Raw genomic sequence first — 144179 nt, forward strand, 5'->3', positions numbered from 1 at the left:
TGGGATTTTTTTTACCAAAAACATGTAGCAGAATACATTTTGGCTTAAATTTATGACTAACTTTGAGTTTACGATATATTTTTTATAGCTGAAAGTAGAAAAAATTGTTTTTTTTTCAAGATTTTTGTGTTTTTTTGTTTATAGCGCCAAAAATAAAAAGCGCACAGGTGATCAAATACCACCAAAAGAAAGCTCTATTTGTGTGAAAAAAAGGACGTAAATTTCGATTGGGTACAGCATTGCATGACCGCGCAATTATCATTTGAATTAGTGCAGCGCTGTATAGCAAAAAAAGGCATAAATTACAGTATCTATACCATAGTTTGTAGACGCTATAACGTTCACACAAAGCAATCAATATACACTTATTGGGATTTTTTTTACCAAAAACATGTAGCAGAATACATTTTGGCTTAAATTTATGACTAACTTTGAGTTTACGATATATTTTTTATAGCTGAAAGTAGAAAAAATTGTTTTTTTTTCAAGATTTTCGTGTTTTTTTGTTTATAGCGCCAAAAATAAAAAGCGCACAGGTGATCAAATACCACCAAAAGAAAGCTCTATTTGTGTGAAAAAAAGGACGTAAATTTCGATTGGGTACAGCATTGCATGACCGCGCAATTATCATTTGAATTAGTGCAGCGCTGTATAACAAAAAAAGGCATAAATTACAGTATCTATACCATAGTTTGTAGACGCTATAACGTTCACACAAAGCAATCAATATACACTTATTGGGATTTTTTTTACCAAAAACATGTAGCAGAATACATTTTGGCTTAAATTTATGACTAACTTTGAGTTTACGATATATTTTTTATAGCTGAAAGTAGAAAAAATTGTTTTTTTTTCAAGATTTTCGTGTTTTTTTGTTTATAGCGCCAAAAATAAAAAGCGCACAGGTGATCAAATACCACCAAAAGAAAGCTCTATTTGTGTGAAAAAAAGGACGTAAATTTCGATTGGGTACAGCATTGCATGACCGCGCAATTATCATTTGAATTAGTGCAGCGCTGTATAGCAAAAAAAGGCATAAATTACAGTATCTATACCATAGTTTGTAGACGCTATAACGTTCACACAAAGCAATCAATATACACTTATTGGGATTTTTTTTACCAAAAACATGTAGCAGAATACATTTTGGCTTAAATTTATGACTAACTTTGAGTTTACGATATATTTTTTATAGCTGAAAGTAGAAAAAATTGTTTTTTTTTCAAGATTTTCGTGTTTTTTTGTTTATAGCGCCAAAAATAAAAAGCGCACAGGTGATCAAATACCACCAAAAGAAAGCTCTATTTGTGTGAAAAAAAGGACGTCAATTTCGATTGGGTACAGCATTGCATGACCGCGCAATTATCATTTGAATTAGTGCAGCGCTGTATAGCAAAAAAAGGCATAAATTACAGTATCTATACCATAGTTTGTAGACGCTATAACGTTCACACAAAGCAATCAATATACACTTATTGGGATTTTTTTTACCAAAAACATGTAGCAGAATACATTTTGGCTGAAATTTATGACTAACTTTGAGTTTACGATATATTTTTTATAGCTGAAAGTAGAAAAAATTGTTTTTTTTTCAAGATTTTTGTGTTTTTTTGTTTATAGCGCCAAAAATAAAAAGCGCACAGGTGATCAAATACCACCAAAAGAAATCTCTATTTGTGTGAAAAAAAGGACGTAAATTTTGATTAGGTACAGCATTGCATGACCGCGCAATTATCATTTGAATTAGTGCAGCGCTGTATAGCAAAAAAAGGCATAAATTACAGTATCTATACCATAGTTTGTAGACGCTATAACGTTCACACAAAGCAATCAATATACACTTCTTGGGATTTTTTTTACCAAAAACATGTAGCAGAATACATTTTGGCTTAAATTTATGACTAACTTTGAGTTTACGATATATTTTTTATAGCTGAAAGTAGAAAAAATTGGTTTTTTTTCAAGATTTTCGTGTTTTTTTTGTTTATAGCGCCGAAAATAAAAAGCGCACAGGTGATCAAATACCACCAAAAGAAAGCTCCATTTGTGTGAAGAAAAGGACGTAAATTTTGTTTGGGTACAGCATTGCATGACCGCGCAATTATCATTTGAATTAGTGCAGCGCCAAACAGCAAAAAAAGGCCTGGTCATTAAGGGGGGTAAATCCTCTGGGGCTCAAGTGGTTAAGGTAACTGTAAAAGTAAACATAGTTTATTTATAGTATTTTTGTGCATTTTTTTTATTCTTTACATTGTATATTTGTGTCAAAGGTGTATAAGATTCACTTTGTCGGACTTAAGTACGAATACGAATTAAGAAAATTCTCCCAGAATGGAAATCGTTCGTAAGTCGGGGACTTATCGTATAGGGGTATAGTGTAAATAATGTAATAGAAACATTCTCAAGAGTTCATATATAACTCCCTTTCAGTCTTTCTGCGAATCGCTTTAATATTTTAACAGTTTTGCAATGCTTCACAGTTGTAGCCCTGGCATTGAAATTGTCCCTCACCCTTCTTTTTAATACACAAATATACACATGTACTGCATACAGTATATTTCGATATTAAATGTACATTCAAATATATTATTTAGCTCATTATAAGTTGACAAGATGTTTTAATTATTATTTGGCTTGCTGTCTAGAAATTCACAGCACTTGGCAATTGATTTAAGGATACTGCTGTGTTTGGAAATACTTTGCTTGGAGAAACATTGGTACACCCAGTCACTCCCTGTGAAGAACACATATTTATCCAGTTTGCTGAAGTCATCATATTTTCAAGTGGGTTACTTTCTGTAATACAATGCCTTGAAACAAATTAGCATATTCACAATAATAAAATAATTTTATATATTTATGATTAATCAAATTCTATCCTATCATGAAAGTATAAGTATATACTGGCCACTAGAGTTGAGTACAGTTGGACATGTGTGGATGATGGATGATGTGGATGTTCAGAATGCAGATCCAAAACTAGGAAGACAAACAAGCAGAAAATCTTTATTTCTGTTTTTAACTGGACTCATGTATACTATTTATTTTACTACAGACAATATGCTGAAATTTTGTCAGATAGAATTACAGTGCCTTGAAAAAGAATTCATACCCCTTTCCAAATTTTTCACATTTTGTCATGTTACATCTGAAAACATAAATGTATTTTATTGGGATTTTATGTGACAAACCAACACAAAGTGGCACATAATTGTGAAGTGGAAGGAAAATGATAAATGGTTTTCAAAATTGTTTATAAATAAATATCTGAGCTATATCTAAGTGTAGCATGCATTTGTATTCAGTCCCCCAGTCAATACTTTGTAGAACCACTTTTGATTGCAATTACAGCTGCAAGTCTTTTTGGGGAAGTCTCTACCAGCTTTGTACATCTAGAGAGTGAAATTTGTGCCCATTCTTCTTTGCAAAATAGCTCAAGCTCTGTCTGATTGGATGGAGAGAGTCTGTGAACAGCAATTTTCATGTCTTGCTACAGATTCTCAATTGGATTTAGGTCTGGACTTTGACTGGGCCATTCTAACACATGAATATGCTGTGATCTAAACCATTCCATTGTAGCTCTGGCTGTATGTTTAGGGTCGTTGTCCTGCTGAAAGGTGAACCTCAACCCCGGTCTCAAGTCTTTTGCAGACTCTAACAGGTTTTCTTCTAAGATTGCCCTGTATTTGGCTCCATCCATCTTCCCATCAACTCTGACCAGCTTCCCTGTCCCTGCTGAAGAAAAGCATCCCCACAACATGATGCTGCCACCACCATGTTCCACGGCGGAGATGGTGTGTTCATAGTGATGTTCAGTGTTAGTTTTCCACCACACATAGCATTTTGCTTTTAGGCCAAAAAAGCTAAATTTTGGACTCATCTGACCAGAGCACCTTCTTCCACATGTTTGCTGATTTCCCCCACATGGCTTCTTGCAAATTGCAAATGGGACTTCTTATGGCTTTCTTTCAACAATGGCTTTTTTCTTGCCACTCTTCCATAAAGGCCAGATTTGTGGAGTGCAGGACTAATACTTGTCCTCTGGACAGATTCTCCCACCTGAGCTGTGGATCTCTGCAGCTCCTCCAGAGTTACTATGGGCATCTTGGCTGCTTCTCTGATTAATGCCATCCTTGCCTGGCCTGTCAGTTTAGGTGGAAGGCCATGTCTTGGTAGATTTGCAGTTGTGCCATACTCTTTCCATTTTCGGATGATGAATTGAACAGTGCTCCATGAGATGTTCAAAGCTTGGGATATTTTTTTATAACCTAACCCTGCTTTAAACGTCTCCACAACTTTATCCCTGAGCTGTCTGGTGTGTTCCTTGGCCTTCATGATGCTGTCTGTTCACTAATATTCTCTAACAAATGTCTGAGGGCTTCACAGAACAGCTTTATTTATACTGAGATTACATTACGCAGATGGACTCTTTTTACTAAGTAGGTGACTTCTGAAGGCAATTGATTCCACTAGATTTTAGTTAGGGGTATCAGAGTAAAGGGGGCTGAATACACATACACCCCACACTTTTTAAGACATTTATTTGTTAAAAATGTTGAAAACCATTTATCATTTTCCTCTTTACAATTATGTTCCACTTTGTGTTGGTCTAGCACATAAAATCCCCCCCAAAAAAACATTTATGTTTTTGGTTGTAACATGACAAAATGTGGAAAATGTCAAGTGGTATGAATGCTTTTACAAGGCACAGTATGCTCTTTATTGTTCTTTATGCTTTTCCTTTATTGACAATAGTTCTCTGGCTATAGGCACAGCAGCCAGAACTAGGATATACAGTTCTGTTCAAAATAATAGCAGTGTGTTGAAAAAAGCGAATAAAGCTCAAAATCCTTCTAATAGCTTTTATTTCCGTACACACAAATGCATTGGGAACACTACACATTCTATTCCAAATCAAAACATAAAGAAAAATATATAACATTTGTGTTGTTCCTCTAAAAGAATTGAATAAACATGAATATTAGACTGTTCAAAAAAATAGCAGTGTTTGTATTCTTCTTTACAAACTCAAACATTCACTATATAAACTGAACAATGTTTGAAGATTTTGCTTTCCTTTGAATCACTTAATTAATATTTAGTTGTATAAGCACTGTTTCTGAGAACTGCTGTACATCTGTGTTGCATGGAGTCAACCAACTTCTGGCCCCTGTGAACAGGTATTCCAGCCCAGGATGATTGGACTACATTCCACAGTTCTCCTCTATTTCTTGGTTTTGCCTCAGAAACTGCATTTTTGATGTCACCCCACAAGTTTTCTATTGGATTAAGATCCAGAGATACGGCTGACCACTCCATAACGTCAATCTTGTTGGTCTGGAACCAAGATGTTGCACGTTTACTGGTGTGTTTGGGGTCGTTTTCTTGTTGGAACACTCATTTCAAGGGCATTTCCTCTTCAGCATAAGGCAGCATGACCTCTTCAAGTATTCTGATGTATTCAAACTGATCCATGATCCCTGGTATGCGATAAATAGGCCCAACACTGTAGTATGAGAAACATCCCCATATCATGATACTTGTGCCACCATGCTTCACTGTCTTCACAGTATACTGTGGCTTGAATGCAGTGTTTGGGGGTCGTCTGACAAACTGTCTCCGGCCACTAGACCCAAAAAGAACAATCTTACTTGTTGCGCCATTTCTCTTTAGTCCAGTCAATGTGCTCTTTGGCAAATTGTAACCTCTTCAGCACATCTTTTTTTCAACAGTGGGACTTTGCGGGGGCTTCTTGCAGATAGCTTGGCTTCACATAGGCGTCTTCTAATTGTAACAGTACTCACAGGTAACTTTATACCTTCTTTCATCTTCCTGGAGCTGATTGTTGGCTGAGTCCTTGCCATTTTGGCTATTCTTCTATCCATTCGAATGGTAGTGTTTTCGCTTTCTTCCACGTCTTTCAGGTTTTGGTTGCCATTTTAAAGCATTTGATATAATTTTAGCTGAGCAGCCTATCATTTTCTGCACTTCTTTATATGTTTTCCCCTCTCCAATCAACTTTTTAATCAAGGTACGCTGTTCTTCTGAACAATGTCTGGAACGACCCATTTTTGTCAGGGCAGGGGCTGTGGAACGGACAGGCAGGCCTAGTGGCAGGGTAACGCACTGACTGACGACAACCACCACCCACAGACCGAAGTCCCTCAGGGCGCGGAGTCTAAGTCTCCCTTTACCAGAGCCCCTGATGGTGGGGATGGACTTGACGCAGCCAGGAACCAGGTCGCGGCCCCCGAGACACCCCGGCTGTGGTAATGGCTGCTGCCAATGGCGTGTAGCTGGTAGGAATGACAATAGCGTAGTCAGGCAGGCCGGGTGGACAACAACGGGACAAAACTGTACAGAACAGTGGACAAGAATCACAGGTCACGGGCCGGGTTCAGCAACGGAAGGTCAGATCAAAGGAAACCACAGAGAATGGTCTAGTCACAAGCCGAGTCAGATTCCAGGAGAGTCACGAGAGTATGAACAGAGCTGTAGCAACACAAAGACACAAGACACAAGTGCAAAGGGGATGTGCGGATCACAGGCTTATATGTAATTAGCCACACCCCTCTGGGGGATGGACCTCAGAGACCTGAAGGCATAAAAGACTCCCACCATGCTCTGCAGAAACGCAAGATGGACGCCAGCACATAAAGCAGCACAATCTCTGGGAAAAGGTAGGACCTTGACAATTTTCCTCAGAATTTCAGAGAGAAATGCACTGTAACCAGCATGTACAACATTTGTTGCCTTCCTTCCCTAAATAAAGGCAATAACTGCCACCTGTTTTTCAAAGAATGAATGACCTCACTAATAGAACTCCACACTGCTATTATTTTGAACATGCCCCTTTCAATTAGTGATTCAATTACACAGAATCAGCAGCATGCATGTCATGACTGTTGGGTCTGTTGGATTTCTATTACTCTACTACACCTGCTAGTAAATTATTTGCCATGTAGAAATATCATTTCTACCAAAAACAGTGATTGATCCGGTTAGTGATGTCTGACTGCTATTATTTTGAACACAACTGTAGCCTCCTGTTTGACATTTTCTGGTGTGAATAGCTCAGAGGAAGGTTTTCCTCACCTCCCCTACATTTGCACAAGACTCCAACATTCAAATTGCTTAAGGAGGAGACTGTCCTGTAATTGTTATGTGATAATCCTTTTGGAGTATCCCATGCCCTAACTCCTCTCCTGTTAAAGTTTTTTCAAGCAATAAATCTTAAATATATCCCCTAAGCTGTATTATTGGAGCCGTTGTGAATGGACTGGTGCTTGCGGGGATGGGCAGCCTCTGTACTTTTAGGGAAGAACCAGTTAACATCAGCAGCCCCTATGGGGGTAGCTCTACTGATGGAAAGGGGAGAAAGAAAAAGAAGGCAGGAATGAAAAAAAAAACAAACAAAATATCATTCAAATCCTATTGAAAATGTAGGCAATTAAGTAGCCTGTTGTTCAAAGTGAATATTCAAAAAAGCTCTCTCATGCATAAGAAATAAAAACAATTCTCTCCTGTATCAATTTGTTTCAAAAATCTAAAGATTTAATGATTCTAGAGCCATTTTTTGAACAAAGTGGTTGTATGTTATGTTAAAGTATGTTATTCCATTTGCAAATCTTTCTGAAATGATCTCCAAGCTGATTATATGAAGTAAAAAAAAAGAAACCTCCTGCGCTGCGAGATGGCTGAGAACACCTCCTAGTGGCTGCAAACATCTGACTATAATAAAAAAGTGAATGAAATAAATGAATGTGAATTGGTGTTGTGCTACTTGATGAAAAAGTAAATAAATATAGAATAATGTGCAGAGTGGAAATAAACCCCGGGTAAATTAATACAAGTGGGGAAACAATGATGAATGTAACAAAGAGCAGGGGTAAAAATGTGGAAATAAAAATGATAAATGCACACAATATTAGGTGTGCACTACTTAATATGCAATAAACATGGAAATAAATAATGTGCAGAGTGAAAAATATACCCCAGGTAAAGCAATATATGCTAAAAAAGCAACAAATGTCAAAAACAATGATGAGTATAGCAGATAGCAACAGAGGTAAAAATGTGGCCAAAAATCGTAAATACACAATAAGATGTGAACCACCAAGTGAATACATGGACAATAGATAAATCAAAATATGTATAAATAATAGATACAAATAAAAAAATAGTCCCAAAAAAACATCAAAAACAGTGAATCTTCAACACAAGCCATGAGACCTCCGTGATCACTGCAAATGGGCAATCCTTCACCAGCTAGTGTCTGCGCTCACCTTCCAACTGCGACCCACAAGGGGTCAAAAGGCATATGCATAAACCGATGATCTCAATCAAGATGAATCCCAGTGGTAAACCAAGCAAGGACTCCTCTCCATGGCAAGCACACCTCGGTGTACCTCAGATATCTTTATTAAGGGTATGGCCATAGTTCTCTTTCTCCTCCAATCTCCTCACATGAAAGATCAAGCAAGAGAACTTCCCATAGTGTAGTAAGTTTAAAACAGACTTTATTGTAAAAAATGCACAGAGAACCTACTCACATGTAAAAATGGGGTCCGCAGACCCATACAGGCAATCACTGCAACAAAAAAAATTCAGGGTGTATGTGGCTGGGAGTACCAAGATGGTCGCTGCCACCTGTACCGGAAATTATGTCACCACACTTCTGTGCCACGGTCCCATGGACGGAAGCATTGTGATGTCATTTCCGATAGCGTGATAGCTGTCTAAATTCCAGTATATATACCATAGTTTGTCATGTAAACAAATAAATATACACTTATTGGAATTTTTTTTTAGCAAAGACATGTAACAGAATACATTTTGGCCTAAATTTATGAAGAAATTTTATTTCTTATATATTTTTATTGGATATGTTTTATAGCAAAAAGTCAAAAATATTGTTTTATTTTCAAAAGTGTCAGTCTTTTTTTTGCTTATAGCACAAAAAATAAAAAACGCAGGTGATCAAATACCATCAAAAGAAAGTTCTATTTGTGGAAAGAAAATGACATAAATTTAATGTATGTACAGCATTGCATGACCGTGCAATTGTCAATTAAAGTAATGCAGTGCCGTATTTCAAAAAATGGCCTGGTCATGAAGGGGGGTGAATCTTCCAGAGCTGAAGTGGTTAATTGGTTTGTGTGCAAGTTATAGGATCTACAAATGGCGGTATATATACCAGAATTTTTATTTATTTATCTTTTTATACTAGTAATGGTGGGCAACCAGCAACTTATAGCAGGACTGTGGTGGGCATTCTGACACTGGGAGTGAACTGACTAACTGCCACTGACATCCCCAGTGACACTAATACAGTGATCAGCGCTAAGAAAAAGCACTGACACTGTACTAGTGACACTGGGCAGGAAGGGGTTAACATCTGGGGCGATGAAAGGGTTAACTGTGCTGTTTGTGTTTTACTGTGTAAACTGTGTGCTGTTTTACTAGGGAGACCTGCTGCTTTCTGCTGTGCAGAGAGATACAAAGCAGCATGTCCATGCTGACAGGAGAGAGATCTGTGTTGTTTATACAGAGATCTCTTCCCTCTAAGCTTCACTGATGATCACCGAATCCTGACTGGGAATCCCCCGCCTGGACCCAAGAGATTGGCATCCTCAGGAACCAATGGTAGCGTGGGTAGGGCAAGGCATGCGTGTGTGCCCCCTACCCAGAAATGCAAAATTACGTATATTTACATGATATTGCTTAGCACGGCCGCCCTGTAGCAGTACAACTACTATGGGACAGTCTTAAAGCGGTTAATATACACTTATTAGGATTTTTGTTTACCAAAGGCATCTAGCAGAATACACTTTGACCAAAATTTATGAAGAAATCAGATTTTTAAATTTTTTTTTATTGGATATGTTTTATAACAGAAAATAACATAATATAGTAGAAAATAACACTTTTTTCAGTATTTTTTAATTTATATAATAACAAATAAAAAACCCAGTGATCATTAACAACTTTCCTGCCGCCCTATAGCAGAAATACTGCACAGGTGCACAAATTCACATATATATACGTGACCTCGGCTGTCAATCACCGGGTCCCGGCCGGTGATTCCCCGCCGACACCCGGCGATCTCTCTTCTGTCAGCTCCTGCACACTGCCTTTATGCCCAGTGCCATTAGTACAGCGTTCGTGCTTTTTATTAGCACTGATCACTGTTTTGGTGTCATTGGGGATGTCAGTGGCAGTTAGTCAGTTCCCCCCCCAGTGTCAGAATGCCCACCACTGTCCCGCTATAAGTCACTGATCATTGCCATTACTAGTTAAAAAAAAATTCAGTATATATACCGCCATTTGTAAATGCTGTAACTTTCACATAAACCAATTAATTTACATGTAGTGGGATTTTTTTTTAGCAAAGACATGTTGCAGAATACATTTTGGCCTAAATTTATGATGAAATTAGACTATAAAATTTTTTTTACTGGACATGTTTAATTGCAAAAAGTAAAAAATATTGTTTTTTTCTCAAAATTGTTGGTCTTTTTTTTTATATCGCAAAAAATAAAAACCTCAGAGGCGATCAAATACCACCAAAAGAAAGCTCTATTTGTGGGAAAAAAGGATGTGAATTTAATTTGGGTACAGCATTGCATGACTGCGCAATTGTCATTTAAAGAAACGCAGCGTCGTATTGAAAAAAGAAAGGCCTGGTCAGGAAGGGGGTAAATCGTCAGAAGGGCAAGTGGTTAAATACAAACATAAGAAAGTTCTATTTGTGTGAAAAAATTATATAAATTTCATTTGCGCAGTGTTGCATAACTGCACAATTGCCTGTTAAAGTAGTGCAGTGCTGAATAGGTTTTGAAGGGGGTAAAACCTACTGGAGTGGATAAGCAGAAATCAGTGTTTGATTAAATTAGGAAAACTTGTGAACAGTATTAATCTTCATCTATCAGCCTAAAGCAAAAACTAAATTGCTGAAAAATTTGAGGCTCTGAAAGTTTGGACATTTTCAGACAAGTCTTCAGTGACACATCACCTGATGACAGATGTTTCCTTTTAGTTTGAAGAAGTTATGTCTCAGTATACAAAAGAATTCATAGATATGTAAGAGAATCCTTTGTGTCATTCATACATTGACGCACAATGGCAATAGTGTTGTGCCTGAAAGACTTGATGAATCATTTACGTAGATCAAAATTGTCTGCTCTATTAAGACTTGTGTAAGATTAATGAATTCACCAATTATGCCTAAGCCTCCATCTATATCATCAGAGTACTGCTCCTTATACAAAGACTAAAGTGTGTGCTTGGTGTCAATTTGGATACAGGAAGGGCTTAATTGAGAATTAAAATACACTTAGTAAAGTGGGAAGAGGTTGCTAAAGTTCCCTTGACCTTTGAGAAAGTGGGTGCTTGCAATGACAACCATGGATGGCTCTGTGTACAGTCCAATAGAAAATGCACAAGTCACTCTAGTTACATTCTTTTCACCAATTGTTTGTGAAAAAAAATTGTCACTTGGGACTGCTGATGCAGACACTGCTGGTCAGGAATCCTACTTCAGCAATCAGCTCCCCTGCACAGATTCAAACAGGAAAGCCTTTCTTTGAGTCCATTCAAGGTTCTCATTTTTAACATAAGCCGTGATGCAGGGGGAGTTCCTTAGACCCCCAAAACGCATTGGCTGGCTTTTAACACAGCATCAATAAGTAAATGTGAATGGATAAATTATCTTTTGGTCTTGTTGTGTCCATATATGCACACTTTTTACTAGTGGGAAGTGACCCTTCAAGGCCTTGATGCATTAGCAGAATATTGTTAGTGATGATTTTTTTTAAAAATACAAAGTTTACAGGATAATGTTCGTAAAGTAGTCCACCTTATACACCTTTTGCAACAGCGAACAATTCCGGGATTCTTACTGTCTTTAGATATATACAAAGCTTTTGATTCCATATCCTGGGAATACCTGCGGTTCGTGCTGTCCCTCTGGGGCTTTGGGGATTCCATCCTTTCTTGAATTCATGCCTTGTATTCTTCCCCTTTGGCTTCGGATATGTATGCAGGGTATTTCTCAGATCCCTCTCCTATTTGGCGAGGGACGATACGGGATGCCCCCTGTCTCCGGAGCTCTTTGTCCTGGCGCTTGAGCCGCTGGCTTTGGTGCTCCGGGCTGATTGCAATGTATCGGGTGTCCCTTACACGGGACAGTAATTTAAGTTGAACCTCTTTGCGGAAGATGCCCTCTTGACTCTCGCTAATTCTTTGACGATGCTCCCAAACTTGCAGCAGGTTCTTGCGAGTTTCTCCTTGATTTCGGATCTCCATATTAATTTGGATAAGATTGTCGCTCTTAACATTACTTTGGCCTCGGACTTGGTTTTGCACCTACAGTCCCACTTCTCTTACAAATGGGCTTTTTCTTCGCTTGAATACTTGGGCATCCGCCTGACCCCCACCTATGGCTCTTTGTTTTCTGCAAATTATTAATCATTGCTTCGTTCTGTATCCTCTCCTATGCATTCTTGGCAATTCCCACACCTGTCCTGGATAGTAAGGGTTATCTCGGTGAAAATTACTATCCTGCTTAAATTGTTGTATTATTTTCGCACCCTTCCAGTGTGGGTTCCTCCTCATTTCCTCTGCTTGATTCAGTGGCATGATGTCATCCTTTCTACCTTTGCTCCCAATTATCAATAATCCTCTTTTCCCACCGAGTTTAGATCAACCTGGGGGGTGGTCAATGGTTTTTCGTAGGTGCGACACTTTTTGACTTCTCGGTCCTTCCCCACCTGGAACTCTCTTTGTGAATCACGGGATATCCCTCAGGCAGAATTTTTTTATTGCCTTCAATTGCGGCACAGGCTGACCTCACTTCCTGGCATTTCCGCCTTTCCATATCAGAAATCTGCCTTTGAGCAGCTTTGCCAACAGTGTCTGGGGGCACCGGGTCTTGTTTCCTTACTTTATGCATCTTTGAATAGGCGCTCAATGCGTACTTCTCTATCATATGTCGCTCAGTAGAAGCGTGACCTGGGGGCTGTTGTGGATCTGGAGGACTGGAATAAGGCCTGGTCATTTATATGATCCTGAAGAAGCCACGTGATCGTGGCGCAACGCGTCGACGTATTTCCGGTCATAGGGGTGACGTACTTTCGGTTCCGGGTTCGGACGCCATCTTTGTACACCTGTATACACCCATAGCACATGGGAACTGCTTCTCTCTATGTGAGGACATGTGAGTGTAATTTTCTATTGTATCGCTGAGTGCATTAAAACAGTGTTGCACTATGGAGGTTTGCTTTTGTTTTCCATATGCGCCCTGTGTCTGAGTCCATTGTGTGAGGGGAATTTTTTGGAGTGTAACTTACTGCCTGGAGGAGGATCTTGGTCGGTGGAGGCAGTGGAGGAGAAAAATATCTGGCAGAGTCCGGTGTGTGAGGGGAGTTATTGGAGTGTAACTTACTGCCTGGAGGAGGATCATGGTCGGTGGAGGCAGTGGAGGAGAATAATATCTGGCAGAGATACATTATATATATATATATATAAAGCTCTGTGACCCGCAAGGGTCGAATGTGGAAGGTGAGGGGGCATTTTGGCTATTATTGAGGGGAGTCACGTCAAGATTTTCACGAAGAGCACTATTGCAGCATGGAGTGACATCATTTGAACACTTTTTCATGTTTTTTTGCACAGTGTGGCATCACTATTTAATTTATTGTAATTAATATTTTATTTAAATTGCTTTAATTGTATTCAAGTATCACTTTTGCACAGTTTAAGAGGTATTAGTTGTTCATCACTATACCACCAGGGATATATTATGTTTATATGAGGATATTGCACTAGTTTTTTATTTATTTATTTGTATTTGCCTATTTGCATAGTTTAAGAGGTATTATTTGTTCATCACTATACCACCAGGGACGTAATATTTATATATGGGAATATTGCACTAGTTTTTTGATTTACAAGTGTATTTAGGTATGAATTGTCACCAGTATTTAAGTTGAGCGCTTCACCACTTATATTATTTTGTTTCACATATCTTGCGGTATAGAGAATAGGTGATAGCAGCTAACTCACTAGGTTCTGTGGAGCGCAGGGGGATTTCTGTATATTTATTCCTGGTCATTTATATTTATAAATAATTTACTAGCAGGTGTAGTAGAGTAATAGAAATCCAACAGACCCAACAGTCATGACATGCATACTGCTGAATCTGTGTAATTGTATCACTAATTGAAAGGGGCGTGTTCAAAATAATAGCAGTGTGGAGTTCTATTAGTGAGGTCATTCATTCTTTGAAAAACAGGTGGCAATTATTGCCCTTATTTAAGGAAGGAAGGCAGCAAATGTTGTACATGCTGGTTACAGTGCATTTCTCTCTGAAATTCTGAGGAAAATGGGTCGTTCCAGACATTGTTCAGAAGAACAGCGTACCTTGATTAAAAAGTTGATTGCAGAGGGGAAAACATATAAAGAAGTGCAGAAAATGATAGGCTGCTCAGCTAAAGTCATCGAAAATGCTTTAAAATGGCAACCAAAACCTGAAAGACGTGGAAGAAAGCAAAAAACTACCATTCGAATGGATAGAAGAATAGCCAAAATGGCAAGGACTCAGCCAACAATCAGCTCCAGGAAGATCAAAGAAGGTGTAAAGTTCCCTGTGAGTACTGTTACAATTAGAAGACGCCTATGTGAAGCCAAGCTATCTGCAAGAAGCCCCCGCAAAGTCCAACTGTTGAAAAAAAGACATGTGCTGAAGAGGTTACAATTGGCCAAAGAGCACATTGACTGGCCTAAAGAGAAATGGCGCAACATTTTGTGGACTGATGAAAGTAAGATTGTTCTTTTTGGGTCTAGTGGCCGGGGACAGTTTGTCAGATGACCCCCAAACACTGAATTCAAGCCACAGTACACTGTGAAGACAGTGAAGCATGGTTGCGCAAGCATCATGATATGAGGATGTTTCACATACTATGGTTTTGGGCCTATTTATCACATACCAGGGATCATGGATCAGTTTGAATACATCAGAATACTTGAAGAGGTCATGCTTCCTTATGCTGAAGAGGAAATGCCCTTGAAATGGGTGTTCCAACAAGACAACGACCCCAAACACACCAGTAAACGTGCAACATCTTGGTTCCAGACCAACAAGATTGACGTTATGGAGTGGCCAGCCCAATCCCCGGATCTTAATCCAATAGAAAACTTGTGGGGTGACATCAAAAATGCTGTTTCTGAGGCAAAACCAAGAAATAGAGGAACTGTGGAATGTAGTCCAATCATCCTGGGCTGGAATACCTGATCACAGGTGCCAGAAGTTGGGTGACTCCATGCAACACAGATGTACAGCAGTTCTCAGAAACAGTGCGACTACAACCAAATATTCATTAAGTGATTCAAAGGAAAGCAAAATCTTCAAACATTTTTCAGTTTATATAGTGAATGTTTGAGTTTGTAAAGAAGAATACAAACACTGCTATTTTTTTGAACAGTCTAATATTCACTTTTCTTCAATTTTTTTTAGAGGAACAACACAAATTTGATATAGTTTTCTTCAAGTTATGATTTGGAATAGAATGTGTAGTGTTCCCAATGCATTTGTGTGTATGGAAATAAAAGCTATTAGAAGGACTTTGAGCTTTATTCGCTTTTTTCAACACACTGCTATTATTTTGAACACAACTGTATGTGAAGCACTGCACAATTTACAGTGCTATATAAGTACCTGTAATAAATTAAAATAAAAAAATAAATACTACGGTTGAGCCAGGAGACCACATAATTATCTGCATATGCTGCTATTGATCTTGTCCCCTCAACTATGAAGGACAAAAGTTTGTGAAATTGTGTTTATTGTATGCTTTTATTATGTCTGTTTATATATCTAAAGCATAATAAACTGCATTTAAAAAAAAGATGTAAAGGTTCATATATCAGATTTTTACACTTTACTGTTGATAGAGAGTCGTTAAGGGAAGCAGAACCTCAACTACTAACACTTTACCTAGTAAATATGGTTTCTTTCAGTCACAATGGGCTATGAAATATAAATATATAATAGCTTATTAAAACAAGAATAAATGCACATTGTGTGGCCTTGTTTACTTTGTAAATAAATGTCTTATTTGGTATAGATCAGGGAATATTACAAGTAAACAAATTAACCTCTTTTTGATACAATGCATGCTTAAATCAAACAAAGGGTGAGCACAGCTGGGAACTGTGGGGGTGTGAATATTTTATAGATGTGACTAAGTGCTATTGGGTAATTATTATGGAACTTTTTTGTAATCTGGACAATAAAGTTTGTTTTATACGGACAATAATGCAACTTTGGGGGCCCATCTTTATTTTGTGTAAACTAAGTAGATTAAAGGAGTCAACAAGAGTTGGATCAGATCCTGTATTTCACAAGATTAACATGAAGCAGTAGGTTTCATGCATGAGCATGTTTTAACTTCCAGCACTACAACTTAATCAAGCCACTACCCAGCTACACTCTGCAAATCCTGCCAATACTTATCATTTTTGTTGGGTAGGAATAGGACTGACTCATAGCTGCCTTCATACATGTTAGAGGGTGTGTTTCTTATGCTCAGTCACAATTACAAATTATTTCAGCACTTCAGGGCAGCTGAATTCTAACAAAGCTCCTTTGGTTCTCATCTCTGCACTACTAAAGGTAAGCAATTAAATATTTTAAAGTTTAAACATGTATTTTACAATCTTTAAATGTTTCTCCCTAAAATCAAGAGCTATATTTATTGTATAGAATAGTATAGTAGGTTATCTTTTGCAGCCAAGTTCAGATTGACATTGATGTAGTCCTGAGTGTTAGAATATATTTCTGCATCCAAGTTTTCTTCTCTATCATTTCCAGATTGTCAAGAATACCTAACAATAATGTAAGCATGTTTTGCCTCATAAGCAGTAAAGCATGAATATATGAATACTTAGATATGTAAATGCATTTAATGTATGTGAGATTCCCTACCTTTTCTGAACAGTACTGTACATATGAATGAAAGAATGTCACAACTGGATTTAATATTTAACTGAATGCTATGGGGCGGACATTTGTTTCTGCATCCTGTTAGGATCCTGTCAGTGTACTGATGTTCAATAAGCCTTTATTGACCTTATGCATACATGTTAACATGTTCTAAAATGTACCACCGAGAACAAATATAGTGTAAATATTTAAATAAACATAATTATACTTTTGCGATGCAGGTTTAAATAAAATAGGATAGATGCTAGTTCAATTCATAATTATTAGAGATGAGCGAATCGAAGTATCCGAAGTGGAATTCGAGTCGAATTTCGGAAAAATTTCGATTCGTGCCGAATCCGAAAAACAGCCTAATTCGGACGCGCGAATCGAAATTTTTCCGAAAATGGCGGCTGACATGTGCGGCGACGGAGCGGGGATGTCGGGGAAGGCGCGCAGACAAGGCGCGCTGCCCCATAATGCATTCCTCAACGACATGTGATCGCATCAGCCAATCAGCAGCCAGCCAGCCAGCACTGTGTAATGGTCGAGGTATATATAGCGGCCATTTTGGAAATCTTCATTTGCCTGCAGTCATTGAACAGAGGCAGACCGCTCTGTACTAGGGACAGGGACAGAGTTAGGGCCACAGAAACAATACTTGGGGACAGAGAGAAGTTACTTAGGGACAGAGAACCATTACTCAGGGACACAGACTTGTTAATGAGGGCCACAGAATCGTTCTTTAGGGACAAAGAAACGCTAGTTAGGGCCACAGAATTCATACTCAGGGACAGACAGAATTGTTACTCAGTGCCAGAGAATTGTTACTTAGGGCCACAGAAACGTTATTAGGGCCACAGAATTTTTACTCAGGGACAGACAGAATTGTTACTGAGTGCCAGAGAATTGTTACTCAGGGACAGACAGAATTGTTACTGAGTGCCAGAGAATTCTTACTCAGGGCCACAGAATTCATTCTCAGGGACAGACAGAATTGTTACTCAGGGACAGACAGAATTGTTACTGAGTGCCAGAGAATTGTTACTCAGGGACAGACAGAATTGTTACTGAGTGCCAGAGAATTGTTACTCAGGGACAGACAGAATTGTTACTGAGTGCCAGAGAATTGTTACTCTCACAGACACAAAATTGTTACTTGCACAGACACAGAATTGTTACTTGCACAGACACACAATTGTTACTCAGGGCCACAGAATTCATACTCAGGGACAGACAGAATTGTTACTGAGTGCCAGAGAATTCTTACTCAGGTCCACAGAATTCATACTCAGGGACAGACAGAATTGTTACTCAGGGACAGACAGAATTGTTACTGAGTGCCAGAGAATTGTTACTCAGGGACAGACAGAATTGTTACTGAGTGCCAGAGAATTGTTACTCTCACAGACACAAAATTGTTACTTGCACAGACACAGAATTGTTACTTGCACAGACACACAATTGTTACTCAGGGCCACAGAATTCATACTCAGGGACAGACAGAATTGTTACTGAGTGCCAGAGAATTGTTACTCAGGGACAGACAGAATTGTTACTGAGTGCCAGAGAATTGTTACTCTCACAGACACAAAATTGTTACTTGCACAGACACAGAATTGTTACTTGCACAGACACACAATTGTTACTGAGTGCCAGAGAATTGTTACTCAGGGACAGACAGAATTGTTACTGAGTGCCAGAGAATTGTTACTCAGGGACAGACAGAATTGTTACTGAGTGCCAGAGAATTGTTACTCAGGGACAGACAGAATTGTTACTGAGTGCCAGAGAATTGTTACTCTCACAGACACAAAATTGTTACTTGCACAGACACAGAATTGTTACTCGCACAGAGACAGAATTGTTACTCAGGGCCACAGAATTCATACTCAGGGACAGACAGAATTGTTACTGAGTGCCAGAGAATTGTTACTCAGGGACAGACAGAATTGTTACTGAGTGCCAGAGAATTGTTACTCTCACAGACACAAAATTGTTACTTGCACAGACACAGAATTGTTACTTGCACAGACACACAATTGTTACTGAGTGCCAGAGAATTGTTACTCAGGGACAGACAGAATTGTTACTGAGTGCCAGAGAATTGTTACTCAGGGACAGACAGAATTGTTACTGAGTGCCAGAGAATTGTTACTCTCACAGACACAAAATTGTTACTTGCACAGACACAGAATTGTTACTCGCACAGAGACAGAATTGTTACTCAGGGCCACAGAATTCATACTCAGGGACAGACAGAATTGTTACTGAGTGCCAGAGAATTGTTACTCAGGGAAGACAGAATTGTTACTGAGTGCCATAGAATTGTTACTCAGGGACAGACAGAATTGTTACTGAGTGCCAGAGAATTGTTACTCTCACAGACACAAAATTGTTACTTGCACAGACACAGAATTGTTACTCGCACAGAGACAGAATTGTTACTCAGGGCCACAGAATTCATACTCAGGGACAGACAGAATTGTTACTGAGTGCCAGAGAATTGTTACTCAGGGACAGACAGAATTGTTACTGAGTGCCAGAGAATTGTTACTCTCACAGACACAAAATTGTTACTTGCACAGACACAGAATTGTTACTTGCACAGACACACAATTGTTACTGAGTGCCAGAGAATTGTTACTCAGGGACAGACAGAATTGTTACTGAGTGCCAGAGAATTGTTACTCAGGGACAGACAGAATTGTTACTGAGTGCCAGAGAATTGTTACTCAGGGACAGACAGAATTGTTACTGAGTGCCAGAGAATTGTTACTCTCACAGACACAAAATTGTTACTTGCACAGACACAGAATTGTTACTCGCACAGAGACAGAATTGTTACTCAGGGCCACAGAATTCATACTCAGGGACAGACAGAATTGTTACTGAGTGCCAGAGAATTGTTACTCAGGGACAGACAGAATTGTTACTGAGTGCCAGAGAATTGTTACTCTCACAGACACAAAATTGTTACTTGCACAGACACAGAATTGTTACTTGCACAGACACACAATTGTTACTGAGTGCCAGAGAATTGTTACTCAGGGACAGACAGAATTGTTACTGAGTGCCAGAGAATTGTTACTCAGGGACAGACAGAATTGTTACTGAGTGCCAGAGAATTGTTACTCAGGGACAGACAGAATTGTTACTGAGTGCCAGAGAATTGTTACTCTCACAGACACAAAATTGTTACTTGCACAGACACAGAATTGTTACTCGCACAGAGACAGAATTGTTACTCAGGGCCACAGAATTCATACTCAGGGACAGACAGAATTGTTACTGAGTGCCAGAGAATTGTTACTCAGGGACAGACAGAATTGTTACTGAGTGCCAGAGAATTGTTACTCTCACAGACACAAAATTGTTACTTGCACAGACACAGAATTGTTACTTGCACAGACACACAATTGTTACTGAGTGCCAGAGAATTGTTACTCAGGGACAGACAGAATTGTTACTGAGTGCCAGAGAATTGTTACTCAGGGACAGACAGAATTGTTACTGAGTGCCAGAGAATTGTTACTCAGGGACAGACAGAATTGTTACTGAGTGCCAGAGAATTGTTACTCTCACAGACACAAAATTGTTACTTGCACAGACACAGAATTGTTACTCGCACAGAGACAGAATTGTTACTCAGGGCCACAGAATTCATACTCAGGGACAGACAGAATTGTTACTGAGTGCCAGAGAATTGTTACTCAGGGACAGACAGAATTGTTACTGAGTGCCAGAGAATTGTTACTCTCACAGACACAAAATTGTTACTTGCACAGACACAGAATTGTTACTTGCACAGACACACAATTGTTACTCAGGGCCACAGAATTCATACTCAGGGACAGACAGAATTGTTACTGAGTGCCAGAGAATTCTTACTCAGGGCCACAGAATTCATACTCAGGGACAGACAGAATTGTTACTCAGGGACAGACAGAATTGTTACTGAGTGCCAGAGAATTGTTACTCAGGGACAGACAGAATTGTTACTGAGTGCCAGAGAATTGTTACTCTCACAGACACAAAATTGTTACTTGCACAGACACAGAATTGTTACTTGCACAGACACACAATTGTTACTCAGGGCCACAGAATTCATACTCAGGGACAGACAGAATTGTTACTGAGTGCCAGAGAATTGTTACTCAGGGACACCTAATCGTTGAATTAAATAGTATGTCAGACAACATGCAGAGGAGTGGCAGAGGAGGCAATGTTTTAGGAGCGAGCAGACGTGGCAGCAGAGGAAGGGGTCGAGGCAGCAGTATTCGCAGCCAGAGGCCAGTGCTCCCGGTGTCATCCAGCGGTCGTGTCTCCACCGACAACCCTGCCGTCATTGATTGGTTGGCTCGGTCGTCTTCCTCTTCCCAGGTCACCTCTGACACCTACAGCCAACGGTCGGTGGGTACGTCAGACACAACCGTTAGTTGGCATGGCCCGGGACCAAGCCCACTGAAATCACGTGTCCTCTACCTGCCCCTGTCCTTTGCTGTTCCCTCACCAAGCGAAGTATCGCATGCTGTGGGCTCAGCCCCACTGTACAGTGAGGAAGAGCTAACAGAGGGCGGTCAGGAACGGGGGGAGACATCGGCCTTTTCAGCAGCCAAGCGAACAAGTACTGGCGAGGAGAGTGGCTCGGTAGCCGGTCTAGAGACAGGTCTGTCTCCTGACCCAGACGCAGCCGAGGGGGCTAGTAGTGAGGCGGAGACCCTACTTGATGATGAGGAGGTTGATCGCACTTGGCAGCCTCGTCGTCATCAGGCAATTTCTTCCGCATCATCAGGAGAAGAGGGTGGCAGCTTGGCAGCGAGCAAAACAGTCGGTGGGTTGCCCAGGAGACAGCAGCAGGGTCGCATCAGTGTCAGTGGAGCCAAACGTCCACGGAGTAGAGCACCAGCTCCACTGCAGCCTACCACCACGGCCAGTAGTGGTGCCGGTGCGCACGGAGGAAGTAGCAGTCAGCCAGTGAAGAGTAGCGGGGGCAAAGTTTCCTACTCGGTGGTGTGGCAATTTTTCCTCAAGCCGCCCGAGGAAGTAAACGTAGCCGTATGTCGACTATGTGGCCAGAAATGCAAGCGTGGCCAGGGGGCCCATGTTGGGACTACAGCGTTGCGTCAGCATATGCAGCGTCACCATTCGGTGGCCTGGGAAAACCGTGATAAACATACGGCGGTTCTGCCTGCCCCAGCCCCCGCTCCATCACCCGCTCCGTTACTTGCTCCGTCACCCGACGTCGTCAATCGCCCTCTATCAGCCAGTCAAGGCTCCAACACCTCTGCTGAGGGGAGTTGTCGCTCATTGGCATCTTCCGCTCGTTCAGATGCTCCTTCTCCTGCTACTCCTCTTCTCGGATTCCGTCAACAGTCTTTCTTGGAATCCGTATCCAAGAGACAACAGTTTGCGAGCACGCACCCGACGGTGCAAAAGCTGAACGTCCTCCTGTCCAAGTTGCTGGTGCTGCAGTCCCTCCCTTTCCAACTGGTGGACTCAGCACCTTTCCGAGAAATGATGGCTTGTGCCGCGCCGCGGTGGAGAGTGCCAAGCCGTCATTTCTTTGCCCAAAAGGCAGTGCCAGCCCTGCATTCACATGTAGAAGAGATGGTGGGCCAGTCTTTGAGCATGTCGGTCTCTGCCAAAGTGCACGGCAGCGCCGACGTGTGGAGCTGTAACTACGGTCAGGGACAGTACATGTCATTTACGGCCCACTGGGTGAACGTGGTGCCGGCACAGCCGCACCAGCAACTTGGACAGGTCACGACGCTTTTGCCTCCACGTTTGCACGTCCTTGGTCCAGCAAGCATGTCCGCCTCTACCACCTCTTTTTCCGCCGTGTCCTCAGCCGCCACCCCCGTGCCAAGTCCCATTACCCGACCGGCATATCACATGTGCAGGGCGCAACGGTGTCACGCTGTGCTGCACCTGGTATGCCTTGGCGAACGTAGTCACACAGGGGAGGAACTGCTGAGTGTAATGAACAGAGAAATCGACAGATGGCTGTCTCCGCGCAAACTAAAAATCGGAACCATGTTGACTGACAACGGAAAGAACATGGTGTCTGCTCTGCGTCAAGGAAGGTTGTGCCATGCGCCATGCATGGCTCACGTGTTCAATCTGGTTGTCAAGCGGTTCCTAAAATCCACCATCCCACTGCAAGACATCCTTAAAATGTCACGTAAACTGTGCATGCATTTCAGCCATTCCTACACCGCAAAGAACACCCTCATTGAGCTGCAGCGGCAGAACGGAATTCCACAGCATCGCCTGATCTGCGACGTTGCAACAAGGTGGAATTCAACCCTACACATGTTAGACCGCCTTTACGAGCAGCGAAAGGCCATCACCGATTTCCTGATGTTACAAGCGGATAAAGGTACTCCCCTGTGTAACTTAGATGTCAGCCATTGGCAGCTCATGCGTGACACCTGCCGCTTGCTCAGGCCCTTTGAGGAGGCCACGCTATTCGTGAGTCGGCAGGACTATGGGATGAACGACGTCATTCCTCTGTTGCACGTCCTGGAACAAATGCTGTTAACAATGGCTGGTCAGGGTGCGGTAGACGTGGCGCACAGATCTCAACGCCACATGACCCCTGTGGGGGCAGGACAGGAAGAAGAGGAGGAGGTAGAGGAGGACATTTGTGCTCAGGAATTATTGAGTGAAATGGGTGGTTTTTCCACTCAGCGGACAGGAGTGGAGGAGCAGGAGCATCTGGTAGAGGAGGAGGAGGAGGAGACAGAGGACCCAGACGCACCGTGGCAGTATGCTGTGGAGATGGAGGCAGGGAGTCCCTCGCATTCCTTGGCACAAATGGCCCATAGCATGCTCGGTTGCTTGCGTAGCGACAGCCGAATAATAACCATCAGACAGAGGGATGACTTTTGGCTGTCCACCTTGTTGGACCCTCGCTACCGGTCCAAAATGGTGGCCTTTTTCACACCTGCTGAGAGGGAGGCCAAAATTACGTACTATAAAAACCACCTATGTAGTCAGTTGGTCTCTGCCTTTGTGCGCCAACGTCCATCCTCAGACACTGTGGGCCCTGTGCGCTCGCGTTCCGCTGGCATGGCAGCAGGGGAGGGGTGGGGTGGTAGGAGCAGTGGCAGCTCCACCAGCAGCGGCTGCCTCAGTCTGCAGTCGATGATGAGTAGCTTTCTTCACCAGCGCAGTGAGGAAACTACTAACCAGCCGCAGCAGCAGCAGCAGCATCAGGTGGACCTGGAGCAGGAGCTCAAACAACAGGCTTGGGCCTACTTGGACAGCACCCTGCCAACCGAGGTAGACAATCCCCTTGACTACTGGGCAACGAAACTTGACCTTTGGCCCCAACTAGCTGAATTTGCCCTTGAAAGGCTGTCATGCCCGGCCAGTAGCGTGGCATCGGAGCGCGTGTTTAGTGCGGCAGGAGGTATTGTAACTCCGCGGAGGACACGACTGTCCACCCAAAGTGTGGAGAGACTCACGTTTGTGAAAATGAATCAGGCGTGGATTAGTCTGGATTTCAAACCACCAGTTCCTGACACAACTGACTAAATCCGCCATGAATCATGCCTCAAACATGTGCCACTTTCAGGTCTCCTCACACTGCTGGTGTGTTGAATTTTTTGACATAGGGTGCTGGCAGATTACGGGCCTCCTATAGCTGCTGCCAGGCCCCTAATCTGCCATAGGCCCCTATATACCGCCTCCTCCTGCTGCTGCCAGGTCCAGAGTCTCTCATGGGTCCCTGTACGGCCTCCCATTGCTGCTGTCTCCATCGCCACACTCTGCTGCCATGTGCCACTTTCAGGTCTCTTCACACTGCTGGTGTGTTAAATTTTTTGACATAGGGTGCAGGCAGATTACGGGCCTCACATAGCTGCTGCCAGGCCCCTAATCTGCCATGGGCCCCTATATACCGCCTCCTCCTGCTGCTGCCAGGTCCAGAGTCTCTCATGGGTCCCTGTACGGCCTCCCATTGCTGCTGTCTCCATCGCCACACTCTGCTGCCATGTGCCACTTTCAGGTCTCTTCACACTGCTGGTGTGTTAAATTTTTTGACATAGGGTGCTGCAAGATAACGGGCCTCACATAGCTGCTGCCAGGCCCCTAATCTGCCATGGGCCCCTATATACCGCCTCCTCATGCTGCTGCCAAGTCCAGAGTCTGTCATGGTCCCTGTACGGCCTCCCATTGCTGCTGTCTCCATCGCCACACTCTGCTGCCATGTGCCACTTTCAGGTCTCTTCACACTGCTGGTGTGTTAAATTTTTTGACATAGGGTGCAGGCAGATTACGGGCCTCACATAGCTGCTGCCAGGCCCCTAATCTGCCATGGGCCCCTATATACCGCCTCCTCCTGCTGCTGCCAGGTCCAGAGTCTCTCATGGGTCCCTGTACGGCCTCCCATTGCTGCTGTCTCCATCGCCACACTCTGCTGCCATGTGCCACTTTCAGGTCTCTTCACACTGCTGGTGTGTTAAATTTTTTGACATAGGGTGCTGCAAGATAACGGGCCTCACATAGCTGCTGCCAGGCCCCTAATCTGCCATGGGCCCCTATATACCGCCTCCTCATGCTGCTGCCAAGTCCAGAGTCTGTCATGGTCCCTGTACGGCCTCCCATTGCTGCTGTCTCCATCGCCACACTCTGCTGCCATGTGCCACTTTCAGGTCTCTTCACACTGCTGGTGTGTTAAATTTTTTGACATAGGGTGCAGGCAGATTACGGGCCTCACATAGCTGCTGCCAGGCCCCTAATCTGCCATGGGCCCCTATATACCGCCTCCTCCTGCTGCTGCCAGGTCCAGAGTCTCTCATGGGTCCCTGTACGGCCTCCCATTGCTGCTGTCTCCATCGCCACACTCTGCTGCCATGTGCCACTTTCAGGTCTCTTCACACTGCTGGTGTGTTAAATTTTTTGACATAGGGTGCTGCAAGATAACGGGCCTCACATAGCTGCTGCCAGGCCCCTAATCTGCCATGGGCCCCTATATACCGCCTCCTCATGCTGCTGCCAAGTCCAGAGTCTGTCATGGTCCCTGTACGGCCTCCCATTGCTGCTGTCTCCATCGCCACACTCTGCTGCCATGTGCCACTTTCAGGTCTCTTCACACTGCTGGTGTGTTAAATTTTTTGACATAGGGTGCAGGCAGATTACGGGCCTCACATAGCTGCTGCCAGGCCCCTAATCTGCCATGGGCCCCTATATACCGCCTCCTCCTGCTGCTGCCAGGTCCAGAGTCTCTCATGGGTCCCTGTACGGCCTCCCATTGCTGCTGTCTCCATCGCCACACTCTGCTGCCATGTGCCACTTTCAGGTCTCTTCACACTGCTGGTGTGTTAAATTTTTTGACATAGGGTGCTGCAAGATAACGGGCCTCACATAGCTGCTGCCAGGCCCCTAATCTGCCATGGGCCCCTATATACCGCCTCCTCATGCTGCTGCCAAGTCCAGAGTCTGTCATGGTCCCTGTACGGCCTCCCATTGCTGCTGTCTCCATCGCCACACTCTGCTGCCATGTGCCACTTTCAGGTCTCTTCACACTGCTGGTGTGTTAAATTTTTTGACATAGGGTGCAGGCAGATTACGGGCCTCACATAGCTGCTGCCAGGCCCCTAATCTGCCATGGGCCCCTATATACCGCCTCCTCATGCTGCTGCCAAGTCCAGAGTCTGTCATGGTCCCTGTACGGCCTCCCATTGCTGCTGTCTCCATCGCCACACTCTGCTGCCATGTGCCACTTTCAGGTCTCTTCACACTGCTGGTGTGTTAAATTTTTTGACATAGGGTGCAGGCAGATTACGGGCCTCACATAGCTGCTGCCAGGCCCCTAATCTGCCATGGGCCCCTATATACCGCCTCCTCCTGCTGCTGCCAGGTCCAGAGTCTCTCATGGGTCCCTGTACGGCCTCCCATTGCTGCTGTCTCCATCGCCACACTCTGCTGCCATGTGCCACTTTCAGGTCTCTTCACACTGCTGGTGTGTAAAATTTTTTGACATAGGGTGCTGCAAGATAACGGGCCTCACATAGCTGCTGCCAGGCCCCTAATCTGCCATGGGCCCCTATATACCGCCTCCTCATGCTGCTGCCAAGTCCAGAGTCTGTCATGGTCCCTGTACGGCCTCCCATTGCTGCTGTCTCCATCGCCACACTCTGCTGCCATGTGCCACTTTCAGGTCTCTTCACACTGCTGGTGTGTTAAATTTTTTGACATAGGGTGCTGGCAGATTACGGGCCTCCTATAGCTGCTGCCAGGCCCCTAATCTGCCATGGGCCCCTATATACCGCCTCCTCATGCTGCTGCCAAGTCCAGAGTCTGTCATGGTCCCTGTACGGCCTCCCATTGCTGCTGTCTCCATCGCCACACTCTGCTGCCATGTGCCACTTTCAGGTCTCTTCACACTGCTGGTGTGTTAAATTTTTTGACATAGGGTGCTGGCAGATTACGGGCCTCCTATAGCTGCTGCCAGGCCCCTAATCTGCCATGGGCCCCTATATACCGCCTCCTCATGCTGCTGCCAAGTCCAGAGTCTGTCATGGTCCCTGTACGGCCTCCCATTGCTGCTGTCTCCATCGCCACACTCTGCTGCCATGTGCCACTTTCAGGTCTCTTCACACTGCTGGTGTGTTAAATTTTTTGACATAGGGTGCTGCAAGATAACGGGCCTCACATAGCTGCTGCCAGGCCCCTAATCTGCCATGGGCCCCTATATACCGCCTCCTCATGCTGCTGCCAAGTCCAGAGTCTGTCATGGTCCCTGTACGGCCTCCCATTGCTGCTGTCTCCATCGCCACACTCTGCTGCCATGTGCCACTTTCAGGTCTCTTCACACTGCTGGTGTGTTAAATTTTTTGACATAGGGTGCTGGCAGATTACGGGCCTCCTATAGCTGCTGCCAGGCCCCTAATCTGCCATGGGCCCCTATATACCGCCTCCTCATGCTGCTGCCAAGTCCAGAGTCTGTCATGGTCCCTGTACGGCCTCCCATTGCTGCTGTCTCCATCGCCACACTCTGCTGCCATGTGCCACTTTCAGGTCTCTTCACACTGCTGGTGTGTTAAATTTTTTGACATAGGGTGCTGCAAGATAACGGGCCTCACATAGCTGCTGCCAGGCCCCTAATCTGCCATGGGCCCCTATATACCGCCTCCTCATGCTGCTGCCAAGTCCAGAGTCTGTCATGGTCCCTGTACGGCCTCCCATTGCTGCTGTCTCCATCGCCACACTCTGCTGCCATGTGCCACTTTCAGGTCTCTTCACACTGCTGGTGTGTTAAATTTTTTGACATAGGGTGCTGGCAGATTACGGGCCTCCTATAGCTGCTGCCAGGCCCCTAATCTGCCATGGGCCCCTATATACCGCCTCCTCATGCTGCTGCCAAGTCCAGAGTCTGTCATGGTCCCTGTACGGCCTCCCATTGCTGCTGTCTCCATCGCCACACTCTGCTGCCATGTGCCACTTTCAGGTCTCTTCACACTGCTGGTGTGTTAAATTTTTTGACATAGGGTGCTGGCAGATTACGGGCCTCCTATAGCTGCTGCCAGGCCCCTAATCTGCCATGGGCCCCTATATACCGCCTCCTCATGCTGCTGCCAAGTCCAGAGTCTGTCATGGTCCCTGTACGGCCTCCCATTGCTGCTGTCTCCATCGCCACACTCTGCTGCCATGTGCCACTTTCAGGTCTCTTCACACTGCTGGTGTGTTAAATTTTTTGACATAGGGTGCTGGCAGATTACGGGCCTCCTATAGCTGCTGCCAGGCCCCTAATCTGCCATGGGCCCCTATATACCGCCTCCTCATGCTGCTGCCAAGTCCAGAGTCTGTCATGGTCCCTGTACGGCCTCCCATTGCTGCTGTCTCCATCGCCACACTCTGCTGCCATGTGCCACTTTCAGGTCTCTTCACACTGCTGGTGTGTTAAATTTTTTGACATAGGGTGCTGGCAGATTACGGGCCTCCTATAGCTGCTGCCAGGCCCCTAATCTGCCATGGGCCCCTATATACCGCCTCCTCATGCTGCTGCCAAGTCCAGAGTCTGTCATGGTCCCTGTACGGCCTCCCATTGCTGCTGTCTCCATCGCCACACTCTGCTGCCATGTGCCACTTTCAGGTCTCTTCACACTGCTGGTGTGTTAAATTTTTTGACATAGGGTGCTGCAAGATAACGGGCCTCACATAGCTGCTGCCAGGCCCCTAATCTGCCATGGGCCCCTATATACCGCCTCCTCATGCTGCTGCCAAGTCCAGAGTCTGTCATGGTCCCTGTACGGCCTCCCATTGCTGCTGTCTCCATCGCCACACTCTGCTGCCATGTGCCACTTTCAGGTCTCTTCACACTGCTGGTGTGTTAAATTTTTTGACATAGGGTGCTGGCAGATTACGGGCCTCCTATAGCTGCTGCCAGGCCCCTAATCTGCCATGGGCCCCTATATACCGCCTCCTCATGCTGCTGCCAAGTCCAGAGTCTGTCATGGTCCCTGTACGGCCTCCCATTGCTGCTGTCTCCATCGCCACACTCTGCTGCCATGTGCCACTTTCAGGTCTCTTCACACTGCTGGTGTGTTAAATTTTTTGACATAGGGTGCTGGCAGATTACGGGCCTCCTATAGCTGCTGCCAGGCCCCTAATCTGCCATGGGCCCCTATATACCGCCTCCTCATGCTGCTGCCAAGTCCAGAGTCTGTCATGGTCCCTGTACGGCCTCCCATTGCTGCTGTCTCCATCGCCACACTCTGCTGCCATGTGCCACTTTCAGGTCTCTTCACACTGCTGGTGTGTTAAATTTTTTGACATAGGGTGCTGGCAGATTACGGGCCTCCTATAGCTGCTGCCAGGCCCCTAATCTGCCATGGGCCCCTATATACCGCCTCCTCATGCTGCTGCCAAGTCCAGAGTCTGTCATGGTCCCTGTACGGCCTCCCATTGCTGCTGTCTCCATCGCCACACTCTGCTGCCATGTGCCACTTTCAGGTCTCTTCACACTGCTGGTGTGTTAAATTTTTTGACATAGGGTGCTGCAAGATAACGGGCCTCACATAGCTGCTGCCAGGCCCCTAATCTGCCATGGGCCCCTATATACCGCCTCCTCATGCTGCTGCCAAGTCCAGAGTCTGTCATGGTCCCTGTACGGCCTCCCATTGCTGCTGTCTCCATCGCCACACTCTGCTGCCATGTGCCACTTTCAGGTCTCTTCACACTGCTGGTGTGTTAAATTTTTTGACATAGGGTGCTGGCAGATTACGGGCCTCCTATAGCTGCTGCCAGGCCCCTAATCTGCCATGGGCCCCTATATACCGCCTCCTCATGCTGCTGCCAAGTCCAGAGTCTGTCATGGTCCCTGTACGGCCTCCCATTGCTGCTGTCTCCATCGCCACACTCTGCTGCCATGTGCCACTTTCAGGTCTCTTCACACTGCTGGTGTGTTAAATTTTTTGACATAGGGTGCTGGCAGATTACGGGCCTCCTATAGCTGCTGCCAGGCCCCTAATCTGCCATGGGCCCCTATATACCGCCTCCTCATGCTGCTGCCAAGTCCAGAGTCTGTCATGGTCCCTGTACGGCCTCCCATTGCTGCTGTCTCCATCGCCACACTCTGCTGCCATGTGCCACTTTCAGGTCTCTTCACACTGCTGGTGTGTTAAATTTTTTGACATAGGGTGCTGCAAGATAACGGGCCTCACATAGCTGCTGCCAGGCCCCTAATCTGCCATGGGCCCCTATATACCGCCTCCTCATGCTGCTGCCAAGTCCAGAGTCTGTCATGGTCCCTGTACGGCCTCCCATTGCTGCTGTCTCCATCGCCACACTCTGCTGCCATGTGCCACTTTCAGGTCTCTTCACACTGCTGGTGTGTTAAATTTTTTGACATAGGGTGCTGGCAGATTACGGGCCTCCTATAGCTGCTGCCAGGCCCCTAATCTGCCATGGGCCCCTATATACCGCCTCCTCATGCTGCTGCCAAGTCCAGAGTCTGTCATGGTCCCTGTACGGCCTCCCATTGCTGCTGTCTCCATCGCCACACTCTGCTGCCATGTGCCACTTTCAGGTCTCTTCACACTGCTGGTGTGTTAAATTTTTTGACATAGGGTGCTGCAAGATAACGGGCCTCACATAGCTGCTGCCAGGCCCCTAATCTGCCATGGGCCCCTATATACCGCCTCCTCATGCTGCTGCCAAGTCCAGAGTCTGTCATGGTCCCTGTACGGCCTCCCATTGCTGCTGTCTCCATCGCCACACTCTGCTGCCATGTGCCACTTTCAGGTCTCTTCACACTGCTGGTGTGTTAAATTTTTTGACATAGGGTGCAGGCAGATTACGGGCCTCACATAGCTGCTGCCAGGCCCCTAATCTGCCATGGGCCCCTATATACCGCCTCCTCCTGCTGCTGCCAGGTCCAGAGTCTCTCATGGGTCCCTGTACGGCCTCCCATTGCTGCTGTCTCCATCGCCACACTCTGCTGCCATGTGCCACTTTCAGGTCTCTTCACACTGCTGGTGTGTTAAATTTTTTGACATAGGGTGCAGGCAGATTACGGGCCTCACATAGCTGCTGCCAGGCCCCTAATCTGCCATGGGCCCCTATATACCACCTCCTCCTGCTGCTGCCAGGTCCAGAGTCTCTCATGGGTCCCTGTACGGCCTCCCATTGCTGCTGTCTCCATCGCCACACTCTGCTGCCATGTGCCACTTTCAGGTCTCTTCACACTGCTGGTGTGTAAAATTTTTTGACATAGGGTGCTGCAAGATAACGGGCCTCACATAGCTGCTGCCAGGCCCCTAATCTGCCATGGGCCCCTATATACCGCCTCCTCATGCTGCTGCCAAGTCCAGAGTCTGTCATGGTCCCTGTACGGCCTCCCATTGCTGCTGTCTCCATCGCCACACTCTGCTGCCATGTGCCACTTTCAGGTCTCTTCACACTGCTGGTGTGTTAAATTTTTTGACATAGGGTGCTGGCAGATTACGGGCCTCCTATAGCTGCTGCCAGGCCCCTAATCTGCCATGGGCCCCTATATACCGCCTCCTCATGCTGCTGCCAAGTTCAGAGTCTGTCATGGGTCCCTGTACGGCCTCCCATTGCTGCTGTCTCCATCGCCACACTCTGCTGCCATGTGCCACTTTCAGGTCTCTTCACACTGCTGGTGTGTTAAATTTTTTGACATAGGGTGCAGGCAGATTACGGGCCTCACATAGCTGCTGCCAGGCCCCTAATCTGCCATGGGCCCCTATATACCGCCTCCTCCTGCTGCTGCCAGGTCCAGAGTCTCTCATGGGTCCCTGTACGGCCTCCCATTGCTGCTGTCTCCATCGCCACACTCTGCTGCCATGTGCCACTTTCAGGTCTCTTCACACTGCTGGTGTGTTAAATTTTTTGACATAGGGTGCTGCAAGATAACGGGCCTCACATAGCTGCTGCCAGGCCCCTAATCTGCCATGGGCCCCTATATACCGCCTCCTCATGCTGCTGCCAAGTCCAGAGTCTGTCATGGTCCCTGTACGGCCTCCCATTGCTGCTGTCTCCATCGCCACACTCTGCTGCCATGTGCCACTTTCAGGTCTCTTCACACTGCTGGTGTGTTAAATTTTTTGACATAGGGTGCAGGCAGATTACGGGCCTCACATAGCTGCTGCCAGGCCCCTAATCTGCCATGGGCCCCTATATAACGCCTCCTCATGCTGCTGCCAAGTTCAGAGTCTGTCATGGGTCCCTGTACGGCCTCCCATTGCTGCTGTCTCCATCGCCACACTCTGCCATGTGCCACTTTCAGGTCTCCTCACACTGCTGGTGTGTTGAATTTTTTGACATAGGGTGCTGGCAGATTACGGGCCTCCTATAGCTGCTGCCAGGCCCCTAATCTGCCATAAGCCCCTATATACCGCCTCCTCATGCTGCTGCCAAGTCCAGAGTCTGTCATGGGTCCCTGTACGGCCTCCCATTGCTGCTGTCTCCATCGCCACACTCTGCCATGTGCCACTTTCAGGTCTCCTCACACACTGCTGGTGTGTTGAATTTTTTGACATAGGGTGCTGGCAGATTACGGGCCTCCTATAGCTGCTGCCAGGCCCCTAATCTGCCGTAGGCCCCTATATACCGCCTCCTCATGCTGCTGCCAGGTCCAGAGTCTCTCATGGGTCCCTGTACGGCCTCCCATTGCTGCTGTCTCCATCGCCACACTCTGCCATGTGCCACTTTCAGGTCTCCTCACACTGCTGGTGTGTTCCATTTTTTGTCATAGGGTGCTGGCAGATTATGGGCCTCCCATAACTGCTGCCAGGCCCCTAATCTGCCATGGGCCCCTATACCGACTCCTCATGCTGTGACGTTGCAACAAGGTGGAATTCAACCCTACATATGTTAGACCGCCTTTACGAACAGCAAAAGGCCATCACAGATTTCCTGATGTTAAAAGCAGATAAAGGTACTCCCTGTGTAACTTAGATGTCAGCCATTGGCAGCTCATGCGTGACACCTGCGCTTGCTCAGGCCCTTTGAGGAGGCCACGCTATTCGTGAGTCGGCAGGACTATGGGATGAACGACGTCATTCCTCTGTTGCACGTCCTGGAACAAATGCTGTTAACAATGGCTGGTCAGGGTGCGGTAGACGTGGCGCACAGATCTCAACGCCACATGGCCCCTGTGGGGGCAGGACTGGAAGAAGAGGAGGAGGTAGAGGAGGACATTGGTGCTCAGGAATTATTGAGTGAAATGGGTGGTTTTTCCACTCAGCGGACAGGAGTGGAGGAGCAGGAGCATCTGGTAGAGGAGGAGGAAGAGGAGACAGAGGACCTAGACGCACCGTGGCAGTATGCTGTGGAGATGGAGGCAGGGAGTCCCTCGCATTCCTTGGCACAAATGGCCCATAGCATGCTCGGTTGCTTGCGTAGCGACAGCCGAATAATAACCATCAGACAGAGGGATGACTTTTGGCTGTCCACCTTGTTGGACCCTCGCTACCGTTCAAAAATGGTGGCCTTTTTCACACCTGCTGAGAGGGAGGCCAAAATAACGTACTATAAAAAACACCTATGTAGTCAGCTGGTCTCTGCCTGTCTGCGCCAACGTCCATCCTCAGACACTGTGGGCCCTGTGCGCTCGTGTTCCGCTGCCATGGCAGCAGGGGAGGGGTGGGGTGGTAGGAGCAGTGGCAGCTCCACCAGCAGCGGCTGCCTCAGTCTGCAGTCGATGATGAGTAGCTTTCTTCACCAGCGCAGTGAGGAAACTACTAACCAGCCGCAGCAGCAGCAGCAGCATCAGGTGGACCTGGAGCAGGACCTCAAACAACAGGCTTAGGCCTACTTGGACAGCACCCTGCCAACCGAGGTAGACAATCCCCTTGACTACTGGGCAACGAAACTTGACCTTTGGCCCCAACTAGCTGAATTTGCCCTTGAAAGGCTGTCATGCCCGGCCAGTAGCGTGGCATCGGAGCGCGTGTTTAGTGCGGCAGGAGGTATTGCAACTCCGCGGAGGACACGACTGTCCACCCAAAGTGTGGAGAGACTGACGTTTGTGAAAATGAATCAGGCGTGGATTAGTCTGGATTTCAAACCACCAGTTCCTGACACAACTGACTAAATCCGCCATGAATCATGCCCCAAACATGTGCCACTTTCAGGTCTCCTCACACTGCTGGTGTGTTCCATTTTTTGTCATAGGGTGCTGGCAGATTACGGGCCTCCCATAGCTGCTGCCAGGCCCCTAATCTGCCATGGGCCCCTATACCGCCTCCTCATGCTGCTGCCAAGTCCAGAGTCTCTCATGGGTCCCTGTACGGCCTCCCATTGCTGCTGCCTCCATCGCCACACTCTGCCATGTGCCACTTTCAGGTCTCCTCACACTGCTGGTGTGTTCCATTTTTTGTCATAGGGTGCTGGCAGATTACGGGCCTCCCATAGCTGCTGCCAGGCCCCTAATCTGCCATGGGCCCCTATACCGCCTCCTCATGCTGCTGCCAGGTCCAGAGTCTCTCATGGGTCCCTGTACGGCCTCCCATTGCTGCTGTCTCCATCGCCACACTCTGCCATGTGCCACTTTCAGGTCTCCTCACACTGCTGGTGGGTTCCATTTTTTGTCATAGGGTGCTGGCAGATTACGGGCCTCCCATAGCTGCTGCCAGGCCCGTAATCTGCCATGGGCCCCCGTACCGACTCCTCATGCTGCTGCCAGGCCCGTAATCTGTCATGGGCCACTGTTGTCGCTTGTTGGCATATTCCGCTCGTTCAGATGCTCCTTCTCCTGCTACTCCTCTTCACGGATTCCGTCAGCAGTCTTTCTTGGAATCCGTTTCCAAGAGACAACAGTTTGCGAGCACGCACCCGACGGTGCAGAAGCTGAACGTCCTCCTGTCCAAGTTGCTGCTGCCAGGCTCGTAATCTGTCATGCGCCCCTGTACCGCCTCCTCATGCTGCTGCCAGGTCCAGAGTGTGTCATGGGCCCCCGTACCGACTCCTCATGCTGCTGCCAGGCCCGTAATCTGTCATGGGCCCCTGTACCGCCTCCCCATGCTGCTGCCAGGTCCAGAGTGTGTCATGGGTCCCTGTACGGCCTCCCATTGCTGCTGCCAGGCCCGTAATCTGCCATGGGCCCCTGTACCGACTCCTCATGCTGCTGCCAGGCCCGTAATCTGTCATGGGCCCCTGTACCGCCTCCTCATGCTGCTGCCAGGTCCAGAGTGTGTCATGGGTCCCTGTACGGCCTCCCATTGCTGCTGTCTCTATCGCCACACTCTGCCATGTGCCACTTTCAGGTCTCCTCACACTGCTGGTGGTTTCCATTTTTGTCATAGGGTGCTGTATGGCCTCCCATTGCTGCTGCCTCCACCGCCACACTGTGGCTCCACACTCTGGTTTTGGCCCCGTGACTGCCCAAATGAGTGAAGTGTGCGGTGATTCTAAGATCGACGGCACTCATCTGCATGTCATACTGACTGACAGTATTATTTCTCTTCCCCAGCAGACTCCAAGGGCATTTAAATTAAAGGTACAGTGTTCTGCACTAATATTAAGTCTCTCTGAAGCCTAGAAACACCCTTTTTTAAGTTAAATTCACAGCGAATTTATTCGACTCGAATCGAATATTGTCCACGAATTCGCCGAATCAGTCGAATCGAATTTTTCATTTCTTCGCTCATCTCTAATAATTATATTTGAGGGATATACTGTACATATACAGTGGGGAAAATAATTAGTTATTTTATTCCCTGTAGAGTTTGTAAGTTTACCGACTTACAAAGAAATGAAGGGTCTATAATTTTTATCATAGATGTATTTTAAATGACAGAGATGGAATATCAACCAAACATCCAGAAAAAAACACAACACAAATGTTATAAATTGAGTTGCAGTTCAGAGAGTAAAATAAGTATTTGATCCCCAAGCAAAACATGACTTAGTACTTGGTGGAGAAACCCTTGTTGACAAGCACAGAGGTAAGATATATCTTCTAATTGGTTACCAGGTTTCCACACATCTCAGGAGGGATTTTGGTCCATTCTTCTTTACAGATCTTCTCTAAATCGTTAAGGTTTCTTGGCTGTCACTTGGCAACTCAAAGTTTCAGCTCCCTCCATAAATTTTTTATAGGATTAAGGCAGGGGTCTCCAAACTTTTCAAACAAAGGGCCAATTTACTGTCCTTCAGACTTTTGGGGGGGCCAGATTGTGGCCAGTGGGGGTAGAAAATGTCTTGGGCCCAGCATTAGTAAGAATAAACATGGCCTAGGGGTTGGTGGTCAGAAACAGGAGGAGTAGTGCTCCATCATTGGTATTAGTGTGAAGAACAATACTCCATCATTGGTGTCAGGGCAGGAATTATGCCCCACTGTTGATGTCAGAGAAATGGTGCCCCAAGGGCCAGATAAAGGCTGGCAAAGGGCCACATCTGGCCCTCGGGCCTCAGTTTGGACACCACTGGATTAAGGTCTGTAGACTGGCTAGGTCACTCCATGACCTTAATGGGCTTCTTCTTGAACCACTCCTTTGTTGCCTTGGCAAAATGTTTTGGGTCATTGTCATGCTGGAACACCCATCCACAACCTATCTTCAGTGTTTTGGCTGAGGGAAGAATTTACAACACATGGCCCCATCCATTGGACCCTCAATGCGGCAAAGTTGGCCTGTACCTTTAGCAGAGAAACAGCCCCACAACATAATGTTTCCATCTCCATGCTAGACTGTAGGGGTGGTTTGTTTGGTGACTGTGGTCCTAACTGCTTTGAGATCAATCACAAGCTCCTCCTGTGTAGTTCTGGGCTGATTCCTCACTTTTCTCATGATCATCCTTACCCCATGAGGTGAAATTTTGCATGGAGCTCCAGACCGAGGGCAATTGATGGTTATTTTGTATTTCTTCCATTTGAGAATCATCGCTCCAACAGTTGTCTCCTACTCACCAAGCTTCTTGCTGATGGTCTTGTAGGCCATTCCAGCCATGTGCAGATCTACAATCTTGTCCCTGACGTTCATTGACAGCTCTTTCGCTCATGGTGGTGAGGACTGAATGGAAAAAAGAGATTCTATGGACAGGTGTCTTTTATACACATACGGAATTGTCGTTAGGGGCACCTTCTTAAATTGACAGGACTAATCTGAGCACATAGCCAGTCTGTGGGAGCCAAAATTATTGTTGATTGGTAGGGGATCAAATACATATTTTACTCTCTGAACTTCAACTCAATTTATAACATTTGTATCATATGTATTTTCTGGATTTTGGTTGATATTCTGTCTCTATCATTTAAAATACACCTGTGAGGGAGAAACTTCTCCCACAACCAATACAACTGCACATCTGGGAACAAACCTTCAACATCACTCTCAAAGCATCCAGATGTAGCTCCCATTGGGAATCATATTTGAAAATTCTACATCAATGGTACTTAACCCCTATTAAACTCTCCTTATTTTACTCTCAACAATCACCCACTTGTTGAAGACAGTGTGGAGAAATAGGTTCAACTCTACACATACTTTGGACATGTAAATCTCTCAGATCTTATTGGAACAGCGTGTTCCATTTGATCTCAACAGTCACCGACGCTTCAGTGGTGCCAAACCCGGATCTAGCACTCCTTCACATAGGAATTGACAAATTCCCTAAAGACTCACGCACCATAATTATCCATACATTGGCAGCTACCAAAACCAACATTACTAAACTATGGAAATCATCCAAAATCCCTTCTCTCTCTGCCTTCATAATAGATCTTAACTTTCGATGTGATATGGAAAGAAGATCAGCCCTCAACAACTCTACCCATCACAAATTCAACTACCATTGGTCTCGATGGCTACAAAATCCTACTTGCTCCATGAAATGAAAATATCTCTATAAATATTAAACAATTAGACTATTATACTAGACTGGTGTATACTCCACAATCCCCCTTCCTCCCCCCTCCCCCCCCCCCCATGTTCCTTACTTCTCGATACAACATCTCTACCCTTTCTTTTGGTTCACATTATTCCGAGCATACCTCTCAAATAAATGCGGCCCACGTTTACACCGTCCCTCTTTCATTCAAATTTGATATGTTATCACATGCTATGGGGATTAAAGTGTACTGTATGTATAGCCAAAGACGTAAACAGCCCGTCTATGGCCAGCTTTAACCTACACGCATCCACTATGAAAAAAAGTGTTGGCTTTAGATAAGTTAAAAAACCCTTCTTGCTGTATAATGGAACAGATAGGCATCAACAACTTGCTGTCACTGTTCATTGCTGGCTGCTGTTTGTGCCAGCAGCTCAATGACCCAGACGTTCTCTATCTGTAGCTAAGAAAAATCTGCCCAGAGCTAAGGGACAGAGTGGGACTTTATTAAGCCTTTCATTTCTCAATACTTGTCAGTAACTGGCGCTTCCTCCAGCGTCTTCTCCATGTAACAACATCAACTTCCACTGCTCTCCTTTTTGCCTTAGGCAAACAAGAAAATGAGGCGTCAACTAAAAATGCATGTTTTTAGGGTGGAGGACTAATGATACTTCGATTAAAGTTTATTGAGTTAATTTGGCAGATGTATAAATCTTTTGCTAGTTAACACAACATTAAAGAAATTAACCTACAGTATGTTCAAGTGGAAGTCAAGGCAAATGTTCTTTTTTTAATTTGTAATTTTCAGTTATGAATAGGCAGGCCTGAGAATTGGGGAGGGGGGGGGCAGACAGATCCAGATGACCCTCTTACAATAGACCCAGCCTATATGAGGGCTTTTTAATTGTGAAAACATACCAAAGCAATTTGAAAGCTGCAATGACCATTTTGCAATTCCAAAACTGTTAATTCTGCAAATTACTTATTAACATATACACCAGTTATGATCAATAATCCAGTTATGTAATGTACAATTGAGAGATTTTGCACTTCGTTAACAGTGACTTCATAACAGTGGAATTCTAACTGAAAAAACATCAGAGACTTGGACGAGGTCTAAAAGCTCCACTCCACAAATATTATTATAACGGTTGCCAAATTCTTCTATATTTATAGTGTGCTTTAAACAGGTGTCCTTTTATTCTTCATTTATGCTAGAAAACATTCCAGCCTTCAAATCAGTGTATGAAGATTGGTCTCTATATCTTTAATTCTTTATTAGGACAGACGGTGTTTAAATCTAGTTACAAATGGTAATGAAGAATTGGCTGTGCAGTATATTAAGGGGTTCATTTTAATGTAGCCCTATTTTGGGGGGGGGGGGGGCGCTATGAGAAATGGCCCTCCTGAAAGAGGATATTGCTCTAAACCTTTAGGTAACTAAAAGAGATAGAACCTTCACTAAGTGGAAAAAGTGTAATTGATAATAAAGATGGCAGTGCCTCTATCCAGGACAGGAGCTTTATGAACAGGGGGATTCCCTTCCTGGGGAACTAAGAAGAGGAATTACTGAAGCCAGTTGTCAGGGATGTGGGTATGACCAGAGGTGTGTGTACTGACACAGGGAAACGCAGGCTTCAGATATGGTATAAATAAGACAATTTATTAAGACTAACAATACAAATATAAACGCAGTGCACCAAACCCCAAGCTAACACAAATACATACAACAAGGTGAAACAAACCCAAACCTAAACTGATATAGATACACAGGTACATACACATATAGAGCACAACGTAGTCAGGCAGGCCGGGTCGATAACTATCGGGCAGGTAGGTACAGGAGGAGCAGGCGGAGAGTAGTCAGGTCACGAGCCGGGTACAGCAACTAACGGACAGGTAGGTACAGGGGGTCAGGCAGAGAATGGTCAGGGTCACAAGCCAGGGATCAAACAGGAGAAGTCAGCAGAGGTCAGGATCAGGCAGGGTCGGCAACAAGTCAGGCAGAAACAGGAACAGGAACAGGAATGCAGGTTACAAGATACAGGGGCCCATGGAAAAACACACACCAAGGCACAGACTGCAGGTCTGGCCATCCCTTAAATACACCACCTGCAATCAGCCCCTGGTGATGGCTAATTGCCGAAGTGAACCTCTGGTTGTTGAGAGCACCCGCTGGCCAGCCCTGCTACTGCAGCCCACAAGGCAGGTGAGTCCCACCACTATTGGCAAGTCCATTCCTGACACCAGTATATAACATTAACCAAAATTATATAGATACACACCAGAATGGTAATCATGCAAACTTTATAATAAAAAGGTTAACAGTACATACATCCAATGTACAAACAGGTATTATCAGCAAAGGGCCCGATAGAAATCCTGGCAGAATTGTACACCTATACTCAGCTATATGTAGTTATTAACAGAGATACCTCCAGATGAATGTTTTAGCAAAGTCCAGTTTCAGGGGCCCCTGAGGATGATCACAATGCTGCATCCGTCTTGATGTCCAAGACCTGAAGAGAGAATCAGTGATGATGGGAAGATCCTCCGACTGTTATTCAACCAGCCTGGAACATAGCTTTTCACCAGCAGAAACTTTGGTGTGATATTTGAACTCTAGCCTATCTACTCTGCGTCTTAGTTCCCAGTAACTTCTAACCTGCCGTGCAACCACACCTCTAATTACCTGTGGGCTGTTGGATGCCAAACCTGGCTCTAGCCTATGCTGGCTATTCAGCCCTGAGCTAAAACTAGCTATAGAATCCCAGGACAGAAGGGACACGGTTAACTAAAATACCAGAAGCTGAATAGAAACTGTATTACAATAAACAGATTCACTTACTAACATACCGCCAGGTGACTACTACACATACACGCCATATCACAGATTCAGGTACACCCAGAGGCTATGGGTGAACCAATAACATAGGAACACTTGCCTAGCAATCCTTGCTCCTGGTCTGGATTAGGGACATTTCTTCCATGGGGACAGGTGGTCTCAGTTTCTCTCTCTGATCTCTCTCTCCAGGCTTTCTTCCACTGGCATTTCTAACCCAGTCACACAGAGACAGGAAGCGATGTACATAAATAGCTATGTGAAATTAAACGGATAATAGAGGGCAGCAGATCCCTACAATGGCAAACACAGCTACTTAGCCCTTCACAAAGAGAAAACTATAGAACTGTTTTGTCCTGATGGAGGGTCCAGATTAGAGTGTCTAAAAAGGCAAGATGCAATTTTTAGTTATGCTATGAGAATAGGGACATGTTGTAACAAAAATAAAGTATGTGTTATCCCAATTTGGCTGCAAATATGGAAATACACTTTACATTAGCAAACAAAGTGTATCAATAAGAATATACACTAGCCACGTTGGGCTGCATTGGGTAGCATTGCCCACTGCAGTTTCTTCACATAGGCAAGGCCATTTTCCTTATGTTCCATTGCTTCAGTTCACCCAAATGTACCAATGGTGTAAAAAAAGAAAAAAAAATAGGACACGTTGCATGTTTGTGCTGCAGGTTCCGATGAGCTACAATGCATTGCAACATGCTACCGAGCATGAAATTTAATAGAAATTTAAAAAAGGAAAAAAGAATGCACTGTGATTTATTTTAACCTTTTTCCCTCCAGAGGATTTACCTGTCTTCCTAACCAGGCCATTTTTTGCAATACGGCACTGCATTACTTTAACTGACAATTGTGCGGTCATGCAACGCTACACCAAAATTACATTTTTGTTTTTTTATTCCTACAAATGGAGCTTTGTTTTCATAGCATTTGATTGCCTCTGCGTTTTTTAATTTTTTTACGCTATAAACAAAAAAAGATGACAATTTTGAAAAACCCCCAATATTTTTTGACTTTTTGCTATAAAACATACCCAGTAAAAAAATTTTAAAAATCAAATTGAGTCATAAATTTAAGCCAAAATGTATTCTGCTACATGTCTTTGCTAAAAAAAAAATCCCACTACGTGTATATTAATTGGTTTACGTGAAATTTATAGCATCTACAAATGGCGGTATTTATACTGGAATTTTTTTTTATACTAGTAATGGCGGCGATCAGCGACTTATAGCGGGACTGCGGTGGGCATTCTGACACTGGGGGGGGGGGGACTGACTAACTGTCACTGACATCCCCAGTGACACTAATACAGTGATCAGTGCTAATAAAAAGCATAGACACTGTACTAATGACATTGAGCAGGAAGGGGTTAACATCTGGAGTGATCAAAGGGTTAACTGTGTGCTGTGTGTGTTTTAGTGTGTGCTGTGTTTTACTGTGGAAGCATGCTGCTTTGCATTGCTCTGCTATGCAAAGCAATACAAAGCAGGTTCTGGAACTGACAAGGGAGAGATCTGTATTGTTTACATACAGACCTCTCCCCCGTCAGTGTTCCTTGACGATCAGCAGGTGCTGGCGAGGAATCCACAGCTGTAGCTGCCAACGGCAGTGTGGGTAGGGTACGCGCGCCCCCTACCCGGCACTACAAAATCACGTATATATACGTGATTTTGCACAGCCCTGCTGCCCTGTAGCAGTAGTTCTGCTATAGGGTGGTTGGGAAGAGATTAACAGCACAGTGCAGTGCATAACAGTATATGTACACAGCACTTTAATGTGTGCTCACTGTTATGAATGAGTCCCTAAATTCAAAACTTTCTACAGTAATCAATGGCTAATACAGTACAAAAGTCTACTCAGCCAATATATTATAGATGAAACCAAGAAATGATGTATGGTAATACAATTTTTACATGGGAGTTGGTGCTGCAAAACAGACAGGCAGTTTGTTTTCATTATGTCTGCAGGGAAAATTTTGTTACTCACATGGGTGTGTCAGAGTCATAGACACAGAAAAATGTGTGAATAGTTCTTGTATATGTATGGGAGGATAGATAGATAGATAGATAGATAGATAGATAGATAGATAGATAGAGAGATAGATAGATAGATAGATAGATAGATAGATAGATAGATAGATAAATATTGCTATATATGCATAGTACAAACAGTTTGTTTTTGAACAAGCGAGAAACACATAAACCTTTCAATTTATTATTCGTTTGGCGGAAGTTTTCCAACCTGTTCCTTTGATTTTTTTGTTTTTGCTTTGAAAAGGCAAAATTGTTTTTTCTTTTTGTGCCCATTCACTGTATGAAAAATGAGCAAATGGTCCAAATGACAGATTTGCAAATGATGTTTTGTCTAGTGCAGTGGTCGGCAAGCCGTGGCTCGCAAGCCACATGCGGCTCTTTACACACTTTAATGCGGCTCTTCTGTGTGCCGGGCGCCCGCTCCCCTCCCTCCTCTCGGGCGGCCACCCCAAAAGTCAGGACTCTGCAGCTAGCCTAGCAATGGGCAAACTACGGCCCGGTGGACTTTTTAATCCGGCCTGCGGAGCGTGATCCAAAAAAAAAACAGCCAGGGCAGCGCGCTCAAATGCAATGATTGGCCAGTCTCGCTGCCACTCACATCCTGATAGCCAGTGATTGGCTGTCAGGATGTGTGTAGGCAGGGCAGCGTGACGAACGTGAGAGGAGCTAGGCTCCTCTCACAGTTCGCCCTGAAGACCGGAACGGCGCGGGAACACGGCAAGAAGAACGCGCGGAGCAAAGGTAAGTGAATTGACACAGGCGGGACTTGGCTTACTACTTGCTACTTACTTACTGCTACTATATGAGGGATGAATTAATATGGGGGATGAATTACTATATGGGGGATGAATTACTATGGGGGATGAATTACTATGGGGGATGAATTACTATATGGGGGATGAATTACTATATGGGGGATGAATTACTATGGGGGATGAATTACTATGGGGGATGAATTACTATATGGGGGATGAATTACTATGGGGGATGAATTACTATGGGGGATGAATTACTATATGGGGGATTAATTACTATAGGGGGGATGAATTACTATAGGGGGGATTAATTACTATATGGGGGATTAATTACTATAGGGGGGATGAATTACTATATGGGAGATGAATTACTATGGGGGATGAATTACTATGGGGGATGAATTACTATATGGGGGATTAATTACTATATGGGGGATGAATTACTATGGGGGATGAATTACTATATGGGGGATGAATTACTATGGGGGATGAATTACTATAGGGGATGAATTACTATATGGGGGATGAATTACTATAGGGAGGATGAATTACTATGGGGGATGAATTACTATATGGGGGATTAATTACTATAGGGGGGGATGAATTACTATATGGGGGATTAATTACTATATGGGGGATTAATTACTATAGGGGGGATGAATTACTATGGGGGATGAATTACTATATGGGAGATGAATTACTATGGGGGATGAATTACTATGGGGGATTAATTACTATATGGGGGATTAATTACTATATGGGGGATGAATTACTATGGGGGATGAATTACTATATGGGGGATGAATTACTATGGGGGATGAATTACTATGGGGGATGAATTACTATAAAAACTTATTGAAACTAAAAACAGTGTACCATCCTATGTATTTTCAGTTTTAAAAATGTGGCTCTCAAAATAAATTTCAATCGTGGTTTTGGCGAGATTTGGCTCAGTTGAAAAAAAAGGTTGCCCACCACTGGTCTAGTGCATGGGGACCATAAGTATGGTAGTGCACAGATATCATTAGTATGTACAGGGGCCAATAGTTTCTAGGGCAGTGTACAGAGGTCAACAGTTTGTAATGCAGTGTACAGGGATCAGCAATTTATAGAGGTCATTAATTTGTAGGTCAGAATACAGGGGACAGCATGAAAAAGTACAGGGAGTCAGCAGGTTAGAGTACAAAAGTCAGCAGGTCAGAGTGCAGGGGGTCAGCAGGGCAGAGTACAAGAGGTCAGCAGGGCAGAGTACAGGGGGTCAGCAGTGCAGAGTACAGGGGGTCAGCAGGGCAGAGTACAAGAGGTCAGCAGGGCAGAGTACAGAGGGTCAGCAGTGCATAGTAGACGGGGTAAGTAGGTCAGAGTACAGAGGGTCAGCAGGGCATAATAGAGGGGGTAATTAGGTCAGAGTAATGGGGGTTAGCAGGGCACAGTAGAGGGGGTATGTAGGTCAGACTGTAGGGGTCAGCAGGGCATTGTACTGAGGTCAGAAGTTTGTAGGCAGTATACAGGGGTGCAGAGGGTCAGCAAGGCAGTGTGCAGGGAGTCAGCAGACAGAGAACAGGGGTTAGCAGAGCAGAGTACAGGAGTCAGCATAGCAGAGTACAGGGGGTCAGCAGGACAGAGTACAGGGGGTCAGCAGAGCAGAGTACAGGGGTCAGCAGAATAGAGTACAGGGGTCAGCAAAGCAGAATACAGCAGGTCAGCAGGGCAGAGTACAGGAGTCAGCATAGCAGAGTACAGGGGGTCAGCAGTACAGAGTGCAGGGGGTCAGCATAGCAGAGTACAGGGGGTCAGCATAGCAGAGTACAGAGGGTCAGCAAAGCAGAATACAGGAGGTCAGCAGGGCAGAGTACAGGAGTCAGTGGTCTGTAGTGTAGTGAGTGGTCATGAGACATTTCTATCTGTTTTACTGCCTTGGCGTGCCGATCCACACCAGTCCTCTGCTCTCACCCATCCTATGGGATGTCACATACAACTTCTGTAGTCAATTTGACTGGTATTGCTTTGACGGACTGAGAACTTTCTCTTTTGTCTCGGGGTCTCACATTTTTACCCACCTATCACTTTGACATGTTTAGCACCATTTTGGATATTAATTGATGTATGCATAATCTTCTTTTACGGAAACATTTTGAACAAGGTGATGAGGGGTAGGTGCAGGATCCACAGACATCTGAGACGGTAAGAGAAGGTGTATCTGGTTATTTATTTTTTTCTTAATCCAACATCTCTATTAGCTCTTCTTTTGCTTTTACTAATTTACAAGCCAAACTCACTCTCAAGCACTTATTTCTAGAATTACACTCTGGTCTTTACGTATTACACAAAGCGCGCTCCACCGTGGATAAGTTTTTTTATCCCATTCAAGCTAGAAGTGTAGCTCTGGACACTTTCCAGCTGATTGAGGAGAGAGAGCTTATCGATTTAAAACAGCACTGTTCTAGCTCTATCATATCTAATATCTCTAAGGAGGAGACTTTGGCTTTATGCAGATGAAAAAATTAATTAAAATTAAAGTTGGTTATGAAGGAGGCAGACAAGGGCAGTGTGGTGGTAGTGCTAACAGAGAAACAATATTAATCGGAAGCTATTAGGCAACTTAGTGATATTATAATATATTATCCGCTGTCTAGCAATCCCATCAGGTCCTTTCAATCTGCCCTTGCCCAGCATCTTCAGTTAGGTAAGGAAATCAGAGTTTTATCTCCTACAACGGCCGAGTACTTATATGTGGAAAATCCTGTAGTGCTCGATTTCCACTATTTCTCTAAGATCCATAAGTCAGGCGGACCTATTCCTGGCTGCCCAATTGTTGCTGATATTGGATCTCTTTTGGAACGATTAGGGGAATGGGTGGATTGGCACTTACAGCCATTGGTCCTTAGATTACCTGGATATATCAGGGACACTTGTGCAGTTTTGTCCAATATTAGATCTGTTCAATGGAAATCTACCTGTCTGTGGGCTACATTGGACGTGAAAGCACTCTGCTCTTCCATTGCCCACAACACTGGATTACAGGCTGTCCAGTACCATCTAATGAAATATAGTTCATATATTTCTGAGATGCAAGAATACAACTTGAACCGTATTGAATTTTTGTTATTTTATGATTATTTTTTATTTGATGACTGCTATTATATCCATTGCTGTGGGGCTTCAATGGGTGCTACATTTTCATCATCCATGGTGAATTTATACATGGGATGAAGGGAAGAGATAATCACTTTGTCTACCATATCAAATGGTACGGTCGTTATACTGATGGTATGGGATGGGGACATGTCTACTCTGAATGATTTTGTTGAGTTACATATCAATACACCTAATTTACAATTTTAAGTTCAGTCTAACAGTTTAAGTATTGATTTTTTGGATATTACTGTTTCGGGTGACTTTGTGACTGGTATGGTTTCCACAACTATATTCAGGAAGGCATGTTCAGACAATGCTACCCTATTTGCCTCTAGTTGCCAGCCATCCCACACCATCAATGCAATTCCTTACAGTGGATTTATCCGTTCCAGACGGAATTGCTCCACTTAGTTCTCTTTTGCTAGAGAGTGCCAGAACATCACCACACGTCTTCTAGAAAGAGGTTATAGGAACCCTATTATACAACAGGGTATATCAAGAGCTAAGTGTAGAGCTAGAGAAGATCTGTTTGTTGATATCTATTTATATTTATATTGATAAATACTGTATAATACTGTATAATAATATCTCTAGATCTAAGAATCGGTCTAGTGATAACATCCCTGTCACCACATATTTGAAAGAATATTATCAAATCATTAAAGTAATAAAAAAGAATGTACCTCTTTTTTTATACTGACAAAAGTTTACATATGGTGTTACCAGGGCTTTTTTTCTCAGAGGACAGGTGCATGAAATCACTGTTCTCAGCCAACAATCTGCCCCCAACCCCGCCATTCCTCGGGGAGAGCAGTAAGACAGCTCACCTGTTCCTCTCTTTGTCTGCAGCTCACCTCTGTACCCCTGCCCAGAGCTCACTTCTTCTTCCCCCTATCCACAGCTCACCTTATATTCCCATCTATCCACAGCTCACCTCTTCTTCCCCCCATCCACAGCTCACCTCTTCTTCCCCCTATCCACAGCTCACCTTATATTCCCATCTATCCACAGCTCACCTCTTCTTCCCCCCATCCACAGCTCACCTGTTCTTCCCCCCATCCACAGCTCACCTCTTCTTCCCCCCATCCACAGCTCACCTCTTCTTCCCCCTGTCCACAGCACACCTCTGTACCCCTGCCTAGAGTTCAACTCTGCAACCCTGTCCAAAGTTCACCTTACTAGCCCTTCACAACTCACCTTTGTTCCCCCTGTCACCAATTCTGCACCCCCATTCCCCCACTCACAGCTTGCACACAGTGTCCACAACTACAGCTTGTCTCTGCCCCCCTTCCACATTTCACTTCTGCACCCCATCTACAGATTACCCCGATCCACAGCTCTCATCTCTTTCAACCTCCATCCTTTCATCCTTTCAACCTCCATCCTTTCACTTTGAGATCTAACCTCCTCTCTAGAGGGAGCAGGGAGATGGCACTAATAGTGTTCTGGCTGCGGGACATAGCTTGGATCCACAGGACACTGGGACTGGGTTAAAATTTTGGGACAGTATGGCAACATTCATGACTGCTGGGAGGTATGATAAATAGGTACTGTAGATAGACAGAATAATTGTTGTAATGTAGTCTTATTCATAGTGCATAGGTATATTGTAATAATAGTATATTTTCAATTTCCAGTTGATTTATTATCTATTAATTTGCCATATACACTCAAGGTGCATTTTTGGGGCGTTTTTGGTGCTTTTCTGTAGACTATAATGGAAGGTAAGTTTTGGTGCGATTTTAAAACAGGGCACCTACGATGCAGCAAGCAGAACTTTTAAAAAAAAAAAAAATACAAGCACACATTAAAAAAATACAGAACAGATAGATTTTAAAGGGAAATCTTTTTCATGCACTTTTGACATGCTAGAAAGGTGAGTTTTAGAGTGGCAAAAGTGCACCAGCATGAACAGGGCCTAATAGACACAGCGACATCATCGCACAAAGACGTCCTTCCTGGTCCCCTGGTCTGCATCAGGTGCCTGCCCCAGAGTGCATCTCTGCTCAACAAATGCGTCCAAATATGTGTCTAGATGTTTTAAATAGGCTGCTACAACAGACCTTTTAACACACCTGCACTCTTTTTTTTTTTCCAGCACACCATAGCTCACGGATGGTTTACAGCTGTGACTATTCCAATTTGACTATTATCAGCCAGATCAGCAAGGATAATTAAGGGATAAGTTCACCTTTTAACAAAAAATAATAGATGCAGATTTTCTTTGCAGGTAAAAAAAGAGCACTTACTATTTTTTGTTTTGGGAGCCTGAAAAGCATTGCACCAGTGATCATCAAATTGCTGGTGCCATACGGGACTCCTGCAGAACTGTCAGTGTATCTGTGTGCTCATACCAGGGGCGGACTGACAAGTCATGGGGCCCCCAGGCAATAGGGGATCATGGGGCCCCTGTGTCCTTGCCCAAACTCAAAAAAGCCTATGAAAAAGGTGCCAAGGGCATCTCATGGGGCCCCCTACTGACCCCGGGCCCTCGGGCCTTCGGGCAGTGCCCGAGTTTCCAAATGGTCAGTCCGCCCCTGGCTCATACTTCTTTCGGGCAAGCAGATAAACACTGACAGGAAGAATCAATCAATTACCACAGTGCTCAATAGTGCCATGGTAGTTAATTGAGAACTTGTACTTGTACGTTTTCCATTTGCAGAATACTGTGAATGAGGTACGTGGCTGGACAACTTTTTTTAAAATTGTGACAACTAGTGGGCAGAGAAGATCCCCCACTAGTTGTCACAACAGGGGATTGGGGGAGCAGGGGCCGATCCTTTCATACCATGTTACATCCTGCATATGGGTGTAACATGTTACGAAAGGTGACTATCCTTTAAAATATTTGCAGATAGTCTAACAATTCTTGAAAATTATTCAAGCAGAGAACTCCTTAGGGTTTCCTAATGAGTATTACTAAGTCTTATCAAGAATTGTAGTGTTCACCCCCAAAGGGGCCACTGAGAATGACCAGATCTCCCTTTCCAAAAGTACAGAGGCTGCCAAATCCAGATACAGTTCCAAGCGCACTGACAAATTTAGACTCAGTGTAAGTGATTTCTTTGTGGAATAATTGCAAAAGAAAATGAATAGGAGAGGAATAAGGGTGCAGGATACTGCAAAATATTAGAAAAAAATTAGCAGGATAAACTCTAGAGAGAATCTTCTTTTAATAGCCATTGCTGGGGGGAGGACAAAATGGCCAGATAATCTGTAACCCTATGGGAGCAGTCTCTAACCCACAGAAACCTTTGGCACTTACATCCCCAAGCACATGCACACCTGGCATTCATAATCAAAGTCTTAAAGAGTCCAAGGACATCTGTCTGCCTCCGAGCCTCCATGTGACGCTGTCCAGTGAGGAAAACCGGACCCTTCTCAAAACCAGCCTCAAAAAATGATACCCTCCAGCAAATGTAACCCAGTCAAATCTCTTCTAGGCCCTCAGCCCAGCACATTCTGAGGCCCAAAAGCAACTCTTCAGAATGCACATTGACCCAGGAGAACTGGAACCGTCCTAGAAGAAAGAACAAGTCTGCACAGCCCTTCCAAACATTTATCATCTCCCTCTATCCACATTCTTCATGGCTGAGGTCTGATAAATATGTATAATTTAGTGATTGGTCCTACTACTTTCTTTACTGGAATGTCTTCCAGAAACAGGTAGGGACAATCAATTATCAAGCCTAGGGAAACCTGACCGGACCTAAAAAAATCAGATCACTACTCCCAGGGCTGGCACAAGGTAGGGGCGAGAGGGGCAGGTGCCCCAGGTGCAGTGTGGGAGGGGGTGCTGGGTTGTAGGCACACCAAAGAATCTGTTCACAAAATAGTCTGGCTGTCCCCCCATCCTATGCCCTCTGTTGCTGCTACAGCTTGCCCACAAACAGAGTTGATGAAGCATCCTTGCTCATTGACTGCCTCCTCCCTGAGGCAGCAGTATTGCCCCTTTCTAGAAAGGGAAAATTCACTTTCTCTCGGCCTTCTCCTTGAGTTCCTGTCAGTCTGACTGGCTGAATTGGGATTGTCTCAGTTGTGGCGGCAGCTCAGGCGGGCAGAGCAAGCATAGAACATTACACTGCAGCACTAATCACTGCTTCCCACCCAGCAGACATCTGAGATCTCCCCAGAGCAGATTGAAGATGCTAGAGCTGTATGGCAGATTGTATCTTCTCCACCTGTGAGTCCCGACTGCAATGCCTTCCAGACTGTATCATGTTCTGCTGTAAACCTGCCCCGCACCTTGCAGTGCAGGTTTACTGAAAGAAAAAGTAAAATTTGTGAATAGGTCATGAATTACTAGGAATTTTCAGGTGCTACATAGATGTATTCCACATAAACATTATATTTTATTTATATAACAAAAATAAAATGTGACCTGATGCACCAAGTGATGTGCCTCCATCTCTTAATATATCCATACAACCAATTTATTTGTCCTGGGACTATAAATGTGACTCAATACACATGAGCAACGAATAAATAGTTTCCAACATTAATTTTTTAATAAATGAATAAACGTCTCATTGCTTATAAAAAGAGGATAAAATGATAACAAGCTGATTTGTAATAAATCCATATTAATGCATTTCATACATAATTAGATATACAGTTGACCTGATGAAGTCACGAGGGGGCGTGACGTAACGCATGGGAGGAGCTGGGTGTCGCAGTATTGAATCGTGGTTGTATACATAGTTTTGTTTTAAAGGAACTTTGACCTTAAATGTTATGTAAGTGCAATACTTTTAATAAATTGCTTGATTCTAAGTAACACTCTGAGAGGATGCTCTGTGTTTATCTGAGCATTTGCCCAATGGAGGAGAAAGGAAGAGTGAATGTCTATAATTCCAGGGAGGAAAAGATTGTCCACTTTCCCAAGGAGACCATTTACCTCATATTTATCCCTTAAAGGAAAAGTACATCTAGACCTAATAATGTATGTTCTTGGGTTTAGTTACGGAGGTGAGTGCAGTATCATTCAGGTGATGGGAGTCACGTTTGCATGAAGGTGGCTAATATAGATTCAATTACCGTATTTTTCGCTCCATAAGACGCACCTGACCATAAGACGCACCTAGGTTTTAGAGGCAGAAAACAGGAAAAAAAAATTCTGAACTAATGGACTGCAGACATAGTACAGGAGATGACCAGAGACTGCGGACACAGTACAGGAGATGACCAGAGACTGCGGACACAGTACAGGGGATGACCAGAGACTGCGGACACAGTACAGGGATGACCAGAGACTGCGGACACAGTACAGGGGATGACCAGAGACTGCGGACACAGTACAGGAGATGACCAGAGACTGCAGACACAGTACAGGAGATGACCAGAGACTGCAGACACAGTACAGGAGATGACCAGAGACTGCGGACACGGTACAGGAGATGACCAGAGACTGCGGACAGTACAGGGATGACCAGAGACTGCAGACAGCACAGGGATGACCAGAGACTGCGGACAGCACAGGGATGACCAGAGACTGCGGACAGCACAGGGATGACCAGAGACTGCGGACAGCACAGGGATGACCAGAGACTGTGGATAGTACAGGGGATGACTGCTGACCTTTGGGGAGGGGGGGGAGCGGGTACCTGAATTTGACAGATACCCGCTCCCACTTCCGCGGAGTTGTTCTTTCATGTTACCTGTTCCTCTATCCAGCCGCGCGCTGTCTTCCCGGCTTCTGTAATGGCACTCGGCATGACAGCCGGGTGCCCAGTGCGCATGAGCGAGAAGCACTTGCGCTTTGTGATTGGTCCGGCGGCTTCTGGGATCTGTCATGTGTCCCAGGTGCCGCATTACCATTCACAAAAAGCACCGCTTCCTGCGCATGCGCACTTGGCACCCGGCTGTCATGCCCACACTACAGAAGCCGGGAAGACCGCGCCGCTGGATAGAGGAACGGGTAAGATGAAAGAACAACTCCACGGAAGTGGGAGCGGGTATCTGTCAAATTCAGGTACCCGCTCCCCCCCCTCCCCAAAGGTCAGCAGTCATCTCTATAAGGTCCCGCTGTAGAGCTGAGCGGCCGGCCTGGTATTCTGACACGGCGGCGGTGGAAATACCGGACCGGCCGCTCCATATTCGCTCCATAAGACGCACTGACATTTTCCCCCCTTTTTTGGGGGGAAAAAAGTGCGTCTTATGGTGCGAAAAATACGGTAATCATGAATGGGAAGAAGATGAATGTGCTGCACCACGGAGGATTTGTTTGGACTCTCACAGATTGATTGAATTGAACTATTTGCTTTACTGTCACTTATTGATTACTATTTAGGGCTCATGTACTCGGGGAGTTTGGAAAACTCTTCTGAATGATGGAAACTGACTGCTGGAAAACATAGGTTAAAAAACGTCAGTTTAGCCGCATTTTCATAACGCATTTATGCGCGTTTGCGTTTAGAAGCATTTTTAAAAGATAACCTCAGGAGACCTTCCCAAATGCCCAGAATGCACTCAAAAATAGTAAAAAAATAACTACTTCTGACATTTTGAGAGAAGCAGGGAGAGCAGTATGTGTTGAGATTGCCTGTTTTTTCTGGTTGTATTCGCTATGGATCCCATCATGAGCATAATGCAGCACGTTCTACCATTTTTTCCTTCACGCAAAACCTGGAACTGACTGTGCTGGTGTACCGGGTCCATTTCAATATATGGAAAATGCTTTGCATGCATTTCTGATGATGAAAAAAGGCTCTGGACAGCATCTGGATATGGAACAGTTAAAAAAAACACTTCTAAAAGCAAATGCTTATAAATGCAGTTAACTACGTTTACATGCATTTACAAGTGTTTGGCGTTTGAAACGCAGGTAAAATCTTCTCCTGAGCGTAAGTTTGGTGCGTTCAAAAAAATGACTGTAAACTCAACTGCCTGTAAACGACTGTAAACGACATAGTGTACATGGACACATAGGAAAACATTAGGGAGAGTTCAGGGGCTGCTGAAAAAACGCTGAACAGCTCCTAAATGTGAGTTTATCAGCTGCAGTGTACATGAGCCCCAATTGTATTGTATAACACTTGGGGTTGTATTTACTTTTAATATATTAGCACATGCATTTATGTTACATGGATTTATTATGATTTAGTTTAGTGAAGGGAGCACTACATTTATCTTTTTAATTTTAATATGTATTAAGTGTGGGAATGCAAACTGATGTGAGCTGCACCTAATCACGAGTTTTTCACCAGTTTTCTAACACACTTAAACTTTAGATATATTGGGTAGCGCAGAAGTCACATTGAACTATACATCTATTTACTAATGCTAGCAGCATAAGGATTAAAAATAGTCCATGCTGATTGAGAGTGAAGGTCCTCTTTAAGAAGAGGATCTTCTTTTTTGCCACTTTGTTTCACTCACTTGGTGGGAGTCACTCATGTATGGAACTTTGGACTTTATTTTTTTCCTTTTGGTCAATTTAATGAGTCTGTTTTTGTTATTCATATGTTTTTAGCATTGCACAATTTTTTTTTTCTGTGATATATCGTACAGCCATATACAGGTGAAACTCAAAAAATTAGAATATCGTGCAAAAGTTCATTTATTTCAGCAATGCAACTTAAAAGGTGAAACTAATATATGAGATAGACTCATTGCATGCAAAGCAAGATAGTTCAAGCCGTGATTTGTCATAATTGTGATGATTATGGCTTACAGCTCATGAAAACCCCAAATCCACAATCTCAGAAAATTAGAATATTGTAAAAAAGGTGCAATATTCTCGGCTCAAAGTGTCCCACTCTAATCAGCTAATTAAGCCATAACACCTGCAAAGGGTTCCTGAGCCTGTAAATGGTCTCTCAGTCTGGTTCAGTAGGAATCACAATCATGGGAAAGACTGCTGACCTGACAGTTGTGCAGAAAACCATCATGAACACCCTCCATAAGGAGGGAAAGCCTCAAAAGGTAATTGCAAAAGAAGTTGGATGTTCCCAAAGTTCTGTATTAAAGAACATTAATAGAAAGTTATGTGGAAGGGAAAAGTGTGGAAGAAAAAGGTGCACAAGCAGCAGGGATGACCGCAGCCTGGAGAGGATTGTCAGGAAAAAGCCATTCAAAAGTGTTAGGGACTTTCACAAGGAGTGGACTGAGGCTGGAGTCAGTGCATCAAGAGCCACCACACACAGACGGATCCTGGACATGGGCTTCAAATGTTGTATTCCTCTTGTCAAGCCGCTCCTGAACAAAAAACAATGTCAGAAGCGTCTTACCTGGGCTAAAGAAAAACAGACCTGGTCTGTTGCTCAGTGGTCCAAAGTCCTTTATTCTGATGAGAGCAACTTTTGCATCTCATTTGGAAAGCAAAGACCCAGAGTATGGAGGAAGAATGGAGAGGCACACACTGCAAGATGCTTGAAGTTCAATGTGAAGTTTCCACAGTCTGTGTTGATTTGGGGAGCCATGTCATCTGCTGGTGTTGGTCCACTGTGCTTCATTAAGTCCAGGGTCAACGCAGCCGTCTTCCAGGAGATTTTGGAGCACTTCATGCTTCCTTCCGGAGACGAGCTTTATGGGGATGCTGACTTTATTTTCAAGCAGGACTTGGCACCTGGCCACACTGCCAAAAGCACCAAAACCTGGTTCAATGATCGTGGGATTACGGTGCTTGATTGGCCAGCAAACTCGCCTGACCTGAACCCCATAGAGAATCTATGGGGCATTGCCAAGAGAAATATGAGAGACATGAGACCGAACAATGCAGAAGAGCTGAAGGCCGCTATTGAAGCATCCTGGTCTTCCATAACACCTCAGCAGTGCCACAGGCTGATAGCTTCCATACCACGCTGCATTGAGGCAGTAATTGCTGCAAAAGAGGCCCAAACCAAGGACTGAGTACATATGCATGCTTATACTTTTCAGAGGTCCGATATTGTTCTATGTACAATCCTTGTTTTATTGATTGCATGTAATATTCTAATTTTCTGAGATTGTGGATTTGGGGTTTTCATGAGCTGTAAGCCATAATCATCACAATGATGACAAATCACGGCTTGAACTATCTTGCTTTGCATGTAATGAGTCTATCTCATATATTAGTTTCACCTTTTAAGTTGCATTACTGAAATAAATTAAATTTTGCACGATATTCTAATTTTTCGAGTTCCACCTGTATATATGGTGCTAGCAGCTTTTTTCAAAAGCTTTCTCTAGCTCAGCAGTCTTTTTCCTTTACACAACATGCATCATCACAGGCTAATTCATATTCCTTCTTGTGGATGTAGGAATTGGGGACATGCTCATGTGAATACACGTGTGCATCGGCGTTCTCTGCACACTCGTGACAGATGATGGCACCAAATGGGCTATTTAAACTATTGCAGTGCTCAGATTCAATGCTGCTTTGTCTTCAGCCTTCTGTGCATCCTGAACCCTGTGATCCTGTATCCTGACTCCAGTTGCTGACCAAGCTGGTGCTGACCACTCTCTGAGCTCTGCCTGTACTGACCTCAGCTTGTCCTCTTACCACCACATCTGCCTGCTCCATTTGCTGCTGCTCCACTGATTTGCTCCTGACCTGGCTTGTACTCTGACCACGCTTGCCTCTGTTCCTGATCTGCCCTGCCAGTCTATGACCTGTCCTGCCTGACTCTGTTATTCCTTCTGTGCTCACCGGTACCTACCTACCTACCATCCTGATGTGCCTGCTGATCTACTGTCTGCTACCAGTGCATGGCTTGCCTGCCCACTGTCACCAGTACCAGTCTGCTTCAGTCGACTGCCCAGTACAATTCTGCTGCGTGGTTACCTGCTCTGCTGCTTGAAAAACCTATAGGCACTCATTCAACTCTGCACTCCTGCGCCTTCTGTTCACACTACCAGGGAATCCGAGTCAGAGGTGTAAGAAAGGCCTTCCTCGCCATATCAGGCTATGCTACCAGGTAGTGATAGTTAAACAGTGGTGAACTGGAATGTCCATGTCTGCTACTCAGAGTAAAAAATCACTTAACAGGCCCTCCCACCAACTCCTGCAATGACCTCTGGATCCTTTCTTGGATCTTGTGCACATCGAATGCCGCCCTACACACGGTTCCGTGTCTTTGGACCACAGGGAGAGACTGGTAATTCCACTCTGCACCTCTGGAACAGATGAAGGTGAAGTGATGGCTCTGCTCTGTGTCCCTGATACATTGGAAGCAGGGGTGGCAATACCACACCGTGTCTTGTTGTCACTGAGAAACTAGTTGTGCAGGTATACAGGTACTGGAGACTTCACACTCTGTCTCCTCTTCTGTCTATCTTCACTGTTTGGTACCAAGTGCCCCTAGCTTTTCTGGGCAGCTTTGTAAAACGTTCCCCTCTCTCCTACAGTTGCAAAGGTCCTTGGGAGCCAGGGGCGGACTGATCATTTGGAAACTCTGGCACTGCCCGAGGGCCCAGGGTCAGTAGGGGGCCCCATGAGATGCCCCTGGTACCTTTTTCATAGGCTTTTTTGAGTTTGGGCAAGGACACAGGGGCCCCATGATCCCGTATTGCCTGGGGGCCCCATGAATTTTCAGTCCGCCCCTGTTGGGAGCTGTAATCTTTTCCCAACAGAGCGCAGTCCTACATGGAGCTGATGGAACTATATACCCCATAATCCTTCTCTTTGACACCCTTCTTCCTTGACTCCGGTCTGAGCAAATCAGGAAGGGAAGTCAATAGGAACTTAACGGGTGGGCATGCTGGGAGCTGCAGGCAATGTGTGCAGCAGCCTAACATTGCACCCGCAATCTGCTGATCACAGGTGCAACACTTTTAAGGCTCCTGTTTTTAACCTCTTGGTGCCGGCTGAACGCAAATGTGTGGCCTCCCGGCGTCTAGGCCTAGACACTGAGTGGCCGCACATTTGCGTTCTATTAAAAAAAACATATGTGCTGAGAGCACGCGCCCTGCGTGCTCCAGCACACATGTCCAGTACTCACGGAACAGTCCCGATCTCCTCATTCGATCGGGACCTTTCCCAAGCATGTGACCGCCGTGAAGGCGGTCACATGACCCTAAACCCTGCCCCGCCTCCCGACTTCTGAAACCCTTAAAGGGCCGGGAGGCGTTGGCGCCAAGGGGTTAAACAATAATAAATGCACATTTTATTACCTTCAAAAATATGTGCATTTATTATTTTTTAATTAAAGGTGAATCTAGCTTTTAAGTACAGTATTTATACCTTAATCCTCTGCTCCTAGACCAAATGAGCATTTAACCCATGCAGTATGGGGGGAGACCACTGCAATGGGTGGTTTTATGTACAGTATATGTGTGAGTGTTTGTATGTGTGTTTATATGTAGGTGTGAATGTCACATAGGGGGTATTGCTGTGCACTAGAGTGTATAAACTGGTTTCTGCACTCTGTAGTGTACCTACTCTTGACTCCTGCACATTGTATACTACATACACCTTACATGCGCATCTTGGCATGTTAGTCCTGAGAACTGGATGACCTTGTCCTGGCACTGACTACTCCACTGAGTACAGCAGATTCAAACTAAATTTAACTTAACTAGGGCAGGGCACTACAGAGTCTTTGAAATAAGATTGCAGACACTGGGTCAACATGATGACATACTTGCTAAATAAATAGCTTAGCAAATACAGACTGAAGGCAAACTAGTTGTGCTTGCTGCTCACGAAGCGACCCCGGAGTCAGGAGATCAGTATGAGAGTTTGCAAAGTGAACAAGTGTGTATACAGTCTGACATTCAAATGTATTGTTTGTATACATCGCAGTTTTTTGTTTTGTGCTTATTGTTTCCGGCTACATCCAGTATATTCTAAGTTTTTTTAACACATTTTGTATAACCATTTAAAATAAATAAATAAATAAAAATGATAAAAAAAAACCCCATAAAAAACAAAAACAAATTCTATCTATCTATCTATCTATCTATCTATCTATCTATCTATCTATCTATATATATTCTGTATATGTATACCACTCCATTTCATGTGCTGTTTTATGTTATAGATAATGGATGCTTTCCGTTTGGCAAACACATCTTTGGCCATTGACATTCTAAAAATGTTCTGTGAAAAAAGCAAGACAGATAATTTCATCTTTTCGCCGATTTGTGTTTCTAATACTTTGGCTCTAGCTTTTAAAGGAGCTAAGGGTGACACAGCAGCTGAAATAGAAAAGGTAGGTGAAAGTTTTATGTTTATGTTTTTTTATGCCTTCCTGTTTATATAGAGCTAATTTGCACATGTACGGTGCAGAGTGAAGCTCAGGTTTCACAGCTGATTGACGCAGTAGTTGTTCAGCGGTTCATGTCAACTTTACATCAGATTCAGCACAGGATTAAGTCAGAATTTTCTCCTGCTCACACATGGGCGGTTTAGAAATGGTTCCCATAGAAGTCAATGACCTGTAATCCGCACCTGAACATAAAGGCACTGCTCGGAAATCATACAGGACTCTTTTTTAAACCATACTGAATCCACACCGCCAGTGCACCGGACATATATGAACAGGCACCATGAGAAGCAATGTTATTTTACATGTCATGCGGATTTGATGCGGTTCAAACCCCATCCAATCCGCATATATGTGAACCGGCACTTACAGTATAATTGGCAACTACAATACATTGCCATCAGGACCTGTATACAGTGAAGGATATAAGTATTTGATCCCCTGCTGATTTTGAATGTTTGCCCACTCACAAAGAAATGATCAGTCTAAAAAGCGAATGGTAGGTGTATTGTAACACAGAGAGACAGAATAGCAACAAAAAATTCAAAAGCAATGCATGTCTAACAAATGATGCACTGATTTGCATGTTCATGAGGGAAATAAGTATTTGATCCCCGTCACAAAACATGACTTAGTACTTGGTGGTAAATCCCTTGTTGGCAATCACAGAGGTCAGACGGTTCCTGTAGTTTGCCACCAGGTTTGCACACATCTCAGGAGGGATTTTGGCCACTCCTCTTGGCAGATCCTCTCCAAGTCATTAAGGTTTGGTGGCTGACGTTTGGCAACTCGAAGTTTCAGCTCCCTCCACAGATTTTCAATGGGATCAAGGTCTGGAGACTGGCTAGGCCACTCCAGGACCTTAATGTGCTTTTTCTTGAGCAGGGGCGGACTGACAACTCATGGGGCCCCTGGGCAAAAGGGGATCATGGGGCCCCTGTGTCCTTGCCCAAACTCAATAAAGCCTATGAAAAAGGTACCAGGGGCATCTCATGGGGCTCCCTACTGACCCCGAGCCCTCGGGCAGTGCCTGAGTTTCCAAATGGTCAGTCCGCTCCTGTTCTTGAGCCACTCCTTTATTGCCTTGACCGTGTGTTTTGGGTCATTGTCATGCTGGAACATCCATCCACATCCATCCACGACATGGTGCTGGCTTTGACAAAGACATCTATGCACTATCTCTGTCCTGAATTGGTAGTATCTCTGTAGAGCTGTCCTCTCAATTGTTGTTTTGATAAACTGTAAAATATTAGATTTGCAATTATTTTCTGTTCAAGGGAACATGGTTGGTCACCAGGACAACTTAAGACGGTTAGTCTCCCGAAAAGGGATGCAAAAAAAGACAGAGGTTTTACACTTCCAAGCTGTACTCAAAACCAGGGGCGGACTGACAACTCATGGGGCCCCCGGGCAATAGGGGATCATGGGGCCCCTGTGTCCTTGCCCAAACTCAAAAAAGCCTATGAAAAAGGTACCAGAGGCATCTCATGGGGCCCCCTACTGACCCAGGGCCCTTGGGCAGTGCCCAAGTTTCCAAATGGTCAGTCCGCCCCTGCTCAAAACTAAACACATTTCTTGTTTTAGATATACTTTAAGCTTAAAGCGGAGTTCTACTCACCCTGTCAAAAAATAAAAGTCAGCAGCTACAAAAACTGTAGCTGCTGACTTTTAAAAAACAGCCACTTACCTGTCAGTTTGGTCCCCCGCTGTCCTGTATTCCAGGAGGCCGGCATCTTCAGTGTTGGCACCCAGCTGTGACAGCTTGCGGCTTCACAGCCGGGTACCCACTGCGCATGCGCGAGTAGCGCTTCGCTTCATGAATGGTCCTGTAGTCTTCTGGGATCTGTCACGTGTCCCAAAAGACTACAATGAAGGGAGGGAGGACGCCTTCCGCTTCCGGTTGCCTAGGCGATCGGACTGGAAGTGGAAGCGGGTACCTGTCAAATTCGGGTACCGGCTCCCCCCATCCCCTCAAAGGTGCCAATCCTTAATGGGGAGCGGGGGAGCAGTCCTTAAAGTGGAGCTTCACCTTTTGGGTGGAGCTCCGCTTTAACAATGAATTCTAGGCATGGTATATTTTTACATACTGTAGTTACATTGGTCCAGTTTGTAACAATGTAATTCAATATCTTCTTTTATTCTAGGCTCTTCACTTTGAAAAGGTCAATGCTTATGATTTCGGATTTCAATCACTGACGTCAGACATTTCCAAAATGTGTTCCCCCCTTAAAATTGTAAAAAGGCTTTACGTCGACAGTAGTCACAAATGCACTAAGGTAAGCATCTGTCTGTGCTTTTTGTACACATTGAAAGTTTTCTCAGGTTTATAGACTAGACCTAGTTTCAGGACAACTGCATTGGTTTTCTAAAGAGCGATATATGTGACTTTGTAAGGGATTGCGTTGACTAGGTTTTGTTGCATTTTCTTACAATTCTATGGGAAAGCAAAACCCACTTGAAGCAAATGGAGGACAGAAGAATGTCAACTGCACTTGTCAATAAATTCTAAATAATCTCAGAAGCTTCTGAAACCAAAGTGTAAAAATTATTCCATCATCACACACCCAAAGCCCTTGGACAAAGGCCTTAAAGGGGTTTCAGGGACCTACAACAAGTAAAAATAATCATGCAGTACAGCCACTGCTTGGGTCTTAAAATTTTACTCCAGATTTGGTGTAAAAAAGACATCCCTTTTCAGGTGAATGATATACTGTACATTGCAAGGAGGAGGAAAGGTAGTTCATGCCAATCAAACAAGTGGGATTCTTGGGAGCATTCTAAAAACTAAAGGGTCTATTTATCATTCTTTTCACCCAAGGTTCATACAACTTTCACTCAAGGTTCATCCATTTTCACATACATTTTAATTAGGAAAATGATTAAATTTTAGCAGAACGTTGTGCAACTCTTGGTTGAAGACAAGAAAGCTTCCAGGTTGCACTTTTCCACGAAAGTGACTTACAGATTAAGAAAATTATAATATTAAACTGCAAAGGTAATTTTTAATAATCAATTACTAAAAAAGGCTTGCATTGAAATTATGTTATATTCTGTTACACAAACTGAATTTTTCTCTATAGCTTTTGTGATACATTTAACACGTTAGACTACTATTTGTAAAAAGAATAATTAAAAAAACTTTATTATTCAGTGAAAGACGAAGCCCTACACTGATGTGTTGTGGTAAACTTCACATTTATTGCAATAAAAAGTGTAAAAACATGTTTTTCTGTGCATTATGACAACATACATTACCCCACGGCACTCTGGGATCATTACAGTTTTGGTTTTCCCCTTTCCCAAATTCTCCTTCCTGCACTGTACACAATCTGCATACTCTTTGTAGGAACGTCCTGCAGATGGATGCAGTTCAGCAATGGTTGAACATCCCACTTTTACTGTGGTGACTATGGCAAAATGTGCTAGTGCACAATGTGTTCGCACAGCTGCTTGCAGCCTAACAAGGAGTCTGCAGTAAAGGGGGACAACCTTGAGAAATTTTAGTGACCCTAGGAAAGGAAATGCTTGTAGATACACTATGCTGGTATCATTTAATTAAAAGCAAGACATAAAGAAAAAAAAACTTTTTGGCATTGAAGAAACCTAAAGAACAATATATTTGTTAAATGGTTTGGGTTTAGTTATACTTTAAAGTGTATGTATAGAAAAAACGTTTTGTTTTGGTTAGAGCAGGGAAGAAGTAAAGCTTTTTCTGCGATTCATATCCCATTGGAGAGATTTCCCTTTGCCTCCTGTTTCAGAGACACAACAGAAAGTTGGAGAAATATGTACAATGGAAGGGGAATTCTCATATTACACAGTTGTCATCTGAACAGGTGTTCAAAAAATGATGGAAGAAATTCCCTAATTTTTTTTGTGCTGTGATTTATAAGAGAAGGAAATATGACCAATCTTAGCTCCCAGAGTCTAGCTCAGCATAAGATCTAGCTGGAGCAGAGGATTATTAGGTGAAAGGAAACATTAGATGTACAAACACTTCAATCAACTAGGCAAAACTATTTATTTCTATGTGTTGGGATAGTGTAATTGTCTTAGATGCTACAAATCCCTGCTATGCTATGTATTAATTCATTCCTATAGAGTTTTTAAATCCAGAACTTAAAAATAGTATAATGCTGGTATTCTCATTTAAAATTATTTGTAGGAGTTCATAAATTCAACCAAGAAGCACTATCCATCAGAATTGGAACCAATTGACATTAAAAGTCGAGTAGATGAGGCTCGAAACCAGATAAACACATCAGTAAAAGACCTCACTGATGGTGAGTAGCTGAACTTACAAATGCTAGTTTCAAGCGTTTGATCCAGTTTGTCTGGGTGCACTGGCAGCTGCTTCTGATCCAGTTTTGTTTAGCTGCAGTGGCTTTGGTTTTTGATCCTGTTCGTCCATCTGCATTGGGTTTTTATTGTAGTTCTGTTTGTTTGTCTGTATTCGTTTATGTTTGTGATCCCGTTGGTCTGCGGGTTTTGGCTTATGCATGGAACCCTTGTCTGTCTGTACTGGCTTCCACTTCTAATCCTGTTTGTCTGTCTTTACTGCCTTCTGATTGTAATCCAGTTTGTCTGTCTACATTGGCTTTGGTCTCTGTTCCTGTTGCTCCTTGTTACATCTCTATCTGCTCTTGTGTTTGTAATGTGTCATTGACTGTCTGTCAAGCAATACTTCCAATTATGACAAAGGCTAGGCAGTCCTGGTCCCCACACCCCAGTGAAAGCCTTTTTTCATCACCTGGCAACATGACATTCTTCTGTTTGCTCACCATGGTCTGTAGCTATACTTGCTCTTCAGTGGGACTTCCATCACATCCCTTTCATTAGGTTCCTTAGCTATATGAATTTCCACAACCCTAAATATGGCCTTAAATCCCCTGCTAGCCAATATATTCCCATCATTCAAACTCCCATTTCCTGCATATCATAGGATTAGTAATAGTAGAAGACTAAGCAGTGTTTATTTCACTTACGCAGCATGGCATGTTTTTATTTTTTCTGTAGCCACTATCTCTTTGTGGCGCAATAATTAAAGTGATTCTTAAGTCCAAAGGTTTTTACCTTAATGCATTCTCTGCATTAAGGTAAAAAAACACCCCATTACCTGTACTACCCATCCCCATCCCTAAGCACTTATTTGGCTCCATGTCACGGTTCCAGCACTGTTGGCTCTAGCACTTCCTGCTGTCACAGGAGACACTGAAGGCAGCATGTCAGTAGAGCTGGGGCAAGCTGATGATGGACCTTCCTACATGTTCCCCATTAACTCATTGGGAGCCAAGTGTGGGTCACATGCGAGGACTACCCCTCGGGTGAGTTCTTCTGGGCTATGCTAGGCACCTGCAACAGGATCACTTGACACATATGGGGTACCTTTTCTATAGTGCTGTTTTCATCTATGCCCCAAGACAAGGCTGAGGCAGCTGTGGGGGAATACATGATCTTAAGGCAGGCCTCTACTCTTAGTAAAGAACATACTGTATGTACACTTGCACCATAACTGTCCTCCAGTCAACTATTGGGTCCCAATGTAACTGTATATCTTTCCACTGTAACTTGCAATTAGAAGGAACATGCTGAGCTTTGTCCACAACCACCTGCCCAGTATTTTCCACTATTGTTCTCAGTAGCAAAGTGAGCACCTAGCACGGGATCCACACATGCACTTGACTTGACTCTTGAGCTTCTGTACCTGTGTACAGGATGGGGACCCTTGCAGCGCAAGTCCACTTCCGTTACAATAGGAGACAGATTGTGCCAGAAGGCGTGTCGAAAACATCTCCCTCGTGGCTAGACATTAGTCCACCTATAACAGGTATACTCTACTGACAGGTTGCATTATGACTGAATATAGATTTCCATTGCCCATGGCAACCACATGTAGTACTGCACAATGATTACTCTTTTTAGTGCTAACTCTTCATACCCCAATATGTTAATGACCACAAACTGTAGCAATGTGCCGGTTACTTTCATTATACTCCTGTAAGTGACTTCAGACCAGGCAGAAGACAACGTTCCAACACTTTACTGATGAAATGACAAAATATTACAGAGTCCCACAGATAAGAACAGCCTTTTTCCTAAGTCCCTAATTCAAACTCAGGCTTAAGTGCTGCCTTGGCATACCTTGCAAAGGTAGAGTCCATGCGTAATCAGGTCCATTAGCGGCATTCCCCAGTGAATGGTGTCTTTGGGGCAAACCCCAGGTTCCAGTGATCTCCTACATCATTACAGTCTTCTGAACAGTGTTAGAGCTGTGGTACTCCAGGACCAAAGCTTAGGGCCTTTCTCTCTTCAAGCCCCTGGGTCTCAGCTCCAGACAACTGCCTCTTTTATACACACAGGACTAGTGGGTCGAACCCAAGAAAATCTGCCAAGTAAAAGACCTGGTAAGGACAATAACCCCAACTCTTCCCTCTGAGGCATGAGCTAACTGGCTAATTTACAACCCAATTATTGCTGTCAGTCAAATTCCTGTGGGAGGAGGGAGCTTACTAGGGCTGTATCTGTCTATCGATGCACCTAGCCCACTTCAGAAGCTCGCACGCATAATAGGTATCTGATGGAAGGAAGCACAGACAGTGCAGGCGGGGGACTGCCAGAAGGGAAAGTAAAAGTCCTTTTTGTGCAATATTATTGCAGAGTAGGTAAGTAACCTCTTTTTTTATTTTAAACAAAAACTATAACCTTTAGAACCACTTTAACCAAGAAAAAAAATCAAAACTAAGAAAACTCATTTCTTTTCATTTTTAGTTTAAATTGGCACTTAAATTATGATTCTGGTACAAAGAATCACAGTTATTTACAAATGAATTAAAGTCTTTTTTCACACTTGTGTTTTTTTTTTTAAATAAAAAACAAAATGAAATAAAAATTAAAAAAGTTATAAAAACAGAAATAAAAAAAATTAGGAATATACTAGTTAAGGGGTGGAAAGAAAAAAATGAGAGTTAATTAGACATGATAACATTAGAGTTCATTAGAGTAAGGGTTAATAATTGGTTACATTGGAACACATTTTAAATAAAAAAGAAAAATGTTTTTAACTTGTTAGGTTGCTTTAACTGATATCATATGCATATTGAAGCCCATCCCTTTGAATGAAACAGAGTCAATACAAAAGGAACATTGTTACTAGCCCTTGTGTGACCTGTGTTTATAAACTCTGGGGTTGAGTTATGCTAGGTTCACACTGTGCAGGATTGTAGGTGCAGGAAACGCAGATATTCCTGCACCCGCAAGCACCTACAGTCAAAACGTGCTGCTCTCTAGAGATGCATGGGCTGTCATTCATTCAGGCCTGGTTCACACTAGTGAAGGCCCATTTATTTGACCGCATTTCACACAAGGTGCATGCACCTTTTCTGAAACGCATCTGCACAGAAATCGCATAAAACTGTGTTTTTGATCATGCAGTGTCCATGCGGTTCCCACACCCGAGATCATGCCTCGATTGTGCTATGGGTTGAGATGTGTGAGGGTGCCATTCATTCATTCTTGCATCTGGCAAGAGAAGCACGATGTAGCTGCTGGTGTTTGCGGGTGCGAGAATCACAATGATTTCCGCAACCACAACCAGCCCGCAGTGTGCCGGCTAGTGTGAACCTAGCCTTGTAGTAAATCAACCCTAATGTGTTAGAAGGACAGCAACAGCTGCATTAATTGCCTTATTTACACAGCACTCTCAGCAACTCATTTTTGACAGCCTCAGCAGTAAGGGTCCGTAGGGTTCAATATTGAGTTGGCCCACCCTTTGCAGCTATAACAACTTCAACTCTTCTAGGAATGCTGTCCACAAGGTTTAGGAGTGTGTCTATGAGAATGTTTGACCATTCTTCCATAAGTACATTTGTGAGGTCAGGCACTGATGTTGGATTAGAAGGCCTGGCTCACAGTCTCTGCTCTAATTCATCCCAAAGGTGTTCTATCAGGTTGAGATTAGAACTCTGTGCAGGTCAGTCAAGTTCCTCCACCCCAGACTTGCTCATCCATGTCTTTATGGACCTTGCTTTGTGCACTGGTGTGCAGTCATGTTGGAACCGGTAAGGGGCCATCCCCAAATTGTTCCCACAAAGTTGGGAGCAAGAAATTGTCCAAAATGTCATGGTATGCTAACGCCTTAAAAGTTCCCCTCACTGGAACTAAGGGGCCAAGCCCAACCCCTGAAAAACCACCCCACACCATAATCCCCCCTCCACCAAACTTTACACTTGGCACAATGCAGTCAGGCAAGTACCATTTTTCTGGCAACCGCCAAACAGCATGATTTGCCACTCCAGAGAACACGTCTCAACTTCTCTAGATTCCAGTGCACACCACTGCATCCACGGCTTTGCATTGCACTTGGTGATGTAAGGCTTGGATGCAGCTGCTCGACCATGGAAACCCATTCTATGAAGCTCTCTATGCCCTGTTGTGCTAATCTGAAGGCCAAACAAAGTTTGGAGGTCTTTAGCTATTGACTCTGCAGACAGCATGCGCTGATCCTGCTCTGTCATTTTACATGGCCTACTACTTTGTGGTTAAATTGCTGTTGTTCCCAGTTGCTTCCACTTTGTTATAATACCACTAGCAGTTGACTGCGGAATATTTAGTTGCAAGGAAATTTCACAGATGGACTTATTGTACAGGTGGCAACCTATCACGGTACCACGCTTGAATTCACTGAGTTCCTGAGAGCGACCCATTCTATCACAAATGTTTGAAGAAGCAGTCTGCATGTCTAGGTGCTTGATTTAATACACCTGTGGCCATGGAGGTGATTGGAACACCTGAATCCAGTGATTTGGAGGGGTGTTCCAATACTTTTGGCAATATAGTGTATATGCAACCACGGGTTGCAGGAAAGAAAATTGCTCAATTCCCCATCAACACAGTCAGTATTGATGAAAGAATCACTCCCACGGTGTTATTGTGCCTTCCCTGTTGGCAGAATACAATGATCACTGCTAGCAGCTATTGTCACCAGCAAATAATGCAAATAATCCGACATGCTGGTTGTACTGAAGTCGATCAATGGATCGACTTCAGTACAACCAGCATAACCATACATGGACTCTCGGCTTGTTCAACAGGGATTTAATCCATCTATGGCTGGCTTTAGGGACAGCAGGGACACAGGCAGCACCAAAGCACGTTTTTTAAGCTGTCTATACACAGATCAAAATTTTAATGGTTTAGCAGGGACCATCTGCATTTTGATCAGCATGTAGCAGTCCTTGCTTGACAGTCATTTGATTGACTTATGTTGGAAGTGCATGTTGGAACATTTTCCTGGATCAATAGCTGCAGCCAATCAACTGCAGCCAATGATCAATAGTTTCTGACAGCAGCAGGTGCCACTGTCAGTATACAATATCTTGGCAGAGAGTATTCTTCCATCCACCTCATTTGTGTGGATAGAAGAATCTTTTATTTTTTTTTTCATTTAGCACACTGGTAGTGTATGGTCATCTTTGGTATAGTATGGAAGGATGTCGGACTATACAGTTTGACAGATGTGTATAAAAGGAGAACAAATAACTGTACAGAGATACAAATCCTTTGGCAGATAAAATCATGATATACAGTGGATATAAAAAGTCTACAAACCCCTGTTAAAATGTCAGGTTTCTGTGATGTAAAAAAACAAGACAGATAAATAATTTCAGAACTTTTTCCACCTTTACTGTGACCTATAGACTGTACAACTCAATTGAAAAATAAACTGAAATCTTCTAGGGGGGGGGACGTAAACATAAAAAAACTTAAATAATGTGGTTGCATAAGTTTGCACACCCTCTTATAGCTGGGTATGTAGCTGTGTTCAGAATTAAGCAATCACATTCAAAATCATGTTAAATAGGAGTCAGTACACACCTGCCATCATTTAAAGTGCCTCCGATTAACCTCAAATTTCAGCTGTCCTAGTAGGTCTTTCCTGACATTTTCTTAGTCGCATCCTAGATCAAAATCCATGACCTGCAGACAGCTTCCAAAGTATCAGAGGGATCTCATTGTTAAAAGGGATCAGTCAGGAGAAGGGTACAAAAGAATTTCCAAGGTATTGGATATACCATGGAACACAGTGAAGACAGTCGTCATCAAATGGAGAAAATATGGCGCAACAGTGACATTACCAAGAACTGGACGTCTCTCCAAAATTGATGAAAAAATGAGAAGAAAACTGGTCTGGGAGGCTGCCAAGAGGCCTACAGCAACATTAAAGGAGCTGCAGGATTATCTGGCAAGTACTGGCTGTGTGGTACATGTGACAATCTCCCGTATTCTTCATATGTCTGGACTATGGGGTAGAGTGGCAAGACGGAAGCCTTTTCTTACGAAGAAAAATATCCAAAACCATGTGGGAAAATGTGTTTTGGTCTGATGAAACCAAGGTTGAGGTTTTTGGCCATCATTCCAAAAGATATATTTGGCGCAAAAACAACACTGCACATCACCAAAATAACATCATACCAACAGTGAAGCATGGTGGTGGCAGCATCATGCTTAGGGGCTGTTTTTCTTCAGCTGGAACTGGGGCCTTAGTCAAGGTAGAGGGAATTATGAACAGTTCCAAATACCAGTCAATATTAACACAAAATCTTCAGGCTTCTGCTAGAAAGATGAGCATAAGGAGGAACTTTCAGCATGACAACGACCCAAAGCATACATCCAAATCTGCAAAGGAATGGCTTCACCAGAAGAAGATGAAAGTTTTGGAATGGCCCAGCCAGAGCTCAGACCTGAAGTCGATCTCAAATCTTTGGGGTGATCTGAAGAGGGATCTGTACAGGAGATGCCCTTGTAATCTGACAGATTTGGAGTGTTTTTGCAAGGAAGAGTAGGCAAATATTGCCAAGCCAAGATGTGCCATGCTGATAGACTCATACCCCAAAAGACTGAGTGCTGTAATAAAATCAAAAGGTGCTTCAACAAAGTATTAGTTTAAGGGTGTGCACACTTATGCAACCATATTATTTTAGTTTTTTTATTTTTACTTCCCTCCACCTAAACAATTTCAGTTTGTTGTTCAACTGAGTTGTACAGTTTATAGGTTACATTAAAGGTGGAAAAAGTTCTGAAATGATTTATCTGTCTCATTTTTGTACATCACAGAAACCTGACATTTTAACAGGGGTGTGTAGACTTTTTATATCCACTGTATGCCATATACCTTGAAAATTTTCATGGTGATGCACTTTATGTTTGGCTATATTATTACAGTAGTGCAGTGTTGTGCAAAAAAGTGCAATAACATCAATATCATGCTGTTCTGGCAAACAAATAGTGGACGCTTGCTTATTATAGCTAACTCTTTAAAGTCTGGGGACTAAGAAAATAGGGTTGTTTGTTGCTATATCTGCTTTTGTCTCTTAACCAGACAAGAAAAGGAGAGCCAAATTCAAGGCAACTAAGGCTGAAATGTATGATTTTCTGCAATACACACAAAATCATCATTCAACTACATAATAGCAATCTCTGTATGTTTCATTTTGCAGGTAGCATGGAGATGGTATTGGATGAGGGTTCACTTAATGAGAATACCAATATGGTTTTGCTTGGAGCTGCAAGTTTAAAAGGATGCTGGTTGTATAAATTCAATGAACCTGAAACCAAAGAGTCCACGTTTCATATTAGCAAGGTATGAGCTTCCTTTGTACACAAGGGTGAGCCTTAGGAAATAGCAGGGGCGGACTGACAACTCATGGGGCCCCCGGACAATAGGGGATCATGGGGCCCCTGTGTCCTTGCCCAAACTCAAAAAAGCCTATGAAAAAGGTACCAGGGGCATTTCATGGTGACCCCTACTGACCCCGGGCCCTCGGGCAGTGCCCGAGTTTCCAAATGGTCAGTCCGCCCCTGGGAAATAGGCAATGATAATATTAAAATGCAACTAGTGGCATATTTTTTTTTCATTTTGGATAGAGTAAGGGAGATCCCTTTTAGGCTTCTTGTTGCCATCTATGATCCATAGAGGAGATTTTCCTTCACTCTCTATTCCATAGATAAAACCGGGGCCGGATTTAGCTAGTCTGATGTGGGGATGCAGTAAAAAAGGTCGGGGGGCAGGGTATGGGAGGTCAGTAGGACAGTGTACAAAAACAGAAATCAGTAGGGCAGAGTACAGTTGGTTAGCAGGGTGGTGTCAAATGTGTGCATGTGGGAATTTAATTTTTTTTTTTGTTCAACTCGCTGGTTGAACAAAAAAAATGACTGATGTATGGGCTGCCTTACTGAGTCTACCTTAAAGTGTAAGTTCACATTTATAAAAAATCTGTAAGGTGACATAATACTTCACAATTCCTATACCCCTCCAGCCCCGCTGTACTTATCTGGCATGATCCTGCGCTGTCAGGTTCCCACATGCCATGTGGCTTAATCTCCTCTCTGTACTTTGCAGCCAATATGGATCAGACGGATTCTAATTGGTCAGCACTGTCACATGAATGGCACTTCCTGTCAGCACTGCAAGGAGAGGAGAGAAGGCCACAGGGATTTCAAATCCCGATTAGTGGAGCCGTATGCAAAAGCCTGACAGCGCAGGATTGTGGGAGCTAAGTACAGCGGGATCGGTGGAGGGGGATGGATAGGGGTCCAGTGATAGGTCGTCTTACAGATTTTCTATAAAGGTGAACTTACACTTTAAAGAAGAACTTCATTAAAACCAACAACAGTTGAGATAAGAAACACCTTGATCTGGTCTATGTACAGCATACTGTATAAAGTACATGGGTCAGGAGTAAGTAAAAAAAGAAAAATTTATAGAATGTAGCAGTGAGGATGACCACCATGTTCACATCAGAGTTCTCCCTTATATCAAAGTCAACAGTATTCCCCCTACACATCAGAGTCCCCCTTAAATCTGTGTCTTCAAAGCCCCACCTTACATCAGAGTCCGCAGAGTCCCACCTTACATCAGAGTCCGCAGAGTCCCACCTTACATCAGAGTCCGCAGAGTCCCACCTTACAGCAGAGTAGTGCCCCTTACATCAGAGCCCAGCAGAGTGCCCCTTTCACCACTGGCGGGTGGCTGGCATGAAAAGGCTTTCAAAAAAATCCGCTTGTTGCTGGATCTTAACTGCGCATGCACAGTTCCAGAGCCAGCTAATTAGTGACCTGCCAGGTTTGGCCGAAACTCATGCGGTGGAGCATGTGAATATCAGCCATGCTTGGTAAGTGCCATGATGTCCCTGTACAGGTGCACACCCGGACCCGCCCACACCTGGACCCGCCCACACCTGGACCTGCCCTGCTGCCTGATCTGAGGCCAAGCCCGGCAATTCTCTAATAGGATGGCTCCATAGCTGTGCACGCGCAGTTCAGAGCTGATGACAAGGGGATTTTTTAGAGCTCTTTTCTCCTGTACACATTTATGGACAGGAGAAAAGTGACTGTTTTTTTACAAATCATCTGTAAATGTACAGACTGCTGGCAACACACAGTTTGCATGTACAAATGCAGGCACTGTGATTCCTTGTTTTGTGGTCATGACAAAAATAATACCCTCTGTTGCTTTCTGTGGGCACAGTGCCTGATAACCGTGTTCTAGTCAAGTGAATAGGGATTCTCTGTAAGCACCTCACAACTGCATGTAATGTATACGGTTGCTGTGTGCTAATGTGGGGTTCCAGGGGTAAAGCAGGTGGTGGGGAGGTGATACAACACAACCTTGCTGCCTGCCAAATGCTCTCTGAAGAGGGATCTGGACACAGATCGCTCTTCAGAGACCAAAGCTAGTGTGAAGGAGCTCCTAAAGGGATTCTGGGCAGGAGGGGGTTAAACAGAAGCATGACAAACGTGTGAGTTAAAAATCTATCAGTTTATCAAACTAGTTGTTGGTCAGCCAACCCCAATAGTACTTCAGGTGTCCCTGGAAATGAAATCAACTCTGCAAGTTTGTGAAACCTTCTAGAACAGGGAGTAGGAGAGAAGGGAGGAAGATGGGGACAGGTCTCACGGAGGGGGAGAGAAGGGAGGAAGATGGGGACAGTTCTCAGGGAGGGAGGGGGGAATGAAGGAAGGAAGATGTGGACAGTTCTCAGGGAGGGGGGGGGGGAAGAAGGAAGGAAGATGGGGACAGGTCTCAGGGAGGGGGAGAGAAGGGAGGAAGATGGGGACAGGTCTCAGGGAGGGGGAGAGAAGAGAGGAAGATGGGGACAGGTCTCAGGGAGGGGGAGAGAAGGGAGGAAGATGGGGACAGGTCTCAGGGAGGGGGGGAGAAGGGAGGAAGATGGGGACAGGTCTCAGGGAGGGGGAGAGAAGGGAGGAAGATGGGGACTGGTCTCAGGGAGGGGGGGGGAGAAGGGAGGAAGATGGGGACAGGTCTCAGGGAGGGGGAGAAGGGAGGAAGATGGGGACAGGTCTCAGGGAGGGGGGGAGAAGGGAGGAAGATGAGGACAGGTCTCAAGGAGGGGAAGAAGGGAGGAAGATGGGGACAGGTCTCAGGGAGGGGGAGAGAAGAGAGGAAGATGGGGACAGGTCTCAGGGAGGGGGAGAGAAGGGAGGAAGATGGGGACAGGTCTCAGGGAGGCGGAGAGAAGGGAGGAAGATGGGGACAGGTCTCAGGGAGGGGCAGAGAAGGGAGGAAGATGGGTACAGGTCTCAGGGAGGGGAAGAGAAGGGAGGAAGATGGGGACAGGTCTCAGGGACGGGGAGAGAAGGGAGAAAGACAGGGACAGGTCTCAGGGAGGGGGGGAGAAGGAAGGAAGATGGGGACAGGTCTCAGGGAGTGGGGTGGGGGATTAGGAAGGAAGATGGGGACAGATCTCAGGGAGGGGAAGAAGGGAGGAAGATGGGGACAGGTCTCAGGGAGGGGGAGAGAAGGGAGGAAGATGGAGACAGGTCTCAGGGAGGGGCAGAGAAGGGAGGAAGATGGGGACAGGTCTCAGGGATGGGGAGAGAAGGGAGGAAGATGGGGACAGGTCTCAGGGAGGGGGAGAGAAGGGATTAAGATGGGGACAGGTCTCAGGGAGGGGGGGGGAGAAGGAAGGAAGATGGGGACAGGTGTCAGGGAGAGGAAGAAGGGAGGAAGATGGGGACAGGTCTCAGGGAGGGGGAGAGAAGGGAGGAAGATGGGGACAGGTCTCAGGGAGGGGCAGAGAAGGGAGGAAGATGGGGACAGGTCTCAGGGAGGGGGAGAGAAGGGAGGAAGATGGGGGCAGGTCTCAGGGAGGGGGAAGGGGAGAAGGAAGGAAGATGGGGACAGGTCTCAGGGAGGGGGAGAAGGGAGGAAGATAGGGACAGGTCTCAGGGAGAGGGCAGAGAAGGGAGGAAGATGGGGACAGGTCTCAGGGAGGGGAAGAAGAGAGGAAGATGGGGACAGGTCTCAGAGAGGGGGGGGAGAAGGGAGGAAGATGGGGACAGGTCTCAGGGAGGGGCAGAGAAGGGAGGAAGATGGGGACAGGTCTCAGGGAGGCGGAGAGAAGGGAGGAAGATGGGGACAGGTCTCAGGGAGGGGCAGAGAAGGGAGGAAGATGGGGGCAGGTCTCAGGGAGGGGCAGAGAAGGGAGGAAGATGGGGACAGGTCTCAGGGAGGGGGAGAGAAGGGAGGAAGATGGGGACAGGTCTCAGGGAGGGGGGTGGGAGAAGGAAGGAAGATGGGGACAGGTCTCAGGGAGGGGGAGAAGGGAGGAAGATGGGGACAGGTCTCAGGGAGGGTGGGAGAAGGTAGAAGATGGGGACATGTCTCAGGGATTGGGGGGGGGATTAGGAAGGAAGATGGGGACAGATCTCAGGGAGGGGAAGAAGGGAGGAAGATGGGGACAGGTCTCAGGGAGGGGCAGAGAAGGGAGGAAGATGGGGACAGGTCTCATGGAGGGGGGGGGGGAGAAGGAAGGAAGATGGGGACAGGTGTCAGGGAGAGGAAGAAGGGAGGAAGATGGGGACAGGTCTCAGGGAGGGGGAGAGAAGGGAGGAAGATGGGGACAGGTCTCAGGGATGGGGAGAGAAGGGAGGAAGATGGGGACAGGTCTCAGGGAGGGGGAGAGAAGGGAGGAAGATGGGGACAGGTCTCAGGGAGGGGGGGGAGAAGGAAGGAAGATGGGGACAGGTGTCAGGGAGATGAAGAAGGGAGGAAGATAGGGACAGGTCTCAGGGAGGGGGAGAGAAGGGAGGAAGATGGGGACAGGTCTCAGGGAGGGGCAGAGAAGGGAGGAAGATGGGGACAGGTCTCAGGGAGGGGGAGAGAAGGGAGGAAGATGGGGGCAAGTCTCAGGGAGGGGGGGGGAGAAGGAAGGAAGATGGGGACAGGTCTCAGGTACGGGGAGAAAGGAGGAAGATGGGGACAGGTCTCAGGGAGGGGGCAGAGAAGGGAGGAAGATGGGGACAGGTCTCAGGGAGGGGGCAGAGAAGGGAGGAAGATGGGGACAGGTCTCAGGGAGGGGCAGAGAAGGGAGGAAGATGGGGACAGGTCTCAGGGAGGGGCAGAGAAGGGAGGAAGATGGGGACAGGTCTCAGGGAGGGGCAGAGAAGGGAGGAAGATGGGGACAGGTCTCAGGGAGGGGCAGAGAAGGGAGGAAGGTGGGGTCAATCATAGAGTAGTGCTCAGAGTTTACTCACCCCAGGCTGGGGTCGGAAGACTCAGGCAGCATCATCAATCATGCAGAGATGTTTGCTGCTTCCAGGTGCTGTACTTCATATCTCCCACCCACATTCCCTTTCTGAGGCACCGCACTGACCGTGTGTGGGTGAGGCAGACAGGAGGAGAGGGGCAGATCGAGTCCTGTCTCTTCTCCTGTCTATGCAGAGGAGAGGGGGGGAGAGCTTGCTGCCTGGAGTCTGTGACACACTGAGACTAGGCAGATGCAGCCAGCCGCCCTTCCAGACTGCTACCCTAACCAATGGTTTGGCAACCCTGCCTGGGCACAGTATCCGTGGGGGGTTACCTGAGTGGGCGCAGCTGCAATCTGGGGGGGGGGGGGCGGCACAGCCCTCCCCACCCCAACACCCCCTAGATCCGGCCATGGATAAAACAAGAGGAAGTGAGAAAAAAATCCCTCCAAATTGAGGGAATCCTGGGGAGTCACCAGGTTACCAGAACTAGAGTCTCCATTGGAAGATATCCTCTCTATTACTGTTCTGATGTTAACCCGAAATTTGGGAATTTATAAGCTTTTGCTTTTGATGATAACAGTTAACAGGAGGGGCGAATCTCTCTAATGTGGTCACAGACAGCAATAAAAACTGACAGGTGTTCTAACTCCTCTCCACTTTATCCAAAGTTTGAAAAAAAAAAAGTTTAGCCTTTAGTTACACTTTAACAATATCTCTATAGCTGCAAATAATGTAGCCAAGAATTTAGGATGGATAATGCATGCAGGACAAAATTAAGAAAACATTCTTTTTCATGTTCAGTTTTTAAGTGGAATCTTTTTACTCATTGTTTGCCACTTTATATTTAGAATTGTACAGTAAATTACAGTTTAAAGATGATTTACTAAAGTAAAGAAAAAGAAATGTAGAATAAAAAATAAAACTAATGCACATTTTCTGCACCTGTCTAGAAGTTGGAAGCAAATGTAGGTTCACTGCACTCCGCTTTAGCAAATCAGGCCTGTTACTGAGTATCATATGTTCATGGACATGCTATTAATTTGATTTGATTTTTGCAGAAAAAATGAAAACGATGACAAAGCAATTTAGTTTTTTTTTTTAAAATATCAACAACAATTAGATAAGCAGATAACGTGACTTTTAAAGATAACTTGTTTGATCAACATAAAAATGCACATGATTCCTTTAAATTGTCCAGTTTTATTTTAGTCTTTTAAAATGTTGCAATTCATTACACATCCAATGTGCAGTTCTCAAGATGATGTATATTTTCTTCTGTGTAAATGACATAGAGAAGAGATCAGTAACACAAGGCTGTCCTCTGTTGGATTTGCTTGCAAGCATGATTTCAAGCTAGCTAGAAACTGCTAAAATTATATTTTTTTAAAGAACATTTACTTATTATGTTTCACTTGGTTTCTTTATTACTATAGTAAGGGCCAACTCCCTTTAGCAACCAATTTTTTTTTTTAATTTTGCATATAGCCCAAAAAAATTGTATATATATATATCTAGATATAGATATATATATATATATATATATATATATATATATATATATATATGTAAACAAACACATACAGTAAATATATTTTCTAGGGTGTATATATATATATATATATATATATATATATATCTATAGAAATTTTATTTCTTTACTTGACTACATTATAGTGATAATGGTCAACTTTCGTGATACAATAGGTTCCAAGTGTAGACTATCACTAGTGGGCCAAACACAATATTCAGTGAATGTAATGCTACAGAAAGTTGTCAGTTACTGCAGACATGCAACTGGAGATGACCAAAGACTGCAGGCATGCTACATGAAGTGGTCAGAGATTGTGAACATGTTATAGTAGTTGTTGGAGAATGGAGACATGGTTCATAACTTGAACTTCATAGGTTGGACTGCTAGAGATCACTGCCATTACATCCTTACAAATCAATGCTCCATCATTTGTGCTCCCTACAGTCCCCTTAAAAATGGCTTGAGATTTCTCTCATGTAAAATCCATTAAAAAAATGAATGGAATAAAAAAGAATAAACAGAGAAAAAAAGATGATGAGCAAAAAAGTAAGAAAGTGTGGAAGAAAAGAATTATTAGAATGCAATCTAAAATACCTTTCTTTTCCCCTAGCCTAAATAAGCACCTAGGTGACAAAAACACAGATAACTGTCTGCAGGGGACCTGAAGGTAGCAGGTGACTCACAAGCACAGGTTGAATTTAGAGTGAAAGAAACTCTTAGCATCCTGCACTTCAAATGAGGATATCCTGAGAATTCTTAGAACCCCAAATCTCCAGGATAGTGCCCGAATATCTTTTCATAAGATTTGGGATCTTCAACATTACCAAGATCTCCCTGGAAGACCAATGATGTATATATATATATATATACACAGTACTGTGCAAAAGTCATAGGCAGGTGTGAAAAAATGTTGTAAATTAAGAATGCTTACAGAAGTATCAGTGTTAATAGTTTATTTTTATCAATTAACAAAATGGAAAGTAAATGAACAGAAGATAAATCCAAATCAAATCAATATTTGGCGTGACCACCCTTTGCCTTCAAAACAGCATCAATTTCTGTACTCCGATCAACGGTCAGGTAGGAATTTAGGGGAACCCCACGCCATATTTGGGGGATGGGGTTCCCCTTAAAAGTCCTACCAGGCCTAAAGGGACTCCACAAACGTGTGGATGTGGGATGTGTCAATTCATTACACATCCAATGTGCAGTTCTCAAGATGATGTATATTTTCTTCTGTGTAAATGACATAGAGAAGAGATCAGTAACACAAGGCTGCCCTCTGTTGGATTTGCTTGCAAGCATGATTTCAAGCTAGCCAGAAACTGCCATACTTATATTTTTTTACATGAACATTTTCTTATTATGTGTCACTTGGTTTCTTTATTACTATAGTAAGGGCCAACTTTCTTTAGCAACTAGAATATGTATTTTTTTAATTTTGCATATAGCAAAATAAATATATATATATAAACACATACAGTAAATACATACAGTAAATATATTTTCAATTCGTCTAGGCACACTTGCATACAGTTTTTGAAGGAACTCGGCCGGCAGGTTGTTCCAAACTCTTCTGTGGATGTAGGCTGCCTCACATCCTTCTGTCTTTTCATGTAATCCCAGACAGATGATGTTGAGATTGGGGCTCTGTGGGAGCCAAACCATCACTTCCAGGGCTCCTTGTTCTTCTTTACACTGAAGAAAGTTCTTAATTACATTGGCTTAATTACAGAGCGTGTTTTGTATCCCTCAATAGTGATTCACATATTTTATGTAATATAGTAATTATAGGTTTGTGTCCCATTTATTGGGTACCATTGGTCACGTCATTTGTGGTTGTATCCCTAGAGGGATTGGGTTCACATTTATTAATATTATACCACCATTTATAGGTCACTTTATTTGGTCCACACAGGACCTCGTGTGGTTTGAGTCACGTTTGGTCACCATTTATGGTATAATTGTTTTATATATATATATATATATATATTTATGTAGCGCTGCACTATTTTATGTTGTATGGTTTATTTTTCACCTATAGGTATAGGATTAGGTGTCAACTGCTTCCTAGTTCTATTTTATAGGTACATATAGAGCGCAGGGGGATTTTTTCTATTTGTATAATATTAGTTTCTCAAGTATAGCATAGCTCATTAAAATGAACCCATTCTTACATTACTATCCTCAGTCCCCACTGCACATCACAGTGACCCCCCCCCCTTCAAGATCTCCTCTTGATGAGTGTCCTCAGCTCCCCCATTACATCACCTCCTCCACCCATTTTATAGTATGTTCTCACACTTCCTTGACATCAACCCCATCAACACTACTGTCCCTCTGCCTCTATTTACTCATCCCCCCACGTTACTGTCTTCAGCCCCCAAATTACAGTTCTCTGCCCCCTTCACACTACAGTCCTCAGCCCCCCACTTTACAATCCTCAGCACCCCATTTCTATTCTCAGCCCCCCCATGTTACTGTCCTCATTGCTCGGCACATTACATTTCTCAGCCCCCCCACATCACAGTTCTCAGCCCCCAAATAGCTGTCCTTAGTCCTCTCAAATTACTGTCCTCAGGCCATACTTTAATGTCCTTAGCCCCACCAACATTACAGTTCTCATCCTCCCCACTTTAATGTCCTCAGCCCCCCATATCACAGTCTTCAGTCCCCCCTACTTTAATGTCCTTTGCCCCCTACATCACAGTCCTCAGCCCGCTTATGATAATGTCCTCAGACCCCCACATCACAGTCCTCTGCCTTCCACTTTAATGTCCTCAGCCCCCATCACAGTCCTCAGCCCCCCACTTTAATGTCCTCACCCCCCCCCCACTTTACAGTCCTTAGCTTCCCCAAATTTAATCTCCTCAGCCCCCCTACATCACAGTTCTCAGCCCCCCACTTTAATATCCTCATTCCCCCACATCACAGTCCTCAGCTCTCCCCACTTTAATGTCCTCAGCTCCCCCATATCACAGTCCTCAGCCCCCACTTTATTATCCTTAGTGCCCCTCTTTAATGTTCTCAGCCCCCCACATTACAGTCCTTCGGCTCCTCCAACTAAAGTCCTCAGCCCCCCACACATCACAGTCTTCAGACCCCCACATCCCAGTGCATAGCCCCCCCACTTTAATATCCTCAGCCCCCATATTACAATTCTCAGCTTCCCCCCCACATTTAGTCCTCAGTTCCTTTTCACATCAGTTGCCCTCCACTTTAATGTCCTCAGCCCCTCACATCACAGTCCTCAGCCCCCCTACTTTAATGTATCAGTCCCCCACATCACAGTCCTCAGCTCCCCTCACTTTAATGTCCTCAGCCCCCCACATCACAGTTCTCAGCCCCCACTTTAATGTCCTCAGCCTCCCCCACATCACAGTCCTTAGCCCCCACACTTTAATGTTCTCAGCTCCTCACTTTACAGTCCTTAGCTCCCCCCACTTTAATATCCTCAGCCCCGTACATCACATTTTTCAGCCCCCTACTTTAATGTCCCCAGTTCCCCACATCACAGTCCTCAACTTCTCCCACTTTAATGTCCTCATCTGCCCCACATCACAGTCCTCAGCCCCTCACTTTATTTTCCTCAGTCCCCCACTTTAATGTCAGCCCCCCACTTTAATGTCCTAACCCCCATCATCACAGTCCTCAGTCCCCCACTTTAATGTCCTCCGCCTCCCCAACACCACAGTCCTCAGCCCCCCCCCCACTTGAATGCTCTCATCCCCCTCATCACAGTCCTCAGCCCCCCACTTTAATGTCCTCAGCCTCCTGCACATCACAGTCCTCAGTCCCCCCACTTTAATGTCCTCAGCTCCCCTACATCACAGTTCTCAGCCCCTCACTTTAATGTCTCCAGTCCCCCACATCACAGTTCTTAGCTCCCCTCTCTTTAATGTCCTCAGCCCCCCACATTACAGCCCTCAGGCTCCTCCAACTACAGGACACGTGCAAGTCCTACCAATATGGGAGACACTCAGAGTACAGCTCTGATGAAGAGGGGATCTCCCTTCGAAACGCATCAGTTGTACTCTGAGTGTCTCCCATTTTTGTAGGACTCGCATGTGTCTCATATTCCAGTGTTCCAATGCTGGATTTTACATGCGTTTTATACTGCTACGTTTGTGAGTATGCACCCTATTTTAATAAATTCACATTTTTTCAGGTATTGCACAGGGTTGGTGCGTTTTCTTTTGTTCTCTTTTGTTTTCATTTGCAGTATTGGTCGGGCTCCCCCAACCTTGTTTAAGAGTTGCACAACCTTTGCTCCATTGATGGTCAAACTCCCATAGAGGTTGATCCATCCACCTTTTTCTGATCTGGGTCCTGAGCACAGGAGGTAGTGTTTCTCCTCCAACTACAGTCCTCAGCCCCCCAAGTTACTGTCCTTAGCCCCCACATCACAGTCTGCAGACTGCCACATCACAGTGCATAGCCCCCCACTTTAATTTCCTCAGCCCCCCCATATTACAATCCTCAGCTCCCCCCCACATTCAGCCCTCAGCTCATTTTCTCATCAGTTGCCCTTCATACTAATGTTCTCAGCTGCCTTTCACTTTGTACGCCTCACTGTCCTAACTTACACAGACAGATCGGAGGATGAGAAGTACAGCAGGTTTGGCTAGAGGGCATGAGCTGCGAGATAGTGATTGGTTGCTAGGGCCACCCATCATCCTAGCAACCAATAACTTTCTTGTTAACCTCGAGCAGCTCCCACCCTCCATCTAGAACTGTCCTGCCTCCCACTGTCCGCTTTGTAATTACAGAGTGACAGCTGGGGAAAGAAAAGGCTTCTAAATGGTGGGACAGCTACAATCCGGATGGAACAGCGACTGTGACCAGACTGTGGTCTGCCATTTAGTGATGCATCTAGTCTAGTGCACCTGCTGCTGTTTTTCTGCACCTCAGTTACTATGTTTTTATGCATAGTTGAGTCACTTAGCCTTGTTTCCATATCCTGTGCACAAAACATAGGAACTGCAGAAAAATTGACTGATGAGTCAAAATATGAAATATTTGGCTGTAGAAAAAGGCAAATTGTTCTCAAAGGGCTGGAAAGCAGTACAATAATAGTGTCTGCAGGCAACAGTGGAGCATGGTGGAGGTTTCTTACAAGTTTTGGGCTGCATTTCTGCATATAGAGTTTGAAATTTGTCCAGGATCAATGGTGTCCTCAATGCTGAGGAATACAGGCAGATACTTCATGCCATACCATCAGGGAGGCATGTGATTGGCCCCAAATTTATTGTGCAGTAGGACAACGACCCCAAACATACAGCCAACGTTATTAAGAACTATCTTCAGTGCAAAGAAAAGCATGGAGTCCTGGAATTGATGGTTTGGCTCCTACAGAGACCTGATCTCAACATCGAGTCTGTCTGGCATTACATGAAGAGACAGAATAATCTGAGGAAGCCTACATCCACAGAAGATCTGAAGAAGTTTGGAACAACCTACCTGCTGAGTTCCTTCAAAACTGAATAAAAGGGTACCTAGAAGAGTAGATGATATTTTGAAGGCGCAGAGCGGTAACACCAAATATTGGTTTGATTTTTATTTCCCTACTGTTTGGATTGATTTTGATTTCCCTGCTGTTTGGTTTGATTTTGATTTCCCTACACTAATGATACGAAAAACGAATGATTCAATCAGGAATTTTTCTTTGGTTTTTGACTCATCTTTGGCCGCACTCTCAATGAGCAGTCATAGTCCTTGAAGCAACTTCTGTACCCCTCAAAGCACTTGCTTGAAGGCTAAAGGTCCTACTCAGAATGTCCAGAGGCAGCCTTCAACCAGCTTCACTGCAACACTGTTCAGTGAAACAATTCCTTTTGAGCCCAGCTTCTACAGGTAGTGTCCTCCAAAAAGTTGCCTTTGTTCACTTTGACTTCACTTTAACTTGCTAACAAATAATTCCTAAATCAGTACCCATTTTGATACATATTTTGCCTGTTTGGTATAATAACAGTCATATTTTACAGAAAAAAAAACAGATTAAAAAGTATAAAATTACATACAATTTAACATAGATCATTTGTGATCTCTTTTTTTAGACTGAGACTAAGCCCGTACAAATGATGCAGCAGGAAGCAAGACTTGGTTTTCGATCTTTGAAAGAGTTAAATTTGACAATCCTGGAAATTCCTTTTGCATGGAAGCAAATTAATATGCTTATATTACTGCCCAAAACAACTGAAGATGAACACACTGGACTGGAGCAGGTATTAGTATTATCACTGGCTTATTAATTTTGATTTAGTTATCTGACCATAGTATCCAGAGGTTACATACATGTGAATAACTGACTGCTTACTGTACAATCAAAGGGGGCACAGATACCAATATATATATATATATATATTCTGCTATAAGCCTAGATATTACATATGGGTGAAACTCGAAAAATTAGAATATTGTGCAAAAGTTCATTTATTTCAGTAATGTAACTTAAAAGATGAAAATAATATATGAGATAGACTCATTACATGCAAAACAAGATAGTTCAAGCTGTGATTTGTCATAATTGTGATGATTATGGCTTACAGCTCATGAAAACCCCAAATCCACAATCTCAGAAAATTAGAATATTACATGCAATCAATAAAACAAGGATTGTACATAGAACAATATCGGACCTCAGAAAAGTATAAGCATGCATATATACTCAGTACTTGGTTTGGGACCCTTTTGCAGCAATTACTGCCTCAATGCGGCGTGGCATGGAAGCTATCAGCCTGTGGCACTGCTGAGGTGTTATGGAAGACCAGGATGCTTCAATAGCGGCCTTCATCTCTTCTGCATTGTTCGGTCTCATGTCTCTCATCTTTCTCTTGGCAATGCCCCATAGATTCTCTATGGGGTTCAGGTCAGGCGAGTTTGCTGGCCAATCAAGCACAGTAATCCCACGGTCATTGAACCAGGTTTTGGTGCTTTTGGCAGTGTGGGCAGGTGCCAAGTCCTGCTGGAAAATGAAGTCAGCATCCCCATAATGCTCATCTGCAGAAGGAAGTATGCAGTGCTCCAAAATCTCCTGGTAGACGGCTGCGTTTCCCTGGACTTAATGAAGCACAGTGGACCAACACCAGCAGATGACATGGCTCCCCAAATCAACACAGACTGTGGAAACTTCACATTGGACTTCAAGCATCTTGCAGTGTGTGCCTCTCCATTCTTCCTCCATACTCTGGATCCTTGGTTTCCAAATGCTCTCATCAGAAAAGAGGACTTTGGACCACTGAGCAACAGACCAGGTCTGTTTTTCTTTAGCCCAGGTAAGACGCTTCTGACGTTGTTTGTTGTTCAGGAGCAGCTTGACAAGAGGAATACAACAGGATCCTTCTGTTTGTGGTGGTTCTTGATGCACTGACTCCAGTCTCAGTCCACTCCTTGTGAGAGTACCCAACACTTTTGAATGGCCTTTTCCTGACAATCCTCTCCAGGCTGCGGTCACCCCTGCTGCTTGTGCACCATTTTCTTCCACACTTTTCCCTTCCACATAACTTTCTATTAATGTGCTTTGATACAGCACTTTGGGAACATCCAACTTCTTTTGCAATTACCTTTTGAGGCTTTCCCTCCTTATGGAGGGTGTCAATGATGGTTTTCTGCACAACTGTCAGGTCAGCAGTCTTTCCCATGATTGTGATTCCTACTGAACCAGACTGAGAGACCATTTAAAGGCTCAGGAACCCTTTGCAGGTGTTATGGCTTAATTAGCTGATTAGAGTGGGACACTTTGAGCCGAGAATATTGCACCTTTTCACAATATTCTAATTTTCTTAGATTTTGGATTTGGGGTTTTCATGAGCTGTAAGCCATAATCATCACAATTATCACAAATCACGGCTTGAACTATCTTGCTTTGCATGTAATGAGTCTATCTCATTACTCTTATTAGTTTCACTTTTTAAGTTGCATCACTGAAATAAATGAACTTTTGCATGATATTCTAATTTTTCTAGTTTCACCTGTATGTACAGTTAATACTTTATAGATGTGTCTAAAATTCCTCCACTTAGCTTAGAAAAAAACAAAAATGCTCTGATACTGTCAGTTATGTTGAAGTGAATTTGTGGTCAGGCTATGGACATTCAAGTATTTTTTTATATACAAAACAAGCAGTAAATTAGCTTTACATGAGTCATTTCTGACCCCTGTAACTGCAAGCATGGCGGAGCAATTAATCCTCAAATTCCACACCAGAAACACTGAAGTCCTTCAAGTACTTCTATTGGCAACTTGGCTTATTCTGCCCTCCCAGCAATTGGTTGGCACCTGTCAGCCTTCTAATTTCTAATGTAAGCATATAGCAGATTCACTGGAAAGGGTAACAATATATGTTAAAATTACTTTTTTATATGTTAAAAAAAATCTGTAGAATATATTTAAAAAATATATATATATTTAAATATATTCTTACATATATTTGTAAATGCATTCCAAAAATGTAGATTTGTATTTGTAAAGACATACAGTATATCAGTAAATCTGAAATGTATTTTTAAAAATATGTTTCATATAATTTGTAATAAAAATGCATTTCAACATGCAGTATACAGTTGCAAGAAAAAGTATGTGAACCCCTTGGGATTACGTGGAGTTTTGCATGAATTGGGCATAAAATGTGCTCTGAACGTCATCTATGTCACAACAATAGAAGAACACAGTCTGCTGAACATAATACTACACAAACATTAGATGTTGCCATGGTTTAATTGCACATAACATGTAAACATTCACAGTGCAGGGAGGAAAAAGTATGTGAACCTTTGGGCTTAATAACTGGTTGACCCTCCTTTTGGCAGCAATAACCTCAGCCAAACATTTCATGTAGTTGAAGATCAGACCTGCACAACGATCTGGAGTAATTTTGGACCACTCCTCTTCACAAAACTGTTTCAGTGTAGCAATATTCTTGGGATGTCTGGTGTGAATCGCTCTCTTAAGGTCATGCCACAGCATTTCAATCGGGTCGAGGTCAGGACTCTGACTGGGCCACTCCAGAAGGCGTATTCTGTGCTGTTGCAGCCATTGTTTTGTTGAATTACTTGTATGCTTTGGGTCATTGTCCTGTTGCATCACCAATCCTCTGCGGAGCTTCAGTTGGCGGACAGATGGTCGTACGTTTTCCTGCAAAATGTCTTGATAAACTCTGGAATTCATTTTCCCATCAATGACAACAATCCGTCCAGGCCCTGAGGCAGCAAAGCAGCCCCAAACCATGATGCTCCCTACGCCATGTTTTACAGTGGGGATGAGGTTTTGATGTTGGTATGCTGTGCCTTTTTTTCTCCACACATAGTGTTGTGTGTTCTTCCCAAACAACTCAATCTTGGTTTCATCTGTCCACAGTATATTTTGCCAGTAGTGCTGTGGAACATCCAGATGCTCTTTTGCAAACTTCAAACGTGCTGCAATATTCTTTTTGGACAGAAATGGCTTCCTTCGTGGTGTCCTCCCATGTACTCCATTCTTGTTTAATGTTTTCCTTATTGTACATGTGTCAACAAAAATGTTAGCATGTGCCAGAGATTTGCTGACACTCTGGGATTCTTCTTTACCTCGTGCAGCATTCTGCGCTGTGCTCTTGCAGTCATTTTTACAGGACGACCATGACTAGGGAGAGTAGCAACAGTGCTAAACTTTCTCCATTTGTAGACAGTCTGTCTTACCATGGACACATGAACATCAAGGCTTTTGGAGATACTTTTGTAACCCTTTCCAGCTTCATGCAAGTCAACAATTCTTGATCGTAGGTCTTCTGAGAGCTCTTTTCTGCGAGGCATGGTTCACATCAGACAGTTCTTCTTGAAACCAGTAAACCCAAAACAGGTGTGTGTTTTCTAAGGGCAGGACAGCTGTCAGCAACACATCCAATATCATCACACTGATTGGAGTCAAGGTTGGCTCCCTCAGGCTCCAATTAGCTCTGGGAGAAGTAATTAAGCTAGGGCCTCACATACTTTTTCCTCCCTGCACTGTGAATGTTTACATGTTATGTGCAATTAAACCATGGCAACATCTAATGTTTGTGTAGTATTATGTTCAGCAGACTGTGTTCTTCTATTATTGTGACTTAGATGACGTTCAGAGCACATTTTATGCCCAATTCATGCAAAACTCCACGTAATCCCGAGGGGTTCACATACATTTTCTTGCAACTGTATATATATATATATATATATATATATATATAGATTGATTGATTGATTGGAATATATTGAATATGGCCAACATTTTTTAAATATATTTCAAATATATTTTTCTTCCATATGGATAGTCTGGTCATATATTCACGTTAATCTCCAAGAACTGTTGTACATGGCTGTATCTGGCCATACAGCGTTCTATATAATTCACAGGAAGAAAAGTCAGCACCTGGGACTTTTCCTCCTATGGATTATGCATTTCAGAGGCATCAGAAGCCTCACAGTCTGAGCATCAGTTTGTAGCTGTGGATTGAGAAGTGGTAGCTCTATTTCACCTGTTTCCATAATGTTATATATGGTGAATTTCCTCACCAGAGAGCCCACAGGTGCTGCTCACAGCCACCTATAGTCAATGATTGCACACAACTATATGAGTGTATACTCAAGTACCTGCATAAATGTGTGTATACCAGGGGCGGAATGACCATTTGAGCACTCGGGCACTGCCCGAGGGCCCAGGGTCAGAAGGGGGCCCCATGAAATGCCCCTGGTACCTTTTTATAGGCTTTTTTAGGTGTGTGCAAGGACACAGGGGCCCCATGATCCCCTATTGCCCGGGGGCCCCATGGGTTGTCAGTCCGCCCCTGGTGTATACATAAGGGCATACAGCCCAGGATTAAACAAGGGTTCGGGCTTGTAGTGTTATATGTAAACTGTAACTGCATGTCACTACAGTGCATGCTTTGTGGGAGCATTTAGTGGTTTCTGGGCCTGCTTAGCATATAAATATGACATGTGAAATGGCACATTGAATATCATGTGCATTCAAAGGGCATTATAGCAAGGTATTTAATTATTTAGTTGTGGCATACAAAAGTAATACTTGGTACCTACTTTAATTTCAAATCTGCATATATTGTTATGATTATTATTCTATCACACCCATATTTGCCCTCACCCATGTACTGCAGATCTCTAGCACACACCCATCTCCCATTGTATGCACGTGCTCCAGCACTGGCTTCCCATCATTGCTCTGGACCAGCTTCCTTACAACAGTATACCATGCCAGTTGGCACTGCTCACCAGGATACATATAATATAAACTGCATAAGCACTACAGCTGTCACCCCATAACAAAAATTGTCTAGACAAGAACCTTCATAGCAGGATTTCAAGGGAACATCTATGCTATCAATCTAGATGGCTTAATAGATTTGGAGAAACAGTATATTTGAAAAAAATGTGTATATGATTTAATACTGTAACATATTTCTTCATTTGCTGTTTTAGTTGGAAAAGGAACTAACATATGAGAACTTTGCCGACTGGACCAATCCCAGTATGATGGCCAACAGCAAAGTAAAGTTGTCTTTGCCTAAATTCAAGATTGAGAGTTGTTACAACCTGAAGGACACATTGAATAGCCTGGGGATTAAGAATGCTTTCAATGATGAGACGGCTGATTTTTCTGGCATGTCAGAGAGTAAAGGATTATCAGTATCCCAGGCAATATGCAAAGCAGCAATTGAGATAAATGAGGATGGCAGTGAAACACCAGATGTGTCAAAAGAGAGATACCTGATGCCCAAAACAGAATGCATCGCCAACAGTCCTTTTATTTTTATTGTAAGACACAACAAAACTCAAACTATCTTACTTTGTGGCAGGTATTGTGGCCCTAGCTAGGGTTGCACTTCTAAAGTTCATTCTACCCAATGGTTTCTTTAAAGCAGAAATCCACTAAATGTATTTTTCATTGTAGATGGAGTGGGGCTCAGTCTGATACTCCACTGTGTCTTTAAAACTGTGAGACCTGCGAGAGAAGATTACCCTGTACACATCTCTGGTAGGGATTACTTAGCTTTTCTGCTGAGGATAAAGTGCTGTTTCCTAGAATGAAAGGAGCAGAGACATAGCAATCCATTTTGTGTGGTGTTCTGCTTTAATGTATTACCTTCAAATTACTAACCTGTGGTTTTATCAAAGCCACAAAAAGCCTTTTTGTATACAATATTAAAATGGTAAATTAGAGCAGAAGTAATTCTTCCATAAACATTAAACATTAAAGAAATAGACATGCCTAGATCTGTGTTTATATGATAAATCATTTTGTAATTTAACTTGGTATTTTTAAATAAATTGGCATAACTAATCCATTAAGTGTGTCCATATTTTTTAAAGGCAAATAAGGATGATGAATGCTGAATGCTGTTTAAAATGATTGAGCTCAATCCAACAGAAAAAAATAAAAATAAAAAAATAATATATATATACAGTTGTGTTCAAAATAATAGCAGTCAGACATCACTAACCTGATCAATCACTGTTTTTGTTAGAAATGATATTTCTTCATGGCAAATAATTTACTAGCAGGTGTAGTAGAGTAATAGAAATCCAACAGACCCAACAGTCATGACATGCATGCTGCAGATTCTGTGTAATTGAATCACTAATTGAATGGGGCATGCTCAAAATAACTAAAAAGTTGATTGGAGAGGGGAAAACATATAAAGAAGTGCAGAAAATGATAGGCTGCTCAGCTAAAATGATCGCAAATGCTTTAAAATGGACACCAAAACCTGAAAGACGTAGAAGAAAGCAAAAAACTACCATTCGAATGGATAGAAGAATAGCCAAAATGGCAAGGACTCAGCCAACAATCAGCTCCAGGAAGATGAAAGAAGATGTAAAGTTACCTGTGAGTACTGTTACAATTAGAAGACGCCTATGTGAAGCTAAGCTATCTGCAAGAAGCCCCCGCAAAGTCCCACTGTTGAAAAAAATACGTGTGCTGAAGAGGTTACAATTTGCCAAAGAGCACATTGACTGGTCTAAAGAGAAATGGCGCAACATTTTGTGGACTGATGAAAGTAAGATTGTTCTTTTCGGGTCTAGTGGCCGGAGACAGTTTGTCAGACGACCCCCAAACACTGAATTCAAGCCACAGTACACTGTGAAGACAGTGAAGCATCATGTTATGGGGATGTTTCTCATACTACAGTGTTGGGCCTATTTATCGCATGCCAGGGATCATGGATCAGTTTGAATACATCAGAATACTTGAAGAGGTCATGCTGCCTTATGCTGAAGAGGAAATGCCCTTGAAATGGGTGTTCCAACAAGACAACGACCCCAAACACACCAGTAAACGTGCAACATCTTGGTTCCAGACCAACAAGATTGACGTTATGGAGTGGCCAGCCCAATCCCTGGATCTTAATCCAATAGAAAACTTGTGGGGTGACATCAAAAATGCAGTTTCTGAGGCAAAACCAAGAAATAGAGAAGAACTGTGGAATGTAGTCCAATCATCCTGGGCTGGAATACCTGTTCACAGGTGCCAGAAGTTGGTTGACTCCATGCAACACAGATGTACAGCAGTTCTCAGAAACAGTGCGACTACAACTAAATATTCATTAAGTGATTCAAAGGAAAGCAAAATCTTCAAACATTTTTCAGTTTATATACTGAATGTTTGAGTTTGTAAAGAAGAATACAAACACTGCTATTTTTTTGAACAGTCTAATATTCACTTTTCTGCAATTTTTTTAGAGGAACAACACAAATTTAATATATTTATCTTCATGATTTGATTTGGAATAGAATGTGTAGTGTTCCCAATGCATTTGTGTGTATGGAAATAAAAGCTATTAGAAGGATTTTGAGTTTTATTCACTTTTTTCAACACACTGCTATTATTTTGAACACAACTGTATATATATATATATATATATATATATATATATATATATATATATATATATATATATTCTGAGAGATCTTTCTATAAACAGGCAGCACAGTGGCTATTTGGTTAGCACTTCCGCCTGGCAGTACTAGGGTCATTGGTTCAAATCCCAACCACAGCCCCACCTGCCTGGAGTTTACATGTTCTCCATGTGCGTGTGTGGGTTTCCTCCAGTTACTCCAGTTTCCTCCCACACACCAAAGACATGCTGATAGGTTAATTGGATCCTGTCTAAACTGGCCCTAGTATGTGCATGAAAGTTAGGGACCTTAGATTGTACGCCCCTTGAGGGTTAGGGACTGATGTGAAAGTACAATATATATGTAAACTGCTGTGTAAATTGACAGCACTATATACTGTAAGTACCTGTAATAAATAAATAAACATGCATGCTGAGATAACCTGCTTGTGCATTTTTATGGCTACTGAATTAAATGTGTGGGGGGCATGAAGACAATAGCTTTCTCCACCCTATTTTGATAGAAAACTATATGCAAAGAATTGCTATCACCTTTTTTTTGGCCATTGCTTGGTCGATGCTTGTAGCAGTCTTTCAATCTGAATAATCTGGCTAAGATCAGTTTAACCAGATGTTGGTCAGCTTTTTGTCTGTGGCTGCCAAACTTGGAGTGGCTTGCTTTGCTATGCATTTTAATGTGTTGTGCAAATAAAATATTAACAGGAAAAAGAGGTTACAATAAAATAAAGAAACCATAAGGCAAAAGAGAAACAAAAAGGAGTTGAAAATAAAGAATACTTGTAAAGTCCTTGGTTTTAGCAGAGTTCAGGGGCGGACTGACAATTTGGAAACTCTGGCACTGCCCGAGGGCCCGGTGTCAGTAGGGGGCCCCATGAGATGCCCCATAGGCTTTTTTGAGTTTGGGCAAGGACACAGGGGCCCCATGATCTCCTATTGCCCGGGGCCCCATGAGTTGTCAGTCCGCCCATGGCAGAGTTCAATCAATAAGCAAGGTGTTATCAGCTCCCAAACTTGACAGATGTTCCTTCATTGATGGTATAACAAGAGCTTAATCCAAGAAGCAAAGGTATTACCGCTCAGGCAAACGATCCAAATCAAAGCAAGGCAGGTGCAGACTCTGGCTCGCCACCACACGTGATGCAATAGGAAGAAGGGTTAGCCACACACCAGAGGATTTATAAATTATATCAAATATTTATTGATCTATAGGACATACAAAACACCAGGACATGTGTACAGAACTTGTTAACAATACATATTTGCTATAATTTATCAATCCTCCAGTGTGCGGATAACCCTTCTTCCAATTAAAACAAGAGCTTAACCACAGGTCCCTTTTTCTGTGATATTAAAGGGGTTTTGACAGAAACCATCTGACCATGTGTCCAAAGTTGCATGTTAGTGTAAGGGTTAAGAGCTAGGGTTAAATGTTAGGGTTTAGGTCTAGGGGCTAGGGTTAGGGTTAAATGTTAGGGTTAAGGGCTAGGGTTAGCAGCAATCATTAGGGTTAGGGTTAGTGGTAATCATTAGGGTTAGGGTTAGTGGTAATCATTAGGGTTAGCAGCAATCATTAGGGTTGGGGTTAGTGGTAATCATTAGGGTTAGTGGTAATCATTAGGGTTAGGGTTAATTGTAATAGTTAGGGTTAGGGTTAGTGGTAATCGTTAGCGTTAGGGATAATCGTTGGGGTTAGTGGTAATCGTTAGGGTTGGGGTTAGTTATATTTGTTAGGGTTAGTGGTAATCGTTAGGGTTAGGATTAGTGGTAATCGTTAGGGTTAGTGGTAATTGTTAGAGTTAGTGGTAATCGTTAGGGTTGGGGTTAGTGGTAATTGTTAGGGTTAGTGGTAATCGTTAGGGTTGGGGTTAGTGGTAATTGTTAGGGTTAGTGGTAATCGTTAGGGTTAAGGTTAGTGGTAATCGTTAAGGTTAGTGGTAATCATTAGGGTTAGTGGTGATCATTAGGGTTGGGGTTAGTGGTGATCATTAGGGTTAGTGGTGATCATTAGGGTTAGGATTAGTGGTAATCGTTAGGGTTGGGGTTAGTGGTAATCGTTAGGGTTAGTGGTGATCATTAGGGTTAGGATTAGTGGTAATCGTTAGGGTTGGGGTTAGTGGTAATCGTTAGGGTTAGTGGTAATTGTTAGGGTTAGTGGTAATCATTAGGGTTGGGGTTAGTGGTGATCATTAGGGTTAGTGGTGATCATTAGGGTTGGGGTTAGTGGTGATCGTTAGGGTTAGGATTAGTGGTAATCATTAGGGTTGGGGTTAGTGGTAATCGTTAGGGTTAGTGGTAATCGTTAGGGTTAGTGGTAATTGTTAGGGTTAGTGGTAATCGTTAGGGTTAGTGGTAATCGTTAGTGTTAGGGTTAGTGGTAATCGTTAGGGTTAGTGGTAATCATTAGGGTTGGGGTTAGTGGTAATCGTTAGGGTTAGTGGTAATCATTAGGGTTGGGGTTAGTGGTAATCGTTAGGGTTAGTTGTAATCATTAGGGTTGGGGTTAGTGGTAATCGTTAGGGTTAGTTGTAATCATTAAGGTTGGGGTTAGTGGTAATCGTTAGGGTTAGTGGTAATCGTTAGGGTTAGTGGTAATCATTAGGGTTGGGGTTAGTGGTAATCGTTAGGGTTAGTGGTAATCATTAAGGTTGGGGTTAGTGGTAATCGTTAGGGTTAGTGGTAATCATTAGGGTTGGGGTTAGTGGTAATCGTTAGAGTTAGTTGTAATCATTAAGGTTGGGGTTAGTGGTAATCGTTAGGGTTAGTGGTAATTGTTAGGGTTAGTGGTAATCATTAGGGTTGGGGTTAGTGGTAATCGTTAGGGTTGGGGTTAGTGGTAATTGTTAGGGTTAGTGGTAATCATTAGGGTTGGGGTTAGTGGTGATCATTAGGGTTAGTGGTGATCATTAGGGTTGGGGTTAGTGGTGATCGTTAGGGTTAGGATTAGTGGTAATCGTTAGGGTTGGGGTTAGTGGTAATCATTAGGGTTAGTGGTAATTGTTAGGGTTAGTGGTAATCGTTAGGGTTAGTGGTAATCGTTAGGGTTAGTGGTAATCGTTAGGGTTAGGGTTAGTGGTAATCGTTAGGGTTAGTGGTAATCATTAGGGTTGGGGTTAGTGGTAATCGTTAGGGTTAGTGGTAATCATTAGGGTTGGGGTTAGTGGTAATCGTTAGGGTTAGTTGTAATCATTAGGGTTGGGGTTAGTGGTAATCGTTAGGGTTAGTGGTAATCGTTAGGGTTAGTGGTAATCATTAGGGTTGGGGTTAGTGGTAATCGTTAGGGTTAGTGGTAATCATTAGGGTTGGGGTTAGTGGTAATCGTTAGGGTTAGTGGTAATCATTAGGGTTGGGGTTAGTGGTAATCGTTAGGGTTAGTGGTAATCATTAGGGTTGGGGTTAGTGGTAATCGTTAGGGTTAGTGGTAATTGTTAGGGTTAGTGGTAATCATTAGGGTTGGGGTTAGTGGTAATCGTTAGAGTTAGTTGTAATCATTAAGGTTGGGGTTAGTGGTAATCGTTAGGGTTAGTGGTAATCGTTAGGGTTAGTGGTAATCATTAGGGTTGGGGTTAGTGGTAATCGTTAGGGTTAGTGGTAATCGTTAGGGTTAGTTGTAATCATTAGGGTTGGGGTTAGTGGTAATCGTTAGGGTTAGTGGTAATCGTTAGGGTTAGTGGTAATCGTTAGGTTTGGGGTTAGTGGTAATCGTTAGGGTTAGTGGTAATCATTAGTGTTAGTGGTAATCATTAGGTTTGGGGTTAGTGGTAATCGTTAGGGTTAGTGGTAATCGTTAGGGTTAGTGGTAATCATTAGGGTTGGGGTTAGTGGTAATTGTTAGGGTTAGTGGTAATCCTTAGGGTTAGGGTTAATGGTAATAGTTAGGGCTAGGGTTAGTGGTAATCGTTAGGATTAGTGGTAATCGTTAGGGTTAGGGATAATCGTTAGGGTTAGGGATAATCGTTAGGGTTAGCGGTAATTGTAAGGGTTTGCTATTTAACCCTAACAATTAAAGCTAACCCTAACTTTAGCCCTTAACCCCAACATTTAACCCTAACCCTAGCCCTTAACCGTAACATGGGACTTTGGACACATAAAGGTTCCTGAACTACTTTGATGCGACTTTGATGCTACTTGAGAGCTAGTGAGTGTAAAGTCGCATCAAAGTCACACTACATAAGTTAGCAAAAACACAGCAAACTACATAGAAAATGCAACACTTGCATTTTTGGTGCGGGTTCATTGAAGTCTATTACACACAAAATGCAATCTGCTGCGGGACAAAAAATGTCCCTGACCCTTTCCAAAAAATGCACTGGCTCAAAACACACAGATGTGAACTAGATCTTTAGGAAGTCATGTTAAATGCACTGTAGTGCATTTCTGCAAACTGAAATCTAGGGTTATGTAAACCCATGTTATGGTCACTGTGGTTGGAGAGACCAATTAGACAATTATAAGGGTGCTGAAAGTGCATTTATTTTGTAAGGCTTCTCTTCTGCGGTCAGTGCTTTACTCAACAGGAAATGAGGGAAAATCTGCAACAGAGAAACAAACAACAATAAAAAGCTGACAAAGGTTCTAGCATTGCCCTACTTAACTAAACAAAAGCATGTTTACTTTTTTCTGTATTGATGTTAAAGGGATTTCCCTTCACTTCCTGTCCTGGAGACAACCTTTTTACCAAAGTAAAGAAATCTCTTCAACAGAGCCTCTGATGGTAATAATGCCTAACAAGAGTTCTAATGCTTCCACCCTTTATTGAAAATTAATAAAATCTTTGGTCAGATGAGACCAAAATTGAATTTTTTTGCCTAAAAGCAACTTGCTATACAGGTGAAACACGAAAAATTAGAATATTGTGCTAAAGTTCATTTATTTCAGTAATGCAACTTAAAAGGTGAAACTAATATAGGAGGTAGACTCATTACATGCAAAGCAAGATAGTTCAAGCCGTGATTTGTGATAATTGTGATGACTATGGCTTACAGCTCATGAAAACCCCAAATCCACAATCTCAGAAAATTAGAATATTGTGAAAAGGTGCAATATTCTCGGCTCAAAGTGTCCCACTCTAATCAGCTAATTAAGCCATAACACCTGCAAAGGGTTCCTGAGCCTTTAAATGGTCTCTGTCTGGTTCAGTAGGAATCACAATCATGGGAAAGACTGCTGACCTGACAGCTGTGCAGAAAACCATCATTGACACCCTCCATAAGGAGGGAAAGCCTCAAAAGGTAATTGCAAAAGAAGTTGGATGTTCCCAAAGTGCTGTATCTAAGCACATTAATAGAAAGTTATGTGGAAGGGAAAAGTGTGGAAGAAAAAGGTGCACAAGCAGTAGGGATGACCACAGCCTGGAGAGGATTGTCAGGAAAAGGCCATTGGGGACTTTCACAAGGAGTAGACTGAGGCTAGATCCTGGACATGGGCTTCAAATGTCGTATTCCTCATCAAGCTGCTCCTGAACAAAAAAACGTCAGAAGCGTCTTACCTGGGCTAAAGAAAAAAATACCTGGTCTGTTGCTCAGTGGTCCAAAGTCCTCTTTTCTCATGAGAGCAACTTTTACATCTCATTTGGAAACCAAGGACCCCGAGTATGGAGGAAGAATGGAGGGGAACACTGTAAGATGCTTGAAGTCCAGTGTGAAGTTTCCACAGTCTGTGTTGATTTGGGGAGCCATGTCATCTGCTGGTGTTGGTCCACTGTGCTTCATTAAGTCCAGGGTCAACGCAGCCGTCTACCAGGAGATTTTGGAGCACTTCATGCTTCCTTCCGCAGACAAGTTTTATGGGGATGCTGACTTCATTTTCCAGCAGGACCTGGCACCTGCGAACACTGCCAAAAGCACCAAAACCTGGTTCAATGACCGTGGGATTACTGTGCTTGATTGGCCAGCAAACTCGCCTGACCTGAACCCCATAGAGAATCTATGGGGCATTGCCAAGAGAAAGATGAGAGACATGAGACCGAACAATGCAGAAGAGATGAAGGCCGCTATTGAAGCATCCTGGTCTTCCATAACACCTCAGCAGTGCCACAGGCTGATAGCTTCCATGCCACGCCTCATTGAGGCAGTAATTGCTGCAAAAGAGGCCCAAACCAAGTACTGAGTATATATACATGCTTATACTTTTCAGAGGTCCGATATTGTTCTATGTACAATCCTTGTTTTATTGATTGCATGTAATATTCTAATTTTCTGCGATTGTGGATTTGGGTTTTTCATGAGCTGTAAGCCATAATCATCACAATTATGACAAATCACAGCTTGAACTATCTTGCTTTGCATGTAATGAGTCTATCTCATATATTAGTTTCACCTTTTAAGTTGCATTACTGAAATAAATTAACTTTTGCACGATATTCAAATTTTTCCAGTTTCACCTGTATGTAGTGGAAAAAATAACAGTGCACATCTCCCCGAACACACCATTCCCACCGAGAAACATGGTGGTGGCTGCATCATGTTGTGGGGATGCTTTTCTTCAGCATGGACAGGAAAGCTGGTCAGAGTTGATGGGAAGATGGATGGAGCCAAATACAGGGCAATCTTCGAAGAAAGCCTGTTAGAATCTGCAAAAGACTTGAGGTTGGGGTGGAGGTTCACCTTCCAGCAGGACAACGACCTTAAACATACAGCCAGAGCTACAATGGAATGGTTTAGATCAAATCATATTCATGTGTTAGAAGGGCCCAGTCAAAGTCCAGACCTAAATCCAATTGAGAATCTGTGGCAAGACTTGAAAATTGCTATTCACAGACGCTCCCCATCCAATCTGACAGAGCTTGAGCTATTTTGCAAAGAAGAATGGGCAAAAATTTCACTTTCTAGATGTGCAAATTTGGTAGAGACATCCCCAAAAAGACTTGCAGTTGTAATTGCAGTGAAAGGAGGTTCTACAAAGTATTGCAAGTTTGTGTTGGTCTATCAAATAAAATCCAAATAAAATAAATTTATGTTTTTGGATGTAACATGAAAAATGTGGAAAATTTCAAGGGGTAGGAATACACAGGATGTCTAGTGCTAGAATTAGTGCCCTTGATCTGACATTCATGGTGATACCTCACATGCATGGTGCAATCTCTGTTTACATACCGACACAGGGCTGATGCTTTCATTCAGGGGTGTTAATTATTTATTTTGTTTTTTTTATTCTTACACCGTCCCTTTAATTTTTTCTTCTTTAATCACTTTTAATGCTAGCACAGGGAATGTAAATATCCCCTGTGATAGCAATAGGCAGTGAAAGGTACTCTTTTATGATTAATATGGTGGTCTATTAGACTCCAGATCTCTCCTCTGCCCTTAAAGCATCTGATCACACCAAGACTGGTGTGACCAGATACTTTCCCAATTTAAAAATGGTGCTACTGATATCCAGCAAAACTGAAATGATGAAATGCTCATTGCTTCTGGTTTCTCAGACTGTAGAGATGATTGGAGCTATTCCGATCCCTGATCAGCTCTTTGGTCAGTCAGTGGAACCACCGACTGCATTCTCGGATATCCTGGTAGAACGGGAGAGCCCGAGAAAGCCATGGAAGGCAACGGGAGGGGCGGTGGGGGAGTCCCTTCCAGCTGCTTGCAAAAGTGTTCCAGCAGCTAATTAGCCAGCAGAACCGCTGACTGCATTTTCAGGTTCCCTAGTGGGACAGGAAGGCCCGAGAAAGCCGTGGAAGGTGGCAGGAGGGGGGGAGGTCCCTTCCCGATGCTTGTAAAAGGATTGATTTTACATGAAAGCTGACCACCAGCTGAAAAAAAATGACACCAAGATGATGGCTGCAGCTGCAGCCATCGTCCTGGTATAACCACTCAAAGTTCAGCATTGCTGGTCCTTGTTGGACATATATGTAATGTTCTTTTTTTTTTAGTGAGAGTGTTATCACTGAAATGCATGAAGCGCATTATTGTTTCATATCTATACCTTGCCATGGCAGCAGAGAACATGGTGAATCAGGTCTATGGACCAATCAGACTGCAATTCATTCTTTTTGTAATGCCCATGATGAGGGTTAGGCCCAAAAAAGTTATAAATTCAGAAATTGTGAAAATGTGGTTTCTATGCGAATTGTCTGGCAAGAGCTGAATTTTGGTGGGTGGCAGTTTATTGTGTGTATAAATTGCTTTTTCCCACAATAAATTGATATAAATCTTCCATGAAAAACAGCGGAGAGGACTGATCCTGCTAACACTGCATTTTTGGGGACACTATACTACGGGGGCACTAGTAAAGTTCTGTTTGTGATCAATATATTGATTTGTACAACACTATACTAGTAATGGCGGTGATCAGAGACCTATAGAGTGAATACGATAGTGTCCGGGCAATCTAACGCTAGCTGACCCTGGCTGTGAAGGGCACTAACTGACCCTGGCACTATCTGATGTAGCTAGTGGCAGCAATACAGTGATGCGTGAAAATCCTATATACACTACTAATAGCACTGGCTGGGTGACAGGGGTGATCAAAGGGCTATTAGGTGCGATCAAAGGGTTAAATGCGCTAATCTAATGTGTGTGTGTAAAATGTAGTGATTTTACTCACAGTGAGGTGTTCTCACTTCTCTCCTTGGGCCGGCAGGGGGCAGCAGGGGGCGAACATGTGTGCTCACCCATAGAAAGTGATGTAAGGCTTTGCCCAGAGCCGCAGTTCACCTGCACATTGCGGGAAGGTGGCAAGTAGTTTAACCCCTTCACGCCTGCGCCTCCCGGCCCTTTAAGAGTTTCAGAAGCTGAAAGGCGGGGCGGGGTTTAGGGCCATGTGAAAGGTCCCGATTGAAAGAGGAGATCGGGACCTTTCCGTGAGTATCGGACATGTGTGCTGGGAGCACACAGGGCGCGCACTCTCTGCACATATGTCCTTTTTTAGCAGAGCGCAAATGTGCGGCCGCTCGGCATCTAGACCCAGACTCAGACATTTGCGTTCAGCCAGCGTGAGCATTTGAATTTTTTGAAAATTATTTTTCATTTTTTTTACTATTTAAAACAAATACTTTCATCAGAGTAATTCAATGTTACCATAGTAACATTGTACTACTCTTGGGAGGGTGATCAGGTATTTTGTTTTGTTTTTTTACACTTTGCATTGCAGGTGCAATAAAGATCATTGCACCTGCAATGCAATGCTTGCTTTGAACTATCACGGATGGGTTAAGTTTAAAATACTAGTGATTTGTGATTGGCTACAGCTAATCACATGGTACAGGGTGCTCTGATTGGCCCATGTACCATGTGAGAGCCATGAGACAATCACAGCTCACCAGGACGATAAGCAACGCTATTATGAATCAGACTGACACCAGCTTTTCTAACATTGTGATCATGTGATTACATAGCAATCACATGATCATCAGGTCCCAATTACCGGGATCCGCATTTCTCTATGTCGCTGTGGGGGAAAATACGCTGATGAGTGATGTACCAGTACATTGCTCTGCCTGTACATGCCACCCACCCATAAGTACTGCGGGTGATCAGCAAGTGGTTAAAGAGGAAAAAACAGTGCAGAGGGATAACCTCACCATTGTGCTGCTGATCCTTCATTGTCCTGTCACAGTTTGTGGTGGGTCCAAATGGGGCTCCATTGCAAGGCCAACTCTGGGAAACGTGAGGATTCTCCCTTGCAGTGGGCTCTCACCACAAGGGTAAGGTGCTCATTTAGGTCTAGGGGGCATAGCAAAGAGGATTTACTTACCCAAACCTCCATGTTTCTGGACTGGTCTCCACAGTGTCTTTTCCCATTCTCCAGTGGTCTAAGGTCCTGACATTTTCAAGACAACCCACAGCCCTGCATTGGACATGATGATGTCAAATAACAGTACACTGCTAGAACACAGGGGAGCAACATCTGCCAGTTAACCCTTGTATTGCAGGACAAAGGTCCAATGCAAGGGAGAATGTTTAGATTTCCCAGAGTTAGGCATTAATTACATTGTAGTCTGCAGAGAGGCGAAGGATTTCTGATGTACTCTGTGAACGTCTAGCTTTAAAAAGTATGATTATTAAGTCTTGCATCAGCTTGCTGTGCACGATCTATATATAAATACAGGTGACTAATTCTATTGTCTAAAACTCAATCATCTTGAATCCACTGTAACATATATAATTACAAATTTAGGGAAGATATATTCCATTGTGACTAATCATGGCTCACCCAGCAAAATGTTGTTATGTAACATAAACAAAACTCTATGCACAAAATACAGAACAGATGAACTGATTCTTTTGTTATCTTTGTGCTTAGAGGCCAACATTATTTTTGCTATATTTTGTTTATTCTGGATCATTCACAGCAGATCAAATGGTGATGTTTGATCTGCATATGCTCTCAGTTAAAACCTAACAAGGAATATTACAGTTTGGAAGAGGAGCTCCAGGCTCCCCCATGTAAAATACTATAGCTGCTGACTTTTAATATAAGGACACTTAACTGTCCAGGGGTTCATCACCATCCTCACCCGGGATAGTTCTTCACCAGCCTCCAGGTTCCTGGCGCCTTGAAGCTTCACAGCTGGTTTCCTACTGCTCATGAGCAAATAGCGCTGTGCCTTGTGAAGGGTCCCGTAGTCTTCTGGGACCTTTGAAGTGTGTGGGGGGAAAGGAGGTCGGTGAACTGAGCCGGAAGTGGAACTGGTTACCTGTCAAAACCAGGTACTCGTTCCATCCTTTCCCCCAAAAAGTGCCAAACGTGGCAGTGGAGGGTGCAAACAAGCAGAGCTTCCCCTTTTGAAATAGTTTGTTTGGGCCAAGATGGACCAAACAAACTATTTCTTTTACTAAATGATGCAGTAGCTATCAGACTGTGTGAGCTACATACAGTGCCCAGCACTGTGTTTTGGATGCAGTACAGAAAGAGCATCCTCTTCCTACAACAAAATTGATTTCGGCTAAGTACTGCTCAGCCAGTCATAAGAGGACTTATCTTTATCAATGAATACAAATCTTCCCCTGACTGGCTGGGGTGGAGGTATGGAAAGATGACATCATAATCTTCAGGTCAGCCAATCAAAAAAAATGCAAGGTTTCCTTAGAATGGATAAGCTGATGCTGTATACAGTTTATGCAGCACTTGTTTGCTTGTCCAAACTATTTAAAGTTGTAGTATTCCTAGAGTTAGGCTTTAAAGCAACCAGTAGCTTAAAGAAAAAGTAAGCAGGAGCTTCCAAAATGTTCTGTGCATTTAATGTTTTTCTCTGTTATGCTATGTGTTTTGGGTTTGATTATTCCAACTGTATTTATGTGCAGAGCTATTTGGTACAATGTAGGTCTATGGCATTGTGTCCTTGGTTGACCTGCTGAGTTGGTGGGTCCTCAGAAGGAAGGGTTCATTCTGACGGCCAGGTTTTCCTGCTGTTTTTCAGGAGGTTATTTCCTCCTGCAGGTCATATCATATAACTAAGGGCTCATCAGTGCCCTAAAGAGAGAAGAGGGGAGAGACTGGCAAGATGTAGCCAGTACTCTGTTGGTCTGCATCACCTTGTGGAAGCCTAGTTGGGGTTCTATGGGGTATGGATACTATAGACCTATAGCTACCTGTTGCTGCACCCTTTTATGGATTATTGCTTCCTAGATTTACTGCCAATAAAGGACTCTTTGTGGACTTTACTACCTAGTTCAGGTATGACTACCTCACGGGGCACTACATCAGGGGCACTTTATACAGGAAAGTATTTGGAAGATGTCTGTTCCTTTTGACTCATATTTAGGGGGTAACATGGTACTATAAGGGTCCATGCATACTGGGCTTAAAAAAAGCTGGTTCTACAGACGTTTTGAGTTTTTTTTCTCCTGCCTGTAGAAGTAGCTCAATGTTATTCTATGTGTTCATGCACATTAGGACATTTAGAGCTATATTTCAAGAGGAAAGTTTAGAGGCAGAAAAAAAAACACCCCAAGTGCGTTTTTTAAAAAGAGTTTTCAGGCAGAAAAAAAAAACACTAAATGTGCATAAAGGCACCTAAATGTGCATAAACACTGCATTTAGGAGCATTGGGTGGTTTCAAGTGTACACTGATAACAATTAAAAATGAACAGGGGGAATGTTTTCAAAAAACAATGCTTATAAAAGCAAATGCCCATAAACTCTCTTAACCACTTATCCTCCTGAGGATTTACCCCCCTTCCTGACCAGGCCTTTTTTTGCTCCTGTTGCTATCAGAATAAACAGGTCAGTGCTGTAGCTGAATGGCATTCCTGCAAAAAAAAAAAAAAACACAAAAAAACAGCAATGGTTAACAATAAAACAATAAAATTGTACCAGTAGCACAGTAACAACAATGACAACAACAAAAAAAAACTAAAAGCAAATGCCCATAAACTCTCTTAACCACTTATCCTCCTGAGGATCTATCCCCCTTCCTGACCAGGCCTTTTTTTGCTCCTGTTGCTGTCAGAATAAACAGGTCAGTGCAGTAGCTGAATGGCATTCCTGCAAAAAAACAAAAACAAAACAGCAATGGTTAAGAATAAAACAGTAAAATTGTACCAGTAGCACAGTAACAACAATGACAACAAAAAAAAAAACTATAACAATTTTTTTTTTTAATTTTTAATTTAATTTATTTTTTGGGGGGATTTGTACTTTTTATTTTCTATGCTTTTTTTTAAAAAAAAACTTTTTACATTTTTAAAACAGGTTGTAGGGTCTCTCAAAATGCAGTAGCCAGTGTCCTGACTACCTAACATCTTTCAAGACCCTGTGTAAATATGTGCCCTGAACTGTGCCGTGCTGTACCCTATACTAATACTCCACTAGTGTGTGGTAGTGACTGAAGCAGTATTTGAGGCAGAGACCAGGTTGGCCAGGACAGGAGGGACAAAAAAAGTGAGTGTCGTGCCTAATTCCATGTCTACCACAGACACATCTTTTTTGGAGTGTCCTTTGGGTTGGGGTACCAGGAATGGCATTGGGAAAATGACTCTCATGCAGCTGGCTAACTGCATCTGGGTTGAGGGTTTGGGCCACAGCACCTTCTGGATACAAAAGGGCCGTGATGATCTCCTCCTGGAATTTTAGGAAGGATCCACTTCATCCAGTTGCTTTGTAAAGCACAAAAGCATTATATAGAGCCAATTGAAATAAATAAACAGACACTTTTTTTGTACCAGTGTCTGGCTTTACGGGAAACTAAGTACGGCTTCATCATCTGGTCGTTGAAGTCCACCCCTCCCATGTTAAGGTTATAGTCGTGGACTCAGAGAGACTTCTTAACAACACCAGCTACTCTGGAAATTTGGATGGTCGTGTCTGCGTGAATGGAACACAGGACGAAAACATCCCATTTGTCCTTTCACTTCACTGCAATCAATTCCTCATTTCTCAAGCAGGCTTTTTCCCCCATTCTAAGATGGGTATTTACAAGCCATTGGGGAAGCCCCAGCGATTATGTCGCATGGTGCCACATGCGCCAATTCCAAGATTGTACAAATGTCTAAATAGTGGCACGCTTGAATAAAAATTGTCCACGCATAAGTGGTACCCCATATGGAAGAAGGATGACACCAAGTCCCAAACTATCTTGCCACTGCTCCCCATGTAGTCTGGGCATCCGGGGGGGCTCCACATGACTAACTTTTCTCTCGTATATCTGAATCTTATATGTATAACCCATTGCCCTCTCACAGGTCTTATACACCTTGAACCCATATCTGGCACGCTTGCTGAGTAGAAATAGTTTGAATGCAAGGCGGCCAGAAAAATTAATGAGGGTCTCATCAATGCAGATGTTTTGCTGGGGAGTATAGACATCTGCAAATTTTTGGTTAAGGTGATTTATGAGGGGCCGAATTTTGTGGAGCTGGTCAAATTCAGGGTCACCCTGAGGACGATAGAGTGTGTTGTTGAAATGCATAAAACACATTATACTCTCATGTCTATACCTGGCCATGGCAGCAGAGAACACGGCATATGATGAATCGGGTCTATGGACAAATACAACCGCAATTAATTTTTTTTTAGTAATGCCCATGTTGAGGGTTAGGTCCAAAAAAACTTTAAATTCAAAAACCGTAATGGGTTTCCATGCAAATGGTCTGGCAAGGTTTGAATTTGGGTTGGCGGCGATAAACTGTTATGCATATAAATTGCTTTGATCCACAATCAATGCATACAGATCTTCCGTGAAAAACAGCTCTAAAAAATCAAGGGGAGTATTTAAATTGGCTGTTTCCACCTGAATTCTGGGTAGGGCAGTGAATGGGGGAAGTATGGGTGCTGAAGAATTTGTGGGTTGCAGATCGGGATTTGCAAGCATGTCCAGAAGGATACTGGGCTCTACGGGCCTGTGTACGAATTCTTGGTGGCTGTGGGACACTAATTGTGCTCGCCACCGCACCAGCTTGTACTGCACTTATGGGACTTGCCACATCACCAAGTGATACTGCAGTGCTGATTTGTGAAAGACCAGGATGTTCTAGGCCACTGGTGGTCGCCAGTTCACCAAACGCTAGAGCGACACTAGTACTCTGCTGCATATGAGAGTCATCATGCTATTGTAATATCTCAGCAACCTGGAAACAGGATTGGGTACGCCTGATCTTAGCAGGGACCTCTTCTCCATTGTCTGAGCTATCTGTCAGGTTGCCGCTGCTGTCTACAGGTTCGTATTTTGAGGCTGATTGTGTCAGTGAGTCTTGCCCTTCCCTCTCACCTGACATGGTCAGAATCCTGTAGGCCTCTTCACTAGAGTACCTTTCCATTGACATTTTGGACACTAAATTTATAGGCACCTAGTGTGATTCACGGGAAAAAGAGTGCCTGGCTGTCAGGGACTGCTTGAACAGCTACAAAAAAATTTACTGGCAAGTGCTAACAGAGATCAGGCCAAATTCTGCAAACACTGCGGTTTTCCATGTAATGTATCATGTGACAGTGATCTACTGACATTGCAGTTGCTGGGGGAGTAGGGGGGGGGGGTAAGCGTAGGTTTTAAATGCAGGTGCTGGCAGGTGCCGGGGCTGATCCTGCTAACGCTGCATTTTTGGGGACACTATACTAATGTGAACGCTGGTATAGTGCGGATGTGCCAAAAGATATTGATCCGTTCAGACACTATACTAGCAATGGAGGTTTACTGTGTATGAGCATGTTCCTGGCAATCAAGGGGTTAAATGTGATTACTGGCGTACTGACAGGCAATCTGATGCTATCTGAGAGGGACGCTAACTGACACTGACTGATGCTAATGCTATCTGAAGTCACCGGAGACACTAATACAGTGTTCAGCAAAAAAACTGTTCACTGTACTAATGACACTGGTGACAAGGCAGTAAAGGGGTTAACGGGGGGGGGCAATCAAAGGGTTAAATGTGTCCTAAAGTGTTCTAACTGTGAAAAGTATGCTGCTTTTACTCACTGTGCCTTGATTCTTCTCTCTCTGGGACAGAATGTGCCCAGAAAGAGAAGATGTCATCACTTCCTGTACCTGTGTAAGTGTAAACACAGGTACAGGAAGATCCCTGATAGGACAGGGATCGATCATCTGACTTAGACCAAGCATCACTGGCCTAAATCGGACGATTAATCCCTTGGGGATCAAATCACGGTACCAGCAGGTCGGCGGGGGCATGCGCGCGCCCCCCTGGCCCACGAAAAACAAGGGAGCACAAATCACATATATACAGGATTTTGCACACCCGTGCAGCCCTGTAGCAGTATTTCTGCTATAGGGCGGCGCGGAAGCGGTTAAAGTCTTGTGCAGTAGTCAATATTGTTATTATTAATAATATACATGATTTATATAGCGCCAACAGTTTGCGCAGTGCTTTACAAAATGAAGGTAGACATGACAGTTACAATACTATTTGGTACAAGAGGAAACAGAGGGCCCTGCTCGTGTGCATGGGTGAGGGTGACCCCATAAACACCTGCCCTTGTCCCCCAATCACCCCCATGACAGAGAGTGGAGGGATCTTTCCCCCCACTCGCTGTCACAATTTAAAACAAGTGGAGCCATGCGGAGCTCCATCCACACAGCCGCATCATTCATTCACAGAATTCTGTGAATGAATGAACAACAACTACAGTCTTACACTGTGGCACTTCTGTCAGTAACTGTCTGCACATTTGGGAGGTATGGGCAGACAGCTGTACTGACTGCAGTAGTCTGGCATGGAACCCATGATCTACTGATTGCGGGTGCAATGCTTTCCCAGCTGCAGTGTAAAAAAAAAGTTTAAAGTCGTTTGAGTTACATTTATAGGGTGTGCACAGGAACTCTAACAACTATGTTATCATATAAAATGTTCTGATTCTCATTATTGCTACTTGTTTTTTTTTAGACTTATAGACTACTTCTTTACACTAAGTCACTGTCAGGGCTCCCAGGTATGACCAGAGATGTGTAACTGACGCAGGGAAACGCAGACTTCAGATATGGGAAAACAATATAATTTATTAACACTAACAATACAAACATAAACGCAGTGCAATACTAAACATAATACAGTGCAAACAAACCAAACCAACCACCCACAGATAACAGTACATACAAGCAAGCGTCGTCAGGCAGGCCGGGTCAATATCAATTGGGCAGGTAGGTACAGGGGGAGCAAGCGGAGAATGGTCGGGGTCACAGGCCAGGTTCAGCAGGTAGCAAGCAGCGTAGTACAGAGGGTCAAGCAGAGGGATGGTCAGGGTCACAAGCCAGGGATCAGAACAGGTAGCAAGCAGCGTAGTACAGAGGGTCAGGCAGAGGGATGATCAGGGTCACAAGCCAGGGATCAGGACAGGTAGCAAGCAGCGTAGTACAGAGGGTCAGCAAAGGAACAGAAACAGGATGCAGGACAGATACAGGGCCCAGGACAAACACACACCAAGGCAGAGTCTGTGGGTCTGGCCATCCCTTAAATACCCCAGCATAATCAGTTCCAGGTGTTAGCTGGCTGCAAAGTTGAGTCTCTGATTGCTGGGAGCACCCGCTGGCCAGCCCTGGTACTGCAGATCAAAAGGCAGGTGAGTCCCACCATTGCTGGCCAGTCCATTCCTGACAGTACCCCCCCCTCAAGGAGCGGCCTCAGGACGCTCCAAACAGTCCTAGCTGGGAAAAATGTTCCACCGCCCGGGTCTGGTAACTGGCGGGATATCAAAGACTGGCACACCTGGCAGGACTCCGGGCAGCGGTACACCAGGCAGAGGCACATCGGGCTGGACACCGGGCAGAGGCACATTGGGCTGGACTCCGGGCAGAAGCACATCGGGCAGAGGCACACCGGGCTGGACTCTGGGCAGAGGCACACCGGGCAGAGGCACATCGGGCAGAGGCACATCGGGCTGGACTCCGGGCAGAGGCACATCGGGCTGGACTCCGGGCAGAGGCACATCGGGCTGGACTCCGGGCAGAGGCACATCGGGCAGGACTCCGGGCAGAGGCACATCGGGCAGGACTCCGGGCAGAGGCACATCGGGCAGGACTCTGGGCAGAGGCACATCGGGCAGGACTCCGGGCAGAGGCACATCGGGCTGGACTCCGGGCAGAGGCACATCGGGCTGGACTCCGGGCAGAGGCACATCGGGCTGGACTCCGGGCAGAGGCACATCGGGCTGGACTCCGGGCAGAGGCACATCGGATTACCAGGCGAAGCAGCAGGCAGCGGGTCACCGGGCGGAGCAGCAGGCACCGGGCCCCCGGGCGGAGCAGCAGGCACCGAGCCCCCGGGCGGAGCAGCAGGCAGCGGGTCACCGGGCGGAGCAGCAGGCACCGGGCCCCCGGGCGGAGCAGCAGGCACCGGGCCCCCGGGCGGAGCAGCAGGCACCGGGCCCCCGGGCGGAGCAGCAGGCACCGGGCCCCCGGGTGGGGCGACCGGCATCGGGCCCCCAGGCGGGGCGACCGGCATCGGGCCCCCAGGCGGAGCGGCGGGCACCGGGCCCCCAGGAGGGGCGACAGGCATCGGGCCCCCAGGAGGGGCGACAGGCATCGGGCCCCCAGGCGGGGCGACCGGCATCGGGCCCCCAGGCGGGGCGACCGGCATCGGGCCCCCAGGCGGAGTGGCGGGCGCCGGGCCCCCAGGAGGGGCGACAGGCATCGGGCCCCCAGGAGGGGCGACAGGCATCGGGCCCCCAGGCGGGGCGACAAGCATCGGGCCCCCAGGCGGGGCGACAGGCATCGGGCCCCCAGGTGGTGCGACAGGTCTCGGGCCCTCAGGCGGAGCGGCGGGCGCCGGACCCCCAGGTGGAGCGACAGGTCTCGGGCCCTCAGGCGGAGCGGCGGGCGCCGGACCCCCAGGTGGAGCGACAGGTCTCGGGCCCTCAGGCGGAGCGGCGGGTGCCGGACCCCCAGGTGGAGCGACAGGTCTCGGGCCCCCAGGCGGAGCGACAGGTCTCGGGCCCTCAGGCGGAGCGGCGGGCGCCGGACCCCCAGGCAGAGCGACAGGTCTCGGGCCCCCAGGTGGAGCGACAGGTCTCGGGCCCTCAGGCGGAGCGGCGGGCGCCGGACCCCCAGATGGAGCGACAGGTCTCGGGCCCTCAGGCGGAGCGGCGGGCGCCGGACCCCCAGGTGGAGCGACAGGTCTCGGGCCCTCAGGCGGAGCGGCGGGCGCCGGACCCCCAGGTGGAGCGACGGGTCTCGGGCCCTCAGGCGGAGCGGCGGGCGCCGGACCCCCAAGTGGAGCGACAGGTCTCGGGCCCCCAGGCGGAGCGACAGGTCTCGGGCCCTCAGGCGGAGCGGCGGGCGCCGGACCCCCAGGTGGAGCGACAGGTCTCGGGCCCCCAGGCGGAGCAACAGGTCTCGGGCCCCCAGGCGGAGCGGCGGGCGCCGGACCCCCAGATGGAGCGACAGGTCTCGGGCCCTCAGGCGGAGCGGCGGGCGCCGGACCCCCAGGTGGAGCGACAGGTCTCGGGCCCTCAGGCGGAGCGGCAGGCGCCGGACCCCCAGGTGGAGCGACAGGTCTCGGGCCCTCAGGCAGAGCGGCGGGCGCCGAGTCATCTGGCACGACAGTGGGCTCCGAGTCAACTGGCATGACCGCTGGCACTGGGTCAGACATTGGATCGTCTGACTGGACAGCGGGCATCGGGTCACCAGGCATCAGGTCATTTGGCTCAACAGCGGGCACCGCGTCATCTGGCAAGGCAGTGGGCTCCGAATCAACAGGCACGACAGTGGGCACCGGGTCATCAGGTACCGGATTGTCTGGCTCGACAGCGGGCACTGGGTCACCAGGCATCAGGTCATTTGGCTTGCCAGCGGGCACCGCGTCATCTGGCAAGGCAGTGGGCACCGGGTCACCAGGCATTGGATCGTCTGGCTCGACAGCGGGCATCGGGTCACCAGGTATGACAGCGGGCACTGGGTCACCAGGCATCAGGTCATTTGGCTCGCCAGCGGGCACCGCGTCATCTGGCAAGGCAGTGGGCACCGAGTCACCAGGTACGACAGCGGGCTCTGAGTCAATTGGCACGACAGCGAGCACCGGATCAGGTACCGGATCATCTGGATCAACAGCGGGCATCGAGTCAACTGGCCTAATAGGATCATCAGGCTGGATCAGTTCATCATGCTGGGTAGAGGCATCAGGCTGAATGCCGGCGTCCGGCTGAGTAGAGGCTTCAGGCCGAGTAGAGGCTTCAGGCCGAGTAGAGGCATCAGGCCGAGTAGAGGATTCAGGCCGAGTAGAGGATTCAGGCCGAGTAGAGGCTTCAGGCTGAGTAGAGGCTTCAGGCTGAACCACGGAAGGCAGGCTCACCGGTTTGGATACTGGCAGGATGGTATTGGTTGGAAAGAATTTTCGCTTTTTTCTGGTTTTAACTACTGGAGCACTGCAAGTAAACGCAGGTCTGCAAACAGCTGGAGACAGAGAAGAACTGGAGGATGGAACAGGAGAGGGAGCAGTTGCTACAGAGGGCTTTTTTACAGGGTTAAAGGCAGGATAGGTGCAGCGAGTGGGAACAGGGTACTGACATGCGGTAGATAGCCAAGTATACTGGGCTGTAACTGGAGGAGCTGTTGGGAATACAGGAGTAGAGTTAGAAGCAGGACTAGGTCTTTGTAAGCTGACTGAGGCTGGGTGCAACAAGTCTGTCCATGTCTGCAGTAGGGGTTGAACAAAGCTGAGCTTACACAAAGCCTGTCTGGTCAATGACTGCACTGCGTTTATACAAACTCTTAGTGTCTGTGGTGAACATGTGGAATAACGCTCCAGAAAGTAACCCACATCATCCTCTAATAACCACACCAGGGACTCTACCTGGTCTGCACTAAATGGTGGCAAAAATTCATCCCTGCATTCGGGGGAACCAGATGAAACCAACTCTGCACAAACCTCAATCAAAAGCTGCACCTCAGAGAACTCTGTGCCCTGATCTACTAGAACATGAGCGAGCCGTATACATTCTAGCAGTTCATCCCGGGGATACTCCTTCAGAGTTTGATAAGCATACTCCCTGTCATCAAACACTAGCAGAGATAAATACTCAACCTCATCCAGATCCATCCTTCCCATCAACAAACCAAGATGGCTTCCCTGTGCAGTCACTTCTGGTCAGGATTGGCCTTGGTGTAATGTCAGGGCTCCCAGGTATGACCAGAGATGTGTGACTGACGCAGGGAAACGCAGACTTCAGATATGGGATAAACAATATAATTTATTAACACTAACAATACAAACATAAACGCAGTGCAATACTAAACATAATACAGTGCAAACAAACCAAACCAACCACCCACAGATAACAGTACATACAAGCAAGCGTCGTCAGGCAGGCCGGGTCAATATCAATTGGGCAGGTAGGTACAGGGGGAGCAAGCGGAGAATGGTCGGGGTCACAGGCCAGGTTCAGCAGGTAGCAAGCAGCGTAGTACAGAGGGTCAAGCAGAGGGATGGTCAGGGTCACAAGCCAGGGATCAGAACAGGTAGCAAGCAGCGTAGTACAGAGGGTCAGGCAGAGGGATGGTCAGGGTCACAAGCCAGGGATCAGGACAGGTAGCAAGCAGCGTAGTACAGAGGGTCAGCAAAGGAACAGAAACAGGATGCAGGACAGATACAGGGCCCAGGACAAACACACACCAAGGCAGAGTCTGTGGGTCTGGCCATCCCTTAAATACCCCAGCATAATCAGTTCCAGGTGTTAGCTGGCTGCAAAGTTGAGTCTCTGATTGCTGGGAGCACCCGCTGGCCAGCCCTGGTACTGCAGATCAAAAGGCAGGTGAGTCCCACCATTGCTGGCCAGTCCATTCCTGACAGTCACTGAGATCTTAGATCTGATAAATGAAAAATACTGTGTAGCTACTGAGGACAATGTAGTTCGGTGGAAAACTTAGGTTAAAATTTCTTGTCCACAATCTCAGACAGAGGTCACTGAAAGGGCCCCATCAAAATTTTGCTATGGGGCCTCATGATCTGTAAGTATGCCTCTGCAAGGAAACATGCAAGTAAAAATACATTTTATTAAAATAAACTATTTCGGCACTTATTAAACCTTGACTAATACTATTCAGACTTAATTTACCACCTCCACCTTTTCTCTTATTAAATCGGATCTTCACTCTGGAAAAAAAAAAAGTCAGCAGCTTCAAATCCTGTAGCTACTAAAGTTTAATAAAAGAACATTTACCTGTCCAGGGATCCAGCACCGTCCTCACCGAAACTAGTTCTTCACTAGCCTTTGGGTTCCTGGTTCATCTTAACTATGAGCAGCCAGCTATGCTGCTTTCAGCTTTTTAGCTAATTCTTGCCTTCATCCTTTGTGTTAAAGAGACTTTACTTAAATTCAACATCACCCAAAGGGGAACTTTCTGTGATTATATCATCTTACACAAGGAAGGATCTGGGCCTTAATGTGCACCAACTAGGACTCCATCAAGCGCGCAGAAGATTTGACACCTTTACTTAAAGAGATACAAAAAGAGGACACTATTGCTTATAACAATATTATTCATCTCAGAGTTAAACCCAGTTTCCAGCAACTGAGAACCCAAAAGTGAGTTAGCCTGACAGCATGATAGTTCACTCCAGACCCCTTGGGGAGAGATATCTCAGAAGCTGGAATTGATGCTTAAATTCTAATCTTGCAGGACATTTGAAGTTGCTTAAAGTGATTCTGTGTTTTATTACTTTGTTGAAATTTTCAGAGTGTTTAACTTTTTAAGCACATCTGCTGTCATTCTTGTGCTTGCATTCGTTATAGCCTGACCTCAATATAACCAGAATATTTTCTCACCTTAAACTGTGTGTGTTTATTTTATGGTTCAAAGCCAGGGAGTTCTCCTGGTCATGGTGGTGTCAGCAGGGGCTGAGCTTCAAAGCAGGCTCGTGACAGACAGGGAAACCAAAAATACTCAGCAGCCCTCAAGATGGTAGCGCTACACATGTATATCAAAACACATTTAATGGTATATTTATCAGACCAAAAGGGAGCATAAGTTTATTGTTAGGGTTCACATACACGTTCAGTCTGACATAGATTTATTTTACTATTTCAGAAATATTTGGGGTTTTTGGAAGAGTTATCTATACATTTAGTAGACATTGAGTCACCCATTTAGATAGCATTTTGAATGAAATGATGTGCATTTACAGGGATACGTGACATAATAATAAGAAATTATCTTGGGATTGAGGTTGACTCATTTGTAACAATCTTTATGCAATGACTATTGTATTCAAATATGTTCTGGATTCTGTTGATGTATCCACCTGTACTGGCAATGGCATAAGGCAAATAATTAGGGGACAGCTGATGTGTCATACTAGTGAGTATCAAGTTGCATTAAAACTTTGGATTCTTTTTTTTTATCTTCCATGTCATAATCCATCAGGGTGGATGTCCTCTTGCGCCTAAATCAAGTTCATCTCGTATGAAAAATTTTTCAGGTTTAGAGAAAGAATGTACTAGGTTGTAATCAGTTTCAGTTACTTAATGCAGAAGTATGAAGAATATCTAAAATGGTACTTTTTTACCCAGTTCAGTTGATTTGTTTATTGACTTTTGTGGAGCTGGGGTGTGTTTGCAGGGCTGGCAAGAACCACCAAATCTGCAGCATATGGCCAGCGATATAGACATAACTCCCTTGCTTGGCTTTGCAAACAGCTGTGGAGGAATGGTTGAGGGTTATAAAAGTGGATTTCTCACAAATCTTTTAATGGAACAAAATTCTAACAAGTTCCAATATACAGCAACAGTAAATAATTATGTAATTATTTAAAAAAACTGTCTCTTTACTCATTAAAATTCAGTCCCTGAGATCCTATAAATCACTTTGCTTGCCTGGGTTTAGTGTATATCCTCACTCCACTATAAGTCTAATTCATAAAAATGTGCCAGATGACAAGTAGAAATCAATGGTGGTGATCCGTGAAGAAAAGCAGAAATGTGCAGTCACCAGAAAACAGATATAAGTAAGCAGTATGCATCAAAGCTCATGGATCCTCAATCAAGGAGAAAACTGGTCTTGTTGTACAAGAACTACATTTGGACTTAAATGGTGTCATGGTTGTGGTCCAGTTGTGATTTTTCTATGAATACTACACTATGGGCATCCTTCCTTGACTCCCTGAGAGGAGTACCTTTTTGCAGAGTCCTTTACTGAGAATTCAGGCTTTTACCAAGAGGAGGAAGACCCCCTGTAAGTAGGTGACCCCTTCCGTCCATCCAGCTGTAGGAGACCTCTGGCTACCTGGATCTTTTTTGGATAAGCTTTGCATCTTTAAGGGAGGATCAACCCATTTTGACCAGACCAGTTTTCTCCTTGATTGAGGATCCATGAGCTTTGATGCATACTGCTTACTTATATCTGTCTTCTGGTGAGTGCGCATTTCTGCTTTTCTTCACGGATCACCTTCATTGATTTCTACTTGTCATCTAGCACGTTTTTATGAATTAGACTTATAGTGGACATTTTTCAGACTTTATTATTTAGCGCTGCACTTTTGTTGTTATTACTCTGTTTAAGTATATATTGGTTACTTAGAGTGCTTAGCTGCTTTTTCAGATTAGCACTCATTCTTTTATTATATACATAGGGCTGATCTGTGTCAGACATTCCTAAACACAGTTGGAAACCAAACATACATCAGATCTCCTGTACATGACTGATCTGTATGAACCAGCAAATCAATTAAGAAAGTAGATGCTGACCCTAGATGGTGCCTGCACAAAGATGGCTTCATTCTTCTAGAGAAAAAAAGCAGATGAAGTCTTTGGAGGAATACTGTGATCTATGTGAGAGGTAATAAATATGTGTAAGTGTTCCACCTATGCACTCTGGTTTTCAAAAAATCTATTGAAGTACATGCTCTTAGCTCAAAAAGAACCTTCTCTTGCTATCAGCCTCCTTCAAATCTCCAAATTCCTTTTTTTTTGCTGTTGGAATCTTGTAGGAAGGTGCAGTCTGCTTCCTCCACTGTAGGTGACACCTGACTGGAGCATATCACAGTATGGATAGGAAGTCAGGAGAGACTCAGATTCTCTGTGGTTCCCTGGTTCTTGGAGGCAGCATTCAGGTTGGCCTTCGGCAGCCATCTTTGGGTCAGCAGAGTCTTTTTAGGTCCCTGTCCCGGTATTTGGCATGCATTTTGCGAAGTGGCTATAGTAGGGAAAGAGAAGATCCACCTGTCAGGGAATATGATAGCAGCAGGGAAAGGTTCCAGATGAATAGGGACAGGCTGGATACACTCAATCCTGTACTGTAGCCTCCCCTTTGGGACCTGACCAGCCAAGCCGCATTCTGCTCTCTGAAGAGAGATGCTATTGGTGCATCTTTACCTGCTGCATCTCTGCCTTAAACTGAACTGTGAATGTTACCCTTCTCAGCACTCTCCCGCTGGGGTTGTTTGTAGTTGACATTTTCCGCAATATAATTTCTGAGTTTATCTGCAACCAATCTCAGTGTCCTTACTGCCACCACACTCCACTGCACATACCAGCACTCTGACTTCCTGTTAGAGGGTGGCTACGTTCATTCTCCTTCGTCCTACTGTATGTAAGAATGTAGCCACTCTTTCTTGCTACCTCCTAAAATGACCAATGGATTATGGACTTTGGGATGTGTAGTGTGCATAGATCACAACTAACATGAACACTGAACAAAGGAGAGATTCGAGAGCTCACGGACGACATTACAAGGAGGTAGACTAACACAGAAACAAATGAAAAAAAATAGAATAAAGGGCCATTAACCTCCCTAGTGGTCTGATTATGTCCATATTTCTGTGTTCAAAGCAGTACATTTTTTTGCATGGAAATATGTTTTTTTTTATTGTAGGCCTGTAATTTTTAGGAATAACTCACTGAAATCTGTTCGAACAAGAGTCTAGTAAACATCCCGGGTATGTTAAAATTTGAAACACGAAATCATAAATGATAATTTAATAAATAATCATAAAAAATAATACTATAATAATAATAAATGTAATTCAATAATATAATCAAACCAAAAACACTGAAATTTGAAATATAGCGCCAAGTTCGCACATCACTGAGCAAAGTCGCAAAATCGTCTTCAGTGTCTGATGACGAATTTCCCCACGAATCATTATCACTCAATTCTGCAAGTGGTTCTGATTTACTATCGCTGTTCTCTAGATGGTCTAAAAACGATTTTGACCTAAAGAGACGCTTTTTGGATGCCATGGACGTTTCTCAGTTTCCAGGCAGAAAGAACAGTAAAAATGTAGGCAGGGCACAGGACAAAGCAGTAGGGACAAAATGTATGTGAAATGGTTTGATACAGTAATGTTTTACTGTGTGATTTTAGTGAATTTATTGACTGTCATTTTTTGTCATTTTCAAATTTCCCGCTGTTCCGTCCTCCATACGTCCCGACGCTCGCAGGGGACGGAACCCAGATGCCAGCATCCGCCGGAGGACATTGCCGGGGACACTGCAGGAGGGACATCGCTGGAGCGCAGGACAAGGTAAGAGAAGAACAGATCCCGGAGCAGCGCCGTATGGTCAGCCTGAGTGTAGCTCGGGGTTACTGCTTGTGGTACTGAAACTTTACCCCGAGCTACACTCGGGAATACCGCCAGGGAGGCTACATAGCGTAGATTAATTTTGGAGAAAATTTCATCTCACTTTTAACATCAAAAATATATCTGATGCTAGGCCTACCTTAACTTCAGAGTGGAGACCATGAGAGATATATGAAGCTGGTGAGTTCTGTATTCTTTCATTTTCACACATACTGAAAGGCCAGTGTAGCATTACATTTTACAGTATAATGTTATTATTTCAATGAATTATAACAACAGAAGTAAGTGTGTTCATTTTTTAGGTTGAGAGGGTTTGCAGCACAATTAGATTCCATATGAGAAGTGAAAGCACCACAAAATATTGAAGCCTTATGTCATAACTGCAACCTGAAACCACACCTAGACCGGAGAACAATGCAGTCAGGTTTTTATTTTAATATTTTCTCTAAATGATGTCTCATCTGTTCCTTATACCAAATAAAAACATATTTCATATTGCCAGGGGAGTGGCAATCTATTTATATTTGAACGGATTACTTGTGGAGCTCAGAGCACTTGATCTACAGCAAAGCAAACAAGGTACTGTCTTTTTTATCTTCCTCTTTATAATGATGAATATTCATGGTGTAATTATTGACTCTTGAAATGAAAGAGAACCAGAGTTCTCAATATTTTAAGATAGTAAGCTTTGTATAAAATCCTACATTTGACTTATTGCTTGACTATTAATTATTTAGTTATTATTTTCCCAATAACCAGGAGACTTGCAGCAATAGTGTGATGTTCTAGGAAAAACAAAAGGTCTATTTAAAAAAGTGCAAATTCAGTATGTCACTGTTTTTTTTTTAACTTATCTTTCAAAAGCAGTGCAAAAAATTCAGCAAAATCTGTTTTTATTAATTTTTTTTCTCCAAAATTCCCTTCAAAAGCTGAGGTTGTTCTGAACTTGGAGCAAACTGCTATGCTTAAAGTGGACTTTTCAGTAACTTGCTTTGTTTTCGAAAAGCTGCACATTAGTTAAAGTGTTACTAAACCCATGATCCTGCATTCACTATATCTGGTCTGCCACAGTACGCAGAACATGGAATTGCAATTATTTTAGTAAATAGATACTGCTAAATACCTTTTCTCATCAGCAGTATAAAGCAGTCTTGTCACTTCTATCAGTGTCTGGCCGAGCACTGGTTAAAGGTTGTAGGAGGAGTTTTCATTTCTCCTCTGATTGTCCCATGAGGCCTCAGGACCCCTGACCCTCTGTCTGGACAGTACTGATTGGCCCTGTGTTGATCACATGCACTCTCCCAAGAAAAAATAAACCCTTTAGCAATATACACCAAACTGAGCATGTGCAACTTGCCCACAAGGCTCTGTTTTATCTGGAAATGATTTGAGGACAGTAGAAGGGGAGGATCAGAGAAGACAGGATCAAACATCCTTTTTACACAATGCAGAGGATTAACCCCTTAGCATGCTTTGCTGCATATACAGACTGATTTTACTGTTGTTGGTTTAGTAACACTTTAATGCTAAACTCTAGGGAAAACAAAAATCTTCCCTTGTAGTTTGGCTGCCCCTCTATGCAATGGTTACATTCTCATTTTGGTCTAGGGAACTGGAAAAAGCACTTTTACTTACCTGATTCCCCGCTATCACAGGCTCCTGCCACGCTGCTAGACTGGACCTGCAGCCTCTTCTTCCTTATGCTCCAGTGATTGCAGGTCCTCTGATGTCATCAAGTACAATACCTGGTCAATAGCCCTGCATTGGATATGACAATGCCAATGGACAGTCCACCACTGGAGCACAGGGGAGTAGAGGAGAATGTCAGCTGCCAGGGAAGTAGGGATCAGGTAAGTAAAAATTATTTATGCGGTATTATAGACCTGAATGAGTGTTTAACCCTTAAGTGCTTACCGCAAGGATGAATTTTTTGTTTTCCCTAGAGCTAGGCTTTAAAAAGCAGTTCTGGAGTTGCAGTTAGAAGCCTAGGCTGAAATGATCTGCAGGTTTCCTTTAACTACTTAAGTTTTAATATTTATCAAAAGATTTTTACAGTCTTTCTTTTTTACATAAACCAACCTGTAATTTGTTAGAGAATAAACAGGTGGTGCACACACCTAGTGCATTATCCAAGGTTTATTGAAAGGTATGAAAGGTAAAAACATACTCACAGACGAAGCATGTATCTAAAAAGCATTTGCATTATGACGATGGCCACAACAGCAAGCAAGGTGTTCCAACTGTCAGTGCGGTCAAATGACTGACGCGTTTCGGGGACAAATCCCTTTCCTCAGAGCTACTGACCAGCTTCTGGTGCAGATGTGTAGTGGATGGATGATGGGAGCCTTGCTACACATCTGCACCAGAGGCTGGTCAGTAGCTCTGAGGAAAGGGATTTGTCCCCGAAACGCGTCAGTATTTTGACCGCACTAACAGTTGGAACACCTTGCTTGCCGTTGTGGCCATCGTCATTATGGAAATGCACAGCCAAAAGGGAAGCCAAGGGAACCAGGACAGCGACAACCAAAGGAAATGCTTCAGGGGTGCAGCCCTCCTCAGACAGGGAGATCAGTCACTAGATAGAGAATAAACAGGTGGTGCACACACCTAGTGCATTATCCAAGGTTTATTGAAAGGTATGAAAGGTAAAAACATACTCACAGACGAAGCATGTATCTAAAAAGCATTTGCATAATGACGATGGCCACAACAGCAAGCAAGGTGTTCCAACTGTCAGTGCGGATAAATGGCTGACGCGTTTCAGGGACAAATCCCTTTCCTCAGAGCTACTGACCAGCCTCTGGTGCAGATGTGTAGTAAAGCTCCCATCATCCATCCACTACACATCTGCACCAGAAGCTGGTTAGTAGTTCTGCTGGAGAGTACATATGATAACCTGTAATTTGTGTTTAATTGAAAACAATTTTAAAAAAGAATTGCATTGTAATTTTAGATATTATCCTTGTAATCAGAGACAATGAAATTGCATAATCCTAAAAATGCACATTTCAAGGAACACCTTGACAGTGTCATTAAAATTCCAGAAAATATAGCTGGTTGCGTGAGTTTACTAAAGAAGAGGAAATTAAGAGAACCTGTCATGTCTTACTGACAACAGAGGTATTCTGTTTCATTATAAACAGTCTCATTGCCAGCTCTGGCTATGGCCATGCAGGCCCCTATTTTGCGTTTGCCTGTTCATGCAGCATGCTGCAGAGGCAGCATTATACGGATGCCACGGATGCCACATTGAAACTGGATGCAGAACCAATTATTATATAATGGTACGTATATGATATAAACCCTGTTTTCACTGCCTAGTGGTCTTACTATGCCTAAAATGAAACAGAACGGCAAATGGGTTGTTCCTCTTGTTGCACTTTGCTAGGGAAATCAGCAGAGCTTCACTTCATTCACTGAGCTCTGGGGAAAATTCCCTGGCAAAGTGCAACTTCCCTTGCAATATGAACAGTCTATTTACCTTTAGTAAATCAACCCCATCATGCCATGTCAATGTCATTCCAATATCCACCAAAGCAAGAGGTTCCAGTTGAAGTGGATTGTGCAGGAAAGGACACGAATACAGAGAAAGCCAAATAGAAAGTGAACTCATTTTTCTATTGTTTCTAATGAGCCTGGTGACCACTGGTTAATGTTTTCTGAAGTAGAAAAACACTTTCTGACTATTTGTATTAATGTGAAGCAAGCACAGCTCTGTGGAAACTGGTGTATGTTAAACGGGGAATATTTATTTTATTAAAGTGTACATTTGTGTTGTATAGCCCCATGCCACCCCCCCCCTACCACAACCACCACCACCAATTATGTACACATCTGTCCAACAAGATTTTGTCTGTGCAGCTTCTCAGCCCCACACAGTACCGAATCAGAGTGCAAAGTCTTCATAGGAAGGAAAGTACATGCGCGCTTGCTGGCAAGATTTTGGCAAGTAACTGTGTAAAGCCAACAAGCTGCATAGCCAACATTTCCCTGGAGTGGGGATAGGTGAGTATAAGATGGCAGACAGAAGTGGGAAAGGAGGGCAATAAAGCATAAATGTAACTGGACAAAAGTTAAATTGGTACGACTCAAACGCCCCAGTAAGATGCACCATCTGTCTGACCTTGCTGCTTTCAGATGCTGATCATACTGAACACAGGCTAGATCAGGACTACAACAAAATGGCGTCTGCCTGCACTCTGTCCAGGCACACTGCTGATCACAACTGTGTTAAAGCAGCTTCAGCTTGATGTTCACCTGTGAGCAGGGGTAGACTGACAACTCATGGGGCCCCCGGGCAATAGGGGATCATGGGGCCCCTGTGAAAAAGGTACCAGGGGCATCTCATGAGGCCCCCTACTGACCCTGGGCCCTTGGGCAGTGCCCAAGTTTCCAAATGGTCAGTCTGTCCCTGCCTTTGAGAGAACCCCCCTCTAACCCATTTCACCCAATTTAGAGCTTATTTGTACAGGCCTCTACGATTGAACCCCTAATTGGCTAAAACACGTTGAAGGGGGGTTCTCCCATGGATGGAGACCAAGATGAAACCACTTTAACACAGTAGTGTGCCTGGATAGTGTGTGGGTGGGCGCCGTCTTGTTGTAGTCCTGGACAAGAGATGCAATTACACTTTTATGAGAAGTAGGGTCTGTTTGAAAGCTATCTATAATAAAGTTTAGTTCTCAATATTTTAGATATTGGAAGATAAGAAAAAGAATACTTTACTTGTTCCAAGATAGTGGGGTTGATTTACTAAAACTGGAGAGTGCAAAACCTGGTGCAGCTGTGCAGGGCAGCCAATCAGTATCTAATTTCAGCTTGTTCAATTAAGCTTTGACAATAAAACCTGGAAGTTGATTGGTTTCTATGCAGAGTTGCACCAGATTTTGCACTCTCCAGTTTTAGTAAATTAACCCCAGTGTCTCTTTAACCACTTGCTGTCCGCCTGCTGTTTATAAACAGCAGGACGGTGGCACTCCAGGGGCGGGTTGCCGTTCATAAACGGCACCCGCCATTTCTAGCTGTTCACGCTCCCTGGGAGCACGCAGCACCACGATCTGGTGCCCTCTGTGTCCTCCGGACAGTGAAACACTGATCGTCAGACGGGACCTCTGGATGAGGTCCCAATCATGTGATCACTGATTGGCCAATCAGTGATCACATGCAATGTAGTAAGCAAGATGTCACTTGTGACATCATTGCTTACTACGTGTGAAATCTGTGAATGATCACAGAGGTCACATGGTACAAGGCTATTCACAACAGCCTTGTACCATGTGACAAGCTGTGACCAATCACAGCCCACTCAGTAGTTCTCAATGGCTGCAAGAATGCAGACAGAGAGAAAGAGAAATTATTGCTTTTACATCCTATATGGGTGTAAAAACAATCACTGTAAAAAAAAAAAAAAAATCTTCGTCGCCCCCCACAAGCAGTATAGTGTCAAACAGTATGTAAAAAAAAAACCAAAATAATAATATATAAAAAAAAAAAAATGTTTAAAAATTATAATTTTTGGTTATAAACTAATTTGGCTTATTTTTTTTTTTTGCTAAAAGGATAACGGAATACATTTCGGCCAAGATTTATGATGAAAGATTATTTATTTGCAAAATTTTATAAGAAAAACACTTTTTTTTCAAAGCAAAAAAAAAATAAAAATCCCAGCGGTGAATAAATACCACCAAAATAAAGCTTTATCTGTCTCAAATAAATGGTAAACAAATTCATATGGGTACAGTGTTGCATGACCACGCAATTGTCATTCAAAGTGTGATAGCGCTGAAAGCTGAAAATTGGCCTGGACAGGAAGGGGGTAAAAGTGTCCGGACTGGAAGTGGTTAAGCTGGCTTCAGTTCCAAGACTGAAGTGGCTCAGAATGACTTTGGTTAGGTTGCTGGTCAAAGGCGTGTACAAACGTGTTCGCAAGGTAATAACTATAGGTGTAACTCCTCATATATTGTTATGGGTGGGAAGTAGTCTCTGTAATTATTGGTATGAGATGTAAAAATAGTTTTCCTGGAGAATATTCCATCCTCCTACCTAAGTATAACATCAGTAAACAGTTACCTATTCAGGTGGATATACGTGAAGGTGCTCATTGGCTTTATTCATTTCATAAAAATTGTCAGTGTTTGTTTATCCTTTGTTCATGATTAGTATAGCTATTAAATGTGTCTCCAGGAGACCAGGTTATTACACACAAACCAGCCATAATCTTTGAATGAAACCACATTTTATTATAGGGTTTCAGCAGACAAAATGTATGAGAATTTAGGTGTGTATATTTTTTTTATTAATAACCAATAAAGATCTAAAAATTGCTTGTTCCCAGAACACACTATATTCATTTGAACTACACAATATTCAATTGAATGGCAATAAATCTTGCAGAATCATTCATGATTTTATGAACAACCCTATAGATCTATATAGTTTAATATATTTCTTTTTATTTTCACTACTTGAAAGTGGGACAGAAGAATACAGTGCAGCACTTCTGAAGAAAATGTACTGCGACCTTAAAATATACATAGAGTATACTAGAGTTACAGATTTCTACTCACTCTCATACAGTATGTGCATGAGTAGTCTGACAAAAAATTGTTTGCTGTAACTGATGATAAAGTGTTAGCTGGAGTTCAGCTTCAATTTGTTAGTGTATTTATATCTGCTAGTACGTCTTGATGGGGATTATGGCAATCAGAGCCCAACAATGAAGGAGATAAAACTTGCACAGTTTATTGAGAACACCGAAAATTAAAAGATAGGATTTTAAGGCGGCTTACATACAGTGCATGGTGCTGCAAACATGATGAATCCGATCAGCATGTACTGGTGGATGACACAATCTCCCGTCATCACATGACCTGACAAAGGGGTATGCCCCAAAACATGTAGTCATAGCAACCAGCTCTTTTCAGATTTGGCTTGCGCTATCAGGAGGCTCCAGAAGATTTCCAGTGGCTCTCCTTTCCTTACTGCAAAATCCCTTTGTGTTCCTCCACCAGCACTGTGACGTTACTTCCAGGCACTCCATGAGTGTCCCTTCCGGCCCACAGTTATGACGTCTGTGGGACCCCAGCGGCTGCCAGATACTCTGAACTCACTTCTCTACCTGGTGTCACTGGTCAGATCCTACCTCACCCTGCTGGCCATGGGAGTTTATGTCATCCAACGGTACATGCTGATCGGATTTATCATGTTTGGAGTCACCTTACAATCCAATCTTTTTATTTTTCTGTGTTCTCAACAAACTGTGCAAGATTTGTCTTCTTCATCGTTGGGCTCTGATTGTCATAATCCTCACCCGGGACTGTTAGCGCTCCTTTTGATGTCCATGCACACTAGCGTTTTATTAAGCCTCTAGAAGCTGTTACCAGCATTTTTATTCTGCTCCTAGAAGCTAAATAGTGTTATCCAATATGTCCATGCACACTATTTTGGGCTAGTAGAAAATATTCATATGATTTTTAAGGCAACCTTAAAATATATGAGTCAGACAATTTTTTTAAAAGAAGATTTGTCATTTTATTTAACACATCAGTGTAGCAATCGTGCACACAGAGACGGATGCAAACCTCCATTTTGGCAAAGGCCTCCATCTTCGATCATTTTTTACTCCAAAATCAGCTTTCCTCATCCCCCCTCCCTCTCTGTTAAGTGACATGTGGTCTGTTTGATGCAGAGTTTAAAAAGGCATCAAGGCCCAGCGGGAGCACTCATGGCTATAAACCCCAATTAGCCTGGCACCCCTATGTCTGCGAGACTCTTGCTGGAGAAGGATCGTAAAGCCATAAACCAAGTCCATCACTGAGTTCAAAGACATTCCAGATAAGCCATAAAGCAGACATCACATTCAAGACCCACTTTCCCCTATGATTACATATCTTGAAATATAAGAGACTTACATAAAAACCAGGCATATATTCAGACCGCTCACTTTAATACAAGTCGCCTGATAGGTTACACCCCCTAGCTGACAGCTACAGGAGAGCAGAAATGATATCTCCTTAACCATCCCAGCTGGTATGTCATATTTCATACATAGACGTTCAGCAGATGCTTCTGCATTTTAATCTACTCGTGGATAGAATGTTATATGTATCCAGGGAAAGTTATTGCCCTAATATCAACTTGGGAGAGATTTTTGTTCTAGCTGGGGCTTCCGCTCACAACTCCCTTCCCAAATGAAGCGATTGGTTCTCTGCTTCCCTGCTGAGTTCCTAGAAAAGCTGTTATGCTTGGAGCAGAAAGTTAAGTGGAGCTTAGTTGAGCTAAGTGGAAGATTCTCCCTTTTAACATTGGAACTAACTTTGGGAGATAAAGCACCTTTTTGGCTCAGGAAACTTGATTTGCTTAAACCAGGACGTTTGGCAAGTACTTTATCTATCTAAATTCCTTTCTGTTATCTCTTTGCTGTGTTATTGCTCTCTGTATATTTATATATATATATTGACTACATCTTTTTCTGCAAATATTTTTATTGCACCCCTTTGACCTTTTAGTAATAAATCTTACTTTCTGAAAGTGTTGAACTGTTTCTAAAGCTCTTTAATGCAAACTAAGAACCCCTGCCTCTGAAGAGTGCTACTGTGTGTTTTAAGCTTCTGTATATCTCTGCCTGTGGTGACAGTGGTATACCGACGCTTATGCCAACATCATAGTGTTATTGCTGATATTACCGAGTTTCCTCTTTCTCTGTACAAAAAGGAGGTGGTGGCAGTGTGAAGGGTTAATTGCGTAATTAACCTGACCCAGTAATAATCGCTCCCAGGCTGCAGATACACAGATTGCGGTCCGTTAGCTGGAAAATCTTTGTGCAGAGTGCAGCTGGGCGTGGCATTGTTACGAACGTGACAGCGCGGTTTTGGATTGGCTTGTCCTTCGGTCACGAGTTTGGTGAGAAGGGCTGGGGTCTGACGCCGCAATTGTCACAATCAGTACATATTTCCCTCATAGAATATAACAATTCTTCAAAGCATGCTTGCTTGACAATATTAGTAATTATTGCATAGGAAAATTTGAGATATTTCTTGAAGCTGATATTCATCTTGCAACCTCATTTGAGGGAACTACAAGTGCATTCAGCCTATATCCAATGTTTTTCAAATACTTTAGTGCAGATTCTTCCTCAAGGAAGGGATACCGCTCCTAAACAACAATTATCAATAGTTACACTTTTTGTGCATATTATTTCTGATCCAGAAATTGAAAAACCAACTATACAAAGTTTACATACCACAAAAATTGATCAAACTGAGAATGCTTTGCTGTGTTTTGGAGAATGAGTCCCCTATTCTCCAAAACACAGCAAAGCATTCTCAGTTTGATAGTTTTTTGTGGTATATAAAATTTGTAAAGTTGGTTTTTCAATTCCTAGATCAGAAAAAATATGCACAAAAAGTGTAACTATTGATAATTGTTGTTTTAGAGCAGTATCCCTTCCCTGAGGAAGAATCTGTGCTAAAGTATTTGAAACGCATTGGATATAGGCTGAATGCACTTGTAGTTCCCTCAAATGAGGTTGCAAGATGAATATCAGCTTCAAGAGATATCGCTAATTTTCCTATGCAATAATTACTAATATTGTCAAGCAAGCCTACTTTCAAGAATTGTTATATTCCATGGGGGAAATATGTACTGATGTGTTAAATAAAATGACAAATCTTATTTTAAAAAAAAATTGTCTGACTTATATATTTTAAGGTTGCCTTAAAAATCCCACCAAATACAAGGCATAAACCTCTCTGTTAGAAAAATAGGGCTGATGGCAAGCACACCCTAGATTACACTGGATGACTCTTTTAAGTAGAAATTTTTCAACTTCAGTGTTTAGGAGCAGAATTTTTTTTTCTTTTTGTGGAGTCTTTGGAAGCGTTTTTCCGGCAGAAACAAAATGCTGAACGCTCCTAAACGCTACTAAAAGACTCTTAACAGCTGTTCTCTAGCTGTTTTATTTCTACATGTACTATAAAAACACTAATAAAACACGGCCACTCCTAAAAGCTACTAAAATGCTATTACAAGTTGGCACAAAAAAACGCTATTATCAGCATTTTTCATCCAGCTTGTTTTGAGCTTATAAAAACCGCCAGTGTGCATGGAGCCTTAATACCGCTTTAAGTTTGGGATGTTGGTACATTGTAACTGAAAATACTAGCTTAATCCACACTTTAGACTACATTCACACCAGCCGATTAGGGTCAGTGCAAATTGTAGTGGCAGTTCCTTTTATGGCTGTCAGTGGTTCTCAGCAGCTTTCTGTGGCTGCAGCCCCTTACACTAGAACAGGTCGCATACAGCTGCAGCTATTTGCCGCTCTCTACACAGCCAGCGACTATCTGCCCATTGAGAGCCTCTGAGAACAGCTGACAGCCGCAGAAGGAACTGCGACTACAATTTGCACTGGCCCCTATCACTGGTGCGAATGTAGCCTAAGAATAATGACTATTGGTTAAGGCCAAACGTGTAGTAAATAGTAATACTACCAGTAATTATACAAGTATTAAAAATGTGTTCTTTCCTTTTTTTAAACTTTCTTCTCCAGATTTAACAGACAAAAAAAAATGGACATATGTGCCGCAAACAACCAGCTAGCAGTTGATGCTTTCAGAGAAATCAGTAGGAATGCTGAAGGTCAAAATATTGTATTCTCACCAATCAGTTTATTTACTGCATTTGCAATGGTGTTTCTGGGAGCAAGGGGTAACACAGCTGCACAGATCAGCAAGGTAAGTTTGCACATTTAGTATATATACTATATATAACTACTATATATATATATATATCTACTATATCTACAGTTGAAAATACAGTGCAAAATAGACCAGCATTTTGGATATCTACAGTTTTATTATTACAACATTATAAACACAAATTACACATTGTAAACGCAAATGTCATAAAAATAGCAGTATGTGTTTCTAAATGCACAAAATTTAAATAACTTGTGAGAAATACCATCCTATAATGTTGATTAGGAGATTTATTTAAAGTAGAAGGCTAAAGAAACCTTTTTTAAAATGTTGCCTCCCCATCACTCCACTTTTTCACTGAGCTTTTTTCATACTAGGAATATGATAAAAAAATGATTGTTATTGTTTATTATTTGATGTTCATTAAAAACGTCAGTCCATAATAACAATATACTTCTTACTATTGCAAGGCACTGCACTTCAGCGATGTTAAAGATGTCCATTTTGGATGCAAAAATCTTTGGGAGGAGTTAGAGAAAAATGGTGATGGACACATATTAATTATCGCCAACAAATTATTTGGGCAAAAGTCCTTTGAGTTTTTTCCGGTAAGAATGTAAAAAATCTATTTGTTTTTACTAGGGAGCTTACTATGTTATGTTATATCAGAAAATGTCAGAGCCGACAGATAATATTTATGACAGTAAAACACAGAATGAATGCACATTATTCAATTCAAAAGTATTCACAATGTTAAAAATAAATATTGAATTTATATTTACATTTCTGAAATTAATTAAAAGACAGCTAAATCCAGGAATAAAAATGTAATATATTGCAGATTACCAAGTCATTAGATTTGGTGGCTACATTACTTTTCTTTTCGCAGACAAGAACATTTTTTGCAAGTACATATTGATCTTGCTTGAAATAAAGTTTCCTTATCCCTTCCTGAGCTGGTTGTAACCAAAATTATCTCAACTTTCTTATGCAAACTACTAATCACATGTAATGGAGGTGAACAGTAGATGACATGTTTGAAATCCACCCTGGGAGACAACTATGGCTTCCTCTATTGATGCAGTGTAGAAGTAAGTGTAGCCACACAAGGGCAAGAAGTGAGTTACTGGCTGGCTTACCAGGTGAGAATAATGAAAGAAAAAAAAACAAATGCAGGCACCATATCTAAGGACTGCTAAGCTGCAATATAATACATTTTATCATGATTGTTTTTGGGTTTAGATATGGTTTAACCAGGGGTGGACTGTCAACTCATGGGGCCCCCGGGCAATAGGGGATCATGGGGCCCCTGTGTCCTTGCCCACACTCAAAAACACCCAAAATAGCCTATAAAAAGGTACCAGGGGAATTTCATGGGGCCCCCTACTGACCCCGGGCCCTCGGGCGGTGCCCAAGTGCTCGAATGGTCAGTCCGCCCCTGGGTTTAACACTTTCATCCAAACAACGTCTGGCTCAACCAATCAAAGGAAACTTTTTATTCATTGATAGAGTGCATTGCTTTCTCTGAATGGCTGAGCACCGTTGTGATAGACTCTACTATGTTCCAGGTATGAGACTAGAAGTCTCAGCTGAAACCCCTTGCGGTAGCTATAACTACATACAGTTTATACCACACATCTACAGGCTTCACATATTAGTTGGAGACATAGTTCATTTAGGCCAAGCTGGCCCAAATGAACTACAGGTGAAACTCGAAAAATTAGAATATCGTGCAAAAGTTCATTTATTTCAGTAATGCAACTTAAAAGGTGAAACTAATATATGAGATAGACTCATTACATGCAAAGCAAGATAGTTCAAGCCGTGATTTGTCATAATTGTGATGATTATGGCTTACAGCTCATAATCAGTACTTGCCAGATATTCCTGCAGCTCCTTTAATGTTGCTGTAGGCCTCTTGGCAGCCTAACAGACCAGTTTTCTTCTCGTCTTTTGATCAGTTTTGGAGGGATGTCAAGTTCTTGGTAATGTCACTGTTGCACCATATTTTCTCCACTTGATGATGACTGTCTTCACGGTGTTCCATGGTATATCTAATGCCTTGGAAATTCTTCTGTACCCTTCTCCTGACTGATACCTTTTAACAATGAAATCCCTCTGATGCTTTGGAAGCTCTCTGCAGACCATGGATTTTGCTGTAGGATGTGACTAAGAAAATGTCAGGAAAGATCTACTAGAACAGCTGAACTTTATTTGGGGTTAATCAGAGGCACTTTAAATGATGGCAGGCGTGTACTGACTCCTATTTAGTATGATTTTGAATGTGATTGCTTAATTCTGAATAAAGCTACATCCCCAGTTACAGGAGGGTGTGCATACTTATGCACAGAGTTGGACTTTTACACATATTTCATGTTTGGTAATTATATTTAAAATCTTTCAATATGGAAAAGTGAAAAATGTAGCATTTTGCATTGTTGCATTTTGTATTTTGTTTTTCAGACATTTTTGAAAGATACTAAGAATCTGTATAGTGCAGGCTTGGAACAACTGGACTTTTATAATGATGCAGAAAAATCGAGACAATACATTAATAATTGGATTAGCCAACAGACAAAAGGTATGTTTCATTGTTTTATTTAAATGAGTGCCATAAAAATGAAAAGAAGATCATCTAAAAAATGTAAAAAAATGTTATTTAACAAAGTACCATTATAATGAAAAAGGTTAATTCCACTTTTACTAAAATTCTGGATATAAATCAGGTTTCTTGAAACACATAGAAGAATGTAATGCACTCTTGCAATTTGAGAGCTGAGATCAGTCTCTTGGGCTGTCCTGCAGTCATCCTGCTGCTGAAATTAGAGTTCCTGGTGCATGCCTATGGGGGGACTCAAGGAACAAAGCAACATGAATGTTGTTACTCCATAGTGTGATTTTACCTTGACAGAGCAAGAGACAATGGGGTAGATGTAATAAAGTAACAGGGACCATTTACTGTACCTAGCAAATTGAATGTTAGTGAATAAGGTGAAGCTGTGTTCACTTTGAATGAGCAAACAATTGCTTGCAAAATAACAAAAAGAAAAGAAAACTGTCTTCCCTTTGCACGTGATCAGGTATTTAAAGTGAACAAACGTGATAGGGAAATTAGAAAAGGTTTTTGCTACTACGTAAATGGGTGTTCAAAGTGAACATAAATTCATTTTATTTACTAACATTCACCTACCAAAGTGAACATACGCTTAGCAGAATTATGTGGTGCAGCAAAAGTTTCTATAGCAGAATATGTAACATCGTGTTATGGACTGAGATGCAGCACTTTCATTAGGAGTTTTGTATGGTGTAATGACCTTTTATGTGCTATTTTCAGCCCAAAGTAGTCAACATGTTCTAAGACCTTGTGAAAAAAATGTATACCACTGTGGTATCAATTTTTTTTCACATTACATTATTAAGAGGTTGCACAATGGATATTTATGTTCCAAGACCTCTCGAAATTTGCAACTTGAATTATCAGCTACATCTATGTAGGGAATCTTGCCGTTTTATCCTGGGTTACTGTAAATATTGGTATGTTGTAATGCTGCCCATGAAATTCGGGGGACAAATGTAGTAAATAACAGCAATGTCATTCATTGAGAAAAAAACACCATAAAAGCCAGAATATGCAGATTAAGTTCACTTCTAGCAAACAAGCTGGGAAATTAGCCAGTAAAAGAACACAAGTTCAGTTAATCTGAGTCAATGACAGCAAAACAAAAAGGAATTAGATTGAAGTATAAACCACTATGAGTCAATCTCAGTTTGAAAACCAAAAATAGATGTACATAGAAGTACAGTGTAAAAAGCTCAACATATCTTAGTGGCACAGAATACGATAAGGAAGCTACTCAAATATGTTATATGTCTAACTGATGTTTGTTAGGTGTTGGAACTTGAAAACACCAATAGGCCTATGCATGATTAATAAAAACTGTAATAAATGATATGAAGAAGAATTATATCAATTGATCATATCAATAGAACTTTCTGTTTCTTTTGATATATTAAACCCAATTAGATTCTTCTTTATCAAATTTTCTTTGCTCCAATTTTCTTAAATCAACCTCTTTTAGGGCCAGTCCATCCAAAGGTAGCATTTTAGCTCAAAATGGAACCTCTTGGGCCAAGTTGGCCTCTGTCTAGAGGCCATAATGTGGTATCGTGAAATTATGTAGATTATGGCCACCAAATGGAGCTGACCATCATAGGACATCAACATATTAGGCAACATACGGACAAAATTTGTAAGAGCTGGGCAAATGTTTAAGACATTTACCTAACAAATTGTCTTATACATACATCCCAAAGGGTTATTGCTTGTTAAGAGTAACACAAGTCCTTTTGGTTGCATGAAATCTTAGTTTTGCCAATAGGCAAAAATGATTTACAGCAATGTCAAAATTCCAATGTGTTTATTTTATTATTTTAAAGGGAAAATTGAGAACTTATTGCCAGCCCAATCCATTTCACAAAATACAGCACTGGTTGTTACAAATATATTATATTTTGCTGCAAACTGGACAAAACCGTTTCGTGAATCAAGGACCCATGAGGATACCTTTACCTTATTATCGGTATGTATACCTATTCATATTATGGTCTACTTACTTAAAGAATATCTAAACCAAAGAGGAAAAATGTTGTATATTGCAGCTTAATCATCCTTAAAAAAGCCACTTGCCCTCAGCTGCTAGTAACACACTGGGTAGAGTGATGAGCAATTTCCAAAAAAAGAGAGACCAGGGCAGAGGGAACTCCGGCTTAAGTTCATTAATAACTCCACAATATGCCTCATAAGGGGTATAGTTTATTCAAAGATGATACATTAAAACCATCCAGAACTAGCGGTGAATCTCTGGCTGGGTGGAATATCCGCTCACCTATGTCCCTGAGCTGGAATGTGTGGTATTCGTGATCACTGTATACAGTCTTAGTAAACAGCCCAACTGGTGACTCATTATCTCGAGAGACCACTAAATTATTAACATATTAGAAGAATTACGGACTGAGTGTAACACTAATAGTCAAGATTTCAATATTTCTTTAGATTCCAAAGTAATATACACGGGTCTAAGATCAAAGTCTACTTTTTATCCTGCACAATCCAAGGGTCCCTTTATCGAAACCTGTTACCAGGCTGTATATAGGAATTTCTTGACCTTGTGCATGACTTCAGATAAATTAACAGTAAATAACATCTCATTACAGGAACATAAGGCTCTTAAAGATCTAGAGACTAATAGGAATATTGTTATAAAACAAGCAGATAAGGGTGGCAGCCTAGTAGTCCAAAATAGGGAGGATTATTGTAAAGAATCACTATGTCTTCTTTCTGATGCTAATACCTACACCAAAATTCCAACTTTTCAGTTACCCCTGAAAACATTGGTTGAAGAAGTGTCGAGAAGGGGCATGTTGGACAGGAGGGAGAAATAATTTTTGCTCCCCTCCGTGTGCAGCACCTTTTATTTTTACCATCTCCCTAAAATCCACAAATTATTAGATCATCCCCCAGGAAGACCCACAGTAGCAAGCACCAACAGCTTCATCAATGGTCTATTCAAATATATTGACTTTTAGTTAGTAAGGAAATTGTACTTTAACCCCCCTGATGGTATTCCCAAGTGTAGCTCGGGGTAAAGTTTCAGTACCAAAAGCGGTAACCCCGAGCTACACTCTGGCTTACCATGTGGCGCTGCTCCGGGATCCCTCGGTCACTTACCTTGTCCTGCGCTCCCGCAATGTCCCTCCTGCAGTGTCCCCTGTAATGTACTCCGGCGGATGCCGGCATCTGTCATCTGGGTTCCATCCCCTGCGAGCGCCTGGACATACGGGGGACGGAACGGTGGGAAATTTGAAAATGACATATTGTGACATTCACTCAATACACTAAAATCACATAGTAAAACATTACTGTATCAAACCATTTCACATACATTTTGTCCCGAGTGCTTTGTCCTGTGCCCTGCCTGCATTTTTACTGTTCGTTCTGCCTGGAAACTGAGAAATGTCCATGGCATCCAAAAAGCATCCCTTTACTTCAAAATCGGTTTTAGACCGGCTAGAGAACAGCAATAGTAAATTAGAACTACTTGAGTAGAATTGAGTGATGATTCATGGGGAAATTTGTCATCAGACACTGAAAACGATTTTGCAACTTTGCTCAGTGATGTGCGAACTTGGCGCTATATTTCAAATTTCAGTGTTTTTGGTTTGATTATATTATTGAAATAAATTTATTATTATATTATTATTTTTTATGATTATTTATTAAATTATAATTTATGATTTCGTGTTTCAAATTATAACATACCCGGGATGTTTACTAGACTCTTGTTCGGACAGATTTCAGTGAGTTATTCCTAAAAATTACAGGCCTACAATAAAAAAAATACATATTTCCGTGCAAAACAATGTACTGGTTTGAGCACAGAAATATGGACATAATCAGACCGCTAGGGAGGTTAAATATAATCGCAAGCTTTGTGGCTAATGAAAAAAATTACTTTTGTTTCAGGGGTTGGTATTTCAGGATCCTTATTTTAAGTAACGGCTTCCCTTTAGAAAAAGTAGGTCTTTGTCTCAAGGTGGTATTTTGAAGTTTCCATATCTTTTGTGGTTTTACTAATTGTTATTTTATGTTGATAGGGCATTTTTCAGTTTGGGGTGCCCAAAGCAATAAATCCACTTGCTTCAGACCATTTGTTCTTGAAGCTGTCTTTTATTCTTCATTGTTTGAAAGAAAAGAAGTTAGAGAAGTGCTCCAGTCATATTTCTAAAACGTAAAAGTCAGCAACTACAAACTTTTAACAAACAGATTCTCACCTGTCCCAGGATCCAGACCTGTGCTTAGCGGAGCCATTTTTTCAAGCAGCCTTTGAACACCATTGCCTAGACATTCTCAGAGTAAGTGGGAGTGGGTACCTTTCAAAATCAGGTACCCACTCCCGCCCAAAAAAATGTGTAAAAAAAAAATCTTAAACAGGGGAGGAGGTCTTAAAGCAGAACTTTCCCTTTTGGATGAAACTCTGCTTTAAGTGCAAGAATGGTGTACACCTAAACCACCGCACATTATATTATGCACATCTACTGCACCCCACTATCAATTGTGATAAAATAAAAGTTAGGTACACACCAGTTAGATCTACTATCCTACTACGAATTAAAAATTCACCTGTCGGTGGCCAATTTTACACTGTTGTATCCATCTTTATTCTTGTAATAAAGCCCCAGCCTGTGCTTTAAATCCAGTAAATTTGGGCCTAGCCTTGCTTATTAAAATTGTCCTGCTGCTTGCCAATTTTACACTACTGCATTATTTGTGGTCTCTCCCCCATGGTAGTGCCCAATTTACCGTGCTTTTTTGACAGTAGTTTACCTATAAGCTCTAAAAATTACCAAAACCAAACTACTGGATTTGCCACGAAAGACTCTTGGTGAATCAAACCTCTCTCTGTTTCTCTCTCTCATCAGTCACACCAAACATTTTTTAATGAAATTAGATTTTCCAACAATACTATAATTGTGCCTTGGACCCCTGTTGTTAGGAGATGGTAAAGAGTCCCGAACTTGTAGTTATTTATTCTAGCATATCTTTGGGTGCATGTGGCACCATCATTTGGCCTGGTAATGGGCATGGAATTTGGGTGGCACTAGGCATTTAGCCAAGAAGATCTCACCAATGGATTTTCCAACAGGCAAAAGAGGCCACCAAATAATCTTGGATAACAGACAACACAATAGAGATATATTTTTTTTAGTTGGAGCAGGCCTTTAAACTTTATGTTTTGGAAAGTGGGTAGAAAATGGAACACTCAGAGGAAACCGACGCAAACACAGCTAGAACATGTAAACTCCTTACTTGTATTATTTCTGGCAATAAATCTGTCTGTGGTTGCATGTATCACCATCACTTGGCCTGGTAGTGGGCCTGATATTTGGTAAAAGTATGAATTTAGCCAAGAAGATCTCACCACTGGCTTCTCCAAAAGCCTTAAGAAGACAGCCAACAACCTAACTTAGATAACACATAACCACACTCAATGGAAATATACTGTATGTATTTGCTGGAGCAGGCCTTATGTTTTAGGTTTTTGGGGGAAATGGAACACTCAAAGAAAAAAGTGTTATCACAGAGAGAACATGCAAATTCCTTGCATATACAATTTCTGGTGATATTTAGATCCACAGTTCCAGTGCTGTAACACAATATTTCAGGTATCACTGGAGTTGGCTTGGCTAAGTTACCCGCTTACTTCCTATGTCCCATAAAGCAATATTTTAGTGAGAATTTCCAAATGTATTTCCTGGCTTTGATTCTGCCTAGCTTGGGATATATTCTAATTCCCTAGATGCATTATTCCTAGGGTTGCACCGATACCGTTTTTTATCGGCGAGTACCGATACTTGTGCTCTATTACTCGCCGATACCGATTACCGATACATTTGGTGTGCTATTTGAGTCCATACAAAATGAATGGGCTCAAATCACACTGCAAAAAATCATATTTGATTGGAACAGGAATGCAGTAAGATTCATGTCTGAATCACATGTGGTTTCCCTGCAGGTGCGGTGCAATTTGCAGTGTGATTTGAGCCATACAAAATGAATGGCTCAAATTGGACTATACCTGCAGGGAAATTGCACCACAATCCTGTTCAAATCACGTGCGATTCTTCGCAGTGCGATTTGAGCCCATTCATTTTGTATGGGCTCAAATCGCACTGCAAAAGTATCGGTTTCAGGTATCAGAGCATTTGCACGAGTACTTATGCAAATGCTTAGTATAGGCACCGATATCGGTATTGGTGCAGACCCTAATATTTCCTAATACAAACTTGAAAAGAGATCTAACTGGGAGCGTAGAGCTCCCTTGCAATTGTTGTTGCTTGCTTGGGAAATCATGGAGAGAGATCACACCAAGTGAATATCTGACAGATATAAGAAAGTTAGTAGTAATGATTAAATGTCCCAGCATCAAAAACTTAAATATCAGTTTTGTATGCAGTTACTCTTCTACATCAAAATATAGACTTTGAACTTAAAAGGGTTTTCATGGATGTAAATTGTATTCTCTTACAGCTTTAACAAAATACTGTGAGGGAGCTGTAAAGAGCCAATCTACAGTTTGAGATTACACCAAAGGTCTCATGATAAAGTTTGATATGTCATTTCTCCTTGATATGTTTATTATTGTGGGAATGTATACATTTATAATTGCACAGTAATAACTGTGAATGATAAAATACATTTTGTATGATTTGAATGTTTTTCAGAAAGAGCAAATAACAGTTAAAATGATGTCTATGACAAATTACTTCAAAATAAAACATGTAGAAAATCCTGGCTTAAAAATTGTGGTACTTCCCTATGGGCCAAAAGAAGATTTTAGTATGGTGATAATAATTCCAGATAATGATGTCGTTTTTAAAAAGGTAAGTCAGAACAGTATCACAGAACAGTACTAGAAAACAAAGCCTTGATGTTGTATAATTTAAATGGAACCTGTCATAATGGCTGGTCTCCATCACAACTAAGCTCTGGAGGCAATGATAGCCTTGGGGCAGAGCACACCTGTGCTGCATAAGGCTGGCCATACACTATACAATTTTCTGTCCAATTTCTGTGCAACTTCCTTTAGATTTACCATCAACTATGTAGTGCAAGGGTCTGACTAATTGGATACAATTGAAAGTGTTGTTTAGGTTTGACCTCATATGCAGGGGCGGACTGATAACTCATGGGCCCCCGGGCAATAGGGGATCATGGGGCCCCTGTGTCCTTGCCCAAACTCAAAAAAGCCTATGAAAAAGGTACCAGGGGCATCCCATGGGGCCCCCTACTGACCCCGGGCCCTCGGGCAGTGTCCTAGTTTCCAAATGGTCAGTCCAACTCTGCTCATATGGTTTTTGGTAAATCTAAAGCAAAATTCTCAAGAAAATTGTATACTGTATGGTCAGCCTAACACAGATCATGTCCTCGAACATCTTCCAGGAGTTAGGCAATGGCAGTCTGCAGCCCTATATAGAACTAATTATGGCAGTTAACAGTGACTGTGACACCTTCATTAAATGTTTTTATGGTTAGAGCATGCTCTGGCATGTGTTGTTAAACATGTAATACATACAAAGGATTAGAGCACACTGGGGTTGATTTACTAAAACTGCATGGTGCAAACTTGGTGCAGCTCTCTGCATAGAAACCAATCAGCTTCCAGGTCTTGGATGGATCTGCATCAACAGGGAGTGGTGGAGGTCACTGATCTGACTCCTTTACTTTGGGGTGTAGATTTCTGCTTGAGCTAAACAGTTCTGTAAATATTAGGCTTTTTGCAAGAAATGTGATACAATATAAAAAAAAACATACTTGGAAAAAATTTCTTTAGTTCAAACTATTTTTAGTCACATTAACTGTACAAAATAACTACACATTAACTGTAATATAAACTTTTGCACTTTAATTCTGAAAAAACTCATGGGGCCTCAGGGCAATACGGGACCATGGGGCCCCTATGTCCTTGCCCAAACTCAAAAAAGCCTATGAAAAAGGTACCAGGGGCATCTCATGGGGCCCCCTACTGACCCCGGGCCCTCGGGCAGTGCCCGAGTTTCCAAATAGTCAGTCCGCCCTGTATACCAATCTCTGTTCCCTAAAGGAGCTCAAAACTTAATTTTTCTGTCACAGTCAAACACTTACACAATGTAACACTGTACTGTAGGGACAATCCCATCCTCCACTGGACTGGGACAAGAAATAGGCATGGCCATTTTAGACTGAGCAGCCATTTTTTTCAATAAATAGCAGCTAGACTCAAAATCAGTTTACTGCAGCAGACCAGGCAGCAATTGTTGCCAGAGGTTACAGCATATCATTGCTGTTCACAGACTGGTTGGTGGAGGTTGCAGCACACATTACAGATCACTGTTTAATTGCTAAAGGTTACAGCTCATCATTACCACTCACTGATTGGTTGCTAGATGTCACTGCACATCATTACTGCTCACTGATTGGTTGCTAGAGGTAAACTGCACATCATTACTGCTCATTGATTGATTGATAGAGGTTACTGCACATCGTTACTGCTCCCTTCATTGGTTTCTGGGGCTGCAGGGGGGGAAGCATAATCAATTGCAGTGGTGGGAGGAGAATGAGATGAGTGGCATTGCTTGTGGGGGGATGGGGTGCGTGGAATTGCTAGTAAGGCTGATGGGATGAGTGCCAGTGCTGGTGGGGAATGGGATGAGTGGCAGTCCTGGGGGGGAGATGGGATGAATGGCAGTGCTGGTGAGGGGATGGGATGAGTGGTAGTGCTGGTGGGGGGATGGGATCAGTCAGTAGCAGTGCTGGGGCCCAGGGGGATGGGATCAGTTGCAGTGGTTGTGAGGGGGATTTGGTTCAGTCAGGGACAGTTCTGGGTGGAGAAGGGATCAGTAATCACCGTACTCTCTGGAGTATGGCTCCCTCCATGTGTCTGCGGCAGGATGCAGCACAGCAGTGACCTTTCCAGAGATCAGGAGATGGGGTCTCCTCACAGCTCACAGCGGAGACCTCCTCCAGCACCTCCCTCTTAACGGGTCAGCTGACCTCTAGTTTCTTCCCCTTGATAGCCATGCTGTGAACTCATGGGGTGGTTGTGGAGAGAGGCTGGGTGAGTGGTGTGGGCTCAATGAGCAGTTGCTTTGGGCTCCACCAGCTCTTGTTAGGACATGTGGCCTCAGCCCCTTGGGCAAATGCCTGGTGTGCGCTGTGGTCAGTGTGGGCCTGTATGGAACTCAACTCAAAATGTTTTTAAATGGGGAGGTGGGAATTCATGCAAATGAGGGAAAACATACAAACTCCATGCAGATGCGTGCTCACAGTGGGAATCAAATCCAGGACTCTAGCATCCTTCTTGAATGTGCCACAATGCACTTGTGTGCCTCTGTATTATCATCTATAACAGATTAAAGGGATATATAGCCTTTTCAATTTTTTTTTTTATAAACATGTAAAGGGAGATCAGCTTAATCTTGTGTGCTAGGGTTATCCTGCACATTACATTCTGGAAATACGATATCTATACAATCAATTGTACCAAAACCCATAGAGTTAACTTGTGTTTAGGTGCAGGGCCTTGCTGGCAAAAAGACACAAAGTTACATTTTAGTATCTAAAATGGCAGGAAAGTCCCATTTTTAAAACATTATTGGTCCACGCACACTGGCATAAAAAAAAATGATACTCCTGGAGTTTAGTGTTTTGCCTGTGGAAGCAACTAATGTTATCCTATGTTTCCATGCACATTAGGTCGTTTAGAAGCAAAGTTTATGCTCAGCGTTTAGAGGCAGAAAAACCCTTCTGTTTTGCATTTTTGAGAGAGGTTTTCTGGCAGAAAGAATGCCAAACGCTCCTAAACACTAGTACAAAAAACGGTCAAAGTTGGAGTTTCCATGTTCTCCTTGTGCTTGTATGGGTTTACTCCCGCCCTCCAAAGACATGCTGGTAGGTTAATTGGATCCTGCCTAAATTGGCCCTTGTATGTGTATGTATGAATGTGGGTTAGGGACCTTAGACTGAAAACTCCTTGAGGGCAGGGACTGATGTGAATGTACAATATATATGTAAAGTGCTGTGCAAACTGTTGGTTATATATAAATGCCAATAATGCATAAATGTTCCATAAAGCAATATTAAAACCAAAAATATAATAAATTGCAACTTACCAGTCATGAGATGTGGTGGCTGTATTAGTTTTATTTTTAGGTTGTATTCCCCTCTGTTTTCATCTGGTAATCTGGCCAGTAACACACCTCCTGTATAAGAGTCCCCTAGTCTGCGTTAATGAGCATGGGGGCATCTTTGGACAGCAGCACTGTCAGTAGGATAGTGTTAGATGTACTTATTTATTTTATTACAGGTACTTATATAGTACTGTCAGCTTTGCCCAGCACTTTACATACTGTATATTGTACATTCACATCAGTCCCTAACCCTCAAGGGGTGTACAATCTAAGTTCCCTAACTCACATTCATACATACACATACTAGGGCCAATTTAGACAGGATCCAATTCACCTACCAGCATGTCTTTAGAGTGTGGAAGGAAACCGGAGAGCCTGAAGGAAAAGCATGCAGGCACAGGGAGAACATGCATACTCTGTGCAGGTAGTGCCTTGGTTGGGATTCGAAGAAGTACTAGCAGATTTAAATACACTGAAAAACTAAAATCAAGCTCCAGCCAACACTTTATAAGCAGTTACAGCAAACATTTTTTCCCTTTTCGGATAAAAGTTTTGCATAAATAAATAAATAAATAAATAAAAGCTGATCATTGTGAGCACCCCTGTTTACCATTGTCTCATCCATGTAAACTGATATATCTGTAGTATCCTCTAGTGTGCTACTAGAATAGTGTAGAGTATTATAGGCAAAATCATTGTGGTGACTCATGGTAGTTGTGGGAGTCATGCGATTGAGGTCGGGTTATTGCAGGTCAGCTGGATGCCTCAACAGGTTTTGGCTCTATCGCCTCCTTTTGACTCTGGAGGACTATAGCACCTTCCTGGAAGTCTGTAAGAAGGAAGGGGTGGAGGCCTAATCTGCATATTCATGGGGGGGGGGCTAATCTCAGGTTTGGAGGCCCTGGTACAGTGGTGGACTGAGGGACACTCAGGCTGACAGATGAGCCAGGTGAAAGATGAAGTGCTGAGGAGACAGTTGGTGTCTAGGAGGGGTCCAATAGGTTTGGGGGGGGGGCGGCCTCTAGGCTGGACTCAGACTGTCTCAGGATACATTCTGAGGAGAGCCGTGGATGGGATCAAGGCCTGGAGCAGCAGGGGGTGAAGAGGAAAGTGTGAATAAAGCAGCACACTTTGGGGTCTACAAGGGGAAAGACTGCCAAAAGCAGCAAACTTTCTAAGGACAGCATTGAGCTCAATCCTTTATCCGTGTCCCTGGAGATCTGGTAGTGCTTACAGGCTGTGCAGCTGGGAGCAGTTCGGTACAGGGAGAGAATATGTCTCTGCATGTAGCTATGAGAAATAAAGTGATTTTTGAGGGGCTGCTAGTTCCTTGCCCATAAAGGGCAGCTGCTACTGATCCACAACAACGGACTGCTTTCAGGAAAAAAACAGTTCAGGATCTGCTTTGTACATAGGAAGGAAATGTCCCCCTTCCATTGTTTCAAGCCAAATTGGGCAACCCATAATCTCTATTTTCCTATCCATGTTGAATTTCCCTAATAAAACAACAAAACCAAGCTCATGGACTAATCACTGTCTTTGGATGCAAGTCTGTGTGAAGAAATACCTCTTGCCTGGCTTTGCAGAGGGAAGCTTAGGGATACCCACAACACAGCGGCCCTCACGAGGGTAGCGCTACATATCTGCAAGAGAGCTTGTTCTTTTGAAAAACAACAGACTTACTGGCTGGATCACCAGGTAAAAATAGAAGAAAGAAAGCCTAAAAAGGAAAATGAATGCAGCCATCACGTCTAAGAAATGGTAAGCTGCAATATAATAAATGTTTGCTTTTGGGTTTAATACCGCTTTAAGGATCTTATGCTTACCTTTGTAAATTACTGCACGCAGAAGTAGGATTTTCTATATTTGTTTTACGACTTGGACTGCATCACTGCATTACAGGTCTTTACGTATCTGTGTTCATTGTTCCACAGATAACAATGATCTTGTACAGGGTGCAGCAACATAACCTCCTTTTTTCAAAACGCAGTAAAACCCATTTTATGAATCAGAATTGTTTTTATTGTCTTTAATAATGTAGGTACATATCTAAAGTTCTGTTTTACACTGTTTTGAAAATAATATCAGGTAGGGGACGCCACCCATTGTCCATACACTGAATAAGCCGTTTTCTGGCGTTTTTCATGACCCTTACCAGCATAGCAGCGGGTATGTTGGCAATTTCTGCGCGGATGTTGGCCTTCAACAGGGTCTTTGGATGGTTTACATAAACGCGGGATTTAAAAAAAACCCACAAAAAAAGTCGCAAGGGGCCAAATCGGGGGAGCGGGCTGGCCACTCCAAATCGCCACTTATTGAGATGAGGCGCTCCGGGGTGTGTTCCCTTAAAACAGCCATTGATGCTCTTGAAGTGTGAGCCGTTGCTCCGTCCTGTTGAAACCAAATGTCCCCTAAGTCCAATTCATCAAGTCGTGGAAAAACAAATTCCTCCAACATGTTCACATACCGGTCTGAATTCACTTATTCAGTGTATGGACAATGGGGGGCGTCACCTACCTGATATGATTTTCAAAACTGTGTAAAACAGAACTTTAGATATGTACCTACATTATTAAAGACAATAAAAACAATTCTGATTCATAAAATGGGTTTTATTGCATTTTGAAAAAAGGAAGTTATGTTGCTGCACCCTGTATTTAGGACCAGAAAAAAACACTACAGGGTTGCAAATGTATTTATTTCACAAGAGGCCTTTAAATTTAGGGTTGATGGTGACCTGTGTAATAAGATTAAGACCAGCTTAATATACATTCATTCTTCAGCTGATTTTTTTTTCTACTGCAGATAAAAAACATGGATTCACATGAGGACCTGACTGCTTGGATTAGTCCAAAGGGTATGAAGATGACAAATATAGATTTACAGGTGCCAATATTCAAAGTGGAAAAAAACTTTTCACTAAAGCAGACACTGAAGCGCATGGGAATTACAGATCCATTCAGCCAAGTCAAAGCAAATTTCTCAGGAATGACAAACCAAGGCAATATGTACATGTCTGAAGTATACCACCAAACTTCCCTTGAGGTAAATGAAAAAGGGACTGAAGCAGCTAGCTCTACTGCCTCTGTGATGTCATTTCGCAGTTATCCAAGCGATGAAATTAAGGTAGATCGCCCTTTTTACGTTGCCATCAAGCACAACCAATCAAACTGCATAATAATTTATGCAATGGTGAACAAACCCTAACAAAATGAATGTGAAGATTACCACTTCTGAAACCTTCGGAACTCACATGTATTTTTAATGTATATAATTTATCAAAGATCTTTTATATTTTATTTTACTTCAAAAGCATAATATAGGTTTGACATTGTGCCGATACATTTTAGTATCTAAAATTGCAGGGATGTCCTGTTTTTAATACATGATCTTGTGCTAAACTTGTAAATAAAAATTTTTTAACTAGTGTATAAATTTGAATGTGTTAACCTTTCAGTGCCAACAAAAAAACTGAAGTTTCTATAGTTTCTATGGGTATGTGCACTTTGTACACCTTCATTGCTCTTAATTAATAAATTTATTTGTACAGCTATTCCTTGCAATCTGTTGCCTCACCTTAAGACAAACAAATCACCATACCCCCCCCTAAAAAATTAAAACTCAGCATTTTTCTGAAGCACAAAC

General features: G+C 43.5%; 2 protein-coding genes across 2 annotated transcripts; both read left to right on the plus strand.

The window, feature by feature from the left end:
* Positions 1–16516: 16516 nt before the first annotated feature.
* Positions 16517–89641, plus strand: LOC149441976 (serpin B5-like). Its single transcript, XM_089656672.1, has 7 exons — positions 16517–16672; positions 59028–59198; positions 61397–61528; positions 63418–63535; positions 70748–70890; positions 83388–83555; positions 88776–89641. The coding sequence occupies exons 2-7, from the start codon at positions 59031–59033 to the stop codon at positions 89169–89171; spliced, it is 1125 nt and encodes a 374-aa protein (XP_089512798.1). The 5' UTR covers positions 16517–16672; positions 59028–59030; the 3' UTR covers positions 89172–89641.
* Positions 89642–127559: 37918 nt separating this feature from the next.
* On the plus strand, positions 127560–144087 carry LOC149441977 (leukocyte elastase inhibitor-like). Its single transcript, XM_089656677.1, has 6 exons — positions 127560–127844; positions 128279–128416; positions 130272–130389; positions 132246–132388; positions 137091–137249; positions 143340–144087. Exons 1-6 carry the CDS (start codon positions 127680–127682, stop codon positions 143739–143741), a joined length of 1125 nt encoding a protein of 374 aa, XP_089512803.1. The 5' UTR covers positions 127560–127679; the 3' UTR covers positions 143742–144087.
* Positions 144088–144179: the final 92 nt, after the last annotated feature.

This window comes from Staurois parvus, unplaced genomic scaffold (genome assembly GCF_062004578.1).
Source record: "Staurois parvus isolate SC_StPar_1 unplaced genomic scaffold, SC_StPar_1.0 ptg000928l, whole genome shotgun sequence".
Lineage (NCBI taxonomy): Eukaryota > Metazoa > Chordata > Amphibia > Anura > Ranidae > Staurois > Staurois parvus.

Excerpts from the sequence above, each read along its gene's own strand:
- LOC149441976 (XM_089656672.1), top strand. The coding sequence starts at position 59,031 with ATGGATGCTTTCCGTTTGGCAAACACATCTTTGGCCATTGACATTCTA. Across the intron at positions 59,199-61,396 it reads CAGCAGCTGAAATAGAAAAG|GCTCTTCACTTTGAAAAGGT; the intron begins GTAGGTGAAAGT and ends CTTTTATTCTAG. Across the intron at positions 83,556-88,775 it reads AACACACTGGACTGGAGCAG|TTGGAAAAGGAACTAACATA; the intron begins GTATTAGTATTA and ends TTGCTGTTTTAG.
- LOC149441977 (XM_089656677.1), top strand. The coding sequence starts at position 127,680 with ATGGACATATGTGCCGCAAACAACCAGCTAGCAGTTGATGCTTTCAGA. Across the intron at positions 127,845-128,278 it reads CAGCTGCACAGATCAGCAAG|GCACTGCACTTCAGCGATGT; the intron begins GTAAGTTTGCAC and ends TACTATTGCAAG. Across the intron at positions 132,389-137,090 it reads ATACCTTTACCTTATTATCG|AAAGAGCAAATAACAGTTAA; the intron begins GTATGTATACCT and ends AATGTTTTTCAG.